General features: G+C 36.3%; 7 protein-coding genes and 3 long non-coding RNA genes across 17 annotated transcripts in view; 6 read left to right on the top strand and 4 right to left on the bottom strand.

Annotated features, from left to right (window-relative positions):
- The first annotated feature begins 15,681 nt into the window (after positions 1-15,681).
- Positions 15,682-20,935, top strand: LOC100377115 (uncharacterized). Its single transcript, XM_002733410.3, has 5 exons — positions 15,682-16,026; positions 18,552-18,823; positions 19,107-19,304; positions 20,039-20,211; positions 20,795-20,935. The coding sequence occupies exons 1-3, from the start codon at positions 15,855-15,857 to the stop codon at positions 19,290-19,292; spliced, it is 630 nt and encodes a 209-aa protein (XP_002733456.1). The 5' UTR covers positions 15,682-15,854; the 3' UTR covers positions 19,293-19,304; positions 20,039-20,211; positions 20,795-20,935.
- An 8,869-nt stretch (positions 20,936-29,804) lies between these two features.
- LOC146750827 (uncharacterized) lies at positions 29,805-30,805 on the bottom strand. The gene is made up of 2 exons (XR_014926602.1): positions 30,476-30,805; positions 29,805-29,982 (listed from the first exon to the last, which is right to left on the bottom strand). It is a non-coding gene; the product is annotated as an uncharacterized LOC146750827 (long non-coding RNA).
- Positions 30,806-31,835: 1,030 nt separating this feature from the next.
- On the top strand, positions 31,836-35,201 carry LOC100377416 (cytochrome P450 1A1-like). Its single transcript, XM_085497494.1, has 3 exons — positions 31,836-32,015; positions 33,689-33,815; positions 35,092-35,201. Exons 1-3 carry the CDS (start codon positions 31,836-31,838, stop codon positions 35,199-35,201), a joined length of 417 nt encoding a protein of 138 aa, XP_085353620.1.
- Positions 35,202-36,506: 1,305 nt separating this feature from the next.
- LOC146750826 (vitamin D 25-hydroxylase-like) lies at positions 36,507-37,006 on the top strand. The gene is made up of 2 exons (XM_085497490.1): positions 36,507-36,741; positions 36,828-37,006. Exons 1-2 carry the CDS (start codon positions 36,507-36,509, stop codon positions 37,004-37,006), a joined length of 414 nt encoding a protein of 137 aa, XP_085353616.1.
- Positions 37,007-48,042: 11,036 nt separating this feature from the next.
- LOC102804325 (UDP-sugar transporter protein SLC35A5-like) lies at positions 48,043-74,036 on the bottom strand. Of its 2 annotated transcripts, XM_006814800.3 has the most exons (7): positions 73,823-74,036; positions 73,544-73,725; positions 69,777-69,875; positions 66,840-66,973; positions 53,808-53,875; positions 51,664-52,438; positions 48,043-50,819 (listed from the first exon to the last, which is right to left on the bottom strand). In XM_006814800.3, exons 2-7 carry the CDS (start codon positions 73,683-73,685, stop codon positions 50,751-50,753), a joined length of 1,287 nt encoding a protein of 428 aa, XP_006814863.2. In that variant the 5' UTR covers positions 73,686-73,725; positions 73,823-74,036; the 3' UTR covers positions 48,043-50,750. The 2 variants fall into 2 exon arrangements, with proteins under 2 accessions (XP_006814863.2, XP_085356529.1); XM_085500403.1 differs by lacking the exon at positions 73,544-73,725.
- A 79-nt stretch (positions 74,037-74,115) lies between these two features.
- LOC100377265 (uncharacterized) lies at positions 74,116-87,747 on the top strand. The gene is made up of 6 exons (XM_006814798.3): positions 74,116-74,194; positions 75,990-76,529; positions 77,462-77,601; positions 81,224-83,047; positions 83,788-83,969; positions 84,922-87,747. The coding sequence occupies exons 2-6, from the start codon at positions 76,033-76,035 to the stop codon at positions 85,048-85,050; spliced, it is 2,772 nt and encodes a 923-aa protein (XP_006814861.3). The 5' UTR covers positions 74,116-74,194; positions 75,990-76,032; the 3' UTR covers positions 85,051-87,747.
- Positions 87,748-90,455: 2,708 nt separating this feature from the next.
- Positions 90,456-115,897, bottom strand: LOC100376963 (uncharacterized). Of its 5 annotated transcripts, none has more exons than XR_438218.3 (5): positions 115,562-115,897; positions 92,489-92,580; positions 91,601-91,687; positions 91,216-91,403; positions 90,456-90,842 (listed from the first exon to the last, which is right to left on the bottom strand). It is a non-coding gene; the product is annotated as an uncharacterized LOC100376963 (long non-coding RNA). The 5 variants fall into 5 exon arrangements; XR_013420004.2 differs by lacking the exon at positions 115,562-115,897 and adding an exon at positions 95,032-95,054; XR_013420002.2 differs by lacking the exon at positions 115,562-115,897 and having other exon boundaries at positions 92,489-92,672.
- LOC102803603 (uncharacterized) lies at positions 97,096-99,746 on the top strand. 2 transcript variants are annotated; one of them, XM_006814797.3, is made up of 5 exons: positions 97,096-97,326; positions 97,424-97,535; positions 98,748-98,825; positions 98,985-99,035; positions 99,144-99,746. In XM_006814797.3, the coding sequence occupies exons 1-4, from the start codon at positions 97,234-97,236 to the stop codon at positions 99,002-99,004; spliced, it is 303 nt and encodes a 100-aa protein (XP_006814860.1). In that variant the 5' UTR covers positions 97,096-97,233; the 3' UTR covers positions 99,005-99,035; positions 99,144-99,746. The 2 variants fall into 2 exon arrangements, with proteins under 2 accessions (XP_006814860.1, XP_077864228.1); XM_078008102.2 differs by lacking the exons at positions 97,096-97,326; positions 97,424-97,535 and adding an exon at positions 97,743-98,630.
- On the top strand, positions 101,545-104,525 carry LOC144349559 (uncharacterized). 2 transcript variants are annotated; one of them, XR_014929708.1, is made up of 5 exons: positions 101,545-101,723; positions 102,371-102,490; positions 103,656-103,709; positions 103,838-103,892; positions 104,035-104,525. It is a non-coding gene; the product is annotated as an uncharacterized LOC144349559 (long non-coding RNA). The 2 variants fall into 2 exon arrangements; XR_013420007.2 differs by having other exon boundaries at positions 101,561-101,723; positions 102,410-102,490.
- Positions 115,898-124,249: 8,352 nt separating the features above from the next.
- Positions 124,250-127,152, bottom strand: part of LOC100376812 (glycine amidinotransferase, mitochondrial-like) — a 10,409-nt gene continuing 7,506 nt past the window's right edge. The window contains exons 5-7 of the mRNA XM_002733408.3: positions 126,817-126,954; positions 124,745-124,973; positions 124,250-124,586 (exon numbers count right to left, since the gene is read on the bottom strand). Of these exons, the coding sequence (XP_002733454.3) occupies positions 124,360-124,586; positions 124,745-124,973; positions 126,817-126,954 (594 nt within the window). The 3' untranslated portion in view covers positions 124,250-124,359. The remainder of the gene's footprint in view (positions 124,587-124,744; positions 124,974-126,816; positions 126,955-127,152) is intronic.

Raw genomic sequence — 127,152 nt, 5'->3', positions numbered from 1 at the left:
ACTGGGATCACAAAATGAACAGTTTTAAATATATTGCTGATCTTTCCCTGGTTGTGAACATACATGATTACACATATATACTGTTACCTTTGGCCATTTATCTCTAAAATACCATGTCACCTGTGTTCCATGTTTGAAGTTCATAGCTATTACCCCCTGTAGCCCGATATTGAACATGCATAAACACATACCGTACCCATGACCCGAAAATGCGCCCAGGTGTTTTGGTCGCATGTAGAACATGTATGCCATGTCTTAAGGCCCTGCTATTTTTTACCTGTAGTTATATTACAAACACACATAAACTCATATTGCGAACTTGACCTTTGACTTGGTTTGTGAATCGCACATAGAATATGTGTGATAATTTTATTGGCACTTGCAATTTTCCCATATTACATAGTACGAATACACATAAACAAACACCGTGATCTTGTACTTTTATCTTTGTCCTGGAATTAGTCGTGTTTTGTAATGGCTTATAATAGACACCAATTAGTTTTGAAATTCACTATCTCAGCTACAGCCTGAGTGTTTTTATAAGACTAAAACTGTAGGGTCATATCTGTACCACGAAAAAATGAAAACAAAAATCAACAAACGACTGTATTTCCAGTGCACAGTGCTGAATATATGGTAAAGACAAAAATACAAAAGATAATTATACGCTTTGTTATTTGTCATGAATAATTCAACATTGACATTGGTGTTAATGGTGCTACCTTCGGTAGTTGATGTTCTGGTTTCAAACCCCTTCCGTGGCCATCTTTTTCAAAAGTTGAGAAAAACAAAAAATCTCTTTGTGAAGACCAGACTAAAGCTGCATAGTCTCAGTCCTTGCCTGATTTACAATACCGGTGTTACACTGACTATACATTCGAGAAGATTTGTGTTTTCACAACGTGGGTTACAGTATGTAGCTAAGACAATAACAACTTACAAGTTATGCATACTATGAGATTATTACGAGGATAGCGTAAAGTATGCACAGAGACAGTACAGCATCAACCGAAGTGCAGCGGTATCTTCGTAATAACTTTATTATTATACATCTTTTCCTTCCAAGGGTACATCATGGGAATGCTGACATCCAAAAAGTTTAGAACAAACTTAGCGAACTTCTTTGTGTGGGGTCCGGTCAAACCGTGGGGTGACATGTTTGTTTCTATTATTATAGGACGCCTACTTCCATATCTGGAATTCACATTTCCTAATATGGTAAGATGCAAATACCCAGTGCAATACCGCAAAATTACGGCACGCTCATAGTTAACTTATGGCGTTACGGTGACAGATGCATAATAATTTTGTGTAGCAAATACACTAGCATAAGAATACAACTGCAATGAAGTTCAAAAATATTGCAACAATTATATATCTCAGTAAATTTCATCAGAAAATACTCTCACAAGAAAGATGGAAAAATGTATTTATACTATTTTAATGGAAATTAGACTGATTATGTGTTTATCATAGTAGTGAATATCTGATGAATTTATGAGGATATGAATTAAATAAATACTTGGGTAAGTTTTATTACTTGTAATATATAATTTTATAGTACATGTTCTATATTAATCGAAAGGCCCATTTTAGAATAATAACATTATTCGTATGGTCCTTATACATTATGACATGAATTGCATAACAGGTCCTGAATAGTATGAGCATATATAGTATATATCTAATCAACATTTTGGCGGGAAAAATATAAAATAATTCACACTACTTAAGAAAAACAACATATCTAGTTACTATCTAAATACCATAAATTGGACAGTATAGTACTAATCTTTTCCTCATAATCACCAGTCTTCATTTATCTCCTTGTTTTTATTGGGCGAGTGGCAAATCCATGTTTTTTTAACTTAATACACCCGTCTTATCAAGTGGTCAGAATACCCAGAAAAAAACACTTTTAAACAACACTTACATCATTGGGAAAAATATCTACTTGCCGAAAGTTATGGTAAACCACCGCCATCGCCTTAAAATAACAAAATAGATCATGTATTTTAATATTAATGAAGGAAGTGTATTTTGCGATATTCATTAAGAGCTAGTCATACTCAAAACGGATATTTACACAAGCTTCATTCTCCACACGTAATACATGTGTAGATATTCAGTGTTTTGGAAAGGAATTTAAATTTCTAAATGTTTTTTGTTTTCAATTAATTATAAATACTATCAAATAAACCATAGTTATGAAGGGAAAGTAAAGGTATATTTTCATAATACGTTTTTTGTTTTCGTCTAATCTCCTTTAACATGCTATTAACCAGTTTGAAGTCTCGGCCATGTTTTATTTTAGTACATGAATCTTCTTCATGGTATTGGTGAAAAGTCACTTATAATTATTTTCTTTTTGTTGTTACGATAATTCCAATTTTGAAATTCTAATGCAACATGTCAACAAGGTTTAATTTTGGTGTGATTATGAAATATTTACCATATTTATATTTTTGGCTTCTTCTTGAAAACCACCAGCCAAATCAGATTGATACATGCAATAGACATGCAATAGTAGCTATGAAACGTATATAGAGATCAAATCCAATTTAGTTGTCCCCTTGATACAGATTGTGTCAGTTAGGCTGCTTACATTAAAATAATTTTACGGGTACCTAACCCTAACCCCATGTTTCGAATTAATTCAGACACCAACACACACAGCTATCTCACACCCTCGCCAAAATATATGGGTTAATTACGACTTGCCAAAATGGATGACAAATGCAAATGTTTTGTTCCCATGGCAACAAGATAACAGACTATCCAACACTGATTTCAACAATTTGACTATAGGCCACAAACAGTTCTCTAAATGGAATATAAAAAAACAAGCCATGTTAGTTTTCAAATTTAAAATATAGTTTGTTTATAGTATTATAGTTGGAACATGTCAGAAGTATGGATCCAGAAAATTATGTACATCTATGTAAAACGAATATATAAAATTTGAACATATTCAGTTAAAGCATATCAGAGATGTAGCTCTAGTACGCATTCATTTAAAGAAAATGGCGGCCAGTCAGCCATTTTTAATCCCACCTAAAAAATAAAATGACGTGCATCAGAAATCAATGATTTCTAATGTATGTACCAAGATTGAACAAATGGTCCAGTTCTGGAATGCCAGAAATGCTTGATTTTTGGTGATTTTTTAGCACAAATATAAAATTTGATCATAATCAGTCAAATCATGTCAGAGATACGCCTCTAGAAACAAATTCATTAAAACAAAATGGCCGCCAGTCAGCCATTTTGAATCAAATTTAAAAAAATAAAATGACATATATCAGTGACCCGTAATGTCTTATGTATGTACCAAGTTTGAATAAAATCCATTCATAAACGACCAAGATCCGTCATTTAAATTAGATAGTCAAACAAATATATTTGTATATCTATGACATGATCTATAATGAATATATAAAATGTTAACATAATCAGTAAAATTATCGCAGAGATATGGCACCAGAACTGCATTCAGTAAAACAAAATAGCCGCCAGTCGACCATTTTAAATTGGATCTGAAATAAAAAATGTGGTGCATCAAGGTCATATAATGTCCAACGTATGTAACGTATGTGAAACAAATTGATGTGCATATGTACAATATTATTTATTATGCATGGGTGAAGTTTGATTGTGATTGGTCCAGGCATGTCTAAGATACACGCGCGAACACACGAAGGTCAAACATAACATGTTTCATTTTTAGTCCCCGTTCGGACGATACAACACATTATCGTAAATATTTTTGTCATTTTTTTTTATTAAAAATTACATTTTAGATTTGTTCTTAAAATCTAGCAGCCTGATTGCTGTGGTAATCCTTTTTATAAATCATCGGAGCTTGATCGTTTGTTTATGTAATTACGATGACGTCACTTTTTTTTAGCAGACACCTTAAACAGCCATTTCCGGGCAGAATTTGTATTCTTTTATTCTAATTTTTGGCACGAAAAGAAGCAAATAAATCAGACTGTGAACCAATCAAGTTTTTCTTGTTTTTGTTTTAACAACAGTTTTCTGTGAATCAAATAGCAGACTTGTGGCCAGGCTTCTTGATAACAATTCTGACCACTTTAGAACTCCGCACTATATATGGTTGTAAAGTAGACGTAATAAGTTTTCAATTGATGTATTAAGTGGGTGTGTTTGGGACGGGTGCAATAACCTCAAAGTCTGAGTCCCTTACTTTAACATTGCGGCTTGCTATCAGAATTATTTTTGGAGCCGTCACAATATTGACGGTTTCTGGTTTTCCTTGGTAACATAATTATTAGAGTGAACACAAACCATGACATTTTTAAATTTCATGAAATATCACCACAAGCAAGGGTGAAATATCTTGCTGTGCACGCAGAAGTTAAAGTTGGAAGAAAATGACGTCTCAAATAAATGTGCCTTTATATCACACGCGTTTTAGTGAAATCTGAAAAATCACCAGAAATTTCCAATTTAATAAACTTTATAATATAATAATATTTCAAATTTCTGACAGTCAGTCATGGTTTCAAAAGTTCAATCTAATTGCATAAACAGATTAGATTACCGGAGTTTTAGCTAAACACAGCACAGAGAAATAGAAAATACATTCCACTGATCAGCCATAATGTACGGGATAAAAATGAAATGACATACAATATGTCTCGTGGTATTACGCAAGGCCAACATCACTCGGCGGTGCCGTAACCCTCGCGCCGAGTCAATGTTCTTCTACTAATATTTATTAATATTAGGTTGTTCTTCAAGTGTTTGTGGCTCTTTAAATTATATACATATAAATTGTGTCTCGTCAACAGACTAATGTCGCGACCAGCATTCTTTCATATCGACCTATGACGTCATAGGTGAGCGAGTAAGTTAAACCAAAGACTATAGTCTTTGGTTAAACAGTCTATAATTGATGTGACTAGGGCGACTAGCATGCCTTTGCTTTTCCCAAGTACCAAAAGTTCTTTTCTTTGATCCAGTTTAACAATACCCCTCTTGCACAGTAGGTAATTATTTCTAGATCACACCCTTTCCGACGGTTGTCATGGCAGTCAACTGTGCATGACCGATATCTTAGTCATCGCCCAGCCATTTAGTAAGTAGGTACGCAACCTAGTTTTATGTGAGTAATTGCACAATGAACGAAGTGTGCTCGTCTGGCTCGCGTGAACAATCGCGTAACATGCTCGCACGATCTGACGGTGGGGGTGATCCAGGTCGGGTCATCACGAAATGTGTATATAGCCAAATGGTAGTACTGTAATTTTTCCTGCCAAGAGATGAAAAAACATTACTCTAATTACTACTGAGTATGTAAGCATATTTATAACTTAAATTTTCATGCTTTACGACGGATATTAATTTATAAACTTCATGTGCAAAGTTGTGACTGTGGCAATCGTCAGGTTTGTTTTAATCGCGTTTGATGTTTAATAGTAATATTATATCTGTAATTGTGCCTTCTGTTGTGTCTTTTTGAGGACTCAATGTAGATTTGTATTTAGCTAATTGAGTTACCCTCGTTGAATAAAGTCTGAAATAAAAAATAAAAAACAATGTATGTACGTGTGGTTCAGATGAACGATCGCGCCAAATACTCACGCGATTTGGTTCGTGAACCAGGTCGGGTCAATTTCTCTCCGCACGTCATCACCGCATGGGCATTTCGTGGCGGCAGTATAATTCGTGCAGTAAAAAAATACCTTGTATATACATATATTTGATTATACTATTGAAAGGGAATGATGGCATAAATAAAAGCGTGTATATTTTAAGCTACGGACGATTTAAAATTCGCACGTATATACTCAAAATAGTTATTTTTGGCAATCGACCACCACTTTCTTTACCACGGATTGGAATCAGACAACGGTCGGTCTTACACTAACAGTTCCGATAACTTTAATTAGTTGAGTCGTTTATATATTTTCACCGCACGGAAGAACTCGTGCTTTCGCCGGTCAACTCATAAATTCAAAAATATAGATATTTTGTTCGTACCGTACATTGTCTTACTCATCTCATGTCTCCGAAATGTATACAGATACTGGTAATCAGGCAATGTCAAGCTGATAAATATTGATTTAAGTACTACGTAGCGTTATTCTACCTTACATTATCCGATGAATGAGAACATGTAACGTAACATTTTAGCACGATATAGAAATCAAAGTCAACGTTTGTGAGTTCAATTACCTTGAACATACTGCCAATTACCGTCAAAAATTGATTGATAACATTATTGAACTGTAACCGATTGTCTGGTTGATGGGCTCTTTAAATTGTTTGATTAAATAATAAAAAAATAATTTATGTACTAGATATAGTGACAAGTCATTCAACTCATTGTTCATACAAAATTGCGTAAGACTGCTTGAAATCATGCGACTGAATGGTTTGCGTAATCCTACACGTCACGCATTTGATTTATTGAAGAGAGGCATGAACATCCTCAATGTTTGTGGCGGCCCCAAATGAGTTTAAGCAAACTTGAAGTGTGCAAGTCATAGATATGGTGAATGATCGTTTTGAAAATCATAATGCACATAATGCGTTTTCTCCGACTGCATAGAATATTGTATGCATACGATCTAGACGGGGAAGGGCCTCTGGCCATTGGACCTCTGGCTTGCCGTCAACGTTGACACAATTGTATGTGATTCACATTATTCACAAATTTTTTTAGAAGGTTGTATTTTAACTACTGAATTGTTGTTGTCGCGCTTTTTTTAAACCACAAAACGTTCTCAAGGACACTACGCTTTTGAACATAGACGACATTAATTAATATGTAGATTAAAACGTTTAGTTAGACTACAGCAAGATCACGTGATTGGTGACACAGCCCAACAGACGACTAAATGTCTGAGTTGTATGTGCCGGTTGACTGATTATAAATTGTGGCTGCTGGTTCTGTCAGCTCGGTGATCGAATACCCAGAGTCTGGCTGTGTACAATTCATTTGCATACGTGTTGCAAGTAGCGTACACGGCGTGGTATGTATGAAACGTGCAACAGGTACTAAAGAAATACCAAAGGAAAGAACGAGCTAGTGTACGATAGCTTCCGTGGTCATTTTATCTTTCTGAATCTGAATCAACCAAACCACTGTGGCACCCCAATGGGCGACGTTACGAACATACTGCAGGATGAAGCTCTGCTCGATCATTTTGCAAACCCCACTCAATTTTTGCTGGCATTTAGGATCTGCTTTCCAACTTATCGTGAATCAGCTTCGCCAACGATCTAGCCGACCACTTCCACAGACCGTGTATACGGAAATCTTTTGAATCCATATATTATATTGTCGAATAGGGAGACCGGTCTGTTTGCCCCGCTGTCCGCGTCAACTATATTAAATCATACACTATAGCAATGCGAGAAACTATATCGACCTACGTCCACAATTAAACGGGCTACCAAGGTGATTGCTCACACACTACGCAACCACTGCGATTACTCGGTTATTTTATTGGCACCATTTCTGACTCTAGGTTTCGTTGACATAGTATTGTAGTTGATTTCCCCAAAAGTGGCCATATTTTCCAAACCGAGTCAAATTTTGAATCGCCAGCTACCGATTCATCGGAAACGCCATTACACAGACTGTGTTAGTAAGTATAATCATGGAGGTAAAATGTGTCTTTTACCTCCATGGTATAATAATGATGGTAATACACTTGCTCTAAGGTTCAAGCTCACAATCGAATTTACGAATTTATGGAGCATGAAATCAGAGTGAATGTTTTGGGACTTTGATACTAGGGCGTGAAAACAACGATGTGGCTGATCACTTTTAGTAGGCTAACCATGGTAGACTTTAATTAAATGAACATGTTTTCTTCTATTTTTCTTTCCCTGAATCTAGGTTTTGTTGATTTTATTGTTTACAGATTGCTCAAATTAGGATTCATTTCTTTAAGAAAGGATAAATGCTATACTCGCTTATTTGGAAACACATTTCACATTCGCATTCACCTACAACTAGAAGTTTTCTGGTAATTTAATACTAATACTTTTAGATTCATTGTCTCATTTTGATCAACCGATTAACTCGAAAATACTAGTACACTTGTATTTGACAGTAAGGGAAAACTCATGGCGACAGGGTCTTTCCCAGATAGTCACGACACTCTGACACAATAGAAAACGACAGTACGATGACACTATATTTTATTATTTTGTAAGTGTTGCTGTATCTCAAAGGTTGTTATACGACGAGTCACAATTTTTCGATCGTACACTGGAATATAAAAAAATCGCGTGGAAACGCGCTTATCTAATGTTGATCCAGATGTTTCACTAATTCTAATAGTTAAAACATAATCGTGCGAACATAAACCATACATTACTAGTATACTGACTGCATTCAAATATTTATTCTCCGTATCGTAATTTTCCGGACGATTATTAAAACAAACGCACACGTGATAGCCACTTTGGTGTGCACGCAGATATCACGCAGACTAATTATGGCGAAATGTGACTATCACGTGATACATGTTAATTAATTGAACCACTTTGCATTGTGTATATTGAAGTAGGGCAACCCCACCGTAAGATTGTCCTTTGCTACTTGTTTTAACATCAGATGACGTACATTCTGCTCTTAACATTTACAAAACTGGATTTAATAAAGTACTCAATAAAATTACTAAAAATTGACCAATTTGTTTGCATCACCGTTCCTTCTTGAATGGATATCTTATCCGTCCTGTATGTGAGATAATGAGTTAAGATGCCTCACTTCGTACATACTCTGAATTTTTGATATGCCATTGAGAGAATCGTCGTTTTATTTGTCACTGCTACTGTCAAAATTTAATTAAATTAATCGCCTCATCAAATGGTGAAGCTTAGAGAAAACCAATTGCAATTCATGCGTATTTAGGGGGGGTCGAAGACGGACGGGTCAACCAAGGGACGTTGACATTATGCACATTATTAAAACCTATAGAAGGTTATAGAAGTACAGTGACCCTACCTAGTTATTGAACCCATGAAATCAACGGTCATTATCCACAGGCACATTCAAATTCAATGGGCATACTTTGACCCAATTTACTGGGTTGAGTGTGTCCCTCTTCTGCACAAGGACACGGCATGCTTACACGTACGTAGCAAAGTTTCCTATTCAAAAGTCTGGATGTTGTTAAATGCTTGGCATGCCGCTATTCCGACACTTATATGAATGTATTACTATAATAGAGACGAGGAATAAACACAAATGTGATACAAATGTTAGAATCAATTCAAGAGAAAGATTCAGTGGGATAGACATTAATTAATTTATAGCGAGTTGGGCGATTTGTTGATTGTTACAGATATAAACCCACTGATTTGGTCGCAGTCGAGTAAATATCACGACGGTACATTATATTAAAATTATACAGATTCTGTAAGCATTTGCATTCTAAAGTCTATTGCACACTTTGTCGTTTGCCCATGAATAATTCAATGCATACCACGTGGTATTGAAATGATGATTCTGATGGTGTATTTACCGAGCAGTTCATCGAAATCCGCAATAGTCTTTTCGGTTTACAAGTTTTATATGATTATCTGTAGTAATTACACTCTGCATATGAATACAACTGTAGCCACTCATTCTCTGTACATCAATAAAAATAAGGCCGGTTGACATAACGACAAAGTGAATATTTGAGGAGTATGAAGTTTTACCCAATATAATACTAGAATGTTTTTGAATTTGGAAAGTTTTTTTATAATCGATTGTAATGTTTTCTTTAAAATGATCCTCTAAATTCTTCTTAAATGATTATTACATGTTATTACATGTCACCACATGGTTACAAATCACACGAGTTTTAATTTATTTGGGAATTGCAGTTAGTCCCTGTGTATGTCATTCGTACTCATGGCAGCACCTTAATGATTGGCAGCTTCGATTAGCTAAACTGATTTACCTTGAGATCAGTAGAAAATATACCGTGTATAATGTTTTCTTGCAATTACATTTTTAGGGATAAATATTGCAAATTGCAGATATCAGACAGACCTGGTGGCAGACATTCTTGTTGTAATTGGAATGCAGGCGTCTGTCTGTAAGTATTATTTTTGCAGCATTTCAGACGAAACATTATACAACATTATAATCGTTGTTACGGACAGGTATGCCGTATCGGGGTGGTCCCAATAGAACCCATACCCAGTTAGGAGATCTATACTGTAATAAACATTACCGTACATTATGTTTAATACATAAATCTATAAAACGCGATTCCCATTCTACGTTAGTATATCACAATTACGTTTTGGTTTGATTTTATCGTCCCGTAAAGCCCCACCCCCCGAAAATGTTTTCGGATCCGCCGAGCACAGAATATGCAAGTAGAATACAAATCTTTTAGATCTGTTTATCTGAACAGATAGCTCAGTCTTGTACTGCATGCAGATGCTGTTCATAACAACAAATTAATTAATCTGTATATTTGAACTTGAACCCTATACCAATGCAATGCAGGTGAGACCATCAATAATTAAGATCTTGTTAGCGTAAATAGACCGGTCGAGGTCTTTAAGTTCAGTAATATGTGTTTATGACATGCATGTGATATTTGAAGTACAAGGCCATATTTCGATAGGAACACCCTTGAACTGGAAGTATTCCTACATGAACTTTGAATGTACCTTTGCTAGCACACCCTGTTTAATCAACTTGTGTATATCTGAAAAAGAGAACATACACAGTTAATTAATATTAAAGGTATTATAATCAATAGATGATCTCTGCTTGCTTTTGACAACAATTTATGAGGATGCATAACACTTAATGTAATTTAGTACGATTCTTATTCCTAATATTCGGTGACGGAATGAATTGTTTCTCTGCAAGTTGCAAGTTAGTATATTTTGTAATTTGCTTTTTTTTGTTTTTAATTTGTTCAGAATAATTAAAATGTTAAACCAATTATTAAACGAATATTTATTAATATTTATTTCCGTAATTACAAAATTTATGAATTACTTAATTGTAATCACCCTGTACTTGAGAGCCATCTGCAGACAGATACCCAAACTATTCCAATTACACACTAACAATATTTGTCGAACATGTCACGTATCATCTAGTTTATGAGTAGAGACACTGTATTTATTCACTTATTATATATACTTTATAGTGCTGCTAGTTCAAGTTGTACATTACGAATGATCTTCGGTTGTATTTAGACCCCCCCCCCCCCAAAGACACCCTACACACATTGCCGGCTTAACCCAGTTCCATAGACATGTACGACATTCAACGCATTGACGTCACAGCCGTTTCTCACAAACAAATAATCCTCTTCGTGTTATTGTAGACAGTACCTGTTTACCACAATGCAGTAAACACTATTAACGACCTCTATACAGGCAGCTGATGTTTACAACTACTCGTATATGGAAAAACAATATTTTTGGATTTTGTTCCCAATGTATTGACCGAGGGCTTTGTGAACTCCGTGCCAGGGACTGTGGTCTCTTGCAATCGAAGATATGGAATTCTTCTATATAGGCCGGTGATGTTTCCAACAACTCAATATAGCAAATAAGCTGGTGTATGTTGCGAATGGAGCTGTTCATTGAAAAAGCTATTAAGGATTGTTTTAGGGGTGGGAGAAAAGTGTCTATTCCTCGAAAGCGGGGGGGGGGTCCTTTAAATTGTCTATACACAAGAAAAATTGTGTGCGACTCCTTTAAGGATATGGGGACATTTTCGTGTTTTTTTAGGGAATTGTGCCATGCGTTTTAGTTTAACCCCATAACCCCAAAATTTTAAACTTTCTGATAAGAGGGGGGGTCACAGAAATGTTTCACTGGCAAAGAAATGCTGGGGGGCAATATGTAGAGGGAAACAAGGATTTGGAAAACAAAGTCAAACAAATCTGAAGGATAGTTTTCTAACGGGGGGGGGGGGTTATAAACAATTGCCATTTTTCCTTCTTTACGGTCTAAATTAGCCAGTCCAACTTGGACCCGTTAAATGTTTTTCGTCACCTGAATATTTTGTCCACAACTATGAATGTCACGCGGAAGTCACGAACTTTACGTTCAACTCTCGTTCGCAATCCAAAATACGGAATCTTTCATATGGGTGGGCGATGTTTACTACTACAACGCGATATACCAAAACAATATTTTGTGTATTTTGCCGCAACTATGAATGTCAAACGAATGTCACGAACTTTACGTTCAACTCTCGTTCGCAATCCAAAATACGGAGTCCTTTATATGGGTCGGCGATGTTTACTACAACGCGATGTCAGAAGGATGCCCCGAACTTTTCGTTCAACTCTTATTCGCAATACAATTGTTGTACCTCTATTGAACCTAACATTCTATTCACTCTATAGCCGTATGCAAGGAATCTTTTACGGCTTCTTTCCGATTATTATATTAGCACTTAAAAAGAGCAGTCGTCACCGCTTCATTATTTGTACACGAAATTCGTTCGTTTTTTGTAAAGTTTCAAAATTAGTTTTTCTCCACGGAATTGATGGGGTCTGTCTTAAATAAAACAATTTTCCTTGCGAGATAGATACGTTAAAGTTGCTTATAGTTTTCGCCGATTCAACGAGCTGTGAAAGAGACTGACTCCACGGCGTCTATACTATGCAAATTACGCACGCGGCGGGTCACTACGAGGTCAACAACAATACCATTTATGTGGTCAACTTCAGTTTAATTATAACTAGGCCACTTTCTTATATTCATTTTACTAATTATTTAATGAAATATTAATGACAGGAAATTTATATATTAAGAGGTCAAAGAACATTCTTTAAAGTTTCGACCTACATTTATTTGACCTGTGTGAAAGTACGATCCCCATTAAATTTACTGTCGTCATTGAAAAAGACGATTTTGTTCGTTCATTTCCATTCACACCACCACTGCCAGTATGGGGACCCTGTTAAGAGAGGTCCTAGATTAGTAGGAGTTTCCGCCACCTGAAATTCCCGGGGTTGGGAAACTCTGTATGGCTAAGTAACATATATATGCAGTCTGACGGACGTTCGTGAGATGTTTCCACACGGGAAAGGAATTTAGAAACAAAATAAATGTCTTCAAACGTCTTGTTCAGTAAATTTGTTCAGCAAAATTAGTAATTAGAAATTAGAAATAAAAAAAAACATACATGTCTTGCTGAAATGCCAGTATATTCTTTATTTTAGAGAATTTTCGTTGCTATTATGATATTAACCCTCGCAATACCTACCCATTCGAGCACAGGGGCTCAACGATTATGATGCAACGCCACAACTCAGTAGGCCGGATGTCAATCAATAGTCGACTGATACAAAATTAGGTGAGAATATTCACAATGAAACATCATCAGACCCATAAACAATGCAACGCCAGAGACCAAAGTTCAGAACGAATCGTTAAAATTGGCGTCAACACATCTATTAGCTAGGTAACCCATGAAACACGTCCGCCACGTGTCAAATTGCTGACGGGACATATTTATGTTAAAACGAAGAACATTTATCAAACAATCAAACTCTTGTTACGTGCGAAATTACACATACACGTTTCCAGAATGGCCTGCACAGTAATATTTAAAAGAAAACTATTAACCATTCGTATGACAATCAATAACCAGTCGAAATGTTTAAAATAGTCCTTCCAGATCCCTACCCAATTTCAGTCAGACAGATATATAAACACAATGCGATAATAAACACTCTTTTTACCCAGCTACAGACTACATTTCTTTGTACTTATTTGTTATGTGAGGTATGGATCGTTTTTTCATCAGAAATAATGATTTTATTATCATTGGAGAAAACATTTTGCTGCTTACAAGGACTGAATTTAAGCAGTAGGTGTTTACAGCAGACCTCATTCCAGACTATCTGACAGGAGAACATAGTAGTATAGTATAGCATGTTTTGTTTGAGACTAAATAAAATATTTTGTTACATTATCTGTGGTCAAAAGACATTAAATATAATAAAACACAAGTACACACACGAGACAAAAGAAAATACATAAAAGACTAAAGTCTAAGTAAAATTACTTATAGTAAAATAATATGCTGTCAATAAATTTGCTAGCACAATTGGCAATGAACCCATCTCTTATTATCATTATCATCTATATGCCACATTTATACATATCTAATGAGAACCCGCACAGAAGTGGGGTGTGGGTGTTGGTTGGTGGTTGCCAAATACATGAATGGAAAACATGTCCAGGGTCACCACCTTGCACTGGAAACAATGGATACGAGGTCAACGGAGTATAATCACCACACTTGATCGTGATAAGAATGTGATTACGCATTGTTAAAATAGAGATATGTTGTTTCTTATCAATGTGATTGACACGTCAAACACTACGCTCACTCTGCATCACAGACAAGTCCAACAGAAAAGTAACATGACCCCAAAATACCCCATTTTTTAAAAATAATATCATTAAATAAACTAAATTTTACACTAAATGATGTTCTAAGCTTCACATCTTTGGCGTCGTATTTCATTTTGTTAGTGGCCCTGAGTATACGTGGAAGTCAATTATTTATGGAGCCGAACCATTCTCTATATGCAAATGTGGTACTTTTTGCAGTATGGTCAGGGACATCCCATGCAACGCGGCTTTAACTCTAGTATTGAATCACGTAGCGATGATACAGAATTTTCAAATCAGACATTCTATTGGCCATTGACCCTTAAATGCAATCAATTGCTATCAATCCCGTGTACTTTTCTTGAATTTGTGAAGGATCACCATGGAAATTCACTCTGGTGCTGTGCACAGACAGAGCACAGCTTGAAAATGGGTTTCAGTTAGTCACGAAAAAGAGCTACACTAATTTGTAATGATACTATTACCTTTTACTCACTGTGAATAGTATGTTTTTAGAAAGGAACTATTCTCTGTCTAGTAAAACGGGACATGAAAAACATCGGGCATTGCACCCGACGCACAAATGCAGCAGAGACCTCCACTCCACTCTCCAATTCACGACATGATAAACTTAATTGCCTTTCGTTACGTCTGGTTATGGGCACAATCTATGAATAAACTGCTTGTTTCCGGGGGTCATTGGTAGGAATCGTCAACAATAGCAAGTGTTTCTTTGTAGATTTTTGAGACGTGAGACACAATAGTATCTAAATTCGACGCCCAACATCGATGAGATGTTGAAACAAGCAAAAAAAAAAAAATCTCCGTAATCGCAGAAACAGTGGAAACTCGGGTACTTAAATACTTAAATCATCACGATGTACATACATGTACTCACAACTGCAAAAAATACTGTACAACAACACCATCATTACAATTTACTCAATAATCTAAAATTTTAGCTTGCACACGATATGACCACCTAGGCTCGATGGCACGTTTGAACTAGTACCTCGCCCATGTTTGTAGATTTACACATAGTTTAATAATGATTTTTGGAGCAAAGGCAAAATAAGAAAACAAGTTCATTTAAAAAATAAAACCTAGATTCTAAAAATAAATGTATTTTTACATAAAGAAACTGTTATACACTTTACAATATTAAATTCAACTGTTCTCAATAATTAGACTGTTGGAAAAGAACACAAACTTAAGGGACCACCCTTTGTGACCGAATGTCCTAGGGTCAATGATGAGGTTAGACATGCGCCCTACTTATTCGACTGACCGGCCTACTTTTAATAATTTTACCTGTTGAATGGACCATTCGATGCTTTATTCGCATCTCGCTTAAATTAAAGATTGACCCCTAGGGGTCGATAGTACACGGCACAGGAAGTATAAAAGAGGGCAACTGAACGGAAAATCGGTATTCGCCCAGCTGATTCGACACTGGACAGCTGATCGAGCCTCGAACAATACTTACAGGCAAGATGTCACAGAAGCTTTTAACAGGTCCTGGTCCTTGCACAGAGCCGGGGGTCTGTTCCCGGTCTGATTCCCTATCCCCGATGATGATGATGATGATGATGAAAAAGAAAATGGAAGGGAATATTCCGATGTCTGGGAAAATGGCAATGCCAATGACGCAAAATATGGCGAACGGTAGGAATATATTTCTTTTAGTTTTCCTGTAAATTTTATTTTAGGAACTTTTTTGTACTACCTTGTATTCACTGTTAACTCAATTCAGTACAACATTTCAAATATTCGCGTTAAGTTTTGTAGCTGAAAAATGATTTTCCAGGTTTAAACTATTTTTTTAGTTGTCTGAAATGCGGACATGTCTGCACGTTTTAGTGAGATGGTGTAATGTATTTCAATGCGAGTAGTTGGCGCAAAAATGACCCCGTAATTCGCATGTAAATACTACCCTGTCTGCAAGAATCGTGACAAAATTCAAAATTTCCAGATGCATGCAATTTGCTCTTTTGACTAAACTTTATATAACAATGGAGCCTGCAGTACCCAATGTACGGCTTGTGCTGTAATTAAAGCACTTTATGCATGTTACAATGAATCAGCTTCGAATATCATAATTGTTATAGTCATAAGTTGAAATACCCCAAGCACTGACTACAATTAAAATGACTGTTCATTATTGGCCCGCAATACGCACCTTCATAGAGAAACACAAATGTCAAATGGCTTCCAGCGTGTATTTGAGTATTGAAATAATTCTAATCAAGCATGTTTTACTGAACAATTTGACGGCTACTTGTATTAAATAATAAAAAATAGTGTTTGGATGCATTTTTTTCTGTGGCAACTACTTACTGTGCTGTAAAGAAGCGGAGAGTTTGGAAAGGCTGGGGTATATTTGAATTAAAAATGTTTGCGCCATTGGGTATGTAATGATCGTTCACAACCAAATTCCGTTTCATTCTAACATAGTATAAGTATCAGTTACATGCGATATCCTTTTTGTTAAAAAAAGCCTGTGTCTTTCAAGTTGCAATTCTCAAATACAATATAATGGCGGCGCTATAGTGCGACGTAACCAGAGGAATTACCTCAAATGTGCCAGCATATTTCAAGGGCGGAAAGACAAATTTGTCACGTATTCTGGCGTATTCCCTAAGTAGGCGCGTCTCATCTGATGTTATCATGCTGACTAATGATATACCCCACATGCTATTTCATCAGCTTATGCCATCGAGACTTCCTGTTTTTGTATTACTTCTTAGTATAGTCGTGACTATACCCAGTACCGGACACTACTTTATTTCCTTGAATGACAGGAATATATTTTGTTTTCAGTGTAGTACATTTTTAAATCGCGTTCCTATATACAAGTATACCGCAAAAAAGAACACACAAAGCCATTTTTGAACGATACTTTTTTGCATGCATATCTGCTATAGTTGATAATATCGGCTGATTTTAACTGCGGCAAATATAGTTGCGGCAGTTATTTCGTTAGAAATGTTAGCCTATTGCTGAACGCTCCGTTATTGTAGTGTTTTAAATACTCAAGATTTATTGCAAACCGTGTTGGGCAAAGAAGAGGAGAAACATTTTCGTTGATTCGAAGAGTTTCAAACACGTTCTGTCACGACTTGCAAAAATAGTTGTTCTCAGCGAGCCAATCAGCTTGCTCGATGCGAACTCACGTGGTGTCTGCAATACTTTCTCTCTGCGTGGTTGGCTGGCCTGAATGAAATACTTACAATGACGTCATGCATTGGCGTTTTGCTGTGACTCAGACATTCTTCTGATGCATCGTTGCTATGTAAGCGATAATGAATACTAGTAGGTCCCGCCAAGTGATCTCGACACGAGCCCGTCTAGATCAACCTAGAACAATAACTATCCCTGACGTCAGACGTATCTATGCCTGTTTACACCTTTTAACACTGGGGTCAGGCACTTTGGAGAAAAACAAGTCTACCAAAAACAAAAATATTGTTGATATACAGGAAAGAGTAAATGATCATTAAGGTAGAAAGGATATTTTGTGAGTTCTACAATGTTCTACACAGTTATTCTAATTTTCAATGTTCGAGTGCCAGGAGTTACACATGAACTGGAATCATGATACTACCATCGGTAACGGTGGCATGCCAAGTCCCCTTAATGCGAATAATCAAGATATCGTACGCTTACGTACCTGCCATTAGAAATGCTAGAAATAAATACCCAGGGTATGACAACTCGAAACTATGGATAGTGATTGTCTTCATGACTGATACAACTCGTACAATCCTGAGAGAGTGAAGATGCCTGCAAACAATTACCAATGATGTATCTATGTTACAAATCCGCCGTAATTCATTTCATTCGGAACTGTCTAATAACATTCCATTCCGCATTGCGGGCGCAGTCAGTGTCTCATCGCCAGCAGCTGCTCCTAACAGAAATACAAGAAATTCATTGGTAGACTAGTATAGCTAGCAAATGTGTAATGTCTACACAACGCACATGCTATCAGTATTACACTCTCTCGCGTAGACTTACTAGCAATGAACATGCAATTGAATTCATTGTTGTTGTTGTTGTTGTACAGAGTACTTACAATTAAAAATAAATTAAACATTAAATTGCCCAGTGGAAAATAAGGATACAAGGATTGGGCCAATGCGGTTAAGATTTTGTGACCAACATATATTTTGTTTCTATCAATTGCACAGGAAAACTATTGAATTTCTTGAATGACAGAGAACTTGTTGTGAAGATAGCCAAGAAACATCGTGAACTTTCATTTTCTGAACATGTTCAAAGACAGTATGACAAACTTGACCCAAGCAGCCCATCGGTGATGCTTGAAACGATGATGATCTGGTCAGACACAGCAAACCGTGTTCTCAAAGAAATGTGTCCCGAATTTCCAGACGTTAAAGCTACACCAATTTGCCTATTCGCCATGGAAATGTTGGTACAGAAATATGAAAAAGACCCAGAGGTAATCATTAGCCGAGTAACTTTATGTTAAAAGGAATACTAAGAATAAAACACCGCTTTGTATGTCATCCTGGATGTGATTAATTGCGCAACATCATAACTTTTTCAGTTTTGGAAAAAGGGAGAGGGGAACCAACCAAACTTGATATTGTTTCATGAAACCAATGATTATATCCTCCTGGTTACCCCAATTATATTTGGAGGTATGATTGTAACGGACTATGTATAATATTCTGATGCACATGTCTATATCTATTTTTTGCTAACACTCACCATCTTCACAGGTGAGACGCCATCTTGATTTCATGTATGAATTCCGGTCAATGATGCAGAGTGGGAAGTTGCAGCCCGGAGACAAAGTCCCCGATGTTGGGATTGTTGACGTGGAGACCAAAGAAGTGAGACAACTCTCCAGTCTTAACTTACGTAAGAACAGACCAATGGTAGTGATAGCATCATCGTTTAGCTGACCTCCACTCCGAGTGAGTATTATATATATATAATAGTAATTTATAAAAGGAACATATTGGGATGATCACTTTTAATTAATATTCTGTTCTTCACATACTCGCATTACCATGAATATCATGAGAGCACATGCCACATAATTAAATTGTTCAGATCTTTCATCTAACTTACAATTGTTCTAAGGAATAATAATAAGCAATAAACAAATGTGGCTTGAATAAAGTACTAGGAGTAGTGACCTCACTGTGTTGTCTCGTGTCAATTGAGGGTGCGTGAAGGCTACAGAGTTTCTGCACGTAGTCCACGTTTCACCCGCCCTACTTCTATGTGCCTTTGTTGTATTAAACAGGAAGGTCAACGTTTTTTTCCACTCAAAGGATCATGGCCAAGTAGTTTATTTCTCACGATATAAGTTCTTTTCAATCTAACCTGAGTTTGAATATTAACTAAGTATATGCAAAATGTACATTCAACTTGGCCAAACTTATACAAGGGTTGTTGTCATGGCCATGGGAGTTAACCTCTTCTTCATGTATATCAAGGATGTGTATTTTGAGATGAAGTTGAATTAAATTGTAGAAATAAATGAACGAAATACCATAGTCAACATGAATGTAGCATCTTGAAACCTAGATCCTGTTTATATGCCCATTTTTGAGCATTTGCATTAACATTCTAGAAAATGTTCTGTTACTACATTAAGTATTTGTTTCATTGATGCTATCTTTTTTCTCTTTCTGATGTACAGGCCATCGTGGATGGCGGTTCTCTGTCCAAGCTGTTTGCAGACTACAAGTCGACTGTCGACTTCCTGTTTGTGTACCTTGTAGAGGCCCATCCTCGTGATGGTTTTAAAATGGGCACGAATTTCAGCTTCATGAATCAACATAAAGTTTTGGACGACAGAATTGATTGTGCACGGTAAATACGATTTTTAAATATATTGTATGCGAACAACAGTAAGTAACTCGGAACGATCGCCGGTATGTTCATTTCGGATATATGTCAATCAGATTGATTCATTTAAATAGAAATAACCAAACATACCGAACTACCTTTGGACGGCGTTTTTTATTCCATTTTATTTGGGGGGGGGGGTTAATTTGTACGTACCATACTTTTGTTCAAATAAACTAGAGTTCAACATACCCGTTCTAGTTAAACCACTGAGCTGCATTTTTCGATTTGCTAAGGAACACATTAAGGGCAATACATTTAAAAGACGTCTCTTTTTTGAATTTATTTTCGTACCAGTAGTCATGGCCTTGATTATACAGATTGGTTGATGCTGTGTAGATATTACTGATATATGACAGGCAGTTGTTTACGCGTAGCTGACACCAATGATCGCTTGCTGAGGCTAAACTTAATGTGGGATTTATTTTGTGTTCATCGATGTTGGCCAATATTAATAAAAGTAAAACATCAATAGCACACAGTCCAAAAACTCTTTCGTTAAAACATACACGCTGTTAAACATGCCACTCCGACTTGTACGTTTCAGGGCTATGGTGAATAGAGCGGGTGACTTGTTTACTTTCGATATGTCCAGTGATACGAAGATTTCTGTGGCTGTCGACAGCATGGAAAATAGCTTCAACAGAGCATTCCACGCCCATCCAGATCGTGCCTTTATTGTCGAAAACGGAAAGATGGTATACATCGGAGATACAATGATTGAACAATTGAAGATGCCGCATATGAATGTCACCGATCATCTACGAACGTGGTTGGATAGTAGATTTACAGAACAATAAATTATCACCTTATTATAACAATACACAGACATTTCCCAGCCGTAACCCGATTGTTTCATAACATTGGACTAACTACATAGGCACACTATTCTATGAAATATATTGTACTGTTCATATATTTAATGGAGGGAGAATAATAACCAATAGTGCCATTGAAACAACATCATTGTATAGAGCGCCATCTCGGGTTGAATATGATCTATGTCTTATATCACGTTTTTATTTGATAAATACTTAGCAACCATGCTAAGCAATGCAATTTCTTTGTGCACCAGGAGATTTTGCTGCTATGTTTCCATTTATTACGGCCAAATACAGAAACAGAAGCTTTGGTGGACATTTTTGGTGTGCATCTGCAATAAAGTGTTGTTAGGTCATAGATCATTTAATTCCGTACGGCTGGGCCCGCGTCACGAAGTATACTTATTCAATGTTTGTTAATACAGCAGGTGATTTTTGAAAACTTACAAGTGAATTTATTGTCTTGAGGCTGATTGTATTGCATCTAATGTCAATGTGAGACAATACACGAATATCAGTTGTGATCTCAGACATTGGCGCCACCAGCGGTCATTTACAAAATAAATACCAACTATTGTTCACCTTGTTGTTTATTGTGCGAGACTTCACAGGTCAGTCAGTATTTTGTGAGGACAGTGTTTTAAATGAAATGTAATTGCATTGTAATTTATAATATAGAATATGCATATATATTATTTGTTATTTGCTATTCGTCTTTGACCATATACAATTCAAGTTTAAAGTTGACCATGTGTCCCACAGTTGTCATCCAAGAAGCTATTTACTGGGCCTTATACTCAGTAATGTCGCTACCAATTGGATGTATCTAATTAGGGTCATTATACCGGTAGTTATCATGTAGTAAACACAGTCGCTTAACTTACATATGTTATGTTTTCTCCTCTGGAGTGGTTTTATTTTTGTATTTTTCTCACACACACACAAAACATTTACCTTTAATTTTGAGTCTATGGAATAGTTTTGTGTTATATTATGTTATATTTATTTGGAACTGTCTTGCACTGCAAAGACCTTACGAGATCATTATTTTTAATGGCAGTTTTTGTGAGGTGGGACCTGTGACAATCGTTCACATAAAATCCTAATTAGAGGATCTTGATCGGTTTGATGTTTTCCTTCCCTCAATTCAACTGCACTTAGAAGTCATGTCTGGTAATGTACAATGCATTTAGAAAAATAACACCGATTAATAAAACGAGATTTACCACTTAACGTTTGAATTCATTTACTTTTTTTTTCTTTTTTCACTTGCTTTCACTGTCTTTTCTAATAACCATCGAATGCATCAACCAATACAAGAACAGTGACATTCATACTATTTATATATTAATGAACCCAAGTTCCTGTTTCGATGTTCATGTGTGTCTGTATATGCCGTGGACTAGATTTAATTTTCATGCCCTTTTGCTCAGCTCTTCATTAACAGCCTCTGACAGGTCTCACGACTGCTGAGGGCAGTATACAAACAACTGAGAAAAACAATGAACACAGAACACTGTCTGGTATTATCCATTTTACAATCAATTCGTACCAGATGGATTACATTGATTACTTTCGAGTTGCCAAGTGTTCATTATTATGATTGTAGTGCCACTAACAATGCGTGTACAATTCAATTTGTTTGCCTAATATCAACCACACAACTTTGCAAAGTTCCACAAAAAACGCACCACTAAAGCCATCTTTCTTATAAGTGTCTCACGTGAACAATCATAGATTATATGATATGATATATGTGTTAAATGCAGCCTTTCTCGTTGATGGAACTGGATTTAAATTTACATAGACATCATCATATTGGTAAAAGATAGTGTGATGGATCATAGCATCGTTCCCCTATTGTTGATCGGATCAAACCGGCAGGTAAGCAAGCTTTGGGAATGTTGATTAGTCTCCACTAATATGCCAGTTTCCCGTCGGACACAGTTTTCGAACACTGGCTAAATCAAGCGACACAAACATAAGAAACGTGATAACGATACCAAGATTCATTTTATAATTTAATAGGTAAAAGTGATTTAATAATTTTATAGATATAAGGGTATTTTATTGTTCCCAATTATACTATTAAACTGAAAGATATATCAGAAATATAGAAAAATGAACTTTTCCCTATTCGGTCATGCTTATGCATGTCATTTGTCTGCATAAATATATATTTATACTTTTATCCATAAATGCTCATCCCTTTATACCTCTATAGTGCAAATCATATCTTAAGCCATTCTGAATTAAGAAACTAGTGTTGAAGTAAATACAAAAAAACAAAACAACATATAGGTGGCTCATTTTATATTTTATTTTAAAATGTTTAAGGTCTCTTGTAGAATAAATATGGCCATAAATAGAAATATAAAAGATACTTTAACCAATAATATCAAGCCAAGGCTACAAATTTGACATGTCCAGCAAACATTTTTCAAATTATACACTAAAATAGATATCCTAGATAATTAGTACCCCCTGTGAGTCGTCTAGCTCATAGCCTAATTGCATGTTAAACAACAAATACACAAATAGTTAAGAGACATATAAATATAAATGCAACCATTAAATTTTCATTAGAATCAGACTTGTATCTATTCGAATCCAAGGTTTGAATAATATTGTCTTGATATCTACAGAATATTCAAGCAATCCTGGTTTGTTTCTGAGTAATATTTAAAGTGAGAGCAGCGAGCTCTATAAATAACATGTGTATACATATGTAAGAATATGGAAGTTTAAAAATCATGCAGCGTTGATACCGCAGTCGTACGTAGTGCCATCTCATATTCCACCCAACTCACGCACGAACTAATAACGCGACGTCAAAAGTTCACGCGTCTCGACGTTTCATGGTTACGTCAGTGTTATTTATAGTAAATCAATTAAAATGATCAGCTGCGCTTTCTCGCTCATCTGTTACATATTAACTTGTTTGTTAACACATTCTGAATGAGAGCATTTAATAGAAAACGCAGCGAGAGCGTGACAATTTATAAATAGGATACATTTTGTAATCACTTTAAGAATTTGCTACCGTGTATTTCCGTCTGTTTGTTCTTTCACAAATTTTTACCAATCACAAATTTACAAGTTAGTCAGAAAACTGAAATGTTCTCCAGAAATGTTCTTCAATGATAACGGTGTGCAAATAGTAGAAATAAACTGTGAATGTCTGTTTCGAGTGATATCTTGGAATTGATTTGATGTTTTTTGTTCAAATTTGATACAAACATTACACATGTAGAGATACATGTCCATGATGATTCGTTTCATGTTTGAATCCAAAATGATCAACTGGCCGCCATCTCGTTTTTTTTTCAAAATGTACCGCTGACATATTTTATTGTTCTTGCTCCATGGCAATTAGTTTCACAATCGGGTCAAATATGGTTGACTGCCTAAAATCTTGCTTTTTAACCATACCCATACCATAACTATATCTCTGTACATGAGCCTTGACAAATGAAATGTTGTTTGGATACAACAAATGCATGAATAGCATATCCTGTTTAATTTCTGACCATATATTTCGATTTTGGAAGAGTCATATATTACTAAATTTCTGTTGATACTAGACCAGCCACTTATTCACTTTCAATTACTAATTATTCCTTTAGTCCACATTCCCTTATTTTTTGGCACGAACAATTCCAACGGGGACCATGTCATTAACAAAGGCTTGTTTGTTTACTTCGCGCAATGATACTACTATTGTATTTTTGGGCAAGTGACCTATAGTATGGAATAAACACATATATTATGATACTCAATATTAATATTTAGTCACAAATATATATAAATATAAATATTTGCAAATGAAAATAGATAAATTGTGAAAAAACGCACATTTCTAGAAATATTACAATTCATACATTTCCACAATTAAAACGTTGTTATAGTTACCATTACACAACTGTTGATACATGTCCAATACCAAGGATAAATATAACAGGTATATGAGTTTCATACTGTCCTTCTTTCTTACAACGTAATGCCACATATATCAGAAACATTTTACTTATAGCCCATGTATTTTTTCCATACCCTTTAGGCCACACCGACTTAATTTTATGGATGACATCCGCGCGCGCATTAGTTTTCGCCTGTTCTAAAAAAAAAAAATCTCCGACGACGAGTCTCCACAGATCGGTTTTCTGTCCGGAACTTGCCGACTCATATTGTCGCAAAGCGCCGACTTGTCGTAAAACTCGTTTTGGACTACCTCAAAATCAAACTACGCACAGTTAGATGCGCGTTACGTAAAGCGCAAAAACCTATGAAGGAGAATGCCTCAAAAAATGCCAATTTTGTCATAAATGATCCAACATGGCGACCACACCACCAAAATACGTGAGCATAAAACGAGGGATTGTTGTCGACTGGTACGCAATTGACATTGGCCAGGGAGATGTGACGTTTACACAGCTATACGAGAGATTGGTAGCGGCAAACGAGTTTCGCCCAGACAACTTTAAGGACATATTGTCTAGAGTGGCTGTCCCGCGTTTTTTCCGCAACGGTGAGAGAAATGGGAGAGGAGTGGAGGTGTATGGTGGCCTAAAATTCGGTCAGGCGACAAGTCAGTTCGGTTGCTTTGTCCGCATTGAAGTCGACAAAACTGCAACGAAAGCAGCGGAAGCTCATCGGCCGAATTCCCCTTTCGGGGTGAAAAAAAGTTTCTTATTATTTTTGTTTTCATTTTCTGATTCGGATAATTTGCTTGCACACACAGTCAGTAATATTTTGATCATATGACAAATTTTCATCAAGATACATGTACATAATTTTCTGCATCCAAATTTTTGTTGACTTTCTGTTGGTGTATTTTTTTCAATATCGAGCCTCTTATAATTTGTTACATAGTTGAAGTAGTTCTAGAGCATTTGTGTATCTGAAGTGTCACTTTAAAAGCTGTAGTTTGAATGTCAAAGAAGTTAATTTTCAGATTGCTGTTGACAAACGTATTGTTCATTTTTAATTAATTTTTTTTCAATATAACACAGTAAGTTTTTCTTTATCATTGAGTTGATGTGCATGCCTTTGGCAAAGCTAACATCTGCCTTATCCTCTTGCCTTTTCAAAATCAAAGGTGATGATACCTGTGACAGTAATACAGTACGAGATGTGTACATCAACATGTACCTCCTACAAATAAAGACTTGTTGTTTTTTGATACACTGCGGTTCAATTAGTAATAACAGCTCCGTAGTCTTGTGGTTTTAGCAGCATTTTTTTCGCCCTCTCGCATTAGTTTTGGGGTCTTCAGAGGATGTCATCCATTGAATTAAATCAGTGTGAATAATTGAATAATTTAGGCCTGTTGTAGGTATGTGGGTGGAACTGATTGAGCATTTGTTCATTTCATGTGATACAACTCCCTAAATATGACGGACCCAACAAATATAACATCAACTACACACTGAATGACAGGGTCCCGTTAGTTGCGCCCTCTGCTTTGATCCAAACTGATGCCGTTGGCCTGCGAGGGCGCCATGTTTGTAGTTTTGGCCTGCGAGGGCGCCATGTTTGTAGTTTTGGGTAAAAATATAAAAACACGATACGCATTTTATCTTTAGTATTGAGGCGACCCTGAAAGACAATTATCCAGATACACGAAGTTAAGATACACAGCACATATCATCATATATTGCAAGTGCGAAGAAGCTATAGACACTTAGATATGTCTAAAACAGAAATTAATAGAGGCTAAATGTCAAACAAACATCCATATGCTTTGAATGACATAATTATAAATGTGCTCAACCGAATACCCAACCATTGTTGGTATACATCATTTTTTTGAATATTTTGTGTTTTTTAGTTTTTAGCATTAGATTTAATTACCAATTGTAAAATTAATTTATTTATTTTGTTATCACACAAAGGATACGAAAAGGTTTCTTGCAAATTTTATTTTTAAACTTTTTTTTTTATCAGACACCCGCGAGTGCATTCCATTGATATCATAGGTGTAGTTAATAATAATCTTAAATATGGTGGGGGCTTTGGGGACAATTGTATCAACCTCCAAGGATAACTCTTTCAGTCTCTTTTTGAGTTTGTACATACGAAAATCATTACTTTTAGACTGTACAAGAACCCGATACTGAATGCAAGATAACATTGAAACAAATAACAACACATCACATGGGGTGCCGTTCGTGCATTTATTGATGTAAGCAAACTATATGTAACAATAACACGAGCCTTCATTATATGTACATAGTCATTAGTGGCACAAAGTGTTTGTATATGAAGTAAATTATTTGTATATAATAAAATATACACCATATTGACAATATTGACAATTGTCATGTTATGGTAATAAACAAATTATATGTAAATAATACACAAATCCTATTTGTATATATAAAAACATTTTGTTATAAATTATTAGTATAATATATTAAGTAATCCTAGATTTATTTGTACATAATAAAAGAGACTGCATTAGTTATTTATACACAGTTTTGATTCTAATATAGTATATATAAAGAAATTATATAATATGTATTGCCTGCAGTAACAAGGCGCTTGCCGTGATCTCGTGTTTATGTCGACTCGCGTACTGTCCCTTGTTTATTTGTTGTTGTTTATGTGTGACGTCATTCAAATGGTCATCAATATTAATAGAAAAGAAACCCTTTCAAAGTTCACAAGTCCCTTATTTTTTTTTTGCGGTAACTAAATTTTTGCAGTAACTCGGCTTTCGCCATTTATACACTCCTATAACATTTTATTTTATTGAAAAAAAAAAAAATAAAATAAATAAGGGACTGTATGAAGTCTGGTGTTCATGCTGTAATATATGTATGTTCGTTTTCCTGTGAAATTATTAACAGTTATATTCACCAATTAATAATACAGTTGTTCAGCGTTCAGCGACCTATGAGACATGTATTATATATTTTAAATGTAACAATTCCACATATACATAAATTAGTTTCATTCATGTCAATATACCGATTTGATGACGACTTCTTCGTAATGTACACGACTCTTGATAGTTGAAGCCACAGTAATTGTCTTCCAAATAACCAATATCTTTTTGATTTCCCAAAAGATGCATATGAAGGTTTATGTTAAGTATTTAAAATCCAAATTAAATCATTCCACCATGTGGATCATGCAGCTGTGAATAATCTGAGAGCTAAATACCCCCGGGAATCAATACACCAAATTACAGATAAACATTTGTAATGGTTTTAGAGGAGAAGATATAAAGAACACACTTCCAAACTTGATGGTTCAACATTGTTATTGGTTTATTCAGTAATTACATCTGAATGTTTTGAGTGATGTTTTATTGTTCCTTCCACATATTAGTATGGGGGATTATAATACATTGCTTGAAAAGAACTCACAAATGATAGTGGTGTGAGCACACAGGCTCTAACTGTCTGAATCCGTTATGGACGTAGTTGCAGTTTCAGTAGAATCATGTTTTGTTTGAGTTCTGTATGTGTGTGCCTGTATGTGTCTTCGACCTATAGGCCTCTACACGATACTGTGCGGGATCGCATAGGCTAATTGCGTATCTTAAGCAGTGAGATCTGATTGGGCGCGCCTCGAAACAAGGCGCCCAATCAGCTTGGACGTACCAAATTATAAAACAAAATTCCACTTCCTGTTTTTGTAGCAATGAAGACATCCTTCCCACACAAAACTGCGTCGATTGCCTGTACCTGATGAGGCTTGAGGGCACCAACACCGAAAACTTTCGCAATTTTATCATCACAAATATCACGATTCATGGGCGCCGCCATTTTGTTTAAAAATGAAAGCCAAAGAGGGATTTGTAACACACACTGGGGGCGCTGTTAGAATACGCATATTTGATGGTCGTTCTGCCAAGGTCTGTTTAGAGACTTGGCCGAATAAACTTAGATCTTGGCTAGCGAAGATGCGTTCAAAAATAATATTCCGTCTTTACTTGGCTGCAAAGCGATCAATAACTGATTTCGAACACGTGGATTGGCTGTTTGAAGTATTTTTTACCGATGCGGTGTGTGACGTCAATGTCGGCCGGAGTTATGGTCGGATCAATGTTCTAATACACAGATGTTGTCACGTAATTGAGTGTTCTCTCATGCAAGGTTTGCCTTACTTACTTCCGGTTTCTCCAATCTTTTTCTCATTTTTTCAAGTTGGTTGTTAATGAACTTCATTGTGTCCATAGATTGCTGATTATTATTCATATTGTGGATATCTTTCTGTATTATATATACACAGAACTCAGTAACGGTGAAGACCGTGTTTGCCGGGACGGTGACAAGATTTGCATACTCACCATGTTGTCTTCTATTGTTTGCGCTATTGTCGTTGTTGGCGTATTCGATGTTGGTGTTTGAAACCTCTTTTCCTTACATTTTTGACATAATCCCAAGCCTCCTTGGCATAGGTCAATCTGATTAAAATCTGATGTAGTGTACGGGCTTTAATTATTTTGGCTATAAACTTATTTTAATTTTATTTTTTATTACTTTTGTTATTAATGCCTTTTTATTTTATTATTTTACTTTGATTTTGATTTTTTTTAATTCCGCCCTACATACATCTGATCCGACGCCTACGTAAGTCCCGTTCAAATCTCGCGTAAGTAACAGCCAATCACAGGCCCCCTTTTATAGAGTCTGTCGGTTGCTTACTTTTCAGTGTAGCGATACTCTACGGGCAATCTTTCTGTACATTATATTTTGCCCACTTGAATAAACCATTAATAGAAAATTGCTAGTATATTTTTATTTACAAAAGAAATTCCACAGCATTTTCCAATTTTTGTCATTACATTGAATATTTTGTTCACTTCCAACAAATGTGTACACTTCCTGATACATCTTCGCCAGCCAAGGTTCGTTTATTCAGTCATCGCTTCAATTTTACATCAAACACTGAGCATAATTATCTAGAATGGAAGCAAAAAAAAAAGTAAATCGTAATGATTAGAACACTGTAAACAGCTATAGTAAACAATGCAAATTTTAAATTGTATAACGGTCACCGGCCCACGGCATCGACGCAGAAAATTGGAGCAATAAAATATTTCCTGATCAATTGCGATGTGTTCCAAATAAAAAATATTTTATTCCAGTCCAAATCAGCTCAATTACTTTGATAAAGAGTTATTGTATAATGTACAAAATGTTGATACATTTTGATGAATATTTACAGCTACGGCTTCAATACCGTAGACGGTTTTGACCCGATCGTCAACAAAACATCACCCGTCTCCAGGGCAAGCGACTGGAAAAAGACACCGGTGTTCGGTCGAACCGGTGGAAACAAAATCGTCACTCCCAGAATAACTACGCAAAGTAACGATCTAAACTCGAACCATTCGAGCCACAATATAAACATAAAAAAATGACTTTCGTTGCATTTGACAATGATAAACTTACCGAAAAGCCATGTTCTTCTCGGTCCTAACGTCGGTATAATCCGCCATTTTATGTTTGAGTGTGTTTGCCACCTGACTCTGCCCAGTGACGTCATCATGTGCGCTATAGAAGAAGGTCTGTGATTCGTTGACTAAAATCGTCGACAGTGGGTCTCGTTGAAATCTCGTTACATAGGCATCGGCTCAGATGTATGTAGGGCGGAATTTTAAAAAAATCACAAAATCAAAATCAAAGTAAAATAATAAAATAAAAAGGCATTAATAACAAAAGTAATAAAACATAAAATTAAAATAAGTTTATAGCCAAAATAATTAAAGCCCGTACACTACATCAGATTTTAATCAGATTGGGCATAGGTCAACCCCACACTGTTTTTGGAATCAATGCACCGCATAATAGTGAAGTTTAATCAAATTGCAATATGTTGTGTATAAGTGTAGCACAATTTATAGTCAATGTGTGGGAGGTGTCGGTACTTTCATCCCATATACCAAGATACCAAGCCATTACCACTATACTGCATATGACCACAATAATTCCAGTTTCATTGGTCAATTCAAGACAGTCGTGATATAAGTGCATATTATAGTCAAGCTTGTGGTCGTATCTGTGCAACTTGAACATTAGGATTTTTTTAACCGAACTGAGAAAATGTTGTACTAGAACTTGTCATTTTGGGGAACGAGGCTGGGAAGTACAACTAACGGCCAGTCTTTACCCTATTTACCTACATTGTAATGATAGAGTATCACGTATGCACATGTCTAAAACACTATACAGATACTATGATTTTTACATAGGGGATATTCCATGTAGCACAACTTATGGAGGTTTTGGTTAATCAAATTGCAATATGTTGCACAATTTGTAGTCAATGTGTGGGAGGTGTCGGTACATTCATCCCATATACCAAGATACCAAGCCATTACCACTATACTGCATATGACCACAGTAATTCCAGTTTTATTGGTCAATTCAAGACAGTCGTGATATAAGTGCATATTATAGTCAAGCTTGTGGTCGTATCCAGTCTGTGCAACTTGAACATTAGGATTTTTTTAACCGAACTGAGAAAATGTTGTACTAGAACTTGTCATTTTGGGGAACGAGGCTGGGAAGTACAACTAACAGTCAGTCTTTACCCTATTTACCTACATTGTAATGATAGAGTATCACGTATGCACATGCCTAAAACACTATACAGATACTATGATTTTTACATAGGGGATATTCCATGTTCTAACGTTCATCAGTCGCATAAGACACGCTGACGGCAATGCCAATTATGATTGGTCTCATCGTTAACACGACGTTGATTGTTTTAACCGATTATTTACATTTTCAAGTGGTATTAATATTCATGGCAGTGTTTCTGCTATGTAAGTACCTGTACCCAGGAATAAAGCAGACGACCAGCGTAAATCTACCACCAGGTCCCACCGGTTGCTCTCTTATCATGTTTCTATTACAAGCATTCAGAAATCCCATTGTGGCGCTCGAGAATGCGCACAAGACCTTCGGCGATATCTACAGTGTTAAGGTAAGTTTTCACGACTGTGGCTATAATGTGTCAACGAGAATAAAGATGAATATTATAGGCTGTAATATCAAAAGAAAATAGGTGTATGTTAGCATTCTTTTGATTGTTTTATTTTGTCTTCCAAATTTCAAGTATTGTCGTTATAGGCAATGTGAATAACGAGTTAGTAGTATCGCACTACATCACATATGTATATTAGAATAGAATAGAATAGAATAGAATAGAATAGAATAGAATAGAATAGAATAGAATAGAATAGAATAGAATAGAATAGAATAGAATAGAATAGAATAGAATCCCGACTTTATTTGGTTATCTTTTCTTTAATATTATTTTCTCCCCTATATACTTAGACAATAATAACCCAACACTCCAACAGAAATAACGCCACATGCTCATTCGTTATTTGAATTCATTGCTAGAAGAAGAGTGGCACCTTCGTATATGTCGACTTGCCAATTACAGTCGAGCCGCGCTATAATCTTTTGCATTTGATGATTCATTGTTATATCATTGATATTAAAGTTCGAGTGGCGAACGTTCGTCTGTGTAATGTACAGAATGTTACTGGAATTTTGATCAGCAGTGTTATGTGTTATCTTTAAGTATTTAATCACATAGCGACATCGGGTCCCGCACGTCTGAATTATCATGTGTAATTGAACACTTCGTATTTAAACCCCATATATATCTGATATACTTAGAATGTGATGCGAGTCTTAATTCGTTAAAAATGAAATGAACATGAAGTGTTCATTTTTAAGCCTATATTCAAACACATATACGAAAAAAGCATGCGCGCCTAGTGAAGTCACTCCAATTACGGGACTAGTTTGGATCTTGACTCCCCCACCTACTTTCAAAGTTAGTCTTTGGAAATTTTATATTGATTGACATCGAATCGTATAAGGTTGCATTCTAACATACTACCTATCAAGCTCCTGTCATTCTGTTATTAAAGGTATAATTATGTCGGGAAAGTACTTCTTCGAAAGTTGATAGTATTGATTTTCGTCGTTAATACATTTTCTAACTATGGTTACTATGAAAATCAAGTACAAACTGCAATGCGGATCATGCGATGTGTTATCCACTGTAATCAGTTCTGATAGTGGTTTCTGAATTTTCCTTATCATCCGGTGTCCAGGTACACTATGGTTTTACAGATAAGGCATCTACCTGTCGCGTGTTAGAAGCGTGGACAATATGCATTAAGGGCAATACCCTCTGTAGCAAGTCAATGTATTGGCTATCCCCATATGTTGCACGTTATCTAAGCACTTTTTAAAAATGTTAATAATAACGAGACTATGCTTTTTTAATGAGCTATAGACAGTGAAGATAATATTCAAGATTCATAAAGTGAGATTGATTTTTGCCAAAAAATCTGAATATCTCCGGCAAAATCGTGTAAAATAAATTGTATCTTTGTGTGCTAACGGTGGCCATTCACCGCAATCATTGAATATGATATCTTGCTTTAAATTATAGCTACAATTTGTCACATGCCATAACCATACACATCTCATTGTTTAACCCTCTTTGAATGTTTCTCCAACGCTGCATTTATATGTTTATTATGTGTATAAAATATTGTTTTAATTAAGAGGCGTTATATTTACCAATACCCCTTGTTATTAGTAAATCAATGAACCCATCATGTTATATGGTAGATTGGACCAATCAGTATGGTAATAGTTAATGGTATAGAAGCAATGACAGAGGTGTTGGTCACAAATGGAAAGGTGTTCGCTGGGAGACCAGATTTATTCGTGAAATTAACTGGTAATGACGGCCAAGGTCAGTAAACCTTATATAATTATGCCACGAATGACATCATTTAGCTTTCAAATTGGTGATTGCCTACATTATATCGTATGAATATAGTACGTTTAATCGATTTCAATTGGCGATGTCTTCCGTATAGTACCTCTCATCTCATTCTGCAGCTGCACTAATCACGGTTGTTAATAGAATGTAATCCCCCGCCATGCAACTGAGGTAATATCGGAACCAATCGAAAATGTATAGTAGTTGCCGTCTCTGTTTATACAGTCACTAGTTTTCACATAATACAGGTGTCACTCGTGAAACACAAATTCAAGAAGATACATTCGAGCTTTGCAGGTTGTTAAAGGTTATTATAGTGCCAGGTGCAGGTTGTAGACCCAGTGTCGGACTGGGGACCGAACACATATACCTCATTTCATAATTTTTTCCATGATACAACTGCCACAGGTTTACTACATGTACATTTGTAATTGTGTAAAATTAGTAATACGACTACATTTTGGCAGTACATTCAGCAGTGGCGGCGGCACCGAGCAGAGGGGTGGTCGATCACCCGAATAAAATGTTGTCACCCCCAAATCAAGCTGAAAACCCTTGTGTCAGCGAAAATTTGCCCCTCAAATGCAGGAAATAGCGTTTCAGAGAGACTAGAATTCAGATCTCGCGCCTCCTGCAAAATTTCGTGCCGCCGCCTCTGATTTATATAGAAGTCAATACCATGGTGGTTAGAGATTCTTGAAATATATGGAAGGTTAGTTCACCCTTAATGAGAAACACGAGGGGGAGGGTACACGAGAAGGCCCGACCGATCTGGATGGAACGTTTCAAAGTCAGTCGTCCGTAGCCCATCGTGGAAGCAACAACGTCCAGTTTACGAACAGATAAAATACTTTCAGCAATTTCTTTTCAGAATAATTCTCAACAAAATATAGAAACATCACATAGGATTATTCAAGTTCTAAAATTATGTCTATTGCAAAACAATCAAACCGATAACCAGTTTAACACCACAAGTTCCTTGCTGGAGTGAGTTCTACGCGTGATTTTATTGCATTCAAAATTGTTCTATTTCAAAGTGCGCAGTGATTTCTCGAAATACATACTAATTATGTAACTTTTCGCTGGTAAAAGTTATTGAAATCATTTTGAGTAAAAATATCAAGTGCTTCTGCATTCCCCATGATTTTCGTAACTTTCAAAAACTCATTACAACAGTTTGCAGGAGTCTGATAAAAAACGTGTCTCAAAATACACTTTTACATCAGTGTTTTCGATTATTTTTCAGCTCGTAATGATATAATCAGTCAATTTATAACAACCATGATGGCTATAGGAAATAATCTTAGCACAGTTTTACTGAAAAGACAGGAAAGAATTTTAGCACTGTTTTACTAAAAAGACGAGTTTTTCATTGCTCATGAATATTAATTAATGCAAATGAGACTATTTCAACCAATCGCGTCATGCAGCTCACCCCCTCCCGAAAAAACATGTGATTCCTGCGATAAACCTTTTTTTCCACACATGCAGGTCTACTCACTCGTCAACATGATGCAGCATTTATTACACAGAGAGCATTGGTTTCAAAATGTCTCAGATGCACCGGTAAAGAACAGTTGTCACTCGATGCTAGAATACAGCATGCGACAAGCCAGCTGATTGAGTGGATGAATGGAAAATCGTGCCAGTTGCTCGACAGTTCGGACGCAAGCCGTTATTTGCAAACAACAACAGCTAACGTGGTGTGCTCAATAGCGTACGGACGCCAGTATTGTTATACGGATTCCAATTTCCAGCACCTGATCAGTTCCATGGACGAGATATTTAATAGCAATCCGTTTCGCATGATATTTCAACTTGCTCGTTTTTTCCCGTACCTTACTGGGACTGTTTTCAAGGAGTTAGACCTGCGCACCGGTATTGAGAAAGTGGCCGCGTACAGTGAGATTGTCATAAACGAACACAAGATCACAGCAGCAGCAGCAGCAACAAGAACAACAAACAAAACAAATGTTCAGAATATCATCGATGCTTTTCAGACAGAGCAGAGAAAAGGAGGCAGTGATCTGTCCCACTTCACTGACACACAATTAGTGTATTTGTTATGCGATATGTTTGTATCAGGTACTGAAACTACCACAACGTCCCTAAACTGGGCGTTACTTTACATGGCATACTATCCAGAGATACAGGATCGTGTACAGCGAGAGTTAGATAAAGTTTTCCCAAAAGGTAATTATCAGTTTGAATATGCACTATAACTTCAAGGTGACTGTAATTTTTGCGGGTTAGGACTGTCCTATTGATATAAGGATTACAACTAGCTCTTAGGCAACATCATAATATGAATGTTGAATATTCAGACTAGGATTGAACACCGTCAACGAGAATTTTTAGAAAATAATAATAACCACAATCATCACGACACATTATTTTGAAGTCAATGGTAGTCGCAACGCGTAGTGTTTGATACTAGATCTATTTGACGTATACAACTCGTGTATGGTCGTTTTACACGAAATTTAAACGTCATTTAAAATTCTACTAGAAAAATATTCTTATATGTCAGTCGAGAATGCAATGCACACATATTACACAGCTTTACACATTACACATTATATTCTTTATTTTACAGAGTGTGTGGTAACAGTGGTGTGTCGTGAACATATGCAATCATTGCCTTACACAATGGCGACTATCATGGAAGTATTACGAATACGTCACGTTGCCTACATTGGTGTACCTCACTGTGCGACGAAAGATACGACGCTCAATGGATTCCATATTCCAAGTGGTACAATGGTTATAACAAACTTCTGGTCTGTACATATGAGCGACAAATATTGGGACAATCCTTTGAAATTCAACCCCGAAAGAATGTTGGGCGAGAATGGCAGAATTGTCACTAAAAAAGCATTTATGCCGTTTGGGGCAGGTATGATATTTACAGTGTCAGATCGTCGCCAACGCAGACCATATCATGAAAAATGTGTATTTATATTTTTCGTATTTTCTTTATAGGACCGAGATCCTGTCTGGGTCGACATGTTGCTAAAGCTGAATTGTTCATAATCTTCAGCACATTGTTACATCGTTACTCGTACAGCCTCCCCATCAATAGTCCACCCTCGACATTGGATCCACGAATAGGGATATCACTGACTCCCAAGCCATACAAATTAATTGTACACAGACGCTGAAAAATGTATTCGCAAACAAGACGGAGCCCACAGGGCTAACAAAATTACACTCGCGCACAATTTTATTAACTGAAGTTCAACGGTGGTGACGCATCACATGAGTGAACTTTACATTTTTCTTTAATAGCTAATGCTTAGAGAACGTGCTTTACATGTACCTTATTAATTTGTATTTAGTGTCACATATAAATATAGTATGTATCAACTCTTCAACACAATTGTAAGCTATGTGATGAATTTGTTTTTGTGTATCTGTTGACCAACTTATTTAGTTGATTACTATTTAGTTGAAACTGAATAAAGTTGTTTTTAGTTGGTCTTGGCGAGTACACGAGAAGAGACGCAGTCCAGTCCTAGAGAGTCTTGGGGCGAGTCTTGACACAGTCTTAGAGAGTCTTGGGTCAGCCTTGCGCTGTGTCTCATAGAGTGCTCGACTGACCGACTAAGACAAGAGTTGAAACGTATTTCGTTGCGTGTGTCTTATTTGACTGTAAAGTTTAAGTGACTTTCCTGATCCCGTACCTCAAGGGGACACGATAGAGAGACGAGACGAGATTCCCCCCTGACACGTGTGGAGAACCCCAGGGGAGAAGAGAATTTCCCCCGTGATACATGAGTGGAGATCCCGGGCAGGTGTTTAACACATATTGACATCCTATGAAGAAAAGTGAAATGGCGAAGGTGTGTCTTTCTTGCGAACCAAACCAGCAGCACGATGGCAGAGACAAAACTGCGCTTGACGACTAATGGCTTTACCCAAACGACACCGATGAACATCGCTGAAGAGATGAAGACTTCGGAGCCCCTTCGGAAGGACGAGTATCGAATAGCACTGAATAATCAAGAATTGAGCGACATTAAAGACAAGAAGATGATAAAGAACGACCCGGGACTAATGCGACGAAAGGAGAAGACTATATAGACTTTGATTAGAACTTTAGCTATCTGTGTATTGCTTAGGGAACTGCTCGCTGGACACTGTAACTGACACTGTAACTCAAGACGTTGAACTCTTTTTTCCAGAATCCCAGCACTATTGTTCAGTATGTAATGTATTGCTTGCTTTTACTATCGTTTTTCTGAACGTTTTTTTTGTGGTGTTGAATTGTATGTTATGTAAGCGCCCAGATCTTTTTTTGAACTGATATTTAGTGACGTGCGAGGTCCTTTATAATGATTTAAGCGCGTTTCAGTGGACAAGTATTTTCAACACAGTGTTTTGAGTTTTGTGAAGTTTTATGGAGTTTTAATGAGTTTATGAGTACGGAATATGATGGGGAAAGTAATGCCCCAAAGAGTTTTAAGAGTTTTGAGATTTGTCGATGTACAGAGATATCGACGTTTTAAGAGTTATTGTTGTTTACGTGTTCTTTCGGAATACTTCTGACGCTTTTTGAGTTGATTTGTGTTGAGAGCATCTTTGTAACGTTTTTAAATGTCTTTTTGAAGTGAGAGTGTGGTGTGCTTATATGCGTATTGTTTAATAACGCAAGCTTTTGTTCATGATTGACAGGATTATATGTGACTTAGTAGTGTCTATCATTTTAGCCTTTCCCGTCTTAATTGCCAGAGGAGTAATGTGTTATAATAGCTTTGTCTTTGTATTCCGTTCCACGCTGTATGACTTTTGTTTAGATTAACGACTTTTGAGTTCAGTTGAAGTTTATAAGCGTATATGACAGGAGTTTGATTAATTGCTTGTTTATTCATTGTTTATTAGTTACCGCTTTGCAATGCTTTAACCGAGAGACGCATCCCTGGTAATCACGTAATCATGCTGTCGATGGCCGGGATTAGCTGGTCGCTTGGTTACACCGCCACGCCTTAGTTTTTTTGACCTTTAGATATAGAGTTTGTAACCTTAGTAACGGAGACAGTGCAGCGAAGGGTTACCTCAGCGGACCATTTTGAGAAAAGTGAGTCGAATGGTAGCCTTTCCTTTGTTTTTGATTTATAACCGTTGATATTTGAGACATTATAATCATTGTATTTAGACTTATAATCAGTTTATTAATCAGTGTGTTTTACTTATTTGATTTATACCTTTTTATTAGTATTGTATTTAACCCGTATGACGATGAATAGAGGACGGTATCTTTGATTTATGAACGTGTTATTCCGGGAGACATGGCTCAGGTTGAGTGAAGGGATGTGTGATGAATTTGTTTTTGCGTATCTGTTGACCAACTTATTTAGTTGATTACCAGCGAATTGATGTGTTATGTCTGTCATCGTTTAGGCGAGGTTCTGGACGGAACTCGACTCAGTGATTTGGAACTAATTACGAGATAACCGTCACTATTCTGACTACTATTTTTGACAGTTAGTATTCACAATTATTAATGTAGTGAACGATTAATCAAAAGATATGACGTGTTCAGTACTTAGTGTGATTGGCTTTATGATTGAAGGTTACGCCCTAGAGTCTTTTTACTGCTTTGTAATTGGTTAAGATTTTGAAAGTGAATAAAGTTGTTTTTAGTTGGTCTTGGCGAGTACACGAGAAGAGACGCAGTCCAGTCCTAGAGAGTCTTGGGGCGAGTCTTGACACAGTCTTAGAGAGTCTTGGGTCAGCCTTGTGATAGTCTTGGGGACTTTTCCCCAGGGCGCTGTGTCTCATAGAGTGCTTGACTGACCGACTAAGACAAGAGTTGAAACGTATTTCGTTGTGTGTGTCTTATTTGACTGTAAAGTTTAAGTGACTTTCCCGATCCCATACATCAAGGGGACGCGATAAAGAGATGAGACAAGATTCCCCCCTGACACGTGTGGAGAACTCCAGAGGAGAAGAATTTCCCCCGTGATAGCTACACAGGCAATTACACTACGAGCCTCAATTCCCAGAAATTCTACAGTTAGTAATTATAAAGTCATCCTAATTTATAGCTAGATTAATTTTCACTGAACTTATGCTTATTTGCATTTTTTGATTAATTCTAATAAAGTCAAAGTAATTATTTGACTTCTTAAAATCCACACATGAATACGCCCTTTTCTGGGTAGGTAATTTAGACCTTGAACTGCATATGTCATCATGCAACCCTCACATCCACGTAATTTTAGCAAGTAAGGGAAAACAAAAGGTTTGTAGTGAATTTGCATATTTTGGTTTAAAAAAGTTACGTAACTCTAAAATCCAGGTACAGATTTTCAATGTACCCCACCAAAACATCGTATGATATATCAAATAAAAGACTTGAGTGTAGAAGTTTACACATGCAATAAAATCATAAAATGGTTAAATAATTTTAGAGATATTGCCTGCTTGGTGGGATTTTTGCAATAGTTTGATGAATTGCAAAATGTATTTGACATATTCAACCTCCCCACAGTGTTGTTTAGCACATTTGAATTCTAGCGATTCTTCAGCACTTCACAAACTCATGTGGTTGAATTAACATTTATAGATTTGAAGTGTATTGATTAGTTTTGATGCAACTGTGTTATGCAAAACTATGAAGCATATCAGTATCTGGATTTTGGATCTTTGGATGTGTGTACTAAATGCACTATTCATATTCACATGCCATTCATATTAACAATATTGAATGAGTTGTGAAGAGTATATGCTCGTAAATTCCTTCTTCTCATTTGGTATCGTACTTTATAAGGATTATACACAGTAAATAAGAGTGTTACACTAACAGGCGTGCTCGATGTCATACAACACCGCATAAAGTTTCCAAGTTCACAAGACGTACTTCCCAGTTAGCTGGCGACTAAGTTTTGCATTCAAATATAAACTATAATCTTTTTGCGTGAAAAGCGTATTCTTGTTTACATTTTGCTGAAAATGCATTTCAGTATATTGTGCTGAATTCTGATTCACGTTTACCGGGTGTCCCAATGATGTTAAATAACATTAATTGTTTCGATATTTCAGTTTTTGCGTTTTTCTGTGCAAGGCGAGTCACTATTTATGTATGCTTACATCACTTGGCTCAACCGGCGTGGACTATGTTTAGGTTGTTTACTAGTAATTGGTAAATCATTGTGTACATGGAGATGGATTTGAAAATTTTGAAACTATCACTGGAAATGTCATATCCAGTAATAGCAGTGATCAATTTTGGAAATTTCGTATTGCTAGAAGTCATCTTAATGAGCTATCACAACTGGAGGTGTGAAAACCACAGGTGCTGAATATCTGTTTGACTTTCACATTTCAATATCCACAACATGGACAGCTGATTTTGAGTCTGGACAGCTAGTTTAATAAGATGAACTTCCGCTGTGTCATCCTTCAGTTAGAAATGTTCTTCCAATGTCACATTAATCGACCAGTGAATGAATGAATCAATTAATCAATCATATATCAATTCATATACAAAATCATATACAAAGTATCTGTTTAGTGGCAGTATATGGAAAGGCCGCAGCTGTCTTAAGTGTATAGATGACATTATATTATCTACTGTTCTCGTTATATGATGCGAGTATACCATTATATCATGTCAACTTGTCCTTATACGATGTGAAAACACCTTTATACGATGTGAACACATCTTTATACGATCTGGACACACCTTTATACGATGTAAATACACTTTTATATGATGTGAACACACGTTTATATGATGTGAACATACCTTTATATGATGTGAATATATCTTTATATGATGTGAACAGACCTTTATATGATATGAGAAGAACTTTATACGATGTGAATATGTCATTATAAGATGTGATAGTACCTTTATGCGATGTGATTGTACCTTTATACGATGTGCTGGTACAAGTATACAATGTCAATTCGCCTTTACGTTGTCTAACCGCTGATTCACCGCAAGAGGGCATACTTTCCCGCACTTTTTCCACAATGCTTGACCGGTTCTTCCATTTTACGAGTGTGTATACAGCGTACAGTTTGATACAAGTCCCATGGCAAATAGGACCCGGCGCACGACCACCACTCTTTAACTTACTTTCAATTGATGTGAATCTGCATTCTGTCTCAAAATCCCCGTGTCTGTGGGTTCAGCATATGATCCTATGTCTAATCATGTTATGTGTGTGTAATAACTTGACATTCAGTCATGACAGAATGAAGGGCTTCTTATCACCAAATCGTCGAGATTTACCAGCCGCCATAAAGACTGCCTTACTCATTAGTCAACTTGATACTTAAGTCTAGATGTCTTGATACACATTTTCACTGCGCATAATTAACATACCCACTACACCAACTAGCTGATGTGCACATGTTTTGTTTTTGCAGATGTGGGTGTTTGAGGGATAGAAGATGGAAGTATGTGTCTATATCTACTCTTAGACAAGGCAGCAATTGGGTTACCTCTGAGACTTCCCCTTGTTCACTGCACACCCTAATGATCTCAGAAATATGAGGGTGTACTGTAGTTGCTTTGACATGGGCGACAATGAAACTCATGAACTGGTCTCAATCTACCAGATGCCTTTGCAGTGAACATTGAACTGGACCTGCATTCAATTGCATCCTTTTCTAACAGGTGCTGCAATTATTCCTGTTTCAATTTGTAATTATAATTACAACAAACAGCTTGTCAACTGAGATAGCTCTGCTGTTAGCAATGCACATTTCAATTAAAGAATCTGAGGACCTATATGTATAATATCAAATCATGCTGATGGACAAGCAGTGCCTTTGTGATTAGGTAAAGGAAGTGGGATAACATAATTGACCGTACCAGTATCTGGCCTAATTTCATTAACCTTGGTGGAGATAGATTCCATCCAACCCATTCCAATGGAACCAATCCCGGACAAGTGTATCAAATCCTGTACGGGCGACACAATATTTATTGATACTTGATTTGACACAATATTATTGACATGAACTGAACGTAGCTTTTCCACCAGTCAGGAACAGAACTGTTTACCATCTGATCTGCTTGGAATCACCTCCTCAGTAACATACCACCTTTCATACCTTGCCTTTATACATGCCTTTACTCTTATATGTAATTCTTTCAGCTTTGAAAGCATACACTGTGGCATCCACAAGGTTTTTACCCATTGTCAGATCACCAGTCCATACATCTATAGTATACAGATTGGTGGTGTAAATGTGTAATGAAATATCAACAGCAAATACAAGTCAGCCCCTCCCCCAGCACAAGCAGTGAACAGTGTAGCAAAAATGTGTGTCTGTTTGTATACCTTAGCAGATACCAGACGGCAATATGACTCATTGCACCAACGTCAAATCACTTTCGAAATGAAATGAAAAGGCAGTTGACAAGTAATCGTCTTTTGAGTACAGTATGTTTCAATATACACAAAGCTGCAAAATTTTAATCCACATATTTACCTAGCTCATATCCAACTCTGTTCAGTCAAAATGATTATTTTGAAGTGTAGCCATTAATCTGCAATTTAGCCAATAACGTAGAGAGAAATCTAGGTCAGGAGAATTTCTTCCACGTCACGTAACACGTGACCAATGTCAAGAGGTCAGAGCCATCTTGCCTTATGTTCACTCCCCCGTTTTCTCCATATACAACGACTTAAAGCCAATCGCTATGGATAGTGGGATGGTTAGGAGGGACCTGGAGCCTATGAACTAGGTGAATAGGCGGGTTAAACACCCTCTGCCTATAGTTAGCCCTTAACTCTGAGTGACGCCTACCAGAGAGCTGCAGTACAGTCTCCTAATAATAGAACAATTGGCTAGTTTTGTCCTCAATGTTCTCAATAGATGGTAACAAGGCTGACATATAGCCAACGATTGCTGCATAGGACAAACCTAACTCGCCAAGCAGATGGACTAACAAATCAGCTACCTGGCCAACAGTGGGATGGCATGGATCAACCACCCTTCCACTACACCAATTAACGTATGCACGCCATTTGGAGTCGAAGGCTGCATTGGTGAAACCCCTATTCACCCTGGCCGGGATGTTGGCAGCCAGCTCAGAAAAACCTTCCGTCTGTGCGAGTCTACTGAGAGTCTCCATGCATGTAAGTGGTACACTGCTGGGCCCATTGGTAGTGTGCCGTCTGGTTGGAACAGCAGATCCGGGATGTCTGGAAGCACTACTGATGTCTCGACTAACAGTAGTGGAAACTAGGCCTTGGTTGGCTAGTTGGGCACCACCAGCGCCAAGATGCAGGTATGCTCCTGAATCCAATGCAGGGGCCATATACTTTGGGCTAGTTCGTCCATTAGGTGCGCTCCCAAACCTGTGAGGGAGGCATTCATTATCAGTCATAGCCATGGCGAGTGGGTCCAAATGGACCCCCTGCCTGAAGTTGGTAATTTCCATCCACCAGGGCAAAGCATCCCTCACTTGGTTCGAGAGAGTTACTCGCCTCTACAGTTCCTGTGGGTAAGACTGGTGTTGCAATAAAGAGTGTTGCACCGAGCAGCTGTGCAGTGCAGCTTGGGGAACCACCCTTTGAACTTTAGTCTTACCTGCTCGGCCAACATACCATTGTTTTGGTTGTGTAGCAACCAGTTGTCTAGGTACGGATTGATGTGTACCGACGACTGATGCAGCAGCAGTACTGTTTTAACACTCTGGTGAACATGTATGGAGCAGTCCATAACCCAAAGGGGTGCACCCTGAATTAAAATACTTGGCCCAAATGGGCGAATCAAAGGAGGTAATGACTCACTGGGTGCATTGGCATGTGCAGGGAAGCATCACTTAAGACTAGCGAAGCTAACCAATCAAAACGGTGCAAAGAGAGTAAAACTGTGTTTGGTGTCTCCATACAGAACCGATCGAGGAGCACGATCTGATTTAGTTTGCTTAGATCAGGAACTGGACACCAGCCACCTGTAACTCTTGGAACTACAAATACGTGTGAGCAGAGTCTTCTACCCTGTGTATAGCACCCTTTGTAAGCAAATTGTCTCCCTCCTGTCAGATTGCTTCTGCTTTGAGGGGATCCCCTCAAAGGGGGCTGACAGAGATAGCAGAGGAATTTTGTAACCGTGTCACAGCCTGGAGTGTTCACCACTGGTTACCCATTGCTTCCAAGCCGGAATACACTGGCGCAATCTGTTTGTGACATGGATATGTGGCCACAGGTTCGGTGGTTCTACATTGAGGGCAATCTCTCCTCTGCCAAAGCAAGTCCCTTGAACGCTTGCCCATCCCAAGTGTCAAACTTTCTTCACCCACTTCAGTCCCTTCTTCCTGGGGGCGTGCCACTACTCAGAGTCTGTTCTTGGAGTCATTGTCCTAGTGACTCAATGTTCTCATATCCTCAACCTTGATCCCGAAGCAGTCGCCCTTGTTGGGTCGTTGCTTCACGGATCCCAGACAACGAGATCCAAGGCGACACTGACTGCATGGCTCCCCAGGTCTGGCAGATTGCTGAGTGTGGTCGGAGGAGGCACAAATGGTTTTGATGGGCAGGTGTTCTGGTCTCCTGCAGAAGAATATAGTTCTAAGACCGTAGAGTGGGAAACCTTATGACTAACTCTTTCCGCTGGACCAAGTGCTATCTGATCAGTGCAGTGTCTGGTACCAGAGCCAGCAGTATCTGGAGCCAAACCTCACGGCGGACCAGATCCCTCTGTTTCTTCCCTAACCCAGGTACCACAAACTTTTGTTCGACAGGACGGGTAAAGGGGGATGGCCATGTTCCGTGGAGTTTCTCAACATCTCAATCAGAAACAGTACATTCCCTGAGAGCAGAGTTGCGACCCTTGCAAACTTTTTGGAGTTTGTAGCCAGCACGCTGGAATGTATTACGCTGCTTCTTCAGGACTCTTAGAGGCAGAACACATCAGCCTCCTTGACCAGCAGGCACAATTGTTGGCGGGACATCTCACAGCTATGTGTGATATCTGGAGTGTCATTAGGCTCTCTTGGCAGGGGCTACCTCTATGCAGCGGGATGTTGTTTTGGCAGATTGTGTTTTTGCCGGTAAACTGAGTCATGGGGTGCATCACCGCCTCAGTTATGCAGACTGGACTTTGACCCACTTTGATGGGGAGATGAAGGATGCAGTTTTGGAGCTTCAGGAAGTCACTGACCAGATGGTACAGGTGGAATCTGCAAGCCAGTTGGCTGCTGTCATGAGAAAGCGGACAGGATCCCAAGCAGAGAAAATGCAACGACCAGTGACTGATCAGAAGTAGCCAGGAGGCAAGCGTCCCTACTCTCTTTCAGAGGGTGTACCGCAGAATCAGACATCGCTGAACCTCACACTTTCACTGGGAATGCCTGTGGGTCCTCGAAGGGGGAGAGACCCATAAAGGCAGTGCTTTGGGAAAGATTCCTCATACTGGCTTCGGACTGATGATCTCTGGCTGACAGGAAGCAGGGGAGAGAAGAAACCAATATCCTGTCCTGCTGGATCCCCCGCCATTTTGAGGCCTGACTGCCAGCCCCCCGTCAGTCATCTGTGGACTAGGCCTCGGCGGAGACCCTGTACCACTGGCCTGCGCCCCACCTGCTTCCCAATCAATGGGGAGGTCGAGGCTGGGATTGGGGGATCATTTGAATGCGAATGTCTTTTTCTGGTGTGCTTTTTCCCATTCGCCGATCCAAAGGTGTCTGCAGGTGGAGCAGCCCGCTGCCCTTACAGCTTTATCTACCTGACCTGCAAGAAATTAAATTTGTCCTGACAGGCCCAGGAACATAGCCTGAATAGGCTGTTGTTGGTACAACCGAGCAGACCTCCGCCAGCAATAGCTGACCTGAGATAAGTTTCAGAACCGTGTTCATGTTGCCGAGACAGGCGGTGTTGCCCAAGCTTGAGCTACTTGCAAGTTCGGTGCTGGCCCACCCACTCGCCCATCCAGCACCCAAGGTACTGGTAGACGAGTGGGAGGACTTCCCACCCTTACTAGCACTCCTCTCACTCACGCCCGCCCGCAGGGCCACCCGATCCGACGAGCCCAAGCTTGGGCAACACCGTTAGTCTCGGCAACATGAACGAAGTTCTGAAACTTATCTCAGATCTTGGCATCCCAGTTATAGCACACTCCCTTGTGGCAGAACCTTGAACCCCGTACACATTCTAAACATAGGTGAGATTTACTATTGGGGTTCCAACCCAGGAGCTCCAGATTCCCGCAAGACTGAGTCGACTCTTGCGGTGACATTTTTGTCATTTTAGCTACACTAAAAAATGAACAAAGCACGCATGAGTGGGACAAAATTACAGTTGAAACTGACACAATGAAGCCCTACAAAAGTAGTCAAATGCATTACCGATTTTTGTGTGTGCAGTACAAAAAGGACCTGGGGCCCCTAATAATAAAAATGTTATCCTACCATATATCATGGCTTACTGTTACCAACTGTCACAGAAGGAGTACCTCTGAAAACTGTTGAAAAACTGCTGACTGAACCACACTGTTTTGCTACGATGCACACAAGGCGCTGAGAAAACAGAAAGTGAACATAACGAAAGATGGTGCTGACCTCTTGACCTTGGTCACATGTTAGGCAACCACATGGAAGAAAATCTTGAGGTCATGGGGCTTCCCTGACCTAGATTTCTCTGTCATTTTGACTGACCGGAGTCTATGGTGGGTAATTGAACGTAGTGAATTGTTGGGTAATAAAAAGCAGAAACAAAAAATCATTTTTCAGTCATAGTATTATGAAGTTCCCCATCTTGATTCTCTGGCAAAGATTTGTGGGTAAACTATAACATCATAGGCACTGTAGTTAAAAATTAAGAGCATGATTTCATCTATAACTTGAGAAATACTGATGCTAATTAGCTCAAATTTCCAATGTTATCTCAAGTACATATTGATAATGAGAATTAGAATGTTGAAAAAACACAAAAAGTAATGATATTCTCAATTTAAACAGAGCACAATCAAACAGTGGCAAAAGTTGCAGAAACCAGGCAGATGTGCAACCAATGTGACCAATGTGCAACTGGCTCAGGCAAAAGATGACTCTGTGTCAAGAATTTCATTGGGGACCCAAGAAGTCACTGCCCAATAGACAGTAGAGGACATTTTATACCCCCCTCCCTCCCCCACCAAGACCAAATATGTTTATTTACTGGCCGATAGAACACACTTATCAAATATAAATAGTTTCCAAGGCTGTAGCATATAGTGAAATGTACATAAACTATTATCAATAGATAATAAAATCTTGTTTATTCATAGTATAATGCATATTATCATTGTATCTCTGCAACTCTCATTGAAGTAGTAGTTCATATACATTAATTTACTAAAATTAAATATTCTCTGTAAACCATGATTTCTACAGTATATGTATCTTTAGCTTGAGAGTCATTGTCTTACTATATGCGTGTGAGTGTATATGCATGTCTGTTTTAACCGCTGTTGGATTTTGGTTTAAATATGTGCATATTTAGTACCTAATTATGCATAGTAATTTCCATCAGATCTTACAAACTGTTAACATTTTGTAATGACAGTTTGCATACCCGGAATATACAAAGGCACACAAAGATCACTCCAGAATTAAATTTCTGTCTGAACGTGTACAAGTCCTTGAAATATTTATAATTGGAATGGCATACATGCATATATAGTATTTCATAATTTAATTTAATTTAATTTAGAAGGTAAATGTATCCCAAAATTATGAAGGGTGATGACATGAAACAACTATGAATAAGACTAGACTTGCTGATAACAAATGCATCCAATCTGTGAAGAACAGGAAAATATTTAAAAAAAGTTTTTTTTTTTCAATTACTAGTACTGCTAATATATACATGTACCTATTATTACATGTTTTGTGAATGATTTATAGAACATCAAATCACGAAACTTGATATGAAAATAAATCAATGATTTGAGGATATACATATAAGAAGTCACAACTGCTTCAAGATCTCATATGTCAGTGTATTTACATTCTGTACTATGAAAATAGAAGTCTATGAACTTATATATTAAGTATTATACATCACAGTTACAGTGTACTGTACCTGCATCTATTCTATTAGGAAATTCTAGTGTCAAATATGAAATGATCATGTAATATTTCCAAGAGCAGAAAAAAGTTTATATCAAAATAATTTTACCCAGTACGAAACAGATTAGGAAGATGAACAATAATAATGCTATTATGAACACACTGAAGTATTCACTCAGTCAGAAAACAGTTGCATTGAACTACATGTTAGTTGACACTGTCTTCGTGCATATTTTGTGCCATCCTCATGATAACCTATTACTTAATCTACATAATCCAACAATCCGATTTGCATAGAAATATATGCATGAAATCTGTAAATGCTATGAGTAAATAAAAACAAAGACAATGAATACTCATAATTTAGAAAATATCAAGAAAAATACTATATTACATACACTGTTATGACAGTGATAACATTAAAAATTTATCAGAAACCCATTATCAAAGCTTGCTGTAATATAACAGTCATGGTTATATTACCAATTGTTCTGTTGATTTGTTTATTGCTCCACATAATATTTCTATCTTTATGCTAAATGTGAATAGGCCACACTTGTACTCATTTGCATAATTTGTAAACCGACACTGTCTTAGCTACATAACTAACAATTTTTGTAAACTGCTATGGCATATCAGACCATGCACCTTGGCTACACATATAAACCCATAGTTTTAGCCAGTTTTGTAAATTGCACTCAGGCTAGCACCCATGTGCAATTTACTTAACTGTGATCAAAATTGTGGGTTTATGTCTGTAAACACACACTTCCTTGAGTTCTTCCACAAGAAAGGAAGTAATCAAACTAAAATGCACTATTTGTCAGCACTAGCACTTGCAATTTGCACATAAAAAAAAAACAAGCAGCCTCTCGGCTGAGATAGCTCCGCTGTTAGCAATGCACATTTCAATTAAAGAACAGAAGATATCATTAGAAAATGAAAATGTGGTTTTTAACAAGAAGAAAATATCACTTTTTACCAAAAATGACAAAAATATTCACCAAAATTAGATAATTAAATATATCATTACAAAATGAACAAATTTGAGAGAGGTCCACATGTAGTACCTATATATGTAATATCAAAGCAGTTGGACTTGTGGCTTTTAACAAGAAGTTGAAAATATCACTTTTTACCAAAAATGACAAAAATATTCACCAAAATTAGAGAATTAAAGATATCATTACAAAATGAACAAATCTGAAAGAGGTCCACATTTAGTACCTATATATGTAATATCAAAGCAATTGGACTTGCGTTTTTTAACAAGAAGTCGAAAATATCACTTTTTACCAAAAATGACAAAAAAGTTCACCAAAATTAGAGAATTGACGATATCATTACAAAATGAACAAATTTGAGAGTGGTCAACATGTAGTACCTATATATGTAATATCAAAGCAATTGGACTTGTGGTTTTTAACAAGAAGTCGAAAATATCACTTTTTACCAAAAATAAAAAAAATATTCACCTAAATTAGAGAATTAATGATATCATTACAAAATGAACAAATCTGAGAGAGGTCCACATGTAGTACCTATATATGTAGTATCAAAGCAATTGGACTTGCGGTTTTTAACAAGACGTTGAAAATATCACTTTTTACCACAAATATTCACCCAAATTAGAGAATTGAAGATATGATCATGAAATGAACAAATCTGAGAGAGGTCTACCCAAGGTACATATACACCAAGTATCAAAGCATTCAGGCTTGTAGTTTTCAAGAAGAAGTCGAAAAAGTAAAACATTGACACGGACGCCGGACAATCACTCATATGATAAGCTCCGCTCGACAAAGTCGACAGCGGAGCTAAAAATGTCAGGAGAGACAACAGTGACACTCAATGTCGCCTGGCACAAAAATTATTAAAAAAAAAAAAAACTAAAATGAACTTTCTGCTTCCTCTGATTCATTAGACTCAATCAACTGTTGGAGTTCAGGTCTGTTAATCTGGGAAAAGAAAGAACAACAATAACAGAGCATGTTACTACAACATATTATTCATTAAAAATAACAGAATTTAGCTTTTCGTAAAAAGCTGCATTTTGAATCATTTGAAATGCACATGCACTCATTCTGTATTTTGCTTTATTTGGGGTGAATCCCACCAACACTGAATAAATTTATGTCACATTTGAACACCATTTTTGTTTGCACTATAGCCTGTGTTATTTTAGCCGGCATTTTGGGTTGTCTATTGATACTACAAAAAGAAAAAAATGCAATACCATATTAGGTTTATTAGTAGCGCATGAATTTATGCAAATTAGAGGTGTTTCTATGGTCAAATTTAAAGATCCATGATATAAAAAATGCAATTTACGGCTTATGTACACTTCTATTGGAGATGTGCTTTTAATAGAGCAAATACGGTAGTAAGGTTATCACAAAAATAATATAAACTGTGCAATCATTTCAGTACTGCTTTTCTTGTAGTAATCTCTTGTAGTAATTTATTCCTGGCACTGGAATTTAATTTAATACTCAGAATGTAACTATATTTATAACAGTTATAGCGCTTTGTTTAAATTACAGGTACATATATGACAGAAATATAGTTATATTTTGATGTATGGCAGCATGATGCAAATATTGCAGACACCAGATGGCAATATGACTCATTACAACATCAAATCACTCTTGGAATGAAATAAGCCAGGATATTTGGAAATCAAATGTTCCATACCCATAAAAATTGATCTGGGTGGGCACAGTGTTGAATAACTTTCAGAAATGAATGCAGTTCAAAGGATTAAGAGGATTCAACTTGTCGAATGAATAAACAATGACTCACCTTCCCATTGGCACTAGTATGGCTAAAGTTCTTTCTTCTTGGAGACAGTTTACCTGCCTCCTCTTCTAGCTTTGTTGCATTAAACACGTATATTGATAGCAGTACAATTGGAGCTTGAAGGTAGAATTCTAAACTCGGCTGAAAATTCAGAAAAGCCACTGACAGAGTAATAACCGTCACAGTTGTTGTAGAGGATGACATGATATGGAACATGTTGTCTCGAAATTTCAGAATGGTTGCGATAGTCAATCCAAGAGTAGCTGTGATGAATATCAAAATAATTGAATAGACATTATACCCATAAAAAAACCCACACTGTAACAATCTAGTCCGATAGTTGTCATGTATTACAAGAGACAGTGAGTTGAATATTACACCAAACATATACAGTTTACTGTTCTGAACGTAAATACTTTCTTCCATTCCTTTTCCTTCTTTGAAAATCTTTTCATTATAAATGTTTGCCATAGAGGCTATTAAGCATTGCGTGATGACAAGAATGTGTCCCTGATTTAATATAAAACTGTCTGCTTCACCACCCTCATTCTTGTTCTCATCTTTGAGTACTGAATTTTTAGCACTAGAAGTCTTTAGTATTTGTATATTACAGGCATCGTCCTGGTTTACTGGTTTTACTGTTGTAACAGCTGGATCTATTGCATGGTCTTTGTGCTGATTCATATGTGTGTGGTAGTCATCCACTCGGCTAGACAATGTAACAAGTGCCAGAAATAATATTATTACTGCTACCCATTGGACACTGCTCAACTTTCTCCTGGAAGTAAAACGAAATGGAATGATAATACAACCAATACATTACAATTTTTACATTAGCAATGTGATTCTAACTGAGACAAGCCATGCCTGGCACAGTCCTTGTTAGTTATCAAATTTAAGATTATATATTTTAGTTGGAACATAAACATGTCAGAGATACATTGTATGGATCCAGAAGCTGATGCTTGATTATGATTTTTTAACTGTTTTTTAACATATTGAAAGAAATTGCTTTGGAACGGCATTAATTAAAACAAAATGGCCATCAGTCGGCCATTTCAAATCGGAAAGTCAAACCAATACATCTGTATATCTATGACATGATGTATAATGAATATTTATAAAATTTGAACATAATCTGTCAAACACGTTAGAGACATGGCACTAGAACCTCATTCATTAAAACAAAATGGTCGCTTGTCAACCACTTTGAATTCTATCTGAAAAACACAATAACGTGCATCAAGGTCCCATAATGTTCATTGTATGTACCAACTTTCAACAAAATCCATCTGTAAACAGCCGAGATCCGGTTCCAGAATGCCAGAAATGCTTGATTTGATGATTTTTCAGCACAAAAATGGCCACCATTTGTCCATTTTGAATTAGATCGTCAAACAAATACATCTGTATATCTACGACACTGTGTATATTTGAACATAATCACTCAAACATGTCAGAGATATGGAACTAAAACCTCATTTACTAAAACAAAATGGCCGCCAGTCGGTTTGAATCTGATTTGAGAAACAAATTATGTGCATCAAGGTCCAGTAATTTCCAATGTATGTATGAAGTTTGAACAAAATCCATCTGTAAATGGCCAATATCTCATTCCGGAATGCCAAAAATGCTTGATTTTCAGTAATCAGTTCAGGCATGTCCAAGATACAGGTCCGCACACGTCCGCACACACATGCACATACATACATCCCCACGCACGCACACAAAGTCAATCCATAAGTACCTATTTTCGACTGACTGGAACTAAAGATTGAATATGTGTTTGTCAAAGGTGTGCAACATATGAATAAATGTATTATGGATAACGCTAACATTTTATTGGTCCTGTCATTATTTCTTTTTTTTTCACTATATTTGGCTGAACCCAAATAAAAAAGCCACTGCCTGAACTTCCAAATGACTGGCGAGAAAAACATCATTTATTTTTTAGCAAACAGACACATACTGATACATTTCTGATAGGTTATTGATTCCTAGGTCATTTCAAACCTGTGAAATTAATTTATCCTGTATCAAGTCACATGACAAGTCTCATGTTATTTATACTAGATTATACAAATTTGTTACAAACATACAATGTTATTGATGTGCTCTGTTGTCTTAACACTGGAGGCCATACTTACTTTAATACAACTCTGAAGAGAATGGAAGTGGTAATGATAACAAAATTACTCATCAAAACTACCATTGCCTGTAGAAGACAAAAATATCACATTAGCTGATATAGGTATATTGCAGTATGTATGTATGTTCAAACACAAAACATGTAGGTAATACCAATATTACAGTGTAGTGCAAACACACAACATGTTGGTAATACCAATATTACAGTATAGTGCAAACACAAAACATGTAGGTAATACCAATATTACAGTATAGTGCAAACACACAACATGTTGGTAATACCAATATTACAGTATAGTGCAAACACACAACATGTTGGTAATACCAATATTACAGTATAGTGCAAACACAAAACATGTAGGTAATACCAATATTACAGTATAGTGCAAACACACAACATGTTGGTAATACCAATATTACAGTATAGTGCAAACACACAACATGTTGGTAATACCAATATTACAGTATAGTGCAAACACACAATATGTTGGTAATACCAATATTACAGTATAGTGCAAACACACAACATGTTGGTAATACCAATATTACAGTATAGTGCAAACACACAATATGTTGGTAATACCAATATTACAGTATAGTGCAAACACAAAACATGTTGGTAATACCAATATTACAGTATAGTGCAAATACACAACATATTGGTAATACCAATATTACAGTATAGTGCAAACACAAAACATGTTGGTAATACCAATATTACAGTATAGTGCAAACACACAACATGCTGGTAACACCAATATTACAGTATAGTGCAAACACACAACATGTTGGTAATACCAATATTACAGTATAGTGCAAACACACAACATGTTGGTAATACCAATATTACAGTATAGTGCAAACACACAACATGTTGGTAATACCAATATTACAGTATATTGCAAACACACAACATGTTGGTAATACCAATATTACAGTATAGTGCAAACACACAACATGTTGGTAATACCAATATTACAGTATATTGCAAACACACAACATGTTGGTAATACCAATATTACAGTATAGTGCAAACACACAACATGTTGGTAATACCAATATTACAGTATAGTGCAAACACACAACATGTTGGTAATACCAATATTACAGTATAGTGCAAACACACAACATGTTGGTAATACCAATATTACAGTATATTGCAAACACACAACATGTTGGTAATACCAATATTACAGTATAGTGCAAACACAAAACATGTAGGTAATACCAATATTACAGTATAGTGCAAACACACAACATGTTGGTAATACCAATATTACAGTATAGTGCAAACACACAACATGCTGGTAACACCAATATTACAGTATAGTGCAAACACACAACATGTTGGTAATACCAATATTACAGTATAGTGCAAACACACAACATGCAGGTAATACCAATATTACAGTATAGTGCAAACACACAACATGTTGGTAATACCAATATTACAGTATAGTGCAAACACACAACATGTTGGTAATACCAATATTACAGTATAGTGCAAACACACAACATGTTGGTAATACCAATATTACAGTATAGTGCAAACACAAAACATGTTGGTAATACCAATATTACAGTATAGTGCAAACACACAACATGTTGGTAATACCAATATTACAGTATAGTGCAAACACACAACATGTTGGTAATACCAATATTACAGTATAGTGCAAACACACAACATGTTGGTAATACCAATATTACAGTATAGTGCAAACACACAACATGTTGGTAATACCAATATTACAGTATAGTGCAAACACACAACATGTTGGTAATACTAATATTACAGTATAGAGAAAACACACAACATGTTGGTAATACCAATATTACAGTATAGTGCAAACACACAACATGCTGGTAATACCAATATTACAGTATAGTGCAAACACACAACATGTTGGTAATACCAATATTACAGTATAGTGCAAACACACAACCTGTTGGTAATACCACTATTACAGTATAGTGCAAACACAAAATATGTTGGTAATACCAATATTACAGTATAGTGCAAACACACAACATGTTGGTAATACCAATATTACAGTATAGTGCAAACACAAAACATGTTGGTAATACCAATATTACAGTGTAGTGCAAACACACAACATGTTGGTAATACCAATATTACAGTGTAGTGCAAACACAAAACATGTTGGTAATACCAATATTACAGTGTAGTGAAAACACAAAACATGTTGGTAATACCAATATTACAGTATAGTGCAAACACACAACCTGTTGGTAATACCAATATTACAGTATAGTGCAAACACAAAACATGTAGGTAATACCAATATTACAGTGTAGTGCAAACACACAACATGTTGGTAATACCAATATTACAGTATAGTGCAAACACACAACCTGTTGGTAATACCAATATTACAGTATAGTGCAAACACACAACATGTTGGCAATACCAATATTACAGTATAGTGCAAACACACAACATGTTGGTAATACCAATATTACAGTGTAGTGCAAATACACAACATGTTGGTAATACCAATATTACAGTGTAGTGCAAACACACAACATGTTGGTAATACCAATATTACAGTATAGTGCAAACACACAACATGTTGGTAATACCAATATTACAGTGTAGTGCAAACACACAACATGTTGGTAATACCAATATTACAGTGTAGTGCAAACACAAAACATGTTGGTAATACCAATATTACAGTGTAGTGCAAACACAAAACATGTTGGTAATACCAATATTACAGTGTAGTGCAAACACAAAACATGTTGGTAATACCAATATTACAGTGTAGTGCAAACACAAAACATGTTGGTAATACCAATATTACAGTATAGTGCAAACACACAACATGTTGGTAATACCAATATTACAGTATAGTGCAAACACAAAACATGTTGGTAATACCAATATTACAGTATAGTGCAAACACACAACATGTAGGTAATACCAATATTACAGTATAGTGCAAACACAAAACATGTTTGTAATACCAATATTACAGTATAGTGCAAACACACAACATGTTGGTAATACCAATATTACAGTATAGTGCAAACACAAAACATGTTGGTAATACCAATATTACAGTGTAGTGCAAACACACAACATGTTGGTAATACCAATATTACAGTATAGTGCAAACACACAACATGTTGGTAATACTAATATTACAGTATAGAGAAAACACACAACATGTTGGTAATACCAATATTACAGTATAGTGCAAACACACAACATGCTGGTAATACCAATATTACAGTATAGTGCAAACACACAACATGTTGGTAATACCAATATTACAGTATAGTGCAAACACACAACCTGTTGGTAATACCACTATTACAGTATAGTGCAAACACAAAATATGTTGGTAATACCAATATTACAGTATAGTGCAAACACACAACATGTTGGTAATACCAATATTACAGTATAGTGCAAACACAAAACATGTTGGTAATACCAATATTACAGTGTAGTGCAAACACACAACATGTTGGTAATACCAATATTACAGTATAGTGCAAACACACAACATGCTGGTAATACCAATATTACAGTATAGTGCAAACACACAACATGTTGGTAATACCAATATTACAGTATAGTGCAAACACACAACCTGTTGGTAATACCACTATTACAGTATAGTGCAAACACAAAATATGTTGGTAATACCAATATTACAGTATAGTGCAAACACACAACATGTTGGTAATACCAATATTACAGTATAGTGCAAACACAAAACATGTTGGTAATACCAATATTACAGTGTAGTGCAAACACACAACATGTTGGTAATACCAATATTACAGTGTAGTGCAAACACAAAACATGTTGGTAATACCAATATTACAGTGTAGTGAAAACACAAAACATGTTGGTAATACCAATATTACAGTATAGTGCAAACACACAACCTGTTGGTAATACCAATATTACAGTATAGTGCAAACACAAAACATGTAGGTAATACCAATATTACAGTGTAGTGCAAACACACAACATGTTGGTAATACCAATATTACAGTATAGTGCAAACACACAACCTGTTGGTAATACCAATATTACAGTATAGTGCAAACACACAACATGTTGGCAATACCAATATTACAGTATAGTGCAAACACACAACATGTTGGTAATACCAATATTACAGTGTAGTGCAAATACACAACATGTTGGTAATACCAATATTACAGTGTAGTGCAAACACACAACATGTTGGTAATACCAATATTACAGTATAGTGCAAACACACAACATGTTGGTAATACCAATATTACAGTGTAGTGCAAACACACAACATGTTGGTAATACCAATATTACAGTGTAGTGCAAACACAAAACATGTTGGTAATACCAATATTACAGTGTAGTGCAAACACAAAACATGTTGGTAATACCAATATTACAGTGTAGTGCAAACACAAAACATGTTGGTAATACCAATATTACAGTATAGTGCAAACACACAACATGTTGGTAATACCAATATTACAGTATAGTGCAAACACAAAACATGTTGGTAATACCAATATTACAGTATAGTGCAAACACACAACATGTAGGTAATACCAATATTACAGTATAGTGCAAACACAAAACATGTTTGTAATACCAATATTACAGTATAGTGCAAACACACAACATGTTGGTAATACCAATATTACAGAATAGTGCAAACACACAACATGTAGGTAATACCAATATTACAGTATAGTGCAAACGCACAACATGTAGGTAATACCAATATTACAGTATAGTGCAAACACAAAACATGTTTGTAATACCAATATTACAGTATAGTGCAAACACACAACATGTTGGTAATACCAATATTACAGTATAGTGCAAACACAAAACATGTTGGTAATACCAATATTACAGTGTAGTGCAAACACACAACATGTTGGTAATACCAATATTACAGTGTAGTGCAAACACAAAACATGTTGGTAATACCAATATTACAGTGTAGTGAAAACACAAAACATGTTGGTAATACCAATATTACAGTATAGTGCAAACACACAACCTGTTGGTAATACCAATATTACAGTATAGTGCAAACACAAAACATGTAGGTAATACCAATATTACAGTGTAGTGCAAACACACAACATGTTGGTAATACCAATATTACAGTATAGTGCAAACACACAACCTGTTGGTAATACCAATATTACAGTATAGTGCAAACACACAACATGTTGGCAATACCAATATTACAGTATAGTGCAAACACACAACATGTTGGTAATACCAATATTACAGTGTAGTGCAAATACACAACATGTTGGTAATACCAATATTACAGTGTAGTGCAAACACAAAACATGTTGTTAATACCAATATTACAGTGTAATGCAAACACAAAACATGTTGGTAATACCAATATTACAGTGTAGTGCAAACACAAAACATGTAGGTAATACCAACATTACAGTGTAGTGCAAACACACAACATGTTGGTAATACCAATATTACAGTATAGTGCAAACACACAACCTGAATGGGAATGTAAGGTTGCATGCGTCTTGCAGGTGGCTTTGTTATGTAAATTCATGGAAGTTGTGTGGTGGACGTGGCATGTCAGTACACCACGAGCCGTCGAAGTATGAGCACCGTATCAGCTCTGCCTAGCAGCAGTTTGTAAGGGCATTCCAGGCTCTTAGTCACCTTGCTCATGCTGCAGAACCCGACTTATAGTCAACCAGCGTTACGTTTATACCTGTGTACAGACAGGACGAGTCTGTTGGTTTCAGTGGTTCTGTCCCTTGCTGAATGGAACAGGGAGGAGTGACGGCATATCAACCGCAAGTCGTACTTTGCATATTACTTTGGAGTGTCGTGTAGACACAATTATTTATTTGGTGTTAAAGCGATGAATAGAAGCATGAAATTTATTGTGAATTATATATGTCGCATTATTTAAGCTATCTTTAAGTGTAATGTAGCAATACATAATAGTCTTTTAGAATACTCGTCATGTGACAGGAATTTAATTAGCACGTGTAATTGGTATAATTGCTATTTTCAGTTGGCTTGGTGATTGTGAACTGGTGTATCGTGGTCATGTGGACGTACGTTAATATTGGCAACTGGTGGTGGTGAATGGTTTCTATTGTATCAACCCGGATCGGTTACTGGTGGCACAGGACACTGATACTGTAACTTTATGAAAGTTAGATTCGCCTTAATTCCCTGACCCGAAGGCCTTGTATGGCCCAACTTAGTTTTACATAACTATGTATTAAGCATATTGTTGTATTTCGCATAAATGGATAATAGATTGAAGTCGTTGATTTGTTGATTAACGTGATTTATTAGTGATAAGTTCTTGTGCACTAGTTTCATGTTAATTTCATGTTAATTTCTGAGTATGAATATCTGTTGATGAGGTTTAGAGAATAAAATAGCTTAGTTAACTGTATGCACTTTGTCATCACCATTCATTGTGTGCTCCCGCGTGCTTAGCCAATCCTCGGATCTGTGACATTTTGGCGAGCATGCCAGGATTGGCTTATAAAAAAAAAAAGAAAAAAAAAAATCGAGCACGTGCATCTTAACGGGTGACCCGCACTGATTGGTGTTGTCTCACGGTGCTTATAATTTTTCCTTTTGCTGCACAAGTAATTTTGTAATTTTTCATTTACTAATATATTGTCTGGTTTTATCTTAGCTTAGCTTATTTCAGATATCCGTTCTCCTGGCTGTCCACTCGGCAAGGGACAGTGCCGTCTTTATGTACACAGGCGTGGGCGATCTGGTTTGGTAGATGCTCCCATCGTATTTCAGTTTAGATTTGCAGGCTGAATCCGGCGCCTAATATGGAGAAGTGGCTAGACTTTGGAAGAGAGACAGGACTGACAGGAGCGGATTTGCTTGAGTTTGCTAGAGAGAGGGAGAGAGATGCTAGAGGTGAACGAGCGAAGTTGTTAGAATTGAGGAAGCGTGAGCTGGAGATAAAAAAAAGAGGAAAGAATGTTGATGGAGCTACGGGTGAAAAGGGATGTGTTGAGGAAAGGTGAGAGTGATGAAAGTGGCAGTGAGAGTGATGAGGATGAGCAAGAGCACAAGCATAGGCCAGCCTATAATGTAAAAGCCCCCAAACTCCCCATGTTTCAGGATAGTAAGGATGATTTGGATTCATATATACAGCGATTTGAAAGATATGCTGTGTCAGTCAGATGGAAGAAGGTAGATTGGGCTACTAACTTGAGTACATTGCTCACAGGTAAAGCTCTTGATGTTTACTGTCGTCTAGCAGTTACAGAGATAAATGATTATGAAGTAGTAAAAACGGCGTTGTTTAAACAATACAACCTAACAGAGGAAGGGTTTCGTACCAGATTTCGAATGGCTAAACCAGACCGTGTTGAATCAGCAATTCAGTTTGCAGCCAGAATAGAGAATTTGTTTACTCGGTGGGTTGATCTGTCAGAGATTGACAAAGATTTTGATAGTCTAAAGAACCTTCTTTTGCAGGAACAGTTTTTGAACAGTTGTGCCAAGACCTGGCTATTTTTGTGAAGGAGCGATCCCCCAAAACACTGACTGAGATGGCAAGGTTGTCGGAGCAGTTCGTTGAGGCAAGAGGTTCATCATTAGGGCGTTCAGCACAAAAGCAGTCGTGGAGTGGTGGAAAGGCACCACAAGCTACACTAGGTAAGCCAGACACTCCTACTCCACCATCGCAATCGAATTCAGCAGCTGGAACTAGGAAGAGCCAGCTTATTAAAGATTTGACCTGTTATGTTTGTCATCGCAAAGGCCACATGGCTAAGGATTGTAACCACAGAGCACCTGCTAGTCTGAAGGCATCCAGCATGGTTTCAAGTAAGTTCAACCAATCTGCACCACAAGGTAATGGTTTCAGACATGTGCCACTAAAGACAGGGGACAAGGTCAAGGGGACTGCTATGGGCAAACCAATGAAACGGGCAAACAGCCTGCCAAAGGGCTGGGAAGTGGTAGAGTATCAGGCCCTCTGCAGTCGCCAGCCACAAGTATGTCATCTCATAAGCACACCGCAGGAGCTATGCCAGTGCTAAGTGGGTTTGTTGGTAAGACAAAGGTGTTGGTTCTTAGGGACAGTGGGTGTAGTGGTGTGGTTGTTCGCAGGGATCTGGTATTTGACAGCCAACTTACAGGCGAGCATCAATCATGTGTTCTGATAGATGGAACAATTAGAAGGGCTCCAGTAGCCACAATATACATTAACACACCATTCTATGTTGGTACTGTAGATGCCCTATGTATGGAGAAGCCAGTATACGACCTAGTGTTGGGGAATATTGAAGGAAGTAGAGGACCTGAAGACCCTGACCCCAAGTGGACTGAAGAGGGTGTGGACACTGAGTGTGCGAAGGAAGATAAGGTCACATCTTCAATGCAGACATGGGCACAGAAAAGGGCAGAAGGTAGGCTGACCAAACCATTGAAGGTACCAGATGACTTCGCTGAGGTCATTACACCACAGAAGCTTAGGGACGAACAAGGAGATGATAAAACCCTTAAGAGATGTAGGTATTTGGCAGATCAGGGGCATGAGAGGCTAGACAGAAACTGGCGCAAGTCCAAGTTTATTGTTCTCAAGAATGTGTTGTACAGGGAATTCCAGTTTCCAAAGGTTGGGAGCAGTGACTGCATTCACCAAGTTGTAGTTCCCTGCAGGCTTCGTCCTATGGTTATGAAGATAGCCCACGAGTCACTATTAGGAGGACACCAAGGAGTTCAAAGAACTGTGGATAAGGTACTCTCTAGCTTCTTTTGGCCTGGTGTTCAGTCTGATGTGAAGCGTTATGTTCAGTCGTGTGATATTTGTCAGCGAACAAGTCCAAAGGGTAGAGTAGTAAGGGTACCCTTGGGACGCATGCCATGTATTGACATCCCATTCAGGAGAGTGGCAGTAGATATTGTGGGACCCATCTTCCCGACAACTGACAAGGGTAATAGGTACATACTCACCGTAGTAGATTATGCTACAAGATATCCGGAGGCAGTGGCAATGAAGAATATTGAGACTACTACAGTAGCAGAGGCACTGGTGGATGTTTTTTGTAGGGTTGGTGTACCGAGGGAGATCTTGAGTGACCAAGGCTCCCAATTTACATTGGGTATCATGCAGGAGGTGAGCAGATTACTTTCAATAAAACAGTTGACTACAACACCCTACCATCCTGCCTGTAACGGACTGGTGGAGCCTTTCAACGGCACACTGAAGCAAATGTTGAAGAGAATGAGTTCCGAGAGACCCAAAGATTGGGATCGCTACCTAGCACCACTTTTATTTGCATATCGTGAGGTGCCACAAGCTAGCCTTGGGTTTTCACCGTTTGATCTGATATATGGGAGGAGTGTTAGAGGTCCAATATCCATACTTAAAGAGCTGTGGACTGGAGAGGTAGAAGAGACAGAGGTAAGGACCACCTGCCAGTATGTTATCGATCTGAGGGAAATATTGGAAAAGACGTGTGAACTCGCACATGAGAACCTAAAGAAGGCACAGATGAGACAAGAGAAGTTTTACAATAGAAAAAGTAAACCACGTCAGTTTAAGGTGGGTGATTATGTTCTGCTACTACTTCCCACTGATAGTAACAAGCTGTTGCTGCAGTGGAAGGGCCCATTTCCAGTGGTGGCAAAGCTCCGTAATGTGGATTATCAGATTGACATGGGTGGTAAAGTAAAAACATTCCATTCAAATTTACTAAAGTTGTATGTTTGCAGGAAAGCAGAGGATGTAGTTGGCTCAGCGGCCCCCAAGGAGAAGAATGATGTGGAGGTGACGGCGGCCTCAGCACTTCTTGACTCAGAACCAGAGCAAGGGAACGAGACTGTACAACCACATGGCGACTTGTTGACAGTGCCAGTCTTGCAGCAAACGCAGACTGCTAATGATGTGAAGGCGAGTGACGGCCTTACTTTGGAGCAAGGTGTTGCAGTGAGGCAGCTACTTGCCCAGTACAGTGAAGTACTCACGGATTTGCCAGGGAGGACATCACTATGGGAACATGAGATAAAGTTGACTACATGTGAGCCAATCAGACAGAGACCCCACCCCATAGCACATGCCTTAAAAGATACAGTGAGAGATATTTGGATGGCCGTATGTTTACTCTTCAGACAGACCACCAATCTCTTATATACATGCAGAGGGCTAAAATGGTAAATGCACGGGTGATGCGTTGGGCTTTGGCATTGCAGTCCTACAGGTTTCGTATTGAAGGTATTAAAGGTTCTGAGAATGTTGGGGCCGACTATCTCAGTAGAGTTGAATAGGTACATTTGTGAGGCTCTGATTTCCCTGTGGAAAGTGTATCATGAGTAGATACATTTCTAGAGAGGGGAGTCAATGTTGTAGGGAAATCAGCCTAGTTTCCCGCTATGTAAATGCGAGCTAAATTTATAAATAAAATTGGCCCGACCCTTGGTTGAGCCTAACCAAGCCAAGTGTTGTATTTGCTTTGTACAGCGTATGATGTGGGTATTTGCGTAAGAATGGGAATGTAAGGTTGCATGCGTCTTGCAAGTGGCTTTGTTATGTAAATTCATGGGAGTTGTGTGGTGGACGTAGCATGTCAGTACACCACGAGCCGTCGAAGTATGAGCACCGTATTCAGCTCTGCCTAGCAGCAGTTTGTAAGGGCATTCCAGGCTCTTAGTCACCTTGCTCATGCTGCAGAACCCGACTTATAGTCAACCAGCGTTACGTTTATACCTGTGTACAGACAGGACGAGTCTGTTCAGTTGGTTTCAGTGGTTCTGTCCCTTGCTGAATGGAACAGGGAGGAGTGACGGCATATCAACCGTAAGTCGTACTTTGCATATTACTTTGGAGTGTCGTGTAGACACAATTATTTATTTGGTGTTAAAGCGATGAATAGAAGCATGAAATTTATTGTGAATTATATATGTCGCATTATTTAAGCTATCTTTAAGTGTAATGTAGCGATACATAATAGTCTTTTAGAATACTCGTCATGTGACAGGAATTTAATTAGCACGTGTAATTGGTATTGCTATTTTCAGTTGGCTTGGTGATTGTGAACTGGTGTATCGTGGTCGTGTGGACGTACGTTAATATTGGCAACTGGTGGTGGTAAATGGTTTCTATTGTATCAACCCGGATCGGTTACTGGTGGCACAGGACACTGATACTGTAACTTTATCAAAGTTAGCTTCGCCTTAATTCCCTGACCCGAAGGCCTTGTATGGCCCAACTTAGTTTTACGTAACTATGTATTAAGCATATTGTTGTATTTCGCATAAATGGATAATAGATTGAAGTCGTTGATTTGTCGATTAACGTGTGCACTAGTTTCATGTTAATTTCATGTTAATTTCATGTTAATTTCTGATTATGAATATCTGTTGATGAGGTTTAGAGAATAAAATAGCTTAGTTAACTGTATGCACTTTGTCATCACCATTCATTGTGTGCTTCCACGTGCTTAGCCAATTCTCGGATCTGTGACAGTAGGTAATACCAATATTACAGTATAGTGCAAACACACAACATGTTGGTAATACCAATATTACAGTATAGTGCAAACACACAACATGTTGGTAATACCAATATTACAGTATAGTGCAAACACACAACATGTTGGTAATACCAATATTACAGTGTAGTGTAAACACACAACATGTTGGTAATACCAATATTACAGTATAGTGCAAACACACAACATGTTGGTAATACCAATATTACAGTATAGTGCAAACACACAACATGTAGGTAATACAAATATTACAGTGTAGTGCAAACACACAACATGTTGGTAATACCAATATTACAGTATAGCGCAAACACAAAACATGTTGGTAATACCAATATTACAGTATAGTGCAAACATACAACATGTTGGTAATACCAATATTACAGTATAGTGCAAACACACAACATGTTGGTAATACCAATATTACAGTATAGTGCAAACACACAACATGTTGGTAATACCAATATTACAGTATAGTGCAAACACACAACATGTTGGTAATACCAATATTACAGTATAGTGCAAACACAAAACATGTAGGTAATACCAATATTATAGTATTATTCAATAATGTTTTAAAGTCTGTCAAAGTTCACAACAAAGTGTTGACTGTATCACTATTTCCTTGATGGTTTGTATACTCAGATGAGCACAAGATAATAATTGTTTTATTAGCTTTCCAATTATAGAAATTTCTCCAACTAATTCATCCTCACTTTTGCACTTTAGATTGTTGGCATGGGTCACATTTTTACTTTCAGCGACTGGATGTGGCAGTCATGTTACTCAGATGATCACTAATTTAAAAATACTGTCTAAACTAAACAATTGTTTATAATATATATATTTATGTTGGTTCAGTTTGATAGAAAGCTGTTCAATCTAGTGGGCAATCTAATAATTCAGTGATCTGCATTGATTTAACAAATGCAACATCTTCCATGTCTTAAAGGTAGTATATTCAACTTGTACAACTCCTGGTCATGTGACTATTGTCATAGACATGTATTTATTTCTGCTACTCAACAATATTCTTTTTTTCTTTATTCTATCATAGATAGGCAATCATCATTTTTTGTTCATATGCATATTAGTAACACCCACAGTGTTTTTCATTAATTGGCTACTAACACCCCCATTTTTGGTTATATGTAGATTAATAATTCACATTTCTATTCATAAGTAGAGAAGTGAATAGTTTGTACAAAATCTATCATGTTAATACAAAGTCTAACTTTTAACATTAAAATGACATTCAGCCATTATGAATCGAATCATGAAATGAATGGAAATGTACAAAGTATGTGTGTAATTTGAATGTGATTGGCCAGGCATGTTCAAGATTCAAGTGGGGAGTTACAGACATAATGAGGTCAACAGATCCCTGTGTTAGGACTGCGGCCAAAAGGATAATGAAAAACTCTGACTGAAATGTAAAATATTAAGGGATGTGTTAACAAATGGTACAGAATAGAATGATTTAAAAATTTCTCAGAATATGTCTAGTAACAAATACTTACTGGTTCAAAGTAGGCAATGGTGTAAAATGTTATCAAGTTATCTACGAAGTAAAGGAGACCTGGAATGGCCCATCTCATTAGTGATATCAAATCTTTTGTTGTTAAACAGAATACTTCTCTAAAAGAACGACCCGCTGAAAGTAAAATATATGTTTATTGATATTATTTTTTGAAAGAGAAATTAATTTAAAATAAATAATTGATTATTAATGAATTTTTGATAAAAATGATGAGATGTACCATTAAGGCACATTTTTATTAAATCACTTTTTTGGCTTTTTGAAAACAACATGCAATTAAGCTGTGAACATTTTTATAGGACATACTTACAAATCTGTGAAGAATACTTATTATTAATTTATTTATTTTTTTAGTTGCATTTGTTTTGAATAATGAGCAAATCACTGAAAAGGTACAGTTCCTGTTACAAAAGTGATCTCTTATAAGCTGAACATTTTAAAGAAAAGAGTGGATTAAGGTAGAGGGACTATTATTTGCATACTTGTTTTCATCTTCTAATTGTGACCAAACGACTACAAATGGACCCAGGAAAGTATATATTTTTGGAATCGCCAGACTTCAAACTTTTCAAAGGTGTGTTTGCCATGCCCGTATCTGCATTCTACTCAATCAAAAGAGAAAAAATACTTTTTTTGTAAAAAAAATAATTACGCATTTATGCTGGTGATAAGAAGTTTTTTTTTCACTTTTCCTAGTTGTTCAATAGTCTGTTAAATTGAATGTGTCTGGTCAGTTTCATTCAAGCAGCGTGTTTTGAAAAGTAGTGTCCTGAATTTTAATTTCTGTTTTAGTCGCATTGCCCCCAACTCAAACCACAACACATTGGTAAATAATCCATGAAATAGTTTGTCTGGACACATTCAAGTTCCTCTCATTGTAACCATAGAGCTGTGAAAATTTGGTGTTAATCCGACGACAATAAGTATACGTTATTTTTTGTTAAAGACCTTGTATTTTGAAAAACTAGAAAACGTCCATGAAGTCACAGCAAAGATTTGCAAGCTTGTTTATCAGCACAAATGATTTGTTTTTCCTTCAAGGTCTGTTTTAACATGTGTAGGGGGCATCCAAATGTGTAAGGCTATTGGAAACCAAAAAATAAAGGAATGGGATAGCTATAATTCGATAAAATCGGCAAATGAAAACACCAAAATCAATGATTTTTTTCAGTGGCTGTGTGACCTTGTGTCTGATACATTCATATGCAAATGACTAATCTGTGAAATAAACAGGGGCGGAGACAAACCACTCAAATGTTTGGAAACACTCATTAGTTGCGTTCATGCACAGCTCCTTAGCACGGGCTAAGAGGTCAAATTCCTTAGCCCGTGCTAAGAAAACGTGCGTGAACGCTTAGCACGGGCTAAGGAATGCTAAGTACGGGTTAAATCTGATCCGAATTTAAGACGTGGTCTATACCTTAGCACGGGCTAACGAAGTATGCGTGAACACTTAGCCCAGGGCTAAGCGCCCTCTGCGGCGACCTTTGGGTGTGAAAATTGTCCCTTGTTCGTATAACGACACTATTCCACCAGTCATTACTTCACGCTCGCTTCCACACTAATCGGGTCGCTGTACAAAAAATGTAGTAGTAGAGCGTACAGCAGCTCCAATTATAGACAAAACAAATTTGGTTCGCTGTTTGCGACATGCATTAATAAAACTCTGTATTCTGTTACGCCCGTTGTATACTGTTTATGTGCATCCAAATAAGTTGGGTCAGTCTTCTCTCGCGTTCCTGTGCATGTCGCTTCAAAATTAGAACGAAACATGCCAGCAGCAGAAATAGAACCTAGCGCGTGTCATCCATTTTTTGTTCGTAAATAGCGGTTTACCAAAGGTCACCGACTAATGGCACCCCTTAGCCCGTGCTAACGACTGGCCCTCCCTGTGCGTGGACGCAATTGGGTCTAGCCAAAATGCAAATATGCTAGATAAGCATAAATCAGCTTAAATCTTAGCCCGTACTTCGTGTAACGTGAACACAACTATTGTGTGTCAGATAGCTACTGATAACACATCCTAACATTGCTTTGTCTTGAGTTAATCTTTGAAACTTATAGGCACACAGATTAAACCTGTGTTGTTGATTTTGGAAAACACTACTGAAGCTGCCTTGCTTCCCTTCAGAAAATCAACATTTTAACCAACTTACATGACATTCTAGGTTAAGTTGACTTTATCAGATGAAAGTTTATAGTGCATTTCATCAATTAATAAATAAATGTGAAAATCGTAATTTTCAATACAAATAATAGTCTCGCTACCTTAAATGTGTGAAAGAAATAATTTCGTGCAATTGTAGATGAAACCAACAAACTACATTGCACTATGTTGGCTAAATTTCATGAAATCCTAAAATAACTGAAGACAACATTCATCCCATTATGTCTTGCCTTTGTACAAAATTGTACAAATTTTAATTTTTGGTGTTTTTTGGGACTAAAATGGCCATTCAACTGGCATATGTCTTCAATCATGACTTACCTTTGTACCAACTTTGAACAAAATCAGTCCAGGCATATGTGAGAAACAGACATGCCCAAGAAATGTTGTAGAATGTACCACAAACAAATGCATACACACACAAAAACAAAACACAAGTTTAATTTTTTGACATAGATTAATAGAGTCAGATTTTTACAACTCTTAATAATAATATACCACTTGATATTGTATCTTGAGATGCACAGAAAAAAAAAACCATGATTTACCTATACATAATTTCATCAAAAATATGCTGCTATTTTTAATGTACGATATATTTCTAATGTACGATAAATAATACCCTCATTAATTAATACACACAAGATACAATATCAAACATACTTATTTACTGATAAAAATACTTAAAGTTACCTATAATTTATAAAATTATTTCTTTAATGGTTTACCGATTGTTGGTATAATACATACCCTGATAAAAATACTTGAATGCCAGAACACTACTGAAAACTAATTTGACCATCTCAGCACAAACATTGACTGTCACAGGAAGATAATTATAGAGGCCATCTAGAAAACAATATACAAAAAAAAACATAGCATAACCATTACAACCTTGTTCAATGAGAATCAATATTAATTATTTAACAAATGAATAGATGGATGCAAGCTAACAAAGCACAATCAATGCATGGCAAATATGAGTATAAAGTCCTGGAGCAATTCAATAATACATCTGAACATTTTGCTTAAAAAAAGATTTTTTTTTATATTTAGGGGTGGGGGGGGGGGAACAATTGTGACTATCAATTAACAAGCGCAATGAAGTTAACATAATTACATGTATATAAAATTTTAATTACTTATCAGCTTGTATCAGTCAAGATAAGCATTTGTTCAAACAATGAGGCAGAGGTGTGAATGGCCATATACGTACAATGATTTTCAGTACGTTTTTTTTTAACCTGTGCCCTCTAAAACACTGGGATTAATCACAGTCCCTCTATCCCCGGTCTAGAAACGGTCATTGTATTAGGTGTGAATTGGTCTCCTTCCCTGGCAAAGGCGCATTGCGGGTGTGGGCAAAGCATTGTTACGTGATCAGTACGTGATTTGACATCGTCCGTGTTATGTATTTTTTTTACAACTTAGTTGTTTATTACAGAATTCGTACTTTTTCACATAATTTTTTAATCAGGATATCTGTATAAGGTCATATTTTAGCCGGCGAGTAGTTCTTTAATTCATCTATTTTACCAGCAACGACACATTTTTGCAACAAATTTTCATACATTTACCCAGATATTTGTCGTTTTTGATTTTGGGGTGATTGAAATTAACTCAATTTTATTTACCATACTTCTCGGCGCGAAACCAATATTTGTCTTCGATTTTGACATTTTATAATCGAAACATATCATTAAAAATTGGTGGGCTGATTTGTTATTTGTCACACTGCATTTTATTAATGTTAAATTGAGCGACTTTTATGGATGCTTTTTAGATCGTAAATGCAAATGGCAACGTTTTGAAATGACAATGTATTCAATTCTGTGCTAAAAAAATCATTTATATACAAACATTGAAGCATTGTTATATACTTTTACATAGAATAAAGTCATTAGTTGTTGTATAGTTGACTTGAACTGTTATGAACCCCCCAAGAATCAGAAATATCACAGGTTTTTCGATCGACTACGTTGACATGAACGACGCCATTTTGACAAGATTTTTTTAACGATGTCAGCATGTTGGCACGCGAAGTTTTTTCCCTATTAAAACGAGAACATTAACATAATTCCCGATATTAATCTTTGAATTGCAGGAACTGGATGTTTATGAGTTGGTAGGCTGGTGGTGATGCGTATCAGGGTTCAAAAAACCCAAATTTCATAGTGATAATTTTGTTCACATGTTTGTTTACGTTGTGGTTGCCCGAATTTGAAGTCAAAGTGAAGTCATACAATGAGGTATCGCTTTGCATGACGGTAATTTTTGAAGGTATTGTAATCTGTCTGACTTCCTGACTCAGTCGGCCCGCGTGTGAACGGATTGTTTACCCGCACTGCGGTTCGAGACAAAAGAATGCTAGTCGTTTCCAGACCGGGGATAGAGGGACTGTGGATTAATGTAAAATTGGTAATTAAGTCTTCAAAATTAACTGAGAAACAAATCAAGCAAATGAAACAATCCATACATTGAGTATACATTAAAATTAAGATTGACAGAGAATGATTATTCAATTTTTATTTCTTTGTGTTTGCAGATGGACTATAGCAGTAGTTCTCACATTAGTCAAGACCCACTTGGGACCCACACAACTCGTGCGAAAATCACGCCTTCTTTCGCCAACCTGTTATTTAACCCATACGTGGAAAACAATATACATATGATGATAATAATAATTGCTATAATATTGAAATTATATACATTTGTTATTCTGGTATTTATGCTAAAAACAATAATTTATTCACATTGATATAGCATTGCAAGAAAAAATTGTCCTGAATCAGTATATGATGTTCAACACTGAGGGTGTGATTTTGGTTTGTGCCATGAGTTCAGGCAGCAAGTTTTGGCACATGCCGAGTTTCTGTCCTGAGCATCTACCAGGACCGAGATTTATAACATGAACGCCACTAATATCTAAGTTTTAAAGATATTTGATGAAGATTGTTTGAGTTATTGTAACTACAAGAAAAGGTTTTAATGACAAAAACAACAACAACAACAACAACAACAACAAGAGCACAAGCACAGACATTTTCCCGTCATATACTAGTATCTTGACCTTCATCAAGATGACCAAGGTTGAAAAGATGGCAGTGTTCTCCCTAAAGCGTTTTAGCGTAGCAGGGCCGCTACTCTATTATTTATACAGATACTCTGAGAAATTGCCCACTACTCTGAGAAATTGACCGCTACTTTGTGGCATTTCCTGTTACTTTGTTTTAGCTTGTAAATACACATGCGAGTCTGTTAGTTAGTGTCATCAGCGTCCGGTACTGTGAGCCAAATCAGGTGTGAATGCAAACAGTGATTACGCAAAGACAATAGACTATTACAGCTTCGTACTTCGACAATAAACACTTTTTCCATATTTAATGGGGGTAAACGTGAGCATTTTCTCAGTAGCATATTCGACTTGAAGCAGCAACGATGTCAAGCAGCAGAAATATTACGCTGGGCCCCTGGTTCCGAGTGATAAACCCACCAGCAACGTGGTCGCCGGTACCCCTGTCGGCCGTGGTACTAAAAGTGTACAAGATGACGTTACAACGAAAGGTGCAAAGAAAAGAAAGTCTGGGTTTGATGCACAATGGACAACAAAATATACGTGGCTGAGAGAGAAACATCTGATGGCAAAGGTAAAAAAAGTATTTATTTGTAGCGTTTTACTTGGAAGCGTATTTTGACCTAGTTTAGTAAACTTTTGTATGGCTTCATTTTTTTTGGGAACTCCATTTCTTTCTGGAAGTTCAAAAATTGTTGGCTACGATTTATCGAAATAACTACATGTGTAATACTAGTATTGTGTTGTGAAATAGTTGGGTAAATTTTATCGTGGCTTCCATGAAAGTCAAAAGAATCAATATTACATAGAAAGCACACAGCAGCAGATTATAGAATATACATGTATATATGGTTTCTGAGACAAAACACAACAACTGTGCTTGCCCTAATTTGTATGTTTGAACACTGCAAATTGGAAAAGTACTTTTTTGACAGTAAATTCAAACTGGGAGAATATATTTTTAATAGTTCAAGATAGTTCAAGCAAAGTTGTACCCGTACTGTTAATTTAATTTATGTTAAATTATGTATTTTCTATTTCTGATGTGCTAGTGTATGTATAACTGTATGTATATGTAATGTTTAACATATAACATATATGTAATATATAACTGTATGTATAATTGTCAACTGACCACAAATGTATGTTATAATGAGCAAAACATAATGCTAATTATTATGTTAATTAGCTGATATGGTATGATTGATTTTATAAGACAAACCTTTCTGAGAAAAAAATTGCACATTATATGTTTTTCTTTCTTTTATAATTTCATGTATTTAATGTGTTATTTGTGTCAATTACAATTATTATATGAAAAAAATAATTTGTCGAATTAGTTTAAATTTTTTATTTATTTTTTGTGCAGAATTGTAACAGTATTATTTAAAATATACACTAAACAAGATGACCTGACGTGGTCCATCGTGATTAAAACACAAACCTTCATTTTCGGATATTCTTGTCATCATAATTCTCGACGCAGCCAGACTAACGTAGAGCCCACCGAGCAATAGTGTTACCCATGCTGTTTGGTCGCACACACATGCTCTTAGCCTTTTTAGCGTGTCGCTGCAGCAATTCATTACACTTCAAATTCTTCTATCTCGATTGCATTCAGTCGACCTATACACAGATAACAATTACACACTATCTGACTCGGGATTATAAAAATGTATATAAGTACATCATTGTACGTTATGTACTAACCATACTTACGTACCGGCTTTACCGGGCTGTGTTATCCCGTGTAGTCTGACCCAATTCCACAGAATTTGACACTGTATATTGGCATTAGTTGTAGTCAGGTTAATTTTTCAGCTTAATAAAAACGTTTCGATCCCCAAACGCAGATGCGCACTCTTCACCCCCCTAAAAATGTAATTTGACCACGTAGAAAAGTAAACCGGAAGCGGCCATGTTGTTTTTTATCTTTCAGGCGCATGCGTCAACAGTCTGTGATCTGTGATTGGTGTACAGTCCGAAAGATTTTGAAAATCCCACAATCCTCTGCGTGAGCCAGGTTACTGAGGTCAAGTGACTTTTATTTTCGATGTATTCCCAGGTATTATCCTTAGGTATCCTGCAGTCTACGGTAAATACCATTTAGGAAATTATCTTGTTAGAACTTTTGTTTTTAAATTACTTCAAGCATAACTTTATGATTACCTAAATAATATTAAGTTTTTTTAATGGATCATGTATTAAACCAGTCATTCAAGTTTGCAAACCAAAATGTTAGCCTGACGAGGTCGCGTGAGTTGCGCTGCTCCAAACTCCAAACACGCCTGACAGAACGATGTAGTTTTTTACTTCCACCGACGATTTTTTGTCTGTACTATCAATCTCAGGAACGTCAGATAGTGACTGTCAGCTACCAAAGAGTAACCGTTCACAGTATAGTTTATTGTTTGTTGGCATAATGTGTGATAAGGTGCTGGAAAATTTCCGCCCAATATTTAAAATTATCTTGTTGAAAACAGTCTGTGATTCTTGCTTTGATTGACGGTGTTACCATGGCCACCAACATATGACATACACTATATATGGAAAATCGTGTTATTTTCGGGAAGATTCGATGTCATAGTGTCAACGCTTTCCTACCTTGTGTTATTATATGAGTAGTAGGGGAATGTACCGGCGACTAACTATGCCGATGAAGGCGGGTTGGCCAACCCTATCCCTGGTAACTTCCCACTTACCTGTATCTTGCGAGGTATAGCCCGAGTGAAAGGCACAGCAGTTCAGAGGAAGTTACCAATTACCCCGGACCTGCTTCTGGGCATCCGTGCTCAACTGGAGTTGACATGTCCTGCTGACATTGTTTTTTGGGCCATTTGTTTGATACTGTTTTTTGGACTCCTGCGGAAGTCCAACGTGCTCCCCACATCCATGTCACAGTTTGATGGCTCCCGTCATCTCAAGCGGGGGGATTTCTTGGTTTTCCCATGGGGTCTAGCAGTAGTCATTCGGTGGTCCAAAACGATACAGACCAAGGATCGTCAATTGCTTTTACCCCTCCCAGTGCTTAAGGGTCACCCCCTCTGCCCGGTATCAGCCATTGTCGTCACCTTCAGGGCTTCACCCTCGCCATCCACGGGCCCAGCGTTTGTCCTCCCCTGCAACCCTCCTAGGCCACGTCCTGTTCCATGCCCCTTGTTTGTGAAGCGTTTGTCATTGCTGTTGCGGCCATTGGTTCCGAATGCTGACCTCTATTCTACTCACAGTTTTCGCCGTGGGGGAGCCTCTTGGGCCCTTGACCGTGGTATCCCGGCTGAGTTGATTCGTCTGTTAGGCGACTGGAAAAGTGATGCTTTTCGTAGTTATCTGCACCCGTCACTCCCTCTCCGTCTACAGACGATCCAGGGGTTTGCTGCGGGCCTCCCTTCCGTTCGCCCCTAGGTTCCTACCCTACAAGTGTCTTGGGTCTTTGGGGACTTTAGTTTCATAGTGTTTTATAGTTTGTAGTTGTAATTTGCCAGTACCCTCCCAAGGTCAGCTACCTCATTTGCATTTGTATTTGCTCATTTGCATATCAATGGGAGGGGCTGGGTTTTATAGCTTATAGTGTTGTAGTTAAATAAATTCTACCCCCTATTGGATCCAAGACACTTGTGTGTGTGTTTCTTTCTGACAATCCCTGCCCCTTGCTGCCTGCTATGGTCAAACTGAATTTAATAGGGGAATGTACCGGCGACTAACTATGCCGATCCCAGGCTAACCAAAATGTCTGCAAAAATAAATCAAACAGAGCACTGTTGAAAAAAATTAGTAGCAGTAGATGAAGTCAAATTTAACAGATTTGAAATACATGGGTGTTTTCTTTTCTAACACAGTTTTTCTATTGTGATATTATGATAGAGGGACTGTGGTTCTTTTTACTATTTCAGTAGTTGTGTAGAAAGTTGTGTAACCTTCGAGCATAAGGGTAGTATGGCTTCACCTATAAAAGCACTGGAGGATAGGCCCCAGATTAGCCTGTGGAAGCGATTCCTCATTGAAATGTCCAAGGAATTAACAGTTGCTGAGCTGAACCAAGCCAAGTTTGCTGTCACTGAGAAAGCCATTGGCCAAGGAGGTTTTGAAGACATTAAAGATGCAGAAACATTCTTCAATACCCTTGAGACAAAGGGTTACATAGATGAGGATGACACTAGCTACTTGGAGGACATATTCAAAAGTATTGGTGTTATTCACGTTTTGACTGAGTTAGAACAGTATAAAAAGGAGAGACAAGAATACCGTAAACGTAGGCGGGAAATTGATAAGCGACCTGGAGCAGTGTTTATTGGACGAGAAGGTTATCTAGAAGTGATTATGAAAATATTAGATAAGTCATTAGAAACTATAACCTGTGTGTGCATATGTGGAATGGCTGGCATGGGTAAAACGGAATTGGCAATGGAGGTGTGTGCCAGGAAGGAATGCAGGTAATGTATAACCGGTACTAACATTTTACAATTTTTAAGAAGATCAGTCATCGGAAACTAATTAGATTTGTCATTGTTGTTTTAACCCAAAATTTTTGGGTTGGCTATTCAGTGTTTTAAAGTATTGAAAATTTCTTTAATTCCAACCCAACTAATTTAGAGGACTATTTAAACCCTGAATCATATGTTTATAGAGATAATACAAATGTAACAGGCTTTTTTCAAATTTTGTCAATGAAAGTTTATTATATAAATATATCTCAAAAACTGTTTGGATTATTTCTTGATTGCTGAAATTTTTTTCTCAAATTAACTTTTAGCCCCGCTGTCGACTTTGTCGAGCAGACCTTATTGTATGAGTGATCGTGCACCGTCTACATAAACTTTTAACTATTTGGATTGCTTTGACACTTGGCATATATGTACTTCGGGTAGGCCTTGCTTAGATTTGTTCATTTCATGTAGATATCTTTAATTCTCTAATTTTTGTGATTATTTTTGTAATTTTTGGTAAAAAGTGATATTTTTTACTCCTTGTTAAAAAACGCACATTTGATTGCTTTGATATTAATCATATAGATACCTCAGGTGGACTTCTCTCAGATTTCTTCATTTCATGATGGTGTTTTCAATTCTCTAATTTTGATGAATATTTTGTAATTTTTGGCAAAAAGTGTTATTTTTGACTTCTTGTTAAAAATCATATACCAGTAGGTCTGATTGCTTTGATATTATACATATAGATACTTCTGGTAGACCTCTTTCAGATTTGTTCATTTTGTGGTGATATCTTCAATTTCTTAATTGAAATGTGTTATCTCAGCCGAGAGGCTACTTGTTTGGAATTTAGTATATGCACACATTGCATTACAGAAACATTCCCTCCAAATTAAGTCTTTTGTTAGTTCTCACTTAATTTTCATTCTCCTCAGAGCGTATTATGTCAACTTACGAGAAGTTAAATCACCACGCGACATGATCCTTGAATTGTTAACTTCAGTCGGCAAGAACGTCACTATTGATAATGCACAGTTTAGCATAGTCAGAGATTGGTGTGTTTCATGCAAAATAGGTAATGGTACTGTTTTCAATATTCTAACTACCTAACTATATTGGTCAATTTACTTTTCAAAATATCATCATGTATAAGTTTTGTTACTCTTACGAGATTTATAATTCGGTCTCCGTTCGTCCTGAGTCATATTTGTGGATCAAATCTGTTCATTCTTTGCATGTGCCTAGTACTTTATCTGGGGCATATATTCACATGCATTGGTTTACTGATTCAATCCAAGACGGCTATCCAGCATCCATTTTGTTTTTTAAAGATGTGGTATCTTACATGTATGTATGCTTTGTCATTTTGTTTTCAAATTTAGTACATACATTATACATGTACATGTTAGGATACATGTCTATGACTAATCATTTCACGATTGAATCAAAGATGACCGACTGACAGCCATCTTGTTTTTTGAAAATGATGTATCGTGGACATGGTCATTTTCATTCAAATTTGTTATATACATTGTACATTTTAGATTACATGTCCATGACAATTTGTTATACAATAGGATCAAAAATGGCTGACTGGTGGCCATCTTGTTTTTTGACCATACTACTACATGTATATGTCCAAGGCTTTTGAACCATTTTTATTTATATTTGGCACATATAGGAATACATGCTCATGTCAGTTTGTCCCATATAATGAGATCAAAGGTCACCAACTGGCATCCTGCTTGACAATGTGGTATCTTTGAAAGGATTTGTCTGTTTTGGATCAAGTTGGATACAAACATGATACATGATGATTTGTTTCATATTTGAAACCGAAATGACCAACAGGCAGCCATCTTGTTTTTTCAGAATGTATCATTGACATGTTTTTTTTTTCTTCTTCATATTAAAAATGTGAGGATACTGTTCATGACAATTTGTTTTACACATTTGACTTCTTCAAAGCTGTAACTCTGAATACTTTCTAAATTTGGTATAGAGGCACCTTAAGTGAATGTCTCTCAAGAATAAATTTGTGTCATAATCACAAATGTTGGATTCTTCCTGCAATATATTAGCTCATACAACAGAGTTTGATTACGATCATAGGAAAACTGAAGCCCTAAAAACTGAAGCTCTAAATTTTACATTTTCAAATCATCACCAATAATGAAACTATTCATTACTTTGTTTTGTAGATCTTACGGGGTATTCAAAATTGCAGACTGGTGGCAATTTTGTTAATGCTTGAAAATGGCTAGCTGGATTGTAGACACATTGAGTGGAGTGACTGGTGGCAATCTTGTCTTTATGAATGATATACTGGCTAGAGCAACATTACATCATGGGATACATGAGCACATGCATTCATTTTGTGATCCGATACAAGATGCCAAATTGCAGCCACTTATCACTAAAAATTCATCATTCAAGTGTTTCTGACATTCCGGAACCAGATTTTGGTAATGTAATGGCAGATTACACCCAAACTTGTCCATGCATTGGATATTTTGGGACCTAGAGGCATGCAGATTTATTTTGCAGATCATTTTGCTTTTAGATGAATGCTGATACATGTGTCTGGACAACCACTCACAAACAAACATCGTGTCATTTACGTATACACATGTTTTGTGGCCCAATTGAAGATGGCCAAATAATATCTTTATCAGTCTAGTTCGGATTCACACTGTGGCTGACTGGTTTCAATTTTGTTTTCTATTGCATGATAGGGAATGTGTCCTTTTTACCTTGCTCGTACCATCAAAGATGGAAGGGAAAGGTATATAATAAGGGAAAAATTTTGTCCGGCGTTGTCGTCGTCGTCGTTGTCGTCGTCGTTAATAATTGTTATTGTGTGCATAATAACTTTACTAATTCTATTCCAAACTTTATCAAACTTGGTCACCTTATTCATCAGTATAAAGTCTTCCCTGAGTTTGAACAACAGATGTTCTGTATAAAAATATCATGCAAAAATTGAGAAAATCTGATAAAATATTTTGACTGTTTCTACTTGACTGATCACTGGTGATACACATCAAAGGTCACTGATCTCAGTGGAAATATGCATTGTTGTATGTGTTCAATGAAGCAAATGATTTATCTTGTAATAATATCCCTGGTAATGTATCTCAGAATCCCATACTGGGTTTCAAAACCAACTCATGGAGAGATTGCACAGTCTGATACACATTTGCAAACCTACCAATAAAATCTTTACAGAAAACAAGATGTCAGAAAATCAATATAAGCACTGCTATGAACTGGGTGCCAAACTTTGATCAAGATCTGAAGCTAATAGAAAATCTGTTTAGTCAAAAGTTATCAAATCAAAAACAATACATAAAAAATACATTAAAAGCAAAACATTTCATCCACATTTTAAAAAGAAAATTATTCTAAAATATATGTATTCTGTATTTGACAAACAGTTCATTCGACAAATGAAAACTCACAGGAATATGTTTCAGCTATTAGAACAGAATGATAGTTTTTATAATACTAGTTTAAAAACGCACTTCAGAGATTGCAGTGTTTGAAGATGTAGTTTCTCAGGAGGCAACAGTACTGTTGACTTCTCCCTCCACTGGACACCAACTATTTAAGTTGATTTGCATACAAAGCAGAGCTTGCAACATGATAGCTATTCATAAAGAGTGTTTTTTTTACTTTTCATATAATACAGTAGTCACACAATGAGGCAGTTCATATTTGTCTCAGTGAATCATTAATTTTTGACAGACACCTGTACAAAATACTTGGATAAAAGCCAGCTAAGATTTTATGTTATCTTGCATGCATGTTTTATGAATCTATTCACGTCTAAATGCAGCACTTTTTTTTTGCGATGAGGCATTTATTTTTATACTAAAATATCTGAATTAGTTTGAATAAAACTGGAAATTATGTCCCTTAAAATAATTAAACAGATAAGGCACCAATGTTTTTGTAAGATATTTACATCTTTAAAGGACATTCGGTAGACTGATTCCCCACTGTTGGTTCAACCCCAAAACTTGCTTGTACTGAAAATTAATTATGACAATGCATATTTATATTGAACAAAATATGTTAAAGGGAATTATATTATATAACAAAGGGCAAGGTCACCAGAGTTCAACTATGTTTTTACATGTTACAGAAATTTACCAAGATATCTCCTCTTAAAATGAACACAGACACAAATTGGTTAAAATTGGTAATATTAATATTCTGGTAATAAATATGCATTTTTAATGAACTTGTACAACATAATTTGTATGTTTGTTTGAAACATTGTAAATATAGCCAATTTTATAAATGTTGCACATTGAAATATGTTTAAAGGGCGGTAGTCGTCGCGCCACGCATGCGCAAGATATATGGGTCTCATATAAACAAAGATGGCGACTTTGACTGTTGTGCAGATCAACGAGTACAAACTGAGACGTTACCAAGCTTTAATAAGGTATTTTGTTAGGTGTTTAGAAGGTATCGAAGGAGTCACAAGTGGTAATTAGTGCTAGTCGCACCCAGGTCGAACCTCATACTTGTGATTTCCATTAGAAAAGCACATTGGATTGTGGAATGAGCGCAGTGAGACGACTACTGCCCTTCAATCAGCATATACACTTGAGTCATCTGGTTTTCATGCATGCTATTAATAGTACAGTTTATCTGACACACATTCTCATATGTACTGTATTTTTTAGATACAATATTGCTAATTGACAACGCTGATAACATATTGGAACCTGGAAGCTATACATGTGATGATTTCCACAATACCCTCTACGAATTACTTGAAGTGAAAAACAGTCGGTTGAAAGTAGTGATCACTTCGCGGTATGCTCTACGAGAAGCACGATTTGGTTCCCTTTCTTTCAAACAAGTTGAGTTAAAACCGTTCAAGGAGTACGAGTCTATTGCATTGCTGCAGAAATTAGCAGGTGCAGACAGAGTCCCTGATTCTGATGCAGCTGAGTTAGCCACATTGACGGGTAACATGCCATTAGCCCTGAGAATCATCGCTAGTCGTCTGGTTGATGGTGGTGTCACTGCACAGGAAATAATCATGCAACTTAATCCAGAGAAGGGCAGAACGATGAAAACACTGACATATAGATATCAACCTGTTGATCAGTGTTTACAGTATGTTTTCCAAGCATTGCCTGATGAGCTACAGCGTGCATGGTTGAAGCTTTCTGTTTTCCCAAGCACGTTAGACCAGGCTGCAGCTACAGGTGTGATAGGTACTGGGGATGAAGCCATGACCAAATTAGAAATCATTCAGCCACTTGTCAATCTATGGAAAGTTGTCAATTCTGAACCTACTGTTGAATTCCGGAATCTTCGCCTGCATAAAGTCGAGAAGTATAGTTTGCATCCTCTAGTGCGGTCTTTCCTTCATGAAATGGCAAAAGATGAGAACTTGCAGAACAGTTATGATCAAGGGCAGAGAAATTATGTTAATTACTATGATCAGTTGTTGTGCCAGAATGCATCCAAAGTTGAAACTGACTACCATTCCGTCATGCAGCTCGTGTTAAAAAATAACAGAACCAATCTTGATCACTACTTGAAATTGATGGTGAAGCTTGGCATAGTGCCAGAGATAGAGTCGAAAAAAGATCACAGAAAAAGAATGTCCATTACCCTCTTGTTTGAGCACTACCTAGGTCCTAACAGACGAATTGAGCTATTCCATAATTTTGCAGAAATTACAAAGAAGCAAGGGAAGCAGATTAAGTATTGCTTCATGAGGGCTCTAGAAGCAGACAGTTACATGCCACTAGCCCATGCTCATAAAGCACTGCAGATTTTACAAGAGCCATTCAAAATCTTAGCAGATCTTGCTTCAAAGGGTGAATCCAGCAGCAACTATGACCTCACCTTAGCAGCTTGCGAGTATGTACAAGGCAGATCTTTAGTTATGATTCGTGAAGTGCAGGATGGAATCAAGATGCTTAAAAAGTCACTGGAAACACGAAAAAAATTGCTGAAGAAACACACTTATGTTGCAAGGAATCTCAATGCAATTGGCCATTCTTATTTCTCTATTAAAGAGATTGATAAATCGCTGAAATACCACAAGCAAGCAGTGGAAGTCCTGTATAGTGTGGCTACCAAGGGAATTCATTTAGACATGCCAACATTCATACTAAATGTTGGTACATGCTATCACTGGATGGGAAACAAAGCACATGAGGATGGCAATAAAGAAGATGGTAATGATTTTTACAACAAAGCTCTTGCTGAGTATGACAAAGCTATTATTCTGGAGAAGGATATGAGGATCTATGGCTTTCCCAAAACTGCAGTTGTGCTCAAGAACAAGGCACTGACTTACACAGAGATGAAAGAATTCGATAAAGCACTGACCTTAGCAATGGAAGCAATGGAGATCAGAATGCAATACCTAGGCAAGGAACATCCAGATACAGCCAGAAGTGTCTATTTTGTTGGTTCTATTTATCTGAGTCAAGGTGATGTAGCCAGGAATAAAGCTGCCGAAAAGGAGAGTGCTGAAGAAAGAGGTATGTATCTGATGTGCATATTTATGAGCTGTGATCAGTCAGTCAAAAGGTTGATGGCCTTTAGGGCCTGCAGATCAAGGGCCTGCTTGAATGTTGTTGACCCAAAAAATATATGAACAAAACTAAAAATTGAAAGATGCTTGTCGTGTTGAATAGTATTTATCATTTTTTAAGTCATCAGAAAATTCAAAAAGCAGGCTTTTGATCTTGTCAGCCCTACTGTAAAGTTCTATGCCTCGAACCCAAGGGTCTGCCTTAGTTTCAAACACTGTGTACAATACAACCTGTTAAAGTTAGCAAACATGAATCTCCATGAATTTGGTGTACTTGAAAAGACAAAACCATCTTGTCTATATGTCTTGAATGCAGAATGTCTTTGTCAGCATTTGACTCAACAAGTTTGACTTCTGCAAATATAATTTGCCATAATACAACTTAAATTGTTATTCTCTCATGAAAAAATTATTTCCTGAAATATACATGACTTTTATTTATTTTGTTAATTGTCTCCTGTGTAAAGATTTTCCCATGATGCACTGAACGAAACAGTTGCACCTTTAGAAGCACAATGTGCTTACATTACTTGTATGTTTCTATGGAGAAAGTAAGTCATATTTTAATAATTCAGTGCACAATGCATGCATTTTTTGGTATGTGTGAAATGGTCTGATATGATTTAGTATGTGTTGAAATTATGTGTATTTGTAAATAGATGTGCTATTCCTTTTGCATGCCCACAGAGAAGAGTGACAGATTGTATAATATAGCTCACAACTATCTGAAACAAGCACTTGAAATTGAACTATCATTGGAGCCTCCCCGAAGAAGTATTGACTACGAAAACACTCAAAGTGACTTGAAGAAAGTGTTGAAATCTCTACAGCGTCATGCTGAGATAGATTCATATGAGGCAGTATTTTTGGTAAGTTGATAGGAAGTTGTCTGTTCTTCAATTTAAATCTACAGTGATGCCATTTATTTTTGCTATATATGTACAAAGCTATTAGCAGGTTATGTGTTAATATAGATGTCTGTTTGTGGTGCAATGGCTGAATAGTGTTAATGTGAGAAACGGTATATTATCCGGCGAATAATATCATCAATACTAAAAAAATGTTATTGATTGAAATATCAGAATACTGTTTTGTGAAATACATATAATTAGTATTTCAACAATTTCACTTCAGTTGACTGAATAAAAAGAGTATACAGCAGACATTTTGGCAAATAAAAGAAAAAGCCAAGCTTGAAAGTTCACCTCTCAAGTGATATGGTATATTGCCCATTTAGTACTCAGGCTCATTCTTTGAGTTTTTGTTCATCAACTTTATTGACACGTATTGACCAAAGTTTTTATGAATACTGTTGTAGGTAAATAAGTGAGTCTAAAAATTTGTTGATTCATGCATTTGTGAGGGTTACCTAAGAAATAAGATAACATAAAACTAAAAATCCACTATCCAGACTCTTTGTGAAGTCTTCAGTTATATATTGTGTTCTAAAATTCACCCCCCCTTCCAAATTCAGACAATTTATATCTTCTATATTTAGTCAGCTTAGTAGTTATGGCTTGATGTATAACCTAGTTTTTCAGACAATCAGTGCATTTATTGCGTCCACCAACACAGAATGTGTTTATTGTCTGTTATGTCAAACCCCACCCTAAGTTAGAGATCATCTGTCAAAAAAACTGCCAAAATCAGTTTGAAAATGAGGACTGTTAAAAGTTAATTTCACTACTTTTTACTTTATTTATAAACCTTATGCTATGATTGCTGTTGGTCATTGCCTCAATTTGCTTTTATGAAGATGTATAGATCACGTATGTTAATTGAAGAAGACTTGGTTTTCATGCATATGTCATTGTTCAACAGAAAGCTAACACTGAAAAAATCACAACTGGGAGTGATGGGCATGATGACAGTAGCAGCAGTAGTAACAGTGGTAGCAGTGAGAGTGACTCAGAAAAGGAGGACAATACCATGAAGCAGAAAGCGTCGTAGGAGCATAAATGGATATGGACGAAGTATTTTGTTGTTGTTGTTTTATTTCCCATTTTAAACAATGTGAAAAAAGTTGCAATGGGAAGTAAGTAAATAAATACCGGTAAATGTACAAGTATAAATAAATAAGTAAACAAATGAACAAACAAACAAATAAATAAATAAACAAACGAACAAAAGTAAATGTGTATAATATGGCTGGGAAGCAGAAATAGCTGTAGCGAAGCTAGTCGAGCCTGCTTCCCTGTGTTTACTGATAATGGTTGATTGCTTTTTTTTGCTGTGATTATATATATTTTTCTTCACAAAGAATGTATCATTTTTCAGGTACAAAGCTGTAGGTTTTTGATTGTTGCACTTTTGTTTGCAATTTTTTTAATGAAGTTCAGAACAGAGTCTTATAATTTGGTTTCCTTATGTCTGTAGTCATATTTCAGAACCCTCTATAACCTGATAATGTTTTGCATGTGCCTAGTACTTTATGTGGGACATATGCACATGCAGTAGTTTAATAGTGATTTGATTCAAGATTGCCTACTGGCAGCCATCTTTTTTTTTGAAAATGTGTTATCTTGGATAAGCATTTTGATCTATTGGGACTAAACATGTGCACGTGTGGGAATTGAGTCGACGCTGAAAACGCAAAGGCTCATGGGTGGACACTTGTTTTAAACAATGACACGCTATGACCATTTGATGGATGTGCAGGTGATGACTCCCCCGCTTTAAACTATCCTTATGGCACTCATGTAATTAAATTTTTCATGAAATACATGTCTGAAAGCTTGTGCTCGCTGATGCCCCTTGTACATGTAGCTTTAATATTTTTTTACACATTAGCTTTTAAGTGACTAAATCAAAGTAGAACAAAATTATGAAAAAAATCTGTTTTTTTTTTCTTTATCTCAATGTAAACATTTGCGTGGGTTACAAGCTGACCTGATGTATTAAATACATGTACATGTTTTTTTTTCACTGATTCTTTGGTTATATTTGTAAATGTTGCATTATTTTAGATTGAACTTAAAGCTGTATCATCTGCCAAATTTAATTTAAGTTTTTATCATATGAACCAAAGCATGAACCAAAATCAGTAGTTACGATTATGCATGTCAACCAGAATTATTTTTCTACTCCATGGCTGAATTGTATCTTACAACCTAAAATCCCAACATCCAGCATGTGTTCTAATAAACTTAGAATATAAGGGTCTAACAGACTTTTTCTCATGTTTTTGTGGAGCTTTTAGTTATCGTTGTTTTTGTAGGTGAGGGCCAATTCACTTGTATAATAGACTCCGCCCGTGACTCTGTGTTTATATACCATGTTGTTCTTTAACGTAAAATTTACCCTAGGATTTACAGTATTCACTCTATTAGAAGTGCATCTCCAATTGAAGCATATATCAACCAAAAATTGCATTTGTTGTATACTGAATCATTATTTGACCACACCATTGTAATTTTTGCAAAGACATGTAAGCGAATCATTGGTTGAAAATCAAGCATGTATTATGATAGTTGCTGAAAAGTCTTAAATTGCGGGTCTATGATCATAACTTGTCAAAGTTTAATCTTGTATACAATAAACACAGTTTCTGGTTTACATGTACTTCTGATAGTATAAATGCAGTATTTGCATTGAATTGTTGCATTTTGTATACTGCATTTCATACGTCGCCTACAAAACATATCTGATAACTTTAGATGATATGGAGTATTTATTCGTGTGCATAAATACTTTCATATCTGCAATATTAGTTCCATCAGGAAGTACCTAACTAATGCAACTACAAAACATTTAGTACATTTATTTGTAACATCAAGGATTGACCATAGAAACAGTCTCTTCTACGGCATTGCCAAGACAAATATTCACAAGCTTGTTCAAAATACAGCGGCATGCCTCATTACAAAGACTAGGAAATTTGACCATATCACTGAAGTTCTATACAACCTACACTGGCTTCCTGTTCAACAACACATTAATTTCAAGATCATGTTAATCGCGTTTTGTGCAATTCACAACACCCTGCCATCCTACATTTGCGAACTTGTTTCATCGTACAAACCCACCCGCAGTCTACACTCCACGTTCCAAAAACTAATACATGTACCAAATCTTTCGGTCATCAAGCCATTTGCAATGCTGCTCCTGCCTTATGGAATGAACTACCCCTACATATCAAACTCTCAGACAATATTGACATTTTTAAGAAGAAACTTAAAACTCATCTTTTTAGACAGACTTTTGAAACTCAGTAGTTTTTATTTTGTTTGTTTATAATTTTATTTCTTTTATATTGTTAAGCGCCTATAAACATTTAATTTTGGATTTATGGCGCTATATAAATGCATACTTATTATTATTATTACATTTATAGTATACCAGTTCAATTTAGTAATGGGCGTCATATCAGTCTGTTGTTCTCACAAATGTATTTAGTAGATTAAAATTACAATGGGACACAAGACACATGATGCTAATGAGATGCATATTACAATGGCAAGGATTGGTAGCTTTAATGCTGCTAATATTAAAACTGCTTCTCAACCAATTATATGTTGCTCAATCTCTGATATAACTGCATTTACCTTCATTTTAATGGTATAAAAATATTGTGTAATGTATAGATTTATGGGTGAATGACCCATGTAAATGTAAAATTTTGGCAAATAAAGCAACATATTTAGTAAATCTGTTTTTGAATGTTTTTAACTTACAAAGTCCATGCCAGGCTCATTTGATTAACGATACAAATAATTTCATTGAATAAAGAGTTTTCACCTCTATAGACTTAACAATAGCGCCACCACAGTTTGTAATGAGAAAGGTTTGTGAAGTTAGGAGAACTATTATAATGATCACGATGCTTTGCCCAACACATGAAAGCTTCTGACAAATTTAATTGAAGTGAAACAACCAACAAACTGGTGAATTCTCTACTGTCAATACACCTTGAAGAAAAAAACAGCCCTTGTATTTAATCTGTGTTTCATATTCGCTACTCCAATGTACGTGCAGATATATGGGATCCAAAGTCATTGGGGGGGGGGGGTGCCTGAAGGGTTTAGGGGTTATAATTATGCTCAGTCCTGCCAAAATTAGAAAATGATATTTAATGGTATGTAAAATTCACGAATGAAAAGACAATTCCACTAATTAAACTGTGCACGCAGTGTGTGATTGGCGCCCTCAGCGGGCGTAGTCGTTTATACTGTTTCATGTAGTTACAGCAAATAAACATGTCCGTGCAAGTAGAAGTGATCCATCTCGTCCAAGTATCCAGATTGTCAATACGATGTTTACTTTGACGAGGTTTTTGCCAAAAAGACCGACCTTCAGATATAGCCAAATAGCCAGTCCATCAAACACACTAACGTGAATGGGGACAAATACAACAGATACCACATTGACTATAAACCGTGCTCACCCACCTCTTTAGGTTGTCTTTGTGGTTAATTGGCGTCCATATCCATTATCGGCGGTGTAGTAACCTTTAATTTTTTTTATTTTGTCACTGTCTTTAACCGACACCACTTTCTTTAACAGTAACTGCACGACCAAAAAGATAACACTAATAATCCACAATTAAAACATTCTCCACAACACGACAGAAAACAATATCACACAATAATATTTATTTAAAATGTAACGAGAACCCACGACAATAATCGGATAGTAATTGTGACAAAATTAGGATATTTACACATCACCAAATAATTTATGGTTTTGATGTGGTTCAAACAACCAGTTATATTCGTAGAAACTGAGATAATAAACCAGTTAATGAATATTCATTGCAAAAGCTTGATTTTTCCGTTGAATCACTCAACATGTATTCCTACATTGGCGAAAATATTGTTACAATCATAGGATGCTCGAAAAATATAGGGAGTCTTAAATAGTATTGGTTCGATGAAAAGCGCGGATTTACCTATGTATAATCAGATACAATATTATTTTAATTGGAGCAATTTGACTTTGGTCACCATGGCTTATAAAGCGCCTTCTACAGGCCAATTATATTATTGAACATTTTTGGACCCCATCTATGAAATCGTAGATACGCCCCTGCCATCTTACTGGTAGTCATCGTATGATATACTCCGGATTAAGGGGATATTGGTCACTGTTTCCGAAAGAGAAGATGTAAAACTCGACCAGTCGTTTACTACGTGTGTAACGTGTCATACTTTCGGTTACGGGCCGATGTGAACTATGTACTATCGTTTCTATCCTTGGGTACCTTAGGGTATATGTTTCAAACTGGTTTTCTGATGTTGATTGAACGATAGTCCCTGAAAACATGGACAGGTAACTTGAGAGTTTCCTTATATGTAATGTTGATTGTAACTTCTTATGCAAATTCAGTGGTAAATTGTGGACGTGAAATAAAAATAAGCTGACTATTTTATTGTCAATCTTACTCAAGGCAAGTCTCAGGTGTCTACGACTGTTGAACCGACGAGAAACATATACGATATATCCAGAAAGTTACGCTTTAGCGCCACCAGTGTTTAATTCAGTGTTTTGACGAAGTTAGGCAACTTGTCTATGTCGTCATTGACACACAAGAGACAACTGTTTCTGTGAGCTCCAGCTATTGCGAAAACGATGACAGAATGTAAGTGTTATTTTGGATGTGATTGTGGTGGTAATCGCCGACAATTATATATCTCCATAGTTCAAATGACTTCATAGCATTGTATTAATGCAGTGACCAAATCCTGGGCCAAAATAAAGACATAAAGCTAATGCTGGTATCAAATCATTAAGTACAAGAAACACGTCCCAAGGTTGTTTTGTTTACTAGAAGGACATAACCTTTGGCAGCATTTCTTGTATTGATTTTCATTGCACAAACAAGTAGCAAATATTGTTAGTGAAGCACCTCATCCATAGTTGTTGACACTTTACAACCGCCTTGATGGATGTATTGTGACGTATTTTGACCCCCGGATTCTGACCTTGTATTCTGGCTACATTTACTGTCCTTTAATACCAGTTCAATTTCCTTTCATTATTACATCCAGATTTCATGGTATTTAATATTTAAAACCAACCTTTTTCACAGTCACTTTAGTTTTCACTTTTCTAAAATAAGTTTACTGATCAAAAGATATTTCACTCCCATCATGCAATCTCCCATAGTACTTCCGCAGACACAGCGGCGATCGCCAACATATCTACAAATAACCTCCTCTCAGGAGCTGAGGAATCACCATAGGCTATGCAATATAGACTTACAAACAAGTGTACACTCGGATTACATGCGAATTCACATTAATGCTCTCGAAAATGTACGCTGAATATCAACAATTATTTATCACGATTGACCAAAGCCAAAAAGCAGTAGGTTTTACTTTCATATAAACATAGACTGTACACAAATATCATCGAAATGTGAGAAAGTGTTTTTTATTGAAAAATTCGCAAATGAAAAGACCACAAAAGAAACTGTGCACGTATACTACTGAACACTGGTAGTGTGTGATTGGCGCCCTCAGCGGCATAGTCGTTCATACGGCTTCATATGTAGTTATAGTTCGCGGTATATGTTCGTTGAATTCTGCACTCGCGCATCATTCAAAATCTGTCAAAGACGCCTTCAAAAGTTACGGATGGTAGACATAGCCTCAAAATAGAAAATGTTCTGATTCGGGGCGTTGTTAGTGCATATTTTGTAGCGGTTGTCTCAGGACAAGGGAAATTTTCCGGAGTACACCGCGGTCATCGACAAGCTGACGAGCAATATACTGCATATCATTGTTCTTTATCTGGTTTTCTTCCTGAAAGGACAACAAATATGCAACATCAAATACATTGAATACTACAATGGATGACAAATAAACATGTTCGTGCAGGTAGAAGTAATTTTGTCCAAGTATGCAGAGTGTAAATGCGATATTTACGATGTTTAGTTCGCAATATGACCGACCTCCAGAAGTACACTGGGTGTATAGCCAGTCCAGCAAACACACTTGCCAACGTGAATGGGAACAAATAAAAAGGACCCCACAGCCAACCATGAGAGGGATTAGAAGGATTTTACCAACTGAACACTGGGGTCCATTGAATAATGTAATGAAAGAAAACAAATCTTATTATTTGAGTCTGTTTTAAATACGGATTATACCACGAATGACTATTAACCGCGCTCACCTTCGTCTTTAGGTCGCATCCTCTGTGGTTCATTGGCGTCAACATCGCTTAACGCCACGGCTGCCTGAAATTCTACAGTTTCCTCTGGGTCCATATCCACTGTTGGTGGGGTATTTTGTGAAGGTTCTTTTTCTGTTTTTTTCTTTTCGGCTCTGTCGTTAGCTGACATCACCTTCCTTTCACAGTAACTGCACGTTCAATAAAATAAAAAAAATAACACTAACATTAACAGTCCATGTAGGCGTCTATTCTAGTAGCTCAAAACACACCAGTTACCTGGATAAAGAACATCGTTTGCTTCGATAATAATCGGATAATAAACTTCGTCAATTATTGGATTGTCTCTGGCATTGTAAGAAAATTAAAATATCTACAAATCACCTACCAAGTTGTTATGGTATTAATGTTGTTCAAACAACCAGTTACATCCAGTCAGAACCAGACGAATCCAGGGAGGCGTAGCACGGTTTGACTGAGATAAAAGTAGACCAGTTAATGAATACTCAGTGTGAAAGCTTGAGTCATTGGATTTTCTCGTTGAATCACTCAACATGTATGGTTGTTACCCAGAATTCTCACTTGGCAACTTTCCCACTAATACTACCCACTCGAATTGGTTGGCATTGGCTATTGTTCCTAATTATTTATTTAAACTGGACGAAACAATTATTTTCAAAGTTTTAAACAAATAGGGATTGGTATTACCACACTAGCAGGCAGTCTACACGACGAGATTGATTTCACTCTTTCAGTAATTTAATTCATCGCATTGACTGAATTGGCAAAACTGACTGTAAATCAGTATTGTTCAATAACCACCATTCAAAAAATTGGCTCTCCAAAAATGTATAAAATGTCAAGTTTTTTATTCTACAGAATGCATGGCAAAAGATTAATAAAAGAACCCAACAAACAATGGAAACGCTTCAGTACAATTGCAAGCATTTGGTCCTAAAATATGTCACGTACGCCAATTACGAGGTCGGGGTATGACTGTGACGATGAATACACACTAACTACTGTATTAGAACGAATAGGATGAGGCCAAAAAAAGGAGTTCATACTAGGCCCAGTAAGTAAAAAAATGATCCACAAATTCAAAGTACAGTATAAAAATTAATGCTAATTTACACACTTATTGTTCATTAATTAATGCTCTGGTATAGACGTGAAAGTTAATTAAACTGATATATTTTGCGCCGTGCGATATGAAAATACATAGTGAAGGTGAAAATATACTGAAAACTAGTATTGAACTACACCATAAACATACCTTATAATTGCCTGTATTTATTCTTGATGACGTCATGCGCAGTTAAAATAACTGTCGGCCTGATTCAATTAGTCTCACATACCAGCAGCCGTCTTCGTAATAAAAAAAACAAACAATACAATGAAGTAACGACGTAACCGATGTCCAAGACTCAAAGCGAATTCATACTAAGTATGAGTCATCGTGATTGACCCTGGAGTATTCAATACTCATTTATTATCTGGAATTTCCAACTAGTTGGTTGCTATTGGTTACCATTCGAATAATAGGCCTGCACACGATATCAACATATCTGGGGTCTACACGTCTAAAATATGAACAGGCAAAAGGGTCTCTGTTCACCAATGCTGCTAATCAAGATAGTCGCGTCTTTTGAAATACTATTACTATTAAACTGTATTTTGATGTTGTTTTCAAAAATTAGTGTTAGATATTGTGGTTTAAGAAGTCGATCGGTACATATAATTCGTGACATGTTTATATATGGTGATTTATACCACAAGCACAGCGGTGCTTACCATGACCTTAACCCTGCCCAAAAGGTGCCAAGTATTCACCAATTAATAACATTCACACATATTTACTATACTATAGGAAACGAAACCCGAATTACTGGCACACCTGATTGTATTGGCTGATTATATTAATGTGCATCAGATAAAATGGCGGCTGCACCTTGTGATCGTGTGTTATTGAGCCAACCTTTCACAAAGAAACGACAACAACATATATATACTGCTTCAAACAGAAGCCTTCTGAAAAACACGCCGTCACTGCATGATTGGACGCGGCACCCATGAAAGTGTACGATGAGCTGAGAGGCCCAAGTGGGGCCCATGTAGGTGTTTTACAATAACACATAATTGAGATCTTTTTTGGAAATTCAAAATTTCTGATTTGTCTTATTTTATGACCCAAATGGAACTTCAACCACAAGAACAATTATATTAAATTAATCTGGTAAGATTTTCTTTATATATTTTAAATTTATAGAGAAGTTAGAACTCTTTATGTATTGACCTATTTTACAACTATTTAAATATTCTAGTACTCCTATACGCAGCCAATACACCCCCTACTGAATAACACAGTCTACAGTGTCACACATAAACTGAAGCTGAATATCCAAGCATATTGAATATATATATATATATATATTATTCGAATGGACATTTGCAAACTCAAAATATTTCAACCGCTATTTTACAACGAAAATATCCCATTCACGTTTTAATAGCAGAACATGTACTACTAGTCAGGCTTATCACAATGGTGAGAGATGTCTGCACTGATTCCGTCGTCCTTAAAACATGCCTTGTTAATTCAACCGAAGTGTACTACAATTTACATGGTTCACCCGTGACTGTTGCAATTTTTTCCCCAATAAAGAAAATTATTGACTGCCAAGGGAAGCCAAGTGTCAATTGTATATCATCGTTGTTCTTTGATTCAATATATTTTTTTGACTTAAATATGGATGATATAATACATAAGTGTTATCAGAAGAACGCCGATTAATCAAAATATTAAGCTTGTTCAAACGTTTTTCTATTGTAGCAACACTTATGTTTAAACTGAAATTTTGAATGATCATTCTTGGGGGGAAATCAAATTGTTATTCAACTCTGATTAAATAATTGTAATATGTGCGTTGAATAAAATGGTGTCGTCTGACGGTATGAGTCATTCCCTCAAAGGAATCATGATACATAGCTTCACAAAAGGCAAACCCAGTGAAAACACACACTCGTCGCATGATTGGACGCGGCATACATGAAAGTAGACATGAATTCATCTCGAGCTGAGAGGCCTGGACAGGGGCCCAGGTAGGGTTTTACTCACCTCATCACAACACACAGAATTAGAAGATTTTTGGAAATAAAAATTCACTAATTGGATATATTTTGCCACCAATATGAAACTTCAGACCAAAGAACAATTAGGTTAAATTAATATGTCACGGTTTTTCTTATATTTTTTGGATTCATATAGATATTAAGACTCTTTTTATATTGACCTATTTTACACCAAATATTCTATAGCGGTCAGTGATCTTTCGTGACACCAAGTAAAGTAAAGCTATAGTATAACACATTATAACATACTAGAACACAGATGAGTGTCGAATATACTTATTATTATTATGGCGTGCATTTGAGAAAAAAATAATGTACAATAGTTATTTGTGTTTTTTCTCAATGGATATTTTGCATTCATAGTTTGATAGCAGTGGAAGTGCTATGTGGATTTTACATTGGTGAAATATGCTTCCATTTCCATGTTAGCTGTTGAAAGTTTATCAATTGTCGGAAAGAATCGTCCTCATTAAAACATTGAAGAAATAAATGTTAACAGGTTATTCATGTTAGCTAGATAATCGCCCATCAAGCAATTGCCACACATTCCGAAAATTTGAGGGATTGTCTGAGCGTTGGAGGTGGACGAGAAACGACAACCCACACCTCAGCTGAAGCTGAACTGCTTTTGGTAAATAGAAAGACAATTACGACATTCACAAACATGAATAACTGACTGTGACTTACTGTGTAATTTCTCAATAATTAAATACGCTGCACATCCTAAAGTTGAAACACAGACGTCAAAAGGTTTATTGAATGAGCCCTCAAACTATTTAAAATGGCCATTTTCATTTCATGTATATCAAAAAGCAAATAGTAATTACAAATGCATTGTGTGTCAAAGGGTCAAATGACACGACTAAACACGACAAGTTCGATGCCAGTCTTTTCCTAATTACTTCTTATCACACACTGCAAACAGACAGGTTAAACATATAAACAACGATCCGCCGCGAGACGGAGCTGTTGGCGCCGACAATTCGTCTGTCGGACATTTTATCTCAGACAAGCAGTATCTTGGATGGCGAGGGCAGGACCATATCACCTAAACTGTTTGGTTTGAGATAACACAAAATCAACTAAAAATGATAACATGAATTAAATGCTGGTCGATGCATTTAAGCATATTTCGATGTTTGTTGAATAATGACTCAACTAACGTATGTGTTCAGTATTATTCATATTCAGGCTCTATACTAACAGTTTTTAACTTGCAACCTCAACCCGTATCAGGCAATTCCAACAGTAGACAACCTGATTGGCAAGTGGCATTCAATGTTTACATAAACTCTGATAAATTGGTTGTCTGAAATTCTACAAACTCAAATGCCCCCAAATACCAGTCTCATGATACTCACGAGTCTCATGATTTTTTATGTCGATTAACATCATTATGCATTAACAAACAACTCAATACACAACATTCATTCTCTTATATGAATGTTGGTGACATGACCAAAACGCTGATACTTAGTTTTGGTTGTGCCAGCAGGCACTTCTAGCGACTCATTTCATGTGTCTGTTGCAAGTGAAAATGGGAGGGTACATATAGTGCATTGTGCCATAGGAAGTATATTCTAAGTTATGAAGCTAGCGTCAACAAGACCCGGTTAAACACACTCAACGATTGATCCTAACCAGTCCCGCCGCCCACCAAACTCGCGTCGCTAGTGAATGAGCATGATTCTTGTAAACTGTCGTTGGCCTCTCGGCATTATCTCTACACTCGACCGGGTTGTGCCGTTGACTCATCTTTCGTGTTCAACTCTGGTTGGAAATCGAACTCAGGGCAGATGCAACAGTCTAAATTGAATAAAATTAGGCCAAGCCACCAATAGCCACAAATGACCAATAAGTGTTTATGAAATAGACCCATGAATTTTTCATCCCAAGTACAATGTTAAATTCAATAGAACTCCCATATATTATGCGTAAAGGTATGGACCACAGAAAGGAAACTTTGTGTTATACCACTATGTATGTGTTATACCACTGATACTCTTACTACATAATCCCATCCCATCTGACTGGATACAAACGGTACAAGAAAAGCAAATCTTTTAATTTCACATTCACATTCAGAGTACAATTCTAAATCAATGACGGCGGCACCGAGGAGGGGGGGGGGCCTGAAAACATGTTATGATTGTCAGCAAAATTTGTCCCTCGAAATACAGGAAATAGCGTTTCGGAGGGCCTACTTTTCAACATTTCGGCGTAAACAGATCTCGCACAATTTCGTACCGCCTCTTCTGTAAATGTAGTGACTATATTCCATTGATATACTTGAGACTACAGGATTTGCTGCCCTTTTGCTTTCTACCAGACTATAGGCCAACAAAGATCATTTTAATTTTACTATTCTCAATTGTTCACACCTTTAGAGCATTATCCCACTCTTCTCTACCTATAGGATACACATTTCTCAGCTCATTCGTAATGCCTGTTGTACACATGTAGATTTGTTAAAGCAATTGTTTTTTTAAAACTAATCTTAATATTGAAAAGTGTTCTCTTTTTTTAAAAACACCTACTATTACCTCATGTATACCACGGGGTTCATATAATGTTTTATCGATTGTTCATATATTGTTTTATAGTCGCTTGTTTTGTGTTTTTGAACTTGTGAATTTTGATATACGGTTGTGTTAACAGATCTACGGTTGATCTATCTAATTTCCACTTTGCATCACATGATACAATCCTTGTAATACAATTGGTCAATTCATTCAAACTGTTGGAAGAGTCATTTGATATAGGTGTGGCTACACCTTGAAGCACGACTGTATGCGTGGCATATTTCAACAACTTCATATCAAAGATACTCCAATCATTCAGCAACCATCATTTTAATAACTCACACGAAATACATAATGTGTGATCGAAATGAACCACCGCGATCGCGTTTTGTCATGGAAAAAGTCCCACCAACGAAACAAACATATTCAGAACCGAACATTCCGAGCAACGAACCTCATGGTAATTAGCACATATTTTGTTGTTAACCTGTTGTAATAGCTGTATCACTGTCGAAATATTTGTTTGCATGGAAATAACTTGTGCTTTTATTTCTCAGCTATCAGAGGGCAGTCAAACACTAAACCTGTTAGAGAAGTCCGTAAAACTAAAAATGGAGGCAATCAGTAGAAGGGAAATATCACCAAATTCCGATCTAAGCAGAACAATGAGTAAGTGAGAAGTTTTAGTCGTGTTAGCTATACTAACAATGTGATGCCACAGTTTTCGTCAAATCATTATGTCAGGAATATATACATGTGTTTTTTAATAGGCAGAGTTTTTCTGGCAATTGGAATAAAATGCATATATATGTACTTTGAACTATGGTCAGACACATCGACTCACCCACTGTCATCAAAATATTCAACATTTCAGTAGAATATCGAGGATGTTTGATTTCGCCATTTCTTAGCCATCATTAGAGATCATTTGTTTGAAATCTGTGTATCATTTTATGTTGTGTCGCCTAACTTTGCCAGCCATGACGCATCTGAAAAATAACCCCTGGTCGTGGACAGGACTACGCATCTAGCCAAAAGCAACAGCACATTTATATATCCAGTAATCATATAATAGTCCAGATATGCCTGGAGTATAAACAAAATGTTCAAAAAATATTTTAATTCGTATCAAATTCAACCAATTTCAATAAGCAAAAAGAGGTTAAACTATTAAAATTAACAAATCACGTTGTTGGTCAAGCAATAGGATACATACACACACATAGAACATGCACAATTATAGCAGACAGCAGTGATTATTGTGAATATAATTGTGGAATTGGATGTGGATATGGGTCGAGCGCTTGTGTCAAATTTGTATACACCTATACTGAATCGGTAATATGAAAATTTGCATTTTAGGAAAAATATGTCATAAGTATCGAGTAACTAACGCTGCTCACATGTCCTGTTTTTAAAGATGACGAAACCAGTTGTGATGCGAATTGTAAAACAAGGGTATTTCCAATTAAAGAAAAGTATATGCTTATATTTAGAAAATGTATATGTATTCGTGGGACATTTTGATTCGTTGACTGTCTTAATTAATATACACGTTAGCCAATGACTGGTCAGTAGGTATGTAATATATGTATCACGCGTCAGAATGATAAACCAAAAAACAACTGACGCTAGAAGACAAACAATCAACTAAAGATATGGGAAATTCAGGTTCCAACGAAGGAAGTGGGGGCAAGGGTGGTGGTGGAGGTGGCGGAGGTGGAGGAAATACAAGTGGCAATGAGAGACGACCAACAATAATAGGTATGATATCGTTCAATTTTGTTAACTGTGATATGAGACACAGTTAACATTAAGAAAAATGTGCAGACAATTTGAATTCCAAAAACCTAACATGAATATGAATCTGTTTTTTTACAGGAAAAGTAAACAATTATCAGCATGGATTCACTGGAAACGCCGATGTAGTACATTTAGACGGAGATTACTCTATTACAGGTAATAAGAATGGTGTTCTACTGTATTTTTTCACCGTGCAATTCAAATATAAGTATATAATAATGCTTTTTGTGTGATTACAAACTATTTATCTATCCTACACACATTTTTTTGTTACACTTACTTATTTTAGTAACACAATTTCTACCTGTCTTACAGAATCGTTGTACCCATTTTAACATAACAATGACAAATCAATAACCCAGAACGGTGAGTAATAACACTATTTTTGACCGCATTATGTAAGCATAAAATATATGTATTGTTTATTTCGTTGCAAAGTGCAAACATTTTTGTAATATTTCACATTTCTTTCAGATTATTTACTATATGACAGAAGACAAATAACTGCCAAGAAACAAATATAATCTCATCTACGTATACATTCATCACCAATGTATTATTATCCCAATTTAAGAAGCATTGTGATTGCTGACAATGTTTACTAAATTAGTTGTGCCAATTTGACACACGGAGACCCATTGCTCTGTCCCATAGTATGTTATATCTATCTTTTTATTTTAATTGAAATAGTATAATCAGTATTACGCACTTTAAGCCTTTTCACCTTAGAAGCTAATCGTAATTATGTCTCCCAGAATAGTACCACTATTTGCACCAACAGTTAGATTGGCCCCGTCAGCATTGCCAGTAATGGATGGCTGACAGTTACATATGAATGAATTTGTGCGATTTGTATTACAGAGGCCTTCAAGGCTTTTCCTCCCAGAAGCATAATCTTAGGTTGAATTTATACTTTTGGTTTCCCACTTTCGTATACAAATTGTATTGTTTTCTATTCTAGTCTATTTCAATCTAATATTCCAATTCTTAGGAGTTGTTGTATCACATTAGTTAATGTAACTTTTCATGATGTTAGTAATAATAAATATTTAGTTGAAAAAAAGCTATAGTTTTTGTGTGTGTTTATTTCAATTGTTTTCATAACATTGTGAGAATGATTTGGTTAAGACGAAATTATGGTTACTTTAGTATGTGACAAAGAATAAGAAAATGCAAGTGGTACACGGTAAAGTTGTAACCTCAGATGTACTAGATTTGGGCATCTTTCACATTTAACTTGAAACTAAGTCCACTATATTTGCAATTATTCACATGAATATAAAGAATATATTTCAATGGACAACAATTTCACTGTATCAGATCTGAATACAAAGGTGGTTATGATTAGAATGATGTCATGTTCAAAAAGCAACTCTCCTCAAAGGAAACATGTATCAGGCAAACACGTAGTTTTGGACATTGAGGACATTGCAACGGTGGTGAAAACAATTAATTGCAGTAATTTTAGAATCTGGATGTCATCAGTAATGGTTAACAAACAATGTTTGCATGTCCTAGATGTATAGTGACATCATTCATGAAATACAATCTAACACTACATTAGGAAAAGATATATTCAGTTATACATATTCGTTGGTTTACATAGACTTGCAAAGATCAAATGACTGGTGAGGACGTAATTAGTGTATGTATCGTTTGAGCGAAAACTGCAAGTCACTGCTTAATAATCAACTGACAGTTGAAAGGACACAGATAATTAATGTTCTAACGAAGAGTCCACAGGCAATGGTGGGGGATATTGGGGTTTTAGTTGGGAAAATACAAATGGCAATGCAAGAAGACCAACACTTACTGACATATTACCGTCATACTTACTCATCAATTTGCAGAAACCCTAACCCTAACCCTAAGAATAAAAAAAAAACGATTGTTTTACGGGCGTATACAATGTACAACGAAGGAGCTGATGTAGAGCATCTACATGGAGATTTTGTCAGTGCAGGTAATGAGTAGAATGTTTTCATAATACTCTTTACATTAAAGGTTATTTTGTAGTTCCGTAAACAGTTAGATGAGTTCGCCATAGTTGACAGAAAGTAAGATGTAGAACTCACACGAGTGGTATTATGAAGGCCTGCAAGGTTTTCCACTTAGACGAACCTGGGATCTTAAGATTGATACTCTAACAAATCTGTGAAATTGTATTGGTATTGTTCCCATTCTCGTTAAGATTAACGTAGTTAAACAATCTCAGTTCAGTTTAATATGTTAAAGTTTTGAAATGGTTCCGGAACGCTTTCCGGAAAGATGGGCTTAATTCAGAAAAGACAACCAACAATGATTACTTCAACTTCCGACAAACATTAAAACGTACATATGAGAAAATATAAGTGGTAATTGGTGACATTTGTGTAAGGTGTGGCCATGTGTAACTAGGTGAAACCAATATATTTTGTATTTATAATTGTTTCGTTAAATTCATATCACCTATCCGGGATGTATTTTAATGAACAACAATAGCATTGTGTAGAACCTACCAAGGTGGCTCAATGCAAATGTCAAGATCAAAGTTTCGGCATCTTGCCACCAGTTGCTGTTTTCATATATTTCATAGTGCAACAATGTACTTTCATATGGCTAGAAAGAATTCCAACCAAAGCTCTTAGTCACAAGAATGATAATAATAATAAATAGTTACATAGTGGGAAAAAATGAACCTCAAGACATGCAACCGTATCTCCAGAGGGTTATAAAACATTGTTCCACAGTCACGTAACACCGGTCACATATCATTTTCAGTCCTCTATAGAAAGTAGAAACAAGTCTATTTTTATCAATGACTATTTTTGAATGACGTCCAAATGTACATCACCTGGAAGGGGACCGCCCCAGTATCAGCCATTTGTCCAGTTGCCTATTCTTGGTATTAATATAAATTCGTGGTTGTAGCATAGGCCACATTTCATTTAATAGCAATACAGCAAACCGCAGTAATGTCAAATGAGGGATCAGTTTCGGGGGAAGGAAATAGTGGTGATGGTGATGCTTGTGGATCAAACACCTCTGGCAATGAACTACGACTAGGTATACCTGGTAAGTAATATCAATACATGATGATGATCGTTATGCAGATGCAGATTGCATAAACAAGTAAATATAAAACATGCTGCAAAGTCACTCGATGTTTTTGTAAATTTCATACCTTTAATGGGTGATACAAATAAGCTGCCATGCATTGTAGTATGTTAGTAACTTGGAATAAATTTTTGGACAAATTAATAGTAAATGGTATTCGTCTTCAATTTCAGAATAATTGAATAAAAGACATACTCGGTCACCTTTTACAATACCATTTTTCCTGTCGGTTTCTATTCTGAGACAATGAGCAGAGCAAAACGAAACGCGATAACACACCTGTGAGCGGGGACAGACAGGGAAAATAAATTTTGAAATTTCGATAGTTATCCATAGTTGAAATATCACTATGCGAATTTAAATACAAACAATATTTCAATCTAGAAGCGAAGATTTTATAAAATAAATCAATATTTCAAACGTTCTGTGCATTCCAAACCTCTTGCATATTGCACGACACTACTAGTTGTTTAACATGACCCAGTTTGATCTAGTTCTAGCGTAATAATTTGGCTCAATACTTGACGCATCTATTAGCTGTTGTTATAAACAATATGGTATATATGTTGTTATATGGTAAGTAATACCTAATATTCAATTTTCAGACAAAACAACACTGAAAATTTCGGTTATGTTCTTTACAGACAGCAGCATTGGCGCTTGTTTCCCATACATTTCTCTGGGTAGTGGATCCAACGTTTGCGGGGTGTGTAATATCGCAAAAGGTATACTATACTTCGTCACTAAGATCAATTTTCAGTTCAATTGTCTTCGGCTAATAAATTATGACAATTTATGTTAAAAGATCTTTTATTTTATTTTAAATAATTGTATTTAGCATTATTCGAATAACGAATGTAGCCTCAAAAACAATAGAGCAAGTAATAGCGGTATTAATTGTGAAGATCAATGCAAAACTTTCTATTCCATTGTATTAGGTAATTGTTATTGTATGTATATTTAGAGATGACAATCCAAATGGGAAATTCCTAACACGTGATTGACGTGGAAGGCAATGATTGGACAGCACACCCAACCAATGACGCACCTTCCCCACATTAAAATACAATACGTACACTATAGAACAAATTGAAATAGCCCTTACTTGAAGATATGAACGAAAAGTTGTTTCTAAGGTGCTTATTATTATACAGTAATTGAAAATGGGTATGTGTTGGTCGAATGAACCTGCATCCAAAAAATATGAAACAAAACAAGATGGAGTATATTGGAGTAACACTGATACCAACGAGCCATCGAGACGTAAGTTTATATGCGAACCGCTAGGATTGCCCTTAAAATCACATTTGTGTTTCTGTATGTTTGTGTGTGTGGTTTTCAGTGTCTTCACGTATTAATTCTTCTGTGATTTTGTTGGCTGAGCCGATTTTGCTCAAACTTGGCAGGCAGGTCACACCTTCACTCTAGTAAGGTGGTAAAATGTAAATGTATCTCCTCTTACAAACCTAGGATAACAAATCTGGGACATGGCTCATTCTACTCAGCTTGAGTGTGGGCAAAAAATTAGCATTTTTAATATACCTGTTTTCCTTACCAAGATAGTTGACTGGGTCGATATTGTTACACTCTATCGACGTAATTTCAACGCCACTTTGAATTAACTGTGAATGCTGCGTTCAAAAAGAATCTAGAGAATACAATCGCAAAACGGTCGGAAATAATAATTATAACAGCAGAATACGCGCTAGTAATAAAGTGAAGTGAAGTTCATGTCCTATCATGTCAATATCGAAAACATGTTGTTTGTGTTTTGAGTGGAGCGGATTGCCAACCAGCCTATCGGCTTCTCATTGCTACGAGTGCCTACGATCGTTACTAATATTATTTTTCCCTCATTGTCCTAACAAAATATTTTATTGCTTATATTAGGAACACGGCGAATGGTCCTACCGAATACAGACGGTGGTCAGTATGACCAAGCTGGTGAGTTATTGCGAATCCCCCGACTTTATCTGTCATACAATTATAACAATTAAATGAAATGATCTTCCAAAATCAAGAGTCCATACTCGTTTCTGAAAGATAAACTTAATGAAATTCATTCTTTGTAGGTTTATTTCAACGTCGATGACATGTACACCTTGAGTTAGGGCTCTATATTTCCAGGTAAGATAGACTTCCATATCAAAGGATGGTAATGATAAATTATTCTGCACTGTCTCACCAAGCAGGTTTTGTATGACATGTGTATATACATACTTTAAATGCATAATATTTTTAATTCTGCCTAATTTTATATCATTTACAGGACCATCATGAAGTAACTGCCAGAAATTAAATACGATTACGACACTAGTATTATGAGCTACTTGACAAGAATATATTTTTTAACTAACTTTCATTTCTTATTGGTAGTGGTACCATTCTAGTATTGAATTGAGCTGAATTGCAAACTATGTAGTTTAACAACTCATGTATGAACAGTAACTTTAATAAATATGATTTTACATGGTAAACATATTGTATTTTTCTGCATAAAAACAACAGCGGAAAGTCTTCCTTGTAGTGTTATTATTCATATATGTTTTGTGATGACTTTTTATACAGATTTCTACTTGTGCGACCATACAAATTTATACATTCATCTGTTTGAGCCTGTAGCCAGACCCCGATTTCATTGTATTGCATTTAATCGAGTTTTTTAAATGCCATTAGTGATAGTACGCTTTTTGCTTTGTTTTATTCGGTGATCAACATATTATGGAATAAATATTATTAAGTTGAAGAAACAATTATAAATTTTTGTCATGTCTCATTTACGAAAGTTTGGCGTGGGACTGAACTTAACAAATTGGTCTATTTTCATATTATTGCTGAACGAGAAGAAAAAGTGTATGAAATGTTATCCAAATTAGAAAAGCCCAAACAAAACCCTAATACACCTAGACTTGAAAACATACCAGATATATGTCAAATCTTCAGAGAAAGTCAGAAAGTCTAATTCAACTCCTGCCTCGATTACGCTACGGTTTATTATCCGTGATTCTCTAATGGAAATCAACCCTACAAACTAGTGTACATGCACACTACTTCATGTACTAATAATCTGATACAAAAATACTACCTTTGTCGTGAACAGATTATTTTCATATTTGCATAGTTTATATTTGCAATGTTTATTATTATACAAAACAGGCAGGAATTACACAATAATGTGGGATAAGCATAAACACCCTTTTTGTAGCTAATACATTATCGTCATATGTCTTTCTACTATCTGTCCCGTAAGTGAATCAATGTTCTCAAAATATTTTGCGGTTGTGGTCAGTTTTAAGAGCTGCACATCGCAAGATGACAATATTGTAAATACTTTTAGTCAAACATTTTCTAGACATCTGAACGTAGTTTAAAATGAGTGTGCTGAAATTGTATTCTTAGAAGATAATAATTATTATCACGTGGTAAACAACATCCAATCAACAAACATAGGTAAGGGAAATTCCAAATGGTTTATTTTTAAATTGTTGACGTTTCATGGAAATTCCCTGATATTTTGTCGAATTTTTGGAATAACGACTAGAGATGGTGAAAAACAATGCTGTCCATTTTGCAGCATTATTCATTATAATTCGTTTATACACTTATTAAATTCACAAGTTTGATAATTAAAAAATGGGTACATACAAGAGTATAAGGTATGATGGCCTACTAAAGCAGTGTGTGCTATAATGTCCAGATCTCATTGCTGCACACACATTTGCGCCTAAAAAGAAAGAGTAAAATCATATAATTACATTTATTGGCAGAAACACTTGCAGTAAGAAATTATTTTTAGAACTTGTCTACTAAAACCGAAAGTCCCTAGGCTGGCAATACGCTAAGCTAATAATCGCCAAACATTCGCATTACAATATCTATTGTGGTTGGCTGCTAAATAATTTGGTTGTCTAAAATGGAACCGAGTTAGATAAGCTGTGAATCAACATTTAAAAAAGATACTATCTCGCTAAAATTTAAAATTAATAAGAAAATGTAATATCTTACTACAATTGAATGTATATCTGTGATCATAGTTCATCGAAATGGAGAATCACAAATTACAATGGAATGTATACTGTAAAGGGATATTCTAACAGTTAAAAAATGCTCCTTTATTTGAAGTATTATGTGACTCCTGACAGTGACCACAGTGGTTGGAGTGGTAGGAAAATTCCATCATACTTTCACATGCTGGTCTCACTTGTCCAGCAAATGACGTCGGTTAACCAATCACAGAGTCAATACTGTCACCATAACAATGGAAGACTATTCGATGAAAATGAAAATAAACGTTCTACTAGCTGTAAATGTCCCTGATTGATAATGATATATGCTCTGAAGTAACTTTGTACAATAGTTTATTTTTAGCAACGGCAATGTTATAAATATCAAACTTTTTCTTCCAAACCTACTGCATTGCTATCAATAGGAATTGTTAATAACACCTAATTGCGAGTACAGTTGACGAATAACGTTACATTTTCGAAATGCAGAATGAACCGGGAATATATAACCTCCCCCATGGAATGGAGTTACACCATGATGTTAACTGTAAATACAAAAAGACTAGTCGAAACTGTTCACATCAACTAAAACAGAAGTGCGTATGTGACAATCGCTCTTACTATACTGGATGGAAAGAACTGAATCACAAGTCCTCGTCGTGTGGTTACTATCAGATCTTTCGCTATAATCAAACCAAGCGCTCAACCTATTACTTACTCATTCGCCACTGCGCGTGCGGAGAGTACCAAGAACCGAATATTGACACTAACGAACCTTAACTAAGGCGTTTGCCGCCTGAAGAGAACAAACAAACCAACAACACAGAGAACGACAACGAAGTATTTAACACGTTACATATGTCGCAAGCATGTCTACTAACATCACTCTTCGAAATCATATTCAAAGTATGTACGTGGTACAACGCTGCAAGTATAAAACTATCTATAAACAAGTAAAATTGAATTGCTAGAGAAGACGCATGGAGACACCGAATCTGCAATGCTTATTTATCTTAACACTCATCATTTCAGATGTTTGGGATTTTCATATACTTGTATTGGTAGATCACTGTGGTTAACCACATGTATTGAACATGTCAACAAAATAGAAATATATATTTTCCAAGTTCCACTTACTCTCGTCGTTGTATCCAATTTATATATTAAAAGTAGTTATTTGTAGTAGTATTAAATACGTTGATTGTGCGAATTTAACTGATTGGTGTGTTGATTATCTATTGTTATATATATATATATATATATATATATATATATATATATATATATATATATATATATATATATATATATATATATATATATATATATATATATATATATATATATATATATACGTATTTTAACGAATAGAGCGAGTTGGTTAAACTTACAAATTTGTATAATTCTAAGTATGGGTGGGTGCATGGTATTGGATGAGTGAGTGAATTAGTGTTAGAGTGTATATGTCTCTTAATCTGTATCGCGTCACACAGGTACGCCATTTTTTTACCCACTGCATTTCACTATCCACCATCCGAACACCTCGTAAACATATGTTTACTCAATGAATATACATAGTGTGACCTCGCCCACGAATTTGAAAATAATAGTCACGACAGTAAATGACTTATGTGTTAGATTTGTTGACGGGTGGCAAGATGAACGGTCATTTTATTATTGCGTTGGTCAAATTTAGGTGCACCAAACTAAATTTGTTAATTGTGCAATCCTGTTAGTTGTTGCAAGTGAAATTTGTAGGCTAAGACTGACACACTAAATCAGCGTGTCCTAAAAGTCATTCAATCGTAGTAGTTGCACAATGAACGGCCATTTTTGTATCAGCTCCTCAGTTTGCGCATGACGAAAAGATTCTTTTTTCTCATGTGAAGTGGGGAAATTCCAACTGGCGTGTTTTTGAAACTGCATACTTAGAAGAACAAGTCCTTAGTGATTTCAAGATTTAGACTACAGTCACCAGACTATACGTTACAATATTGGCATGGCTACTATTTCTTTTGGTTGGCGATTATATGATTCATAGCAGACGTCAGAGTTCAGGGTAGGGCAAATACTTCAATCAATCTAATGTAGGCGTAAATCCCATTTTAGTTAACAGTAAGCGCCTATTTTAATGACTTTGCATTTTTCAGAAGACAATAGTTGTTATCACGTGGCAAGCAACATCCAATCAACAACCACATATATGGGAAATTCCAACTGGTTTATTTTTAAGATTATTTACGTTGCACGGAAAGTCCCATTATTTTCTCAAGTTTATGAAATAACGACTTGAAATAGTAACAAACCATGCTGCACATAATAGAGACGATATTGAATACAATTTAAGAGGTAGAGTGTTGGTGTAACAATTTGCGTGTTCCCCGTCTTTATGCAAAAATACAAAGCTTCATAATTTAAATTTAAAATAATGCACAGCTCAATGCTATAAATACCGATTTCTTCATAATCATGGAAGAAAATTTAGTCAATTACATAGGTAACATTGCCACAAACAAAGAAAATATGAGCACCAACAACGGTTCATGTTTATTTGCTGTGTGCTAACATTACAAATTCAAAGTACGAACAACTAGCACTAAATTAAACATAATGAAAGGAAATTTAAAATTGGTAACTAATATTTAAATCCTGGATACCGATATATGAGCATTCTGTATCGAATGTGACAGTTTAGATAGCAGAAATTAATAAGTTGGACTAAAAATGAATGAAATAATATAGTCTTCTCAAATATAATGTCATACCATATCCAACTAGGTAAGCAGTGCCAATTAATATGATTAGTTGTGTTTAAGAAATGCCTAGGACTTAACATTCTTCTTAAATCCCACTACAATCGTGCATATCATGTTGATGGTAATCTTATGAACATAACAAAATTCATTCACATAAGACAAACTGTACCAAATTGTTTGACCATCAATCATGTCGCCATTGTCCTGTCCAAATAATAACAAACACATGATATATTGTATTGTGTAAATTGCCATATTGAAACTACTAGTATAACTGGGAAAGTCCAAATTTTCGACATTGACAACATAATGCTGTGATTGGCTGCCACACAATCGCAATCTTTACCTGTGTCAACCATCTCATTATTTCTAGTTGTTCAGTTTGCCCAATTACTTATGCGTCTCAGAATCAGTTCCACAGTGACATCAGATTGTATGATGTAATACATTTTTACTTTCCGATGACTTTTTATTTTTTTGATACATACACTTCTCTTTTTAATTCTCCGTTTGAAGCCATTAGCGTAAAACAGTTCGATTAAGAGCTGCATGTATACACACATGTATACAAATAGCTGACATTTCAAGTCATTTGGGGAATCTGTCTAAATCACCTTGGATTATGCGTCACTTATACATGTTTAGTATACGACACTGATCAATGGAAATAGTCGCATTTATAATCTTGTTTCAAAGTAGACGTTTTTTCTTTTGGCTTTTTTTCTTTTCTTTTCTTTGGCAACAGTCATCTTCATATAATAATTTTTAGAAAGATAACCATAACCAGGTAATGTGTGTGAAGTGTAGAATCTACAGTAAACAATGTCATATATATATTGTCATGTACTAAAGTAGTCTACGCATGCTCCCGCAACCCGTATAAATAAACCACTGTACAAACTATTTGATTAACGTTAACGACAAACACAGAAGACCGAGAAGGACCGAAGGTAAAATATAATGACGACAGGAAACGAACCACCAAAAAGACCACAAAAAGATGGAATCGAATTTCACGGTAGCAACAATTGTGGATACAAATTGATGTACCATATTTCTGAATGTAATCCAGACACGGGAAAATACAGACGGAAAATTTTAAAAAGGGAGTGTGTGTGTGGCAATTTGTCCAACACATACCACGAAAAACACTACGGGAACCAATGCGGCTATCACCGCTATTCACCGGAGTTCACGTTAATTCGGTATTGTCGATGTGGACGATTTGATTCGCCTTGTGGATCTAACACAGATTACAATGAGTTTTAAACACCTACGTAAATATAGTTTAAAAGTATTTAATGCGAAAATTATTTGAACTGTACCCATGGTTGCCATGAAAATACGATTTTTTCCCAAACGAACACTAATCTGATGTTGACGAAATCCAGAACAAACCAGCCATAATAGATCTTCCCAGCGGCGAGAATCGTCACCGTATATACAAATTAAAACAGATGTGACAACAACCAACGCTGTAATCATAATGGATGGGAAAAACAGAATCCGACGTGGATACAACCAATTATACTGCTATAACTTCAACAATGACACTTTATTACATACTTCTGGGTATGTGATGTGTATAAAGAACCGAATATTGATTTTAACGAACTTTAATTAAAGTATCGGTACCATACACCATATTTAAACCTATCTCCTCTTGTGGACATATACAGTGACCAATCCAAGTCCAAAATAGCAACAAATGGAACTACAATAATGTATTCACCACGTTTAACCAGCCACAATGTATGCTTACGAACACCACTCGTGGTAATTACATTCACACTGATGAAATGTACAACTCCGCAATTATACAACGACTTGTAAACAATACTGGAAATTGAAAGAGAATACGCCCGGCGACTGACTCTCAATCAAGCGGGACCCGACTAAAGATTCGTCAATTTTATACATTGTTATGTTTTATACTGGAAATCGTAGTTTTATTATTACATATTCATCATTTCAATGGGTATCTCTATTAGATCATTGTGATCAACCAAATGTGGGACAGCGATAGTCAGTAACAATGAAATCTTATCTTTTCCTAGTTCCAGTACCTGCACCAATTTAAAAGTTGCAATCATTTTTGTACTGAAAATATTAATTTTAACAGTTGTAAATATGTGGATTAATTCTTATTTAAATAGTTGACGAATCGATCATTTATTGTATCGACATTTACGAACATATCTTGACATAGAAATTAGTTAAATTTTCCTTTCATTTGTGTTTGTAGACTATTTCCTATATATCTAATGTATTTGACTCTACCAATCACCTCGCCAGTTGTTTACCGATTATAAGCATATAGCTACTCACTTAATAAACAAGTGTGATCATGTTGACCAATAAATGCTGCGACCATGTCCACTAATACAATTGTTGCCACCACATAAATAGTTGCCATATAATGCAATGTTGGCATTCAATTATAGTAGTTGATAGCTTGCACAAATAACGGCCATTTTTACGGCTAAAAATGTGCACGTGGGAAAACACGTGATAAACAGGTCCATTAAATAGACAAGTGGATTCCAACTGGTGTATTTTATAACTGTCTATCTTGATTTACTTTGTCTATACGATATATGTTGCGATTGCTTACTATATTATTTTAGATGAATTATTGCAATACAAGCGAGACCAGATATGTTATTCATTCAATAAAATGGGTCCAAGAGTAAATATGTTGGCAGGTAAATGTAAAAAAAAACAAAGATGTAACTGCAGTTTATCAAAAATGATGAATCATAAACCATTTTTTCAGTGGGAAATGTCTTGACATAGGAATGAACGTGATAGCTGAAATGGTTAACTTGATAAAATATCGTGAATATTGTCATGAATTTGTTTTTGCGTATCTGTTGACCGACTTAATTAACTGATTATTAGCGAATTGCTGTGTTATATCTGTCATCGTGTAGGCCTATTTGAAGTTTTGGACGGAACTTGGCTCAGTGGTTTGGAACTAATTACAAGATACCGTCGCTATTCTGACATCCGTAGTTATTAATGTAGTGAACGATTAATCAAAAGATATGACGTATTCAGTACTTAGTGTGATTGGCTTTATGATTGAAGGTTACGCCCTAGAGTCTTTTTACTGTTTTGTAATTGGTTAGAGTTTTGAAAATGAATAAAGAGAGTTTGAGTTGGTCTTGGCGAATACTCCACGACAGACACAGTCGAGAGTCCTGGAGAGACTTGGGGCGAGCCTTGACGCAGTCTAAGAGAGTCTTGGGTCAGCCTTGCGATATAGTCTTGGGGACTTTTCCCCAGGGCGCTGTGTCTTATAGAGTGCTCCAAAAGATCGACTAAGACGAGAGCTGAAACGTATTTCGTTGTGTGTGTCTTATTTGACTGTAAAGTATAAGTGACATTCCCGATCCCGTACCTCAAGGGGACGAGATAGAGAGACGAGACGAGTTTCCCCCCTGACAGTGTGGAGAACCCAGAGAGAGAGAGATTTAACCCCTGATAATATTAACACAACACGCAATACACACGTATTAGTTTCTACCCGGGACACCACAATGGCTAGGTGGCAGGTTAACGTCATATTTCAGCGTGTTGGGCAAACACACCTCTATTTCCTAAACCGTATAAATACAGCTAAAAATAGTTCGACAGGATACACTAAATCGCAGCGGACAAACTATGAGCAAGACAATAGCAACAGCTAACGAAATACAACGAAAAAAGAAGACGTGACGACATAGTGTTGTAATATACTATGGTGGCGACCGTTGTTACTAGCTCCATACAAGTAGATACAGCGAAATGAAAGAAATGTACTAAAAATGACATCAGTTAACTAATTACACTAAAAAAGCTGTGTTACTGTAGTGCCTATCTTAGTGCGAAACGGAAAGAACATTGAGAATATTTGTTTGGCCATAGGAAACGGGAACTTTTCGATTAAAGCAATAGTGTTTATATGGGAACCATCGTTCATATTCTGACTCGAACGCAGATGCCAAACTCCCAAGTATAGTTAACATTAGGGGCGTTGGTGATTGCGAATGCTAATTATGATAATAATATTCACGTGATGGCGTGGAATATGCAAAACCACATCAGATTTTTGCATCATGGTACTCTCAAAAAACCCCTTTTCTATTTTAGCGAAACTAATTGTATAAATACCCTCTTTTTCCCTAATACCAACATCTTACTCATATCGACTATTGTTAACACCACATCGTTGTAAGAAATTCAACAACATCTCATAACGACATGGCGAATGAACAAGACATACATATGCAGCCCGACGGCGTGCAGATACACCACCATGTGAGCTGTGGATACAAAACTAACGAGCAAGATAATGGGAAATACAAACTACAACTGATCTGTGCCTGTGAGAACCACGCTTACTACTCAGGACAATCGGAAATACATCGGTTCCCGAACTGTACATTTAACCAGATTGAGCGTTACAGTCCAACCAATTACAGAACTTATTATAAACTTATTCGTTATTGTGCATGTGGTCAGTTCCAATCACCGGGTTCGAACATAGACTATAACGAATTTTAAAATATCGTTTTTTAAACATATCTAATCGAGATGAATCTGTGGGAAGATAATGTACTCCTACCTACACCAGTCTGCAAGTATGCTATGATCTTTATATCATTTAAAGAATGACATTAACAAAGAAGACGCCATGAGACATCAATCTGCGATAAACGACGACCGAAGAACCAACCAATCTTACCTTCTGTACTTGAACCAATTTCAAAACATTCATTACTGATTTAACTTAAGTACTAGTATATCCATTATCAGATTTTGACGAATAAAAAAAGATTAATACGTTCAATTTTGCCTTTGCTTTGTGTGATTGGGTACATATCACTCTGTTTATATACATTCGCCAGGAGAGTGGTATATTTTGGGCAACAAGTATAGCCGCAAACATAAATTGTATGCATTCTCACCAAATCGAAAAGTCCTTACAACAATTCGTAAAATCAAACTATATACCCTGAATATTTTGGCAAACAGATGCGTGGATGCGTTATAATCTACTGAACGCCGCCACATGTGACCAGTACGTCAACCCGCATTTTTTGTCACCAACACGTCGTCGGCGCTTTGCTGATTTCTAACTCACTGTAACGTGGTCAGCATACAGTGGCGGCGGCACATGGGGTTTGTTTAAAGGGGCGATCGCAAAATTTGACCCTCAAAATGCAGGAAATAGCGTTTCAGAGAGTCTACGCCCCTCATGCAAAATTTCTAACCGTCGCCTCTGGGCCATACCCACATAAATCCCAGCTACTGAATTGTAAAATTGTCTACCTTGCGTGGACATTTTATCGGAACATTCAATAATGTACGGTTAAGGGAAATATTCGCCAAACAAACAGCACTAAGACATCCGGTGGTGGTTTAGATTGACCCGTTGCAATACAACATATGTCGAAGGCGTTTCAACAGTTCGACAGATTACTTTGAGCATTAAAATGACGCCTGTCAAAAGTAAAGTTATAATCAATGACTATATGTGAAAGCAACACTTGAAACATGTGTATTAATAGAATTCATCTAAATTCGTATGAATTCGCTACACATGCGACTGCAGTTCAATTAAATTGTGATTGTTTTGTTGAAAAACGCTCATACATATATCCTAAATCTGAGTGTTTAATTTAGTTTCACTCATTAAACGTTGTGTTATTAGTTCAACTACTACCAGAAAACGAAATGTACGTGGTTAGAATATCCACACTAGTTACCCCTTCACAGTCGCGATACAATGAATGTAGAGTGTAGTGAACGATGTTAGCCGTAACCAGTTTTTTTTTTCATTCGAAATTTTGTGATAAATTATGATCCGCTAAATCTTATCATAATTCAAATGATATCGATGAACTCGACATTCAATTTAAAGCACGAGGACGACAAGAAATCTACATCAAAGTGAGAAACACTTGACGGTAACACAAATGATGGCATCAGCTAACGAATTAAAAAGATAAGAAAGATTACATGTTGTAAAAATTGATTACGACACGGACTGTTGCTACCAGCCAAATGAAGAAAAATCGTAGTACAGCAAAGCTAGAAGACAATACACCATTAACACATGGGACGTTTTATTGTCATTATGATCACTTCTGTGACCATGACAAAAATCAGACGTGTCGACTGCACTATCGACTGATGCGTAAATGTCGATATGGTAAACATTGTTTGTATTCAAGTTCTAATATAAGCGCCAATGAGTGCAATTGTGTATAAATGACAAGTCTTCCATCATATATACACGTATTAGATCTGAACACCGTCGCTCAAAACCTTTACTATCAATACACCTCATGCAGTATATCATGAAAGGCCGTATAGATTAATCGCAATGAAATGGAGACCTGTTGTTATGACTTTGTACCATTCAATTATAGAACCAAGCTGAGATCGACTGTCCGCGACATTTTTCAGCATAGAATGCATTACTACAATATGGCTTCCTGGCACTGTGAATGAGCTTGGCAGTTTTTTCAGAAATATATAAAAAAAACACAAACCTCAATAACCCCAGTAACATAACCCCTCAATAACAGCAACAATTGTATATTTTGTTTATGATCATATAAGGTGATTGTTTTTCAGTTTTCTCTAATGGAAGAATTCGAGGTTTCGCAGCTGCTATATCTGTTTTGGACATTCTATGAGACCGGCCTACTATAGTTTATTAAATACGGAATGACAAGCGTGTACCATTATTATAGCGCCTACTTCGTTTCAACTAATTGTAAATATGATCATCGCAATGTTTTAGAAAGCTGGCTAATTTGTCACTGTTATCTGGACTGTCAACATTATTTCAATAATTTCGAAATCCTATCTTTTAGCCCTTCGTTTGATGGAGTTTACTGTTAACTTTGTTGAAAAAAACAACAAGCAAAATACTTCAGGGACAGAAACAAGTTGTTCCAAATTCCTACCGACAATACCAAAGTGGAATTTCCCCGTGTATATATTTAGCACAGTTACAATTTAATAAAACAAATTGACTTACCTTGAATGTAGGCGTGTCTATGGACGGGTGGAGACGTGGAAATTCCCAGAAAAAGATCGCGGTTTTCAGTAAGATAATATCCAGGCACGTAATGATAGTGCTAAGTTGTCAGTACTCTGCGCATGCACTGATATGGTTTGAAATTTTACAAGCTCACTCACACGACAAATCGTGTTGACAGTACAGTAAAAGCTTGCAAAACCTTAATGGCCTAGTTAACTATGGAAGGTGTACGTTAACCATGGCAGAGAGGGATTTGAAATTAAGGTGAACTGATCGTGATCCGCATATTAGACACCACAAATGGCGTCTACTGTTGTGAACAAACACAGTAACCTAAGCATGCGTACATGGGTTAGTGTGTGCATTTATTATGCTAGTAGGCGCTATCCATGACTGCTGCCAGAAAGGTGCAGCTACCAGTGATCTTGAATTTAATCTGTAAAATCAGGCAATGAAAAGCTGATTTTATATCTTAATCATGTATTATACATATGACTTGGCAATTATTAATGAGAAAGGTATTTCGTTAATAACTGTTTTCATAATTTTTACACGTGGCAATTAGTCATCAGCGTTTAATTATTTAATTACATTTCCAGCATAATGGAAGGCAGATAAACAATAATGTGTAATTATTGCATACGTAATTGGAAACAATAAACGGTATTTCAACATATGCAATATGTGACTTTGTGACGCCAGAGGGCAGTACAGTACAATTTTCCTCGCATTCGACAATAATATCCTATTTTCTACCAGTGGTGGCACACATCATTACGTACAAATGTTACTTACAAATAGTCACTATACGCCGGTCTGGTGTCTTTATGTTGTTAATTATATTAATTATAATTACACACACATATACACACTTAATAAATTGCTCAAGAATATATCTTAAATAGATGTGTGTTTTTTATCAACATCAACACATCTCGAATAGACGCGAACAGTTACAACACAGTCTGCCTAACTTCGAAAAATTCATTATCATATTTCAATGTGCCTAGATGGGATATTTATTATTGTATGCAAAAGAGGCGTGTTTTAAATCGTACAATGTTTATTTTTAATCGGGCCCCATGTCTTGTTTTGTCATTAAAACCCAGTTGCTGATATGATAAACAACGCTAGAAAATAAACGTGTTGCATCGCTGCACTAACAATCAAATGATAACAAAATTGCAACAAATTAAACATCAATTTGTTCTCCATTCACATGAAGTGTGATTTTGTTATCATTTGTATTAGTGCAACAGCCAATGTTGTTTACGTTTTGAGTGTGTTTATTGAATCAAAACCTGGATACGAACGACCAAGCTAATATGCAATTAGCGATTTTGTTCCCTACCAAGGTAACAATTCAGTGATCAAGGTAATATGTATATTGGTGTATTGTAACAACGTAGTGGGGTGTTATGATAATGTACCAATCAGGAGGTATGTATCTTGGTAAATTGTAACAATGCAGCAATCATGGTATATGTACCTTGTTATTTCGTGACAGTGCAGTAGGGCACACATATCTTGGTATAATGTAACAATAGATCTGGAGGCATAAAACGTGATATATTGTAACACTGCCATCATGCGGTACATTACAACAATGCAGTATGCTACATAAGAATATTGTGAAACTGCAGAAATCAAGGTACATGCAGAGATCGGTTTACACGTACCTTGGAATATAGTAATAATGCTGCAATCAGAGTACATGCTCTAGGGTACCTGTACCTTGGTATATTGTGAAAATGCAGAAATCTAGGTATATGTACCCTGTCATATTGCAACAATACAGCAGACTACGTGTACGTTGGCATATTGTAACAATGAAGAAATTGAGGAACATGCACTTTGGTATATTGTAACAATGCAGGAATCAGTGTACTTGTATTTGGTTATATTTTAATATTGCAGAAATCAGGGTACATATACCTCGGTAAAATATAACTATGTGCCTTGCTTATCATAATAATCGGAAATGGATAATTTGACACCGATTTGATGATGAAGATTGAACAAGAATATTACGCTGAATTAATTCGCGGCAATAGAGGTGACCGAACATAACGCGAACGTGCCATATCTCGATTTATTCACCACACATTCAGAATTAGCAAATGCTTTTATAACTACTTAAATTGAAAAAGTTGATACTATTTGATTGATGTTCAACAGTGAGTTTCATCATCAAGGTGACAACACTCGCAATGTTGAGCACCCCTTCTCAGAGTTGTATCCAGTGTCAACTGGTAAAATCGCTCGTAATTTAGACCCTCGTTAAACTGGTTTACTGTTTGATTGTTTTAATGGAGTGGTAGCTAGTATCACCTGCAATGCGAACTAACCGAAATGTTGGTCTCAACCTTGTTAGTTTGAGAATAGACTATTGTAATTACCTGATTTATGGTTTATCTAGTGTGTTGATTTCTATATTGCAGAGGACCCAGAATGCTGCTTATCGTTGCTTATCGTTGGCAGTAAATAATATATGACCATATCAGTCCAACTCCAAACACAATACAACTACCGAAAATTTGAAACAGACACTAAAATCCCAACTTGGGATATTGTAACATCATCAGATTGCAACAGCAATCAGGGAGTATGACCTTTGTATATTAGTTTCTCAATTTCAAAGGGCGTGCATGTACATGTTTAAAAAAATGTTTTGAAAATTGTGCTTGACAGTACTTCAGATTAACTACACATGGCAGATTGTTTAAAACATTCGAATTGCTCAAGGGCTGTACAGGCAATCACAATGTTGAATTATTAAATTCTAACTCCTTTGGAATCCAGACAACTAATAATAACAATTGTGAAGTGGTATAGCATAAAGCAAATGCCAAGGAGATTTCTTACAGTTTAATGACATAAACAATAACTAAAAACATTGGTTATCAGATGATGGCATAAACGAACAGTTCATCAGGAAAATCTAGGGTATTTTAGATAATAAGCTGTACATCATCTGTTTCATAACATATATTCAATTGTGTGAATACAGAAAGCTTAGAGGGAACGCAAATAACGGCAGATCTACCTGCAGATAACAATATCCATCTTTACTATTAACGTATTGTGGAATGAAACGTTTTGATCCATTTGTCATGTGACATCGTTCAGATGTACGGTGTTATGGAGCGATAAAAACTCGCCTTGTACATCGAGCAATTAACAATTGTGAAAGAAATAACAACTGGCAAGTTTTTGCTTAGACATTCTATATTTGTTGGTGCAAACTATAAGCTATGCATAATTTAAACAAATTCAAAAGATGCAAAGAACTACTAAATTACATGTTACTGAAAGATTGTGAATTTGTTATCAACTGACCAGATTTAAGCTTTATAGGAGGGAAGGCCAATATCTTTGCAGGAATTCCGATTCAAGCTGGAAAATAAAAAATGGCACATATACGAAAATCATGTTCCCAGCAGCTTTGCAATCGTCGTTTGTGTGAAAAAATGGAATTGTGCCATTTTTTATTTAAATGTTTTTTGTATGTAATTTACATAATTGGTATTGCCAAAAGCCAGTTAATATTTTTGAATATTTTATTATTGTTTTTTTTATATTGCACAATGCATAATGGTGAAGAGGAGGGCCTAGTATGCACTGTATCCTGAATGGGCCATACATAATACATTATGACTATCCGTGTTTTTAATAGAGCAAATAGTAGCATTATATAATTGATATGACAAACATAACAGTTGACATGCATTGTGCTTGTCGACAAGATATTAGTAAAAATTATGCTTTTCAGTATCATACGAATAGCTTTTTTCAAACATTATTATATCGTAATTTTATAACGTTATAATACTGTTATTCATAAATAGCATACATGAATTTTCCCTTGGTACGTCCTAGAATTGTAGTTTTAAATGTCACAAATTTTGTACAATTATTTAAAACGGTTATTTAAGGTTATTTTTTGAAAATTTTTGTCATGTGATTTATTTGCGTAAGTCGCCATAATTACGTTTTCAGTGATACAGAAAACACGTTGTATAAAGTTATTAAAAATAAAAAACTGGCATATTACTATAACGTACATTATAATAAAAAATAACATAACTCAGACATATTGTCATTTAATTTCCTTTTACAACAACGTTATTATGAAACACAACGAAAGAAATGTTACAAAAAGAAGTTCATTCAAATACAATTTGTTCCCAAATCACCATCACGATAAGCTTGAATAATCATTACAACGTGTTCTTTCAACGCATCAAATTTTGCCTTGTCCATGTTATCGATCCATTTCTTACCTTAAATTGAGCTATGACCAACAGATGGCAAAAATGCACGATAACGTTATGCAGTATACCTACCATGCGACGATAGCACTGTGTATTATAGTAATTTCGTGCATCGTATTGTCAGAAATGGTTATCGTGACTGACTGACGGTAGGTGGTTGGTATTGCAGAACTTTATGCAGAAATGATGGATACATGGCACAGAATACACACTTTCACTCTGGGAGTTGGCCCAAAATAATCAAGTCTCGGGAACACGAAAAAGTGCTTATCTAAGCCAAATACGAGAGTTTGTTTCTGTATTCAAGTACAAAGCATTATATAAAAAAAAATCACGTGATACAAAACGACTGATTTGATCTACTCACCTGGATCACGAACAATAATTTAACTAAAAAAGTACTATGTTTAATCTAACACTTTCACTGGTCTCGTATGGCCAGGCAACAATTTATACAGTGTCAGCTCAGATCATAAAGGTTTCTTTAGTGGTCTGAGGTATCAGATGTCAACGGATCACACCTACCGACGTATCATGTGGGTGCATTCTGTAATCCAGTCTAATTTTGTAACAGTATTATATACAAATTATTAAAGCGGGGGAGTCGTCACCTGCGCATGCGTCAAATGGCCATAGCGTGTAATAGTTTACAAACACGTGTCTACCCATGAGCCTTTGCGTTTTTAGCGTGTGTTGTTATCGTCGCCTGGGACTCAATTCCCGCGCGTACGCAGCTGACGCCCCTCCCGCTTTAAATATGAGTGTAAGTATTAAATATGTACATATGATAGGGCATTACAGAAAATAAAATTACATGCACAACAAGATATAATGCAATACAATATTAGAATATAGGGGTGGAAGAATTGCATGATATGCTTTATAGCATAGAAATCCATGTTGAACTGCCGTGCATGGCAGCATAAAATAATATTATTATGTGCGTTATAGTGACGTATTTTGATTAGCTTGTTCTAATATTTTTCAAAAATCGCGGGTGATCGCAAAATAAATAAATTCTGGATATATGCCTTCATGAAATCACACATAAATATATTCGTACGTCAAGTATTTCCCATGGAACGCCGTAACTGTCTCATATTTTTATATTTTGCAGTCCCGTATTTAAGTTATATATTTATTTTAAGCAGTTTCGTAATTTTGTAATATGTAGTTTTATGTTTATGTTATGCATTCACGTATTTATTTAATGTAGTTCCATCTTTATGTTATGCAGTTTCAGATTTATGTTATGTAGTCCTATCGTTATGTTATACATACCTGATTTATGCTATGTAGTCCTATTTTAAGTTATGTAGTCCCATCTTTATGACATGCAATCCCATATGTATGTTATGTAGCCCTATTTTCAAGACTTCAGATTATGAACATCAAATATCATTTTGTTTACATTATAACGAAATATAGTTATTTTTAGATGCATTGCTATATTTGCGTTTTCAGAGATGCATTGGTAACACATAATTTGGAATAGTGACCGTTTCACAATCTGTAAAAAATGTCTCTGATGAACAACTTTCTGTGGTCGGGGAAGTTAAGGTTGGGAGAATTTAAAAATGAAGTCGTAAACATAGTAGATTCAGTCAATTTAGCTGTTCATAAAAAAAAACTGTTCCATGAACATTTTTGAGGACAGGGAAAAACCTCGAAGGCAGAAAGAAATTTTGCAATTCTCGAAGGACATGATTATTACTTCTTGGGTGTAGGGTCAATCAAACAATTGCCCCCGTTTTGGTCTAAGTTGATCAGGTCAACTTTATACGCCTGAAATATTGGGATTAAATAAAATGTTAAAAGTAATATAATAGTACTCAGCCATAATTTGCTTGCATTGGCCAATCAGATAGGTATTACATAGTATGGGAATATAGAAAATGATTAAACAGCTTAATTAAATTGAACTTTCATGATAATACGAGATAACGTATATTACTGTATTGACCCATAGAAAGACCCAAGGTTAGAAATTAACATCGCGGTCAACAAATAACACACATCAGTAGTTGGTGTACACTCGGGACAAATCCGCAGCTTTCGAAACTATCATCATCATCTCCCCTAATTTATTTACCCCAGTGGAGAATTATGGTTATATAATTTGTCATGTTCCAGGGCCACTTTGCTTAATATAGCCAATATACCATTAATTACATATGCAAATTTTGTGTTTGGAACAATCAAATCGTTGGATTAACACCATCAATATACTGGTATAATATAATTTGCATTATATGTGTTGAATGGTCCAATATATGAACATTTCTGTTTATAACTCTTCCAATGAGAATTTGAATTATAACACGATCTAAATCATACTTCAAGCCAATAAAAACTCTTTAGTGCTGAGTTGATTTGTTAAATACAACAGCAACTATTACTGTTGGTGTCCAGGGAAAGGCAACAGCCATCACACCTTAACGAGGAAAACTCGATGGATTATTTACGTTCTGACATGTAATTTTGGTATTTGTGGGTTGCTGAATCCAAAAAATGTACATTGAATGAAACAATTCGCCAGTATTTAATCCATTTTAACACCTTGTTTACTCTACTGACTTGCTGTAAGCTGAAATGTTCATATGTCGGTGGAAGGCGATTTTGGAGTTTGTGTAAAGTTAAATTAGAGAATACCCGTAATACATTATTTATACCCGTAACTTTATATTATTTCTATTGTAATGCTATAATGCGAATATGTTTTAATGTAGAAGACCTGTGATCATGAACAGAACGGTGTTTGGTCAGTAAGTTATTTTTGGAGGTGTGGGGTTATGGTGGGGTGCTGCTTGATGCAGTAAGACAGTTGACATGATCGGGAAAATACACGGAAACATATTGTTTCAATCGAAATGGAAATTAGATTGAAATTACACTGAAGTAAAAATATGTTCTGCTCGATCAGTTCAACCGAAAACCCAACATTTAAAGTGGTGAGAGTTGAGCCCCACAACATACAACTAGGTCATGTCAAAGCGTTTAAACAATGTACTGTAAAATAACCCTGTCGAGCAATGCAAATCGCATCCATCCCGGCTGGTGCGATGGAAAGATTTGATTTCCCTCAGTCAGGTTCCAAGATGGATCATCAATTGTCTGATTTCCAATACGTCTTTCAACGGATTCGATTAAGCCATTCCATTCAACTTCCAGAATTATGGTGTCGTTCTCAACGTTATGGGCAAGCAAGTTCCCGCAAAATTGTTAAAGTTGAACTTCACAGCGAATGGTGGTAGAAGTTGCATCATGGGCTATTACACCCTGTTTACCGGTACAAATAAAATTTGGTCAAGACCGAGACAACGGCATCACTGGAGACGTATATCCCGAAGGGTACACAATTTTCGCATTTGACCTCACTCCCGACAAATCAGCGATCATCATAACCTCAATTTGATACAAAAAGTAAAATAGGTCTTGATTTACGCTGGAATAACGTTATCGAGATTGACAGTTACAGAAACATACTGACCGATTTCTAACTGCGATGGGCACGAATCAAGTTTAACGTATTCTGTCTACTAATCTATATCCGTAATGCGTTCTGCGATGTTTACGCTACAGACCAACTGCCTAAGGCAAGGGTGTTCGTATCAAACAGAGAGGGTGGAACACATTGTGTCTCTTTCTATCTGAAGGACCCCTACCTATTTGACTCATACGGCAGCCCATCCCATTACGCAGAATTTAAAAGACGTTCGTAGGTTCATCTACAATCATCGCATATTTCAAGCAACATTTTCTACAGTGTGTGTGATCAATATGTCCTATGTTACTTGCTGTGCAGATGTCGAGGACACTTCGTAGTTGACTCTTTCACGCATGATAAACATTTAAATGACGTTTATGTGAACAGATATATAGAGTAGTTCACCGGACTCAAATAACTTCTTTATGACAGATATTTTCCCCCTCACCGTTTTACTTTATGATAATTTCAAACATATTTATGTTACTATTAATCTTTTACCACTTTCCCTCTTTTTTCTTTTAAGATAGATAAGCGATTCTGATTGTAGTTATGATTAGGAAAGAGTAGAAAAAGCTCAACTGAATAAAAACAAAAAAGTGTACTGACTACTTCACTCATTGGAAAAGAAATATACAAAAAATAACAAAGTACCACTTTTTATTCATCACTGTTCATTATTATTATCGATTTTCTCTTTTCTATGTTACTCAGTTTTTTAATCGAAGTTTTTTGTACTTATATTTCATTTTTTGTGGTATTAGAAATACTTAACCACACTATAAATTTATAATCCATGTAACATTTTCATCTATATTAACTGTATGTGAGTTTGTATGTGAGCGTCCTCTGCCGTTCATTCATAAAATTCATGCTGGGCGTGACGTCTTTACTCGTTTATGGTCATAGCTTGATTTGGGTGCATGGAGTATTTCATGTAGGTGACAATTATTATTTCTAATTTTAATATTTTTTACTGAAGTGATAAATTTCCATGCGTAAACATGCTATTTGAAGGAAGTTTGAAATGTTGATCATAGGTATGATTCCATTTTACCACGACGACGGATGTCAGTGGTCCAGCAGTGGAAACCACCTCCAAGAGAATTAGCATGTCTGATGGAGAGGGTAATTGGCTTAATTCCCAACTTTTCAAACATCTTTACGGTGGGAATTTCGTCGACATCGCAGATAACACGCTTGGTATCCAGCATCAATACATTCATAGATAACCACTTGGACGACATCCATAACGGATGAGCTGTAATTAAAACGTGGTCAGTAAACAGTAAATTTATTACAATAATATTCACTCATCGGAGATTCTCACATCAAGCATAAACAACGGCGCTATTCGGTCATCATTTAAATTAAAAGAAAAGTAAAGAAATGTATTTTTGAATAATCCAACCAACTTACAGTCTGGTATAACCGGGTATGGAGGATAAACAACTGTCCATCCAGCTTTCTTAAACATATCAATTTGATGACATGTTCTTTCGGGATTAGATAAGACAACACCAGGTGCGATAATAAATAATGTTGCATCAATATGCATAGGGTTTCCATTTTCGAACGATAAGCAATGGATGTTGTACTTGTCGCCAAGATGACGTTTCAGCCACTCAATACCAGAGTAATTGGTAACCTGAAAATAGACATTGACAAAAATATGAAAAACACAAATGTGGTAACCTCAAGGACAGGTTCAATTTAATTTTGTAAATGTAAATAAGACTTTGCCTTTATTTTCCATACTCCCATACCAGACCCAATCTTTGTCACGCCTGTTTATTGACAAGTTGTATTCATTCATGTAACTAAATATAAACGTTTACAAAGTTCCCGATCAGCAATGAAATGGTAGCTTAGAAACATACGATGACCGAAACAGTACCGCCACCCACAGTGTCACATGATTGTATAGTGCAGTTCAGAGATGGTAGTTGCCCAATAATTTGTTCTGACAACCAGGTACACACTTCTTGTTTTGAATGAATTTAAGGATGAGATCAGATTTTGCAAGCTTGTGTTCAAACTAGTAAAAATATTTGTGCTAAATATTAATAAAATAATACGATACACAGATATGCGTGTCATTGTTTTTTGGACCCAATGACAAGGCAAATTGACATAGATTGACAGTGAATAATACAAATCAATGCCTACTTCTCGTTGATAAGTTCTGCATATGTTAAACTCAGTCATAACATCAACAACCTGTCATCACAAAGTCGTTTTTTTCTGGCTGGACGGAGTGTTAATTTGCCTTCAGAAAATTGTTGCTGTACGAAATAAAAATTCCCACTATAAAGGATTATAGTAACTGCAACTGTAAATTGTACAAAGGCTTGCGCTGTACAATTCTCATCATTTTCATAATAAAAAAGTAATTTTAGAATGATTTCCATATGTCTGTTTTAAGGGAAAATACTTCACTAGTTTGAGACAAACAAACGTGGAGATAAATAAAAATATATAACATGTAGGTCGTCGAATCGCATCTTCACTGTGCTAATAGGTTTGAATAAAAGGGCCCACGAATCTGCGTCTCATCCCCAGAATAGTAGTTGAAAAAAAGCAACAGCGAAGCAATATCATTTGTAATACAAAGGTCGACATTCAAATTTGGTACAGGCGACACTTGTGATTTCATGTTACGATGTCAAAATGTTGTGTAGCGACTTCTTTCCATAACCTTTCTGTGTGTGAAGTACACAGAACGCCATTTAGCTATCTTGAATCGTATCATGAAGTATGACATAGATCAGAAAGATATTTTATAAACAAAAAATGCCGCTAGTCGTTTGTTTAGAATTCAGTCTTCAAAGCAAAGTGTCGTGCATTGAGTTATCATAATGGTCAGTATAACGTACAAAGTGTGAATATATTCAGATTATACATAACTCTAGTTTCGAAATGACCATGATTTTTCTTCAGAATTAAAACAGCTATTTAGCCGTCTTGAATTGAGTCTCAAACCAATGTATATGTCTGATGTATGGATTTCTGAATTATTAAAACAAATCGGCTGCCAATCGGCCATATTGAATCTACTCGCAAAAAAACATATTGAATTGGATCACCAAACGAATGTTTGTGTATATGTATACAAAGATGTATATATATATAATTATACGTGTGAATTTTGTGACTGGTCCAGACATGTCAGTAAGGCTGTATAACTGTTTTTATTCAAACTTATTGGCCGCTACTCGACCACTTTAAATCCAATCTGCAAAACATAATGACGTGCACCTATATTCCAAAATGCCTAATGTATGTATCGAATTGGAGCAATATCCGTCTATACAAGCCACCATCCGGTTCTGGAGTGAAAGTGTCAGCACACTTTATTTTATGTTTTTGTCATATTACCTCAAACTCTGCAAATGGTGTGCATTGCCGTGTAATAAAGGTGATTGACAGGTCATACTTGTTTTCAACTCTGGAAGGACAATTAACCCAGTAATCGAACAAAATAAACCTACCTGACTTCTCTGAGCAAATATGTCACGACCAGCCCTCATGAAATCGGCAGCATCAAAGCAAGGTTCAAATTCCGTAGTTACAAACTTTGCCTGATCAGTAATTTTATGACGATTGGGATCGTTCTCATCTGGATAATTCTGAAAATGTATATATATATATTCTCAAATAAGGCATATTTTAGAATTGTGGAAGAACTGTGTCCAGTATCAAGCTGCACCCCTTGGCAACAAAAGTTTCTTGGGGACAATTTGTTACCAATTTGATAAAATGTTATAAAGAAGTGTTAACAGCGTCTAAAGTATCCTAGTCAATAATGTGCATTTTAGTGCGAGCAC

This window comes from Saccoglossus kowalevskii, chromosome 1, assembly GCF_978046115.1.
Source record: "Saccoglossus kowalevskii chromosome 1, keSacKowa6.1, whole genome shotgun sequence".
Classification (NCBI taxonomy): Eukaryota; Metazoa; Hemichordata; class Enteropneusta; family Harrimaniidae; genus Saccoglossus; species Saccoglossus kowalevskii.
This window is presented reverse-complemented; position numbering and strand designations above follow the sequence as displayed.

Bases quoted from the DNA above. Each gene is read 5' to 3' on its own strand.
- LOC100377115 (XM_002733410.3), top strand. From the start codon at position 15,855: ATGTCACAGAAGCTTTTAACAGGTCCTGGTCCTTGCACAGAGCCGGGG. The intron at 16,027-18,551 runs GTAGGAATATAT...TCAATTGCACAG, and splicing joins GACGCAAAATATGGCGAACG to GAAAACTATTGAATTTCTTG. The intron at 18,824-19,106 runs GTAATCATTAGC...CCATCTTCACAG, and splicing joins AATATGAAAAAGACCCAGAG to GTGAGACGCCATCTTGATTT.
- LOC100377416 (XM_085497494.1), top strand. From the start codon at position 31,836: ATGGCAGTGTTTCTGCTATGTAAGTACCTGTACCCAGGAATAAAGCAG. The intron at 32,016-33,688 runs GTAAGTTTTCAC...GTTATATGGTAG, and splicing joins GCGATATCTACAGTGTTAAG to ATTGGACCAATCAGTATGGT. The intron at 33,816-35,091 runs GTCAGTAAACCT...ATTATTTTTCAG, and splicing joins AACTGGTAATGACGGCCAAG to CTCGTAATGATATAATCAGT.
- LOC146750826 (XM_085497490.1), top strand. From the start codon at position 36,507: ATGGAAGTATTACGAATACGTCACGTTGCCTACATTGGTGTACCTCAC. The intron at 36,742-36,827 runs GTATGATATTTA...TTTTCTTTATAG, and splicing joins ATTTATGCCGTTTGGGGCAG to GACCGAGATCCTGTCTGGGT.
- LOC102804325 (XM_006814800.3), bottom strand. From the start codon at position 73,685: ATGAATTGCTGCAGCGACACGCTAAAAAGGCTAAGAGCATGTGTGTGC. The intron at 66,974-69,776 runs GTATGTATTATA...TTTTACTTTCAG, and splicing joins ATTCAAGTATTTTTATCAGG to CGGGTCGTTCTTTTAGAGAA. The intron at 50,820-51,663 runs GTGAGTCATTGT...TTCTTTTCCCAG, and splicing joins ATACTAGTGCCAATGGGAAG to ATTAACAGACCTGAACTCCA.
- LOC100377265 (XM_006814798.3), top strand. From the start codon at position 76,033: ATGGCTTCACCTATAAAAGCACTGGAGGATAGGCCCCAGATTAGCCTG. The intron at 83,048-83,787 runs GTATGTATCTGA...GCATGCCCACAG, and splicing joins GGAGAGTGCTGAAGAAAGAG to AGAAGAGTGACAGATTGTAT. The intron at 83,970-84,921 runs GTAAGTTGATAG...ATTGTTCAACAG, and splicing joins CATATGAGGCAGTATTTTTG to AAAGCTAACACTGAAAAAAT.
- LOC102803603 (XM_006814797.3), top strand. From the start codon at position 97,234: ATGAACCACCGCGATCGCGTTTTGTCATGGAAAAAGTCCCACCAACGA. The intron at 97,327-97,423 runs GTAATTAGCACA...TTTATTTCTCAG, and splicing joins TCCGAGCAACGAACCTCATG to CTATCAGAGGGCAGTCAAAC. The intron at 98,826-98,984 runs GTAATAAGAATG...CCTGTCTTACAG, and splicing joins CGGAGATTACTCTATTACAG to AATCGTTGTACCCATTTTAA.